Below are 122,471 nucleotides of genomic sequence, written 5' to 3'. Positions count from 1 at the left end.
AGCTCGTTAGACCGCTGTGTTGTAGAGCATGAAGGGAGACCCCATGAGAATGAGTATTACAAGAAAAGATTGCCACTTGTGGCTTGCGCCATTTCTTCCTCCCTCTGCCACAAAGACTTGTTGTCTTGGACCTTAGCAAAAGGAGACTGCATCTTGAATACCTGGGCTAAACCGTATCTCAGTCTCTGTTTGGAAGGTGTCTGTTTAGTCCTGCTGGCTGGCCAAGCAAGCAAGTGGAAATAATAAGGTAGCTGTTTCTCATGTTGTCTTGGGGTTGGGGTTTGGTTTTTTTGCACACTGATGCCGATAACCACATGACTTCATAGTTGTGATCTCAAGAAAGAAGAAATTTCTCCTTCGTCTGTTTCTTGCAGCTGACATAAAAATGCAAGAAGTCTCTAAGTTCCCGACGTGTTTCTAGTAGAAACGGTCTCCTAAAGACATGGTCCTTGGCATGTATTTGTTTTGTTACTTCTTGTACTCTGCTGTGACTTTTCAGTGTTCAGTTTCACGCTGGTCCTTTTCCAATCTTAAACCACTCATTTGTTCCATGGTCAGTTCTTACTGCTGCTTCTTGGCCTGCAGGTTCCTCAGGAGCCAAGGAAGATGGTCTGGTCCTCCCATCGCTTTGAGGACTTGCCACATTTTGTTGTGATCCACACGATCAAAGGCTTTTGTGTAGTCAGTGAAGCAGAAGTCGATGTTTTCCAGAATCCAATGAATGTTGACAATGTGATCCCTGGTTCCTTTGCCTCTTTGAGAACCAGCCTGCTCTTCTGGTAATTCTTGGTTCATAGATTGCTTAAGCCAGGCTTTCAGAATTCTAAGCATCACCTTGGCTAGTGTATGAGATGAGCACAATTGTTTGGTAATTTGAACATACTTTGCCATTGCCCTTCTTTTATTTTATTACTTTATTTTGATTTATCAACAATCACTTCCATATGCTTTTGAGTTTAAAATTTTTCTCCCCCTTCCTCCTCCCCACCCTCCCCAAGATGGCACACAATCTCATATAGGCTATACATTTACATTCCTATTAAACATATTTTCACATTAGTGATGTTGTAAGTAAAAATTAAAACCAATAGGAGGAACCATCAGAAAGAGGAAACAAAACTCAACAGAAGGTAAAAAATATAGCAAATAGCGTGCTTCGATCCACATTCAAACTCCATAGTTCTTTCTTTGGATGTGGAGAGCATTTTCCATCACGAGGCCTTTGGAGATGTCTTAGATCCTTGGGATCTAACTGGGAAGGGTTCAGTTTATCAATATTAGTCATTGCACAATGTGGCTGTTATTGTGTACAACATTCTCTTGGTTCTGCTCACTTCACTCAGCATCAGACTGTACAAGTCTTTCCGAAGTCAGCCTGTTCATCATTTCTTATAGCACAATAGCATTCCATGACATTCATATACCACAGCTTGCTCAGCCATTCCCCAATGGATGGGCATCATCTCAATTTCCAATTCTTTGACACCATAAAAAGAGCTGCTACGAATATTTTTGTACATGTGGGTCCTTTTCCCATTTGTGTGATCTCTTTGGGATACAGCCCTAGAAGTGCTATTGCTGGGTCAAAGGGTCATTACCCTTCTTTAGGATTGGGACATAAACTGATCTTTTTCAACCCAGTGGCCACTGTTGCATTTTCCAAATTTGCTGGCATATTGAATGCAGTACTTTAACAGTACCATCTTTTAGGGGTTTAAGTAGCTCAGCTGGAATTCCATCACCTGCATTAGCCTTATGTTAGCAATTCTTTCTAAGGCCCATTTGACTTCATCCTGCAGGATGTTTGGCTCTAGATCAATAACCACACCATAGTGGTTATCCATGGTGTTAAGATCTTTCTTGTATAGTTCTTCTGTATATTCCTGCCACCTCTTCTTAATCTCTTCTGCTTCTTTTAAGTCCCTACCATTTTTGTCTTTCATCATGTTCATTTTTGCATGAAATGTTTTCTTGATACCTCTGCTTATCTTGAAGAGAGCTCTTGTCTTTCTCATTCTATTGTTTTCTTCTAGTGCTTTGCATTGCTCCCTTTTTTTTTAAACATTTGTTTATTTATTTTAGGCAACTGGAGGCAAAAAGTGGCTTGCCCAGGGTCACACAGATAGTAAGTGTCAAGTGTCTGTTCTGAAGTCAGATTTGAACTCCGGTCCTCCTGTCTGCAGGGCTGGTGCTGTATCCACTGTGCCACCTAGCTGCCCAGGTGTTTCTCTATTGTGTCTGATTTTTTTTGGGGGGAGGATGAGGTAGTTGGGATTAAGTGACTTGCCCAGAGTCACACAGCTAGTAAGTGTTATGTGTCTGAGGTCAGCTTTGAACTCAGGTCCTCCTAATTCCAGGCAAGCTAGCAGTGAGGCCCAGCCACCCTGGCTGCAGCAGGCCAGTGGAGAGGTGCTGAAACCTGGCACAGCAAGCCGGCAGTGCAACCCCGCATTGCCAGTGCAAGAAGCTTGGGTTAGGGCCCCCTTCACCTTAAGAGCAGATTCCAACTTTCATGTAAAATAAAAATCATGAAATATGCTGGAAAACGAGCAAAAAATAAACAAAATATAAGCTGAGTATAGAAAGTTGCTATGGTGACAGGGAAGGTCAAAACACAAACTCAGAAAAAGACAACAATGTCAAAACGGCTACTTGTGGAGTCCCAAAGAAAAATGTGAATTGGTCTTAGGTCCAAAAGAACTCCTGGAAGAGCTCAAAAAGGATTTTAAAAATCAGATAACAAATGAGCAAAAAATTAGGGGAAAAAATGAGAGTGATGCAAAAGAATTATGAAAAAAAAAGAGTCAACAGCTTGGTAAAGGAAGCACAAAAAAAAATGGAAAAAAAGGTATAAAAATTCGCTGAAGAAAACAACTCCTTAAAAAGTAGAATTGGTTAAAGCACCGGCCCTGGATTCAGGAGGACCTGAGTTCAAATCCGGCCTCAGACACATAACACTGACTAGCTGTGTGATCCTGAGTAAGTCACTTAACCCCATTGCCAAAAAAAAGTAGAATTAGCCAAATGGAAAAGAAGGGACAAAAGCTCACTGAAGAAAATAATTCCCTAAAAATTAGAATTGGGCAACTAGAAGCTAATGACTACATGAGACAACAAGAAATAATGAGACAAAATCAAAAGAATGAAAACAAAATAGAAGAAAATGTAAATTATCTCATTGGGGAAGGAAAAAAAAACTGACCTGGAAAGTAGATCTAGGAGAGAAAATTTAAGAATTATTGGACTACCTAAAAGTCATGATCAAAAAAAGAGCCTAGAGGGGCAGCTAGGTGGCACAGTAGGTAGAGCTCCAGCCTTGAAGTTGGGAGGACCTGAGTTCAAATCCAGCTCAGACACTTGATACTTACTAGCTGTATGACCCTGGGTAAGTCACTTAATCCTGATTGCCTCACCAAAAAAGAAAAAAAAAAGAGCCTGGACATCATTTTTCAAGAAATTATCAAGGAAAATGGCCCTGATATTCTAGAACCAGAGGGTAAAATAGAAATTGAAATAATCCACCAATCATTTCCTGAAAGAGATCCCAAAATGAAAACTCCCAGGAATATTATAATATTTGGCTATAGCCAAATCCCAGAGCTCCCAGATCAAGGAGGAAATATTGCAAGCGTCCAGAAAGAAATAATTCAGATATCATGGATCCACAGTCAGAATTACACAGGAGTTAGCAGCTTCTACATTAAAGGATCCAGAGGGCTTGGGATATGATATTCTGGAAGGCAAAGGAGCTAGGATTATAACCAAGAATCACCTACCCAGCAAAACTGAGTATAATCCTTCAGGAGGAAAAATAAATATTTACCAAAACAGAATACTTTCAAGCATTCCTGATGAAAAAAACTAGAGTTCAAGAGAAACATAAAATAGTAAAGAGGAAAGAGGAAGCATAAAGGATTCAATAAGGTTAAACTGTTTACATCCCTACATGGGAAGATGACACTTGTAACCTCCAAGAACGTTATCATTATTAGGGCAGTTAAAAGAAGTATATACATAGACAGAGGGCATGGATGTAAGTAAAATGATGGGACAATATAAAAAAAAATTGAGAGGAATAGCCAAGTACCGTATCAGTCCATGAGCCAAGCACATTCATCACTTGGAAGGTGTCTATAGATTTCACTTAAATTCTTCTCTTGATATTTGCTGTTCAGCATGCTATCACACTCCAGAGTAATTACTTCCCACTGAAGCTTAGCTAGAAGCATCCCAATTGCACAGCAAGTGGATTGTGAAAAAAGGATGTTTCTTTTGCATTGGCAGCGAGATCTGATGAGCGCTGTCGAAACTGTAGTTTGAGCCCAAAAAATGTATCCAGTGCAAACCAGTGTAGGAATGGAGCTCTCACTTCTCTTCATAAATGGTGACAGCAGGGGGCAGTGAGATGGTGCAGCGGACAGAGCATTGGTCCTGTAATCAGGAGGCTCTGAGCTCAAATCTGGCTTCAGACACTGCCTAGCTCTGTGACCCTGGGCAAGTCACTTAACCCCAATTGCCTTAAAAAAAATAATAAAATGTTCATGTATAAATTGTGATAGCACAGGAAATGTCTGAAGCAGCTTGACATGCGTGCGTCAAATATCAGTTGTCATCAAATTGGCTTTATTGTAGTATAAGTTTTGTATATACTTGCAGTTGGCCTTGTAATTTGAATTCATTAAGAAACATCAAGTCACCAAGCTATTCAGTCAGTGTTAATAATAGTGGCTGATGGTGATTCTCACTCAGAAAAATTTCTGTCTTGGCCCTGAGCTAAAAAAATAAATAAAACTTTTGTTCCTTTTCTTTCCTTGTTTTGCCATGATGGGTATGCACTGGTGAGTTCGTAAGTCTCAGTACAGCAACATATGTGGCAGGTGAAAGGCTGTCAAGTTATAGCTGTGTCACTGTGATTTACAAGTCACCAAGCAACAGCCGCAGTCAGTGAGAAGAACCAAGTGGAGTCTCCGTAAAAGCTGCTCTGCACTCGCTGTTGGAGCTGGAAAGCAGTCAGAGACCACGCGTAAAAAATGAGCGCGACTACGTTCCAGCAAAACTTGATTTATGGACACCAGCATTTTAATGTCATATAATTTTCATGTAGAAATATTCTACTGGTGTTTTTTCCAACCACTTAAAAATGTAAAACCATTCTTCTCTCAGAAGCCTACAAAGCCCCAAGGGCCATAATTCTCAGGCTATTCCAATAGACCAGGTATGAGATGATAAGGGCCTGTACCAGGGTAGGAGCAGTGTCAGAGGAGAGGAGGGGGAGTACTGGGGAGAGGCTGGTGAGGTGAAATTGACAGGCCTTGACTATTGATGAGATAGAGGGGAATGAAAAAGAGTGAGAGGCATGAAGGATGATGCCTAGGTTTCAAGCCTGGGGTACTAGCAGGATAGTAGTACCCTCAACAGTTATAGGGAAGAAAGGAAGAGGAGAAGTCTTGAGGGCAAAGATAATAAGTTTTGTCTTGGACACATTGAGTTTGAGATGTCCAAGAGGCAGTTCAAGATGAGGTTAAAGCTGAATGAGTAGATCAGCTTGGAGATGATATTTGAATCTATGGGAAATGATGAGATCAGCAAGGGAAACAGTATAGAGGAGGAAGAGAAGACAGCCCATGATAAAGCCCTGTGGGACACTAAGGATTAGCAGGCATGACCTAGATAAAGATTTAGCAAAGGAGGTGAGAGGGAAAACCAGGATAAAAGGGCAGGAACACCTGGAAAGAAGAGAGTATCCAGGAGAAAGTGAGAGGTCAAGAAGGATGAGGATTAAGAAAAAGGCCATTGAGAGATCATTGGTGACTTAAGGAGACAGAGTGTGTTTGATGGAAAGATGAGGTCAGAAGCCAGGCTGTAGAGAGTTAAGAAGAGAGTGAGGAGAAAGGAAATGGAGGCTTCTGTTGTAGACAGCCTACCCAAAGAATTCAGCCACCAAAGGGAGGAGAAATATGGGATAAATATAGCTAGTGGGGATGGATAAATCAAGTGAGCTTTTTTGAGGATGGGCAAGACCTGGCTATGTATTTAGGCAGTAGTGGGAAGGAAGCCATTCAGTTTCCTGGCATGGTGCTGGTAGACTGTCCAGGTTTCACAGGCATACAACAATGAGGTCAGCACAACAGCTCTGTAGACTTTCAGCATGGTAGTCAAACTAATATCTCTTCTCTCTCACACTTTCCTTTGGAGCCTCCCAAATACTGAGTTAACTCTGGCAATGCCTGATCATCTATGTGAACATCCCTAGAAAGTACACTGCCCAGGTAAGTGAACTTATCCCCAGGATTCCAAACTTCGCTGTAACCAGTGGTTCCACATATGGATGGTGTGGTGCTGGCTGGTGGAGCGCCTGCGTTTTCTTGGTGTTAATCGTTGGGCTAAAATGAGCACAAGCTGCAGAGAATGGAGCCACACTTTGCTGCATCTCAACCTCAGAGGCTGCGCTGAGCGCACAATCATCTGCAAACAGTCTGCCAGCACCAGGCCAGGAAACTGAATGGCTTCCATTTGAATTGTCTCCGGAAGAGTCTGAAGATCACCCGGCAGGATCAGGTACCAGACACTGAGGTCCTTTTTTGAACTGAACTGCCAAGCATTTGAACCCTATTGCATAGAGCACAACTCTGACGGACCGACCATGTTGTTCAAATGCAAAACATATATTTGCCTAAAAGACTATTTTATGGAGAACTCACACAGGGCAAGCGCTCACATGGTGGTCAGAAGAAAGCATGCAAGGGGCAGCAAGGTGGCCCAGTGGATAGAGCACCGGCCCTGGATTCAGGAGGACCTGAGTTCAAATCTGCCCTCAGACACATAACACTTACTAGCTGTGTGACCCTGGGCAAGTCACTTAACCTCATTGCCTAGCCAAAAACGAAAGAGAGAGAGAGAGAGAGAGAGAGAGAGAGAGAGAGAGAGAGAAGAAAGCAATGCAAGGACACTCTCAAGGTCTCTCTGAAGAATTTTGGAATCAATTGCATGACATGGGAGACACTGGCACAGGACTGCCCAGCATGGCATGCCCACATCAAAGCAGAATTGTAGCACCTCAAGATTCATGAGGTGCACAAATTCAGAGACACCTCCATTCCAAAGGTTCATGTGGATTGTTCGTGCCCAGCCTGTGGTAGAGCCTTCCAAGCTCGTGTTGGTCTGATCAGCCATAGCTGGGCGCAGTGTACCTTGACCACGACATTGGGGTGCCATTTTGGTCCTCTTCGAGTATGAAGGACAACCAATGGGGGAAGGAGCTAGCTGATAGGGAGAGACTGGAGGTAAGTGGAGGGAGGGGATGCTTGAGGGGGGCAGACAGCTGGATGGACTAGGATCCCTTGTGTACACAGCAGGATTTCCAGAAGCAAAAAGAAGGCTCCCTTTTTTATGGGAGAGATGGGGGCACGTACCTCCTTGCCTTCTCCTGCCTCGGGACCTTTACACTGGCTTTCCTCCCTGCTTCCATGCTCTCCCCTCCCCTCCCCTTTAGTTCCTGACTTCCCTGGCTCCCTTCAAGACTCACCTCAGCTATCCCTTTCTGCCAGGGGCCTTTCCCAGCTCTGCTCAGAGCTGGTGCCCTTCCTCTGAGATTGTCTCCTGTCTGGCTATATCTTCTATGCACATAAAGGTTTTCACGTTGTCTCTCCCATTAAGCTGTGAGCTCGCTGAGAGCGGGGACCATCTTCAGCCTCTCTTTGTATCCCCTGCCCTGACACACACAGTAGGTATTTGACAAATTCTCCACTCATCAACTGGCTGAGTTCTTTTGTGGGGCTGGGGTGGGGGGCCCTCTGGCATCATCAGGCCCTAGGAGTGGGGAGATGGACAGCTCGAATGTCAAGCAGCCTTTGCTCCTGGCACCCTCTTCACCCTTTCCAAATCTTTCCTGGTCCCCACTGAGGCCCAAGAAACTCCAGGAAGCCTCCTAGCTCCCAGAGTCATCGTCAAAGGTCCCTCCCTTCCTCCCTTCCTCTTTCCTGCCCTCTCTTTCCCTCCCCCTGGGACTCCCTCTTAAAAAAAAAATCAATCAACGAGCATTTATTTTCTCTCCTTCCCACCCTCCAATCTAAAAGAACAAACAAAACTCTTGTAACAAATATTCTTAGTCATGCAAAACACTCAGTGTCTCAACCTGCCCCAGCCCATCCCCTCTCTGAGGGAGGCAGGAGGTGGGCCGCTGACGTCCCCCTCATCCTCCAGAGTCGAGTTTGTCACGGCATCCATCAATCTGCCTTCCCAGCTCCCTCCTCCGGACTTCCACCGGTTTGCTGTCCTCCCTGGAATCCTTCGGGAAGGACTGCGGAATCCCAGAGTTAGAGCAGAGAGAAACTGGGGGGGCCAGCTCGTCCAACCCCTCATTTCTCAGGATAGGGAGTGAAGGGCAAAAGAGGCTAAGTGACCAGAGGCAGAATTCAAACCTGAACCTTCCCTGCGCCAAGTCCTCTCTTGTGTGAATTATGGAGCAGAGGTGAAAGAAGGCAAACACACACTCACTCACACACACACACAACACACACACTAACATACACACAACACACACTCACACACACAATACACTAACATATACACCACACACACACACACACACACACACACACACACACACACACCATCCTTCCAGGCTAGTGTGGCAGAGACTGTCATCCCCATTTGACAGAGGGAATCAAGGGGCTTCATGGGTCACTGGAAGAGCAGGGATTTGGGGTCAGAGAACCCAGGTAAGCTGATCGGCTCCATGAGTTCCCACCTGTGCAACTCTAGGTAAGAATATCATCTTTGGGAGTTTCCGTTTTCCCCTCTATAAAATGAGGGTTGTGGCCTTTGTGGCCTGACCTGGGTGGACCTAGGAAAGGAGGCAGGGGGTCCAGAGTGCCAGCAACTTCACCCAGGCCAGACTCAGCTCCTGGCATTTCTTTTCTCAGGGCTACCAACATCATAGCTAAGGGCAGCACCACAGATCTCAGTAGCGTTTAAAGGCTCCTACCATTCTTGTGGAAGAGATGGAAGGCTCCAAGCTAGGCTGTAAAACAATCAGCCGGACTTGGACCTGGCTGAATGGCTAGAAGTGGGGAAGTCATTAACGGTTCCACACTGGCTTGGCAGGAGGTCTCCAGTGGAGTGACTCAGGTTCTGTCTTGGCCCCAGCACCACTTAGCATTTCTACGTCATACCATGGAGTAGCCCTCCTAATTCCCTTCAGATGGCAGCTGACTGTTACTCCTTACAGTTCTGGGGGTAATCTTGAGGGTTTAGACTCTTAGTACTGTCTCTTATGAGCCCCCACTGGTGTGTTCACCATTAATATTAGCCAGCCAGACATCATTCACCTCAGCACAGTGCCTGGCACATAGTAGGCACTTAATAAATGTTTGTTGATTGAGAAAAGGGCATTTACTAATATATTTATAGTAAGAAAACAAGCATCGGGGCACTAGGTGGTGCAGTGGATAGAGCACTGGCCCTGAAGTCAGGAGTACCTGAGTTCAAATTCGGCCTCAGATCAAACACTTAACATCTACTAGCTGTGTGACTCTGGGCAAGTCACTTAACCCCAATTGCCTAAAAATTAAAAAAAAAAATTAAAAAAAAAAGAAAACAAGCATCCCCTCAAAGAATGGAGCACACACTCCTTCAAACACAGGTGCTTGGGAAGACTGGGCACACACTTAACATGATAGGGAATGCATATGACCATTGGCTAAAGTCACAACTCCTGATCACTGGAAAGCCTTTCTTGAGTTCTCAGCTGTGAGGGAATAGCATCCTTTGAAGCTCCTTTCTCCTTTTGGGTGGTTATCTTTTTGAATCTCTTTGTCCTCATCATATCTTCAGTTTCTCTTGGTTACTGGCTGAATGCACTGTTTCCTACTGGTCCAGTTTCTCTGATGATATGATTGGTAGGTGGGGAGGGTGAGAAGGAATGAATAAATTAATGGAAAAGGTTTATTAAGCACTTACTACGTGCAAAGCTCGATGTCAGAACTATAAAAGCAAAGACAATTCCAACTCTCGAGGGACTTAAACTCCAATGAGGAACAGGCAGGCTGAGCTATGGGGAAAGCCAGGTCACTGGTGTTTGCAGTCTTTGTGGGGAGAAAGCACTTAAGAGTGTGTTTCTTTCCTACCATTTTGGCCTATGAGCCCATTGGTGCAAAGCATCGCTGTAGCAAGAACAAATTGGGCCAGTTTGAAGTCATCTGGAACCCTTTAAGCGCCGTTGAATGAGTCTCAGATTCTCCCATTCCCTAATTCAGAGAAGAATGTCTTCCTTCCTAAAGAAATTACTCACAAGGTCAAAGAAGGAAAAGTCATGACAGAAGATGAAGTGAAAGAAGAAATAAATCAAGAAGTGGGTCCCCACACTGGGACTGAAGATGTTTTTACATCCTAGGAACTGAGGCTGAAAAGTCTGGCAACAAAAAAAGGAAAAGCAGTCTTCCTACTCTGGAGTTAAAATGTGCCAATGAGAGGAAATACATTGGATTACCAAAAAGGTCTTGAATGCAAACAATCCCTCTATCCCAGTGCAGTGGACAAGCCATAGCATATTTATAATAACTCAGGTGAAATCAAGATGATTCAGTCCTTGGAGGTGCAGCTTTTTTGAGTTCTGCTCTGTCTTCCTTGTTTTGGTATCTGAATCTAACTGCAGGGGCAAGTGACATTAACCACAGTAGTAAACCTGGGAAATGACTTCCAGGGGCCCGCCCACCTTCCAATGGGCCAATCAGCTGTCGAGGATGACAAACTCTCAAATTCATGGCTTTTATAATAGCTTGGAGGAGGAGACTTAAGAAATTATATGGTCTGCTGCATCAGAAAAAAATCATTTTCACTTTCTATTCACTGAAGTAAACATAAGATTTCTTCTTAGAGAGTGAAGTCAAACATTGTCGTCCACCTGCTCAGTGGCCCACTAAATGTAAATCGGGCCATGAAGGTTTTCTGAGTGTTTCATGAGTAAGTGGCTTTACCTGAAATGCCTTCACAGGCTACAATGTACAATCTGACTTCTTTTCTTGCCCACTGAGAAACAAAGGGCTGGATATTTTGTCTCAGTCACTTCTTGCTGAAGAGTCAACTCTTCTTGACCCCGTTTGGGGTTTTCTTGGCAAAGACACTGGAGTGGTTCACCATTTCCTTCTCCAATTCATTTTACAGATGAAGAAATTGAGGCCAGCAAGGTGAAGTGACTTACCCAGGGTCACACAGCTGGTAAGTGTCTAAGGCCTTATTTGAACTGATGAGTCTTCCTGATTCCAGACCCAGCACCCAGTATATACTTGCTTTGTGATTTCAATATTTTATTTTTAAGAAAAATATTTTACTGGTATTTTGTATGGAAATAATATTGCAGAAGATTAACATTGAGTTGAATTTTTCTGAAACTCTCATTTGAGGTCATGATTATTTTGAGATGTTTATTGCCCAGTTTTATGTGCTGCGATACTGAGGGTTTGGAGCTGTCCTTCTTATATTTCATTCAGGGATTTTCAAGCAGATCAAATAAGTGACACTCTTTGGGAGGGAATCTTAGGCTATTGAGTTGGGAATTTGATCTGCTACAAATGCCTGTTTGAAATACAACATTTGACTGCTGGGGAAAAGTACAAAAATCTCTTTAAAAACAAAACCAGAAACAAAGCCCTCTAATGGGAGAGCAAGCACAAAAGAGAATGACGGACAGGGAGGGATACCTTGGTCTGGGAAGCCCCAAGGCCAGTCGGTGGGACTGCAGGCGAGCAGATTGATTCCATCCAGGAACAACAGCATGATTGATTTGGGAGTTTATGGCACCTGAGCTGGGGTAGGGGTGGAGTTGGGAGGAAGGATATTCCTGTGCAAGAGAGAAGAGGAGAAAGTGGTTGGTAAGAGGATGGCCAGAGAGCAGGGAGTGAAAGTATGGTGGCTGAGGCTTTTCTGAAATCCTGGTTTGGTTGCCCCACAGGAAGTCATTTCCATGATAATATCTCAAAGAGGACCGTTTCCAGGAGGGCACTGCACCTTAGCAGGTGAAGAAGGCAGAAGCCACGACCTGGCTACCCGGAAGATGTGAATTTGTGAACTGTTCAGACAAGACAAATCCAAGGTGAACCTGAGCTATCTCTTTAACAGTCCTGAAGAGGGAACTTCACTTCCTGGAAAAATGTGACCAGTGAGGGGCTATTGTTTCGTGTTTAAGCATTTGCTCGTGCTCCTTTGTGTGTTGCTTCATTTTAGGCATTTCTTTTCTTGTGGAGGAAATAAATAGCTGTCTTCTATCTGATATTTACTTTCTACAGTGAGTGCCTTTTTCTAGAAGGTTAATCTCTTTTTGGGAGAGACTCTAAACATAAGTCATATCTAAGTTTTATTTAAGAAAATTTTGGGGGGCAGTTAGGTGGCGCGGTGGATAGAGCACCAGCCCTGAAGTCAGGAGCACCTGAGTTCAAATCCGACCTCAGACCAAACACTTGACACTTACTAGCTGTGTGACCCTGGGCAAGTCACTTAACTCCAATTGCCAAAAACAAAAATAAATTTCTTTGGAAGGCCAGGGTGGGGACATAATGAACTAGAGAGTGGGAGGAAAACTTAATTCTCTCTCTTTGGGGTCAGGCCACCCCCAGATGAATCCAGGCTTGGCTTGAGCTGAAAACCAGATCTCCCACCCCACCTCCATATATATAACAAAATAAATGCCATGTGGAGGTGAGCAAGCAGTGCATTCCAGGCGAGTGGCACAGGCTGAGCAAAGATTCAGAGATGGGAGATGGGCTATCACATATGGCACAGTGGAAAGAATGCTGTCACAAGTCAGAAGACCTGGTTTCATATTCCACCTCTGATGGAAGTCACTGGGCCTCAGTTTCCTCATCTGTAAAACTGCATCACTGTCTTCCTGGGTGCCTCCTCTGCTGGAGCCATTCCAAACTGGGCCAAACCCAGAGCTCCATTCAGCCTGCGCCATTTCCGAGAAAACCTGTCTGCCTGAGGGCATCTGACTGCTGTCATCCAGCATGATGATGTACAAGAATCTGACTCAGCCCCTGGGAGCACGGTGACTAACAGCCGTGGAGGGGGAGGAGGGGCTTGCCCAGTGGTGGCCACCCTCCCATGCAGCCTCCGCAGAGCTGCCCAATTCACTGCCCTTGGCACAGAGCTGACTGCTGAAAGGGACCGAGGATACAAAGAAGCAAGACACACACACACACACACACACACACCCACACCCTCACACACACACACACACACACACACACACACACACACACCCCTCACACACACACACACACACACACACACCCCTCCACAGAGGTTACATTTCAACTGGGAAGACAGCATAGATACTAATGGATATATACACAATAGATTCAAACTATCCTGTAGCGGATGAAGAAAGGGAGGGGGAGGAGGGAGAGGATAGGGAGGAAGAAGAGTATGGAGAGGAGAAGGGGAGGGGGAGGAGGAGAGAAGGAGAAGGAACTGGCCACTGGGGAAACCAGAAGAGGACCAATCTCCCAGGCAGCACTTGAACTGCATCTTAATGAAAACCAGGGAGTCCAGTGCCTGCTCCTTTATGTATCTGTTGTGTTTTCAGCATTTCTTTTCTGAGGGAAGAAATAAATAGCTGCCTGTTTTAAATTAAACACCTTGTACAGTGAGTACCTTTTTCTAGAAGGCGCCCTATTAATCTCTTTTTGGGGGGGAGACCCTAGACATGAGTCATACATAAACTTTGTTGAAGAGATTTTCCTTGCAGGGTGGGGCCTGAGGAAGGGTGTTCCAGGCATGAGGGTCAGTCAGAGCAAAAGTATGGAGGTGAGAGATGGAGGGTCTGGTGTGGGAAACAGCAGATATCTACATAGGGTTATCATGTGGAGAGAACTAATGTATAAGGCAGCTGGGTCCAGGGTGTGAAGAGCTTTCCATGCTGAACAAAGGGGCTTATATTTGATTTCAAAAGTAACTGAGAACCAGTGTTTATTGGGTGCCAGTGAGGAGACATGGCTACTTCTGTGTTTTGGAAGAATCACTTTGGAGGTTACATGGAGAAGGGATTGGAGGGGTGAGAGATTTCAGGCAGGGAGGCCCATTAGAAGACTATTGAAATAGTATAGACAAGAGATGATGGGGGCTTGAAGAAAGGTGATGGTTGTGGAAGTGGAGAGAAGGGGGCACAGTGAAAAGACTGTGGAGGTGTAAACAGCAAGATTTTGTAACTGATTACAGGGAGGGAGGGAGGGAGAGAGAGAGAGAGATGATGATGATGATGATGATGATGAAGGAAGGAGAGAGAGGGAAGGAAGGAAGAAAGGAGAGATGGAGGGAAATGAGGAGAAAGAGAGAGAGAGAGAGAGAGAGAGAGAGAGAGAGAGAGAGAGAGAGAGAGAGAGAGAGAGAGAGAGAAAGGAAAGAAGGGAGAGGGTTGAGAGTGACAATGAGGTTACAAAGCCAGGTGGCTGAAAGGATGTTGGTGCCTTCAATCATAAGAGGGCTCAGAAGAAGAATGGTTTGGGGAAAAGATAAGATCTATTGAAATGGCTACTGGACATTTAGTTTCAAATGGCCAATAAAGAGTAATATGGTTCCCATCCTTTTTACCATGTAAACTACCTCCTGAATCAATTGGTTCCAATTTGAGATCACCGTAATTATGGTAAAACCTGTTTCCTTTCTTCAAGCTTAAAGTGACCTCATTGTCCCTTCCTCCCATGGCTCCTGGTTCTACTTGACACTTACTAGCTGTGTGACCCTGGGCAAGTCACTTAACCCCATTGCCTAGCCAAAAATAAATAAATAAAATAATAAGAAGGGTGACTCCCCTTAGTAGAGAAAGAGTGTCTCCAATCCTCCAAAACTTCATGCTGGAAAGGACCTTGGAGACAGTGTAACTCAGTTCCTTTGTTTGACAGATGAGAAACTTCCACGAGGACCATCATCTTTTCTGTAGGCTAGACTTTCCCAACCCTCATGTACCTGGGTCTGGTGTAGGAGCAGATCCTATCAGCTTGCTTGTCTGGTGCTATTTCCCCCTTGGAGAAGCTGGGATGCCTGCTTCCAAGAGAGGCACAATGGTGTATCTGTTAGAGAAGTGCCCTGGAGAGACTAGAGGAAGCACGGAGATGTTCAGTTCCAGGTGGATAATCACATGGGGAATGGGAGCCTTTCTGGTTGGCTGTTGAAGCACTCACAATCTCATTATTTGGTGACTCTATTGACAGAAGCTGGGCAAAGAAGGCTATGGGGCTCTCTCCCTTCTGAGGAGATGTGCGTATACACACACACACACACACATACACACACACAACTTCTGCATTTGCTCTCTTCCCTTCTAGGTGGAAGGGGTGTAATCTACAATCTGGTGAGTCTGAAAAAGTCCATAAGGCTCTTTGGCATCCAGAGTCTGGGGACCGGTGTCAGGGCAGTAACAATTCCCCAACAATCCAGTGACCTTTGGGGGTGACCTTCAGGATCTCACCCCAGTGCTAGCAGAGACCAGGACCCGTCTCCAAGTCACGCTGCTTGCGCACAAAACTTGTGGGACCAAGGCCAGAAACCAAGTTAAGTAGCACTGACTCCCCCTAGAGGCTGTTTAGAGAAGTAGGGGAGCATACACCTCTGCGTTCCCCTGCAAAATGTTTCTACATTTGTTCTTGCTCTGTCCTCAAAGTAAATATTCCTTTGTAAAAGCTAAGAAAGTGAAGTAGATCAGTGGAACTGGAGGCAAAGTACCTGACCCCTAACCATAAGGGGAAACTGCTGGTGGAGGCTTGAGCTGATGTCACTGGAGAACCCCAACCCCAGAACCCAGAGGGGCAGACATAAGAGCTTGGCTCTGTCTGGGATAGTGAGCCAGAGTGTGATGGCACCAGCTGACAACCATCGCGGTTGTCCTTTTTTGGACACGTCCATCTTATCGATGTCCTTCTGACACTGGGATGCCCAGAACTGAGCACCAGTGAGCTGCAGACGTAATCTGAATAGTGCGAAGGTTCTTAACCTGGGGCCATGACGTTGTTTGATAACTGTACTTCAGTATAATTGGTTTTCTTAGCAATCCTGTGTATTTTACTTTAAGCATTTAAAAGCATGGTTTTGAGAATGGGCTCATAGGCTTCAGCAGACTGACTACTCAAGTGCTCCATAGCACTGAGAGGAAAAGGAACTCAGGGGTGAAGATAGAGGGAATAGCACCTTCTTCTTCCTGAGAGCGAGGCTTCTTGTAGTGCAAACCAAGACCTCTTCTTATGGTACAAAAATACTCCATTATGGTCGAGTCATTCAGCCTGTCCCCAGTTGACGGATACCTCATTATATTCCAAATTTTTTTCTCTTTTAATTCTCCCTTCAGAATCAAGATGTTTGTTTTGCGTGACCTATTCCATTCCTAGGTATTCTCCTGCTTCTGAATCTCTCCCTGACTTCCAGTCCTCACCTGTTTGCCCATGTTGTGCTGCTACATCAAACTCTGTGTGTGTGTGTGTGTGTGTGTGTGTGTGTGCGCGAGCGCATGTGCATTCATGTTCAAGTCTTCTTTATCCACATGTCTACTGGACATCAAATTTGAGATGTCGGAAAGGCAACTGGAGATGCAAAACTGAAGGTCAGCAAAGTGTTTGGGGCAGAAAAGGTGGATTTGAGTCATCAACTTAGATAATAGTGATAATAGTTTAGACACAAAAGGGAAGAAAGATAGGGGTTGATAGCAGGGATGGGCAGATCAAATCAGGATGGTAGAGATCTGGACATATTTGTAGGGAAGCAGCCAGCAGATAGGGAGAGATTGAAGATACATAAGAGAGTGAAGATGACAGAGGGGGTGACTGGAGGAGACGGTTGGATGGAATGAGATCTCTTGTGCATCCAGAAGGCTTAGCCTTGACAAGGAATAGGAGAACTTTATCATGTGAGACAGGTGTGAAGGAAGTGGAAGAAGGCACCTGAATGATAGGAGATGAGGAAGAGGGGAGAAGAGGCAACCCACAGCTAATGGCCTAAATTTTTTCAGGAAGTAATCCATGAATTTTTCTATTTTCATTTTACCCACTGGTTCTAACAGGTCTAGGCATTTTTATATTATGATTTCTTGAAATATCATACCTGGATTTTTTTGTTTGGTAATGGTTTATTAGGGAGTCTCATTAATCTTGAGTTATCATCCTTTTATGTGTTGTCCAGGTCAGTTTTTAAAGAAAAATATCACATATATCTTATTTCATTCTACTTTTTAGTCTTTTGATTTTTGTTCTAATATTTCTTTCTTCCTCATGAAGCTATTTATTTCTATTTGGTCTTTTCTAGTTTTCAGGGACAGCATTTCTTAAGTAAGACTGGCCATTTTCTCTTCTGATTTCTTCTTTCCAATTCTTTTCTTTAGAGCTTTTATCTTTTACTTTATTTCTTCTAGGTACTCATGTAATCTGCGTAGAAAATCCAGAGAGAGGTACAGAAGTGCAGAGGAGGCAAGGAGGCGGGGGGTGGGGGGGAAGAGAGAGAGAGAAGAGGAGAGAGAGAAGAGAGAGAGAGAGAGAGAGAGAGAGAGAGAGAGAGAGAGAGAGAGAGAGAGAGGGAAAGAGAGATTTTCTGAAGTCTCTAGGGAGGGAAATTGGAAATCAGAGCAGTGTTTTGGCATAGACTCTTCTGCATGTCTGTGCCTTTCCATAGTCTGTTCTTTTTCTCTTTGGTTTCCTTCTCCTCCTCCCTTTTTCTTCTTTGCTACTGACTCTTTCCCCCAAACAACAACAACAAAATTGAATTAGGGTTAGCAAAACAGGTCTACACCTTGGCCATTTTAGTGATGACAGGTACGATTCATCATCAGTGTTCTAGAACTGTGTTTGCTCATTTGTGAGTTCTTTCAAAGTCTTTTTTCCAGTTCTTTGCTAAACAAAAGTGCTCTTATAAATATTTTTGTACTTGCAGTCCTTTCCCTCTTCCTTTGATCTCTATGGATCTGTTTGCTTGTGGTATTATGGGGCCTTTTTCAGTATAGTTCCAAATTGGAGTGAGTCATGACTTGGCCAATTCATCCTTTCCCTTCCAGAAGTCCCCCTGACAACAATGGTCATTTTCATTTTTTATGAGTGATTTAAGTATATTTTTATGTGGTTGTTGATTGCTTATATTTCTTCTTTGGAGGATTGCTTATTTGTTCCTTTTAACCATTTATCTCTATTAAGAAAGGCTCATTCATGTTCTGACATATTTAAATCAATTCCTTGTATTTATGTTGGCTATCAGATCTTTGTCAGAGTAGTCTGTTACAAATATTTGTTCCCAGTTAACTATTTTCCTTCTAGTTTTAACTGCTTTGATTTTGTTTTTGCAAAAACTTTTCGGTTTTTTGCATTTAAAATTTTCTGTTTTATCTTTTCTGATCCTCTCTTGTTCTCTGGTCAGGAATTTTTTCTTTAGCCATAGTTGTGAAAGATATTTTCTTTCTTGCTCCTCTAATTTGTTTACGATATGACCACTTACATGCATAACCTGAATCCGTTTAGAGTTCATTGTGGTATGTAGTAGGAGATATTGATCTAAAAACAGGTATTCTTTTTTAAAATATATTTTTATTTTTCCCCAATTACATGTTAAAACAAATTTTTAAACATTAAAAAACAGGTATTCTTTTTAAAATATATTTTATTTCCCCCAAATTATGTGTTAAAACAAAATTTTAATCATTAAAAAAAAGTTTTGAATTCCAAATTCCTCCCTCCCTGATATGGTTAGCAATTGGAGTATAACAGGTTATATGTATGCAATCATGTAAAACATTTCTATATTAGTCATTTTGTATGAGAAGATTCAAATAAAAAAAAGAATAAAAAAAAGAAAGAAAGAGAAAGAAAGAGAAAGAAAATGAAAAATAGCCTGCCTCAGTCTGTATTAAATCACTATCAGTTCTTTTTCTGGAGGCAGATAGCATGCTTCTTCGTTAGTCCTTTGAGATTGTCTTGGATCATTGTATTGCTGAGAATAGCTAAGTCATTCACAATTCTCCATTGAACAGTATTGCTGTTACTGTGTACAATATTCTCCTGGTTCTGCTTGCTTCACTTTGCATCAGTTCATGTAAATCCAGGTTTTTCCAAAATTGTCCTGCTTGTCATTTTTTATATCACAAATCACAATAATATTCCATCACAATCATATACCACAGCTTGTTTAGCTATTCCCCAATTGATGGACATCCCTTTGATTTCCAATTCTTAGCCACCACCAAAAGAGCTGCTATAAATATTTTTGTATAAATAGGTCTTCCCCAACCTCTTTTTTTTTCCTCTGTCTGTGAGACACAGACTTAGGTATTGCTAGTTCAGAGGGTATGCACAGTTTTACAGCCTTTTGGACATAGTTCCAAACTGCTCTCCAGAATGGTTGGATCAATTCACAACTCCACCAACAGTGAATTAATGTCCCAGTTTCCCCATATCCCCTCCAACATTTATAATTTTCTTTTTTTTTTATCACATTAAGCAATCTGATAGATGTGAGTTGCTACCTCAGAGTTGTTTTAATTTACATTTCTCTAATCAATACTGATTTAGAGCATTTTTTCATATGACTACAGATGATTTTGATTAATTCTTCTGAAAACTGCCTGCTCATATTCTTTGACCCTTTGTCAATTAGGTAATGACTTGTATTTTTATAAATTTGACTCAGTTCCCTATATATGCGAGGCCTTTAGCAGAGACACTTGTTGCAAAACATTTCCCCCAGTTCTCTGCTTTCCTTTTAATTTTGGTTTTGTTTATGTAAAAACTTTTAAAATTTATCTAATTAAAATTATCTGTTTTATATTTTGTAATGCTCTCTATATCTTGTTTGGTCCTAAATTCTTCCCTTAGCCATAAATCTGACAAATAAACTACTCTATGTTTTACTAATTTGCTTATGGCATTACCCTTTTTATGTAAATCATGTAACCATTTTTTACCATATCTTGGCATACAGTGTGAGGTGCTGAAAATCAGGTGTTCTTAACTTGGAGTTTATGTACCTGTTTAGAAAATATTTTGGCAGCTGGTATTTCAGTATAGTTGTTTCCTTCGTAATCCTATGTATTTTATCTTATGCATTTCAAAATATTATTCTGAGGAAACCATAGGCTTCATGAGACTGCCCAAAGGACCCATGACACACAAAAAAAATGAAGCACCTTTGGTCTGGGCAGCTAGGTGGCACCACAGTGCAAAGAGTGCAGGGCCTGGGGTCAGGAAGATTCATCTTTGTGAGTTCAAATCTAGCCTTAGATATTTATTAGCTGTGGGACCCTGGGCAAGTCACTTAACCCTGTCTGCCTCAGTTTCCTTATCTGTAAAATGAGGTGGAGAAGGAAACTCCAATACCTTTGCTAAGAAAACCCCAAATGAGGTCACGAAGAGTTGGACATGACAAAACAACATAATAACCTTTGGTCTAAACCCAATTTCTCCCCAGCTGCTCTCCAACTTTCCCAGCAGTTTTTGTCAGATAGTGAATTCTTCACCCAGTACTGGAGGTCTTTGGGTCTGTTGAACACTAGGCTCCTTTATTTGTTTGCTTTTGAATCTTGCTACCATTTTGAACAATGCCAAATGATGATTATTGCTCTGTCCTATAATCTGTGACTTGTCACTGCCAGGCCCCCTTCGTGCTCCCTTTTCTCATTATATCTTTTAAGATTCTTTGCTTCTCCAAATACATTTTGCTATTTTTTATAAAGTAGACCTGTGGGCATTTGGTTTGGCCAGAGTCTATTAAATTCATTTGGGTAGTATCATTATTTTTATTACATTATTATGACATTACATCAGTCCATTTTGTATCTGCTGCCCTGCCTGGTCCTCCTCATCCCCTCTAAACTCACCATCACGGCTGCTAAATCAAGCCTTGACTGACAGCACCTCCCTGAACCTCCTCTCCCCACCAATTGGAGGGCTGCAGGGTGGGGTGCCAAGCTCCTCCCAACACCTTCCTTCGTAGAGGGCAAGAACTGGACCATTGGGCTCCCTCCACTCTGAATCTGCTCTTCTGTTTGTTTTTTTCTTTTTCCAGTTCCAGGGAACAAGATGCCCCCAAACCAGGTATGCCCCAGTGACCTCCATTTAATGACTCTTTTTGTGTATTGTCTCTACCCCCACCCCCATTAGATTGTAAGCCTCTTAAAGGTAAGGACTATCTTTCTTCTTATTCATCGAACCCCTGGCACTTAGCACAGTGCCAGGCATAGAGTAGGCTCTCAGTAAATGTTTATTGGATGAGATTGGATTTTGGCATGGCCCAACAATGAGCAATTATCTCTGATTAGTTAGGCCTGTCTTCATTTCTGTCAAGGGTATATCATAATTTTATTTATAGAATTTCTGTGTATGTCTTGGTAGGGAGATTCCCAAATATTTTATACATTCTATAGTTATTTTGTATAGAATTTCTCATTCCACTTCTCTTTGCTGTGTTTTGTTAGCAGTATATACAAAAGCTGGTGATTTGTCTGGTATTATTTCATGTCTTACTACCTGGCTGAAGTTTCTGTTTCAGTTGATTTTTAGCTGAATCTTTAGAGTTCTGTAAGAAAACTTTTCCATCCTCTGCAAAAAGAAATGGTTTTTACTACTTCTTACCCATGGTTATTCCTTCCATTTATTTTCTTGTCTTGTGGCTTTAGCTACAACTTCTACGACTATATGAAAAAGGCTGTGATAATAAATAATCTTGCTTGACTCCAGATAGGAGAGGTCTCTAGGATTTCTCAATTATTATTTTGCTTTTTGGTGAGGCAATCAGGATTAAGTGACTTACCCAGGGTCACACAAATAGTAAGTGTCAAATGCCTGAGGCTGGATTTGAACTCAGGTCCTCCTGACTCCAAGGCTGGAGCTCTTTCCACTGTGCCACCTAGCTGCCCCTGATTTCTCAATTATAGATGAAGCATAGGCTTTGAAGCTACTCTCCCAATCCCCACTTGTACTACTAGAAGCCCGAGTCCCCAGAAGATGTCTGGCTCCTCCCACTCCTGGCTCAAAGAGTCTCTGAGAGGCTGGGGCTATTTCTCTTTTTTTGTTCTTTTTCAAAAAAAATTTTTTAAATTTATTTATTTTCAGTTTTCAACATTCACTTCCACAAGATTTTGGGGGCTGTCTTTCTAATGCTATGACCACAAGCCTCCTCTGGTGTGCCTTCCCCACTGATAATCAATTGACATCAATTAGCCACCCAGACTTAACTCACTTTTAGAAATGGATATTTACTAACACGGTATAATAGAAAGAGTTAGTACAAAACACGCTCCAAGCTGGGGGGCACATTTGCTCTTTAGCGCCTACAGAGTCCAATGGCAAAGTGGGCTGCAGCTTAGAGAACATATCTGGTCAGTCGTAAACATTTAATAAGTACCTACTATGTGCCTGACATTGTGCTACGCATTGGAGATACAAAAGGGAGGCAAAGGAGAGTCCCTGCCCTCCAGGAGCTTGTAATCTAATGGGAAAGGCAAGAAGAAAACAAATTGTACACAGGATCAATTGGAAATGATTAAGAGAGGGAAGGCACTGGAACTAGGAGGGGTTGGGAAAGGCTTCCTGTAGAGGGTGGGATTTTAGCTGGGACCTGAGCAGAGCCAGGGGAGTCAGAAAGCAAGGATGTGGAAAGAGAGCATTCCAGGGGGATGTTAGGATTAGGGTTGACCACGTGGTCAAAGGGATAACTCACAATCCTGGAAGACCTTTTGCTAAAGACTCTTGAATCCCCTTTGGAATAGTGTTGCTTGCAGCTGGGTTCCTAGAAGTGGCTTGACGATTCCTTTTCTTGGTGTGTCTGGTTTGTCTCAAGCTCCTGGTTAGTCAAAGCCATCAGCCATTCTAAGGACATTCCTAGGATACTAAGGAAAAGTCCAAATACTATGAACCTCGGCAGTGCACAAAATGGTCCTCTGGTCAAGGGGAAGAGGCGACGGAGGACCCACTCTTTCTCTCCTCCCAAAGTGAATCCCTCCTCAAGGATCTGGCCAGAAGGTGTCAGAACATTGAATGTTGAATTCCTAACGGTTTCTTGTTCTTTAGAAGACCTGCAGGGTATGAGAGGGAGTATGTTAGTATGATGCCTTTCATTGACTGAATAAAGATCCTTTCTCTCAGAGAAGGTAGCAAGGCTAAAGTTACTAGAATTAGAGTTAGTCATTTTAAGTGTGGTGGGGATATTGATTGACTCAATCAACCTCCATTTTATAAATATAATACTAACTTGTGCCTTTAGATATACTATTTATTATATTAAAGAAAGATTTATTTATTCTTGTGATCTTAATGTGTGTGTTTTAACATAAAGGGGTGTTACATATTTTAGAAGATTTTTCTGAATCTATTAATGAAACCATGTAATTATTATTTCTGTTACTAATATGGTCTAATATATATAAAGTTTGGCTAATGATGAATGAAACCTGGATCACTGGTGTAAATCTGATCTAATCATAGAGTTTAATCTCCTTTTATATGTTTTTATAATCTCTTTGCTAAAATTTTTCAAATTTTTTCATGATATTCATTAGAGATATTGGTCTATAGTTTTCTTTCTAGCATTTCTCTCTCCTATTTAGGTGTCAGAACCATATTAATCTCATAGAACAAGTTTAGTAAGATCTTTATTTCCCATTTTTGCAAATAATTTATGTAATATTAGAATTAATTTTTCTTTAAATGTTTGATAGAATTCACTTATAAATCTATCTGGTCCTAGTCTTATTTTCTTTGGGAGTTCCTTATGGCTTTTTCACTTTATTTTTACAAGATTAGGTCATCCATATTGTCTATTTTTTTTTATTCTGTTAATCTGGATCATTTACATTTCTGTAAATAGTAATCCATTTCATTTAGATGGTCTATTTTCTTGGGGCAGCTAGGTGGCACAGTGCATAGAGCACCAGCTCTAGAGTCAGGAGGACCTGAGTTTAAATCTGGCCTCAGACACATAACACTTACTAGCTGTGTGACCCTGGGTAAGTCACTTAACCCCATTGCCTTGCAAAAAAGAAAAAGATGATCTATTTTGTTGGTATATAATTGGGTACAATAATTTCTAGAGTTCTTCTCTTTATTTCTTATGATTTCTCATGTTTCTGATATTTATAATTTGCTTTGCTTTTTAATGAATGATTTGTTAATTTTAAAAATCAGTTTCTGGTTTTATTAATTCAAAAATTATTAGTTTTATTTTTTATATTTAGTATGTCTGCTTTATGTTAATTGGGAATTTATGATTTGTTGTTTTTTAGGATTTTTTTTAATAGCATGCCCAATTTAATGATCTATCCTTTATCTCTTTTGTTGATGAAAGTGCTTAGCAATATAAATTTGTCTGCTAAGGATTGATTTATTTGCCTTCCAAAAGTTTGATGTGTTGTTTTGTTATTGTCATTTTCTTTTGCAAAAATTTCTATTGCTTATATATTTATTAACCCATCCATTCTTTAGCATTAAATTTTTTTCATCTCCATTTAAGTTTGAATATTATTTATTTATTATAATTATATTGCATTGTGGTCAGTTAATGTTATGTTTAACATATCTACTTTTCTGCATTTGTTTATGAGGATTTTATGTCCTAACACATGATTTAAAAAAAATACTATACATTCCTGAACGATATGTATATTCCTTTCTATTCCCATTCCATAATCACCAGAGACCTTTCATATTTTTGTTGTTGTTGTTTTTCAGTCATTCAGTTTTGGCTAACTCTCTTGTGACCCCCATGGACCATACCGTTCATAAGGTTTTCTTGACAAAGATACTGTAATGGTTTGCAATTTCCTTCTCTGGTGTTTATTTTTTGGTTAGATTTATCTAGTTCTGACAGGGGAAAGTTGAGGTCCCCCACCAGTATAGTTTTACTGTTTATTTCCTCCTGTAACTAATTTAACTTTTCCTTTAGGAATATGGACACTGTACAGATTTGGTGCATGTTTAGTATTGATATTAATTCATTGTCTATGATAGCTTTTATTTATTTTTTTGGCAAAGCAATTGTGGTTAAGTGACTTTGCCCAAGGTCACACAGCTAGTTAGTATCATAAGTCTGAGGTCGGATTTGAACTCAGTTCCTCTTGACTCCAGGGCCAGTGCTCTATCCACTGTGCCACCTAGCTACCCCTCCATGATAACTTTTAGCAAAATACAGTTTTCCTGCTTCTCTCTTTTTCATTAGGTCTATTTCTGGTCTTGCTTTGTCTGAGATCATGATTACCACCCATGCTTTTAAAAAAATTTTACTTCAGCTGAAGTAGGTTCTGCTCCAGCCCCCTTACCTTTACTCTGTGTGTCTATCTGTGCTTCAAATATATTTCTTGTAAATAACATAGCATAGGATTCAGGTTTTTAATCCACTCTGCTACCCACTTCTGTTTTATGGGTAAGTTCATCCCATTCACATTCAGTTATGATTACTGTGTATTTCCCTCCATCCTATTTTTTCCCCCACTTATCTTACTCTCTCTCTTCTTTTACCCTGTTCCTCCTCAGAAGTCTTTTGCTTCTGACCACTGCCTCCATTCGTCTATATCCTTTCTATCAGCCCCCCCCTTTTACCCCACTCCCCTACTTTCCTGTAGAACAAGATAGATTTATATAATATTTAGTTTTGAAGGATACGTTATTCTTATTCGTAAGTCCCTCTGTCTGCCTTTTGGAACATTGTATTCCAATATTCTCTTTCCTTATAAGTAACTGCACCATAGTCTTATGTGAACACGCCTGGTTCTTTGGTCCTTGAATCCTTTCTTTCTGTTTGCAGTATTTCGCTTTCACGTGGAAACTCTGGAATGGCCAGAGTATTTCTGTGTATTTTCAGTTTGTAGCATCTTTCAGGTGATGGGAGATTATTTTCACTTTTCCCTCTGGTTCTAATTGATTGGGGCAGTTGCCTATTATGATCTCTTAAAACACAGTATCTAAGTTTCATGTGGGATCATGACTTCTCAGCAGTGCAATGATGCTTAGAATGTCTCTCCAACTCTAACCTTAACCTATTTTCTAGGTTGGTTATATATGTTCTTTTTAAAAAGCACATTACACTTTATTCTATTTTTTTAATCTTTTGATTTTGTTCTAATCTTTCTTGTCTCCTGGAGTCATTGAGCTGATTGTTCAGTTGTTTTTTCAGACTCTCTTTTCTTTTTCTTTTTTTTTTTTCTTTGGTGAGGCAGTTGGGGTTAAGTGACTTGCCCAAGGTCACACAGCTAGTAAGTATCAAGTGTCTGAGGCTGGATTTGAACTTAGGTCCTCCTGACTCCAGGGCCGATGCTCTATCCACTGCGCCACCTCACTGCCCCTGGAGACTCTATCACCTGGGCAAGGCTTTCTGCTTTGTGCCTAAGCTACTCATTTTTCCTCTTGCTTCACTTCTTCAGTTCTTGCAGACCTTGTTGCTGTATCTTCTCCCCTTCAGTTCTGTTTATGCTTATTGTATAGAATCACTCTTCAGTTACCTTCTTAACCCATAGGGTTTCTTTGTTGAGTTCTCTGTTCCCATTCTCCCTGGTGTGATACTCTTTCAGCCTCAGCATTAGACCTTTTTGCTATGGGTTGGTCTGGCTTCCCTTTCCTAGCCTCCACTGGGTTCTGGGTGTCTTAAAGGAGCTTAATTGTTACTCTTTGCTATTTTTCACTTTTTTGTGCATTTTTGGAGGCTGGGTGTCCTCCACCAGGCTGGAATCGCAGTGGCCTGGAAGGCCTAGTCCCGTTCTTGACTGGCCCAGAAGCCTTGCCCTGCTCCATTTCTGCCCTGGGCGGATTTGCCCTTCCTCAGGGAGTCTGACAGACCCCTTGAGGGCTTACCTGCTCTGGCCATACTGTAGCTCAGAATCTCCAAGCTCAAGCAATCCACACCCTGGGCCTCTCCAGTAGCAGGGTATCCCCTTGATGTTGGCTGCCTCCTGGGGAAATGCGGGTGGCCCTGGCTGCTGGTCAGCTGCACTCAATGCTCCGCCACAATATTCTTTGAAATATCAGCTGCCACCCGGCTTCCTCCTCGGAGCATCTACTTTCTCCTCTCTCCTCTCAGCTCCAGGCACAGTGACCCCTTTCCATCCTGCCTCCTCTTAGTCACATTCTTCCTTCTCCAACTTCTGTCAGATTCCACCCCCCACCCAGGCCTCAATCCTGCTTTGGCTTTTGTATTCTTTAGTAACACTTTACTCCCACCCTAACAGCCTGGAGTGTGAAGCACCTTAATCTTTGCAAAGGGCATTACCCGTTGGCCCTCTGTCCTTGGAGCAGAGACCAGGGGCACCTGCATTTGGAAGGAAAGCTTGCAAACTGGCCTATGGGCAGAGAAGGAAGCCCCGGGGTGGGTTCGGATGTGGGGCAGGTCAGGCAGGAGCTGCCCACTCCCACCAGTTTCTCACTTCCGACTGTAGTTACACATGGCTGCCAGACTAATCTTTATTAAATACTTATCTCCCTCAGAGACCTCTGATGGCTCTCCATTCCCGCAGTCCCCTCCCAAACCCCACGGTCCCTGTGGCCGCTCCCCAGGATGTCCTTGCCCCCCAACACCACTGTGCCACTTGCTCCCACTCCCCCCCACACTTAGCTCACAGCCCACACTTCTAGGCTCCCCTGCCCCTCCTCTTTACATTGCACCCCTTCATTGCACCTTGTCTCTCCCATTAGAGCATACATCCGCTCACATTTTTATCTTTCTTTGTACCTCCAGTGCCGAGCACAATTCTGGGAATACAGGGTACTTAACAAACATTTGGACTGACCATAGGTGGCCTCTCACCAGTGTCCTCCCAACTGGCTAACTGCCCCCCTCCTCCACATCAGCTACTGCAGAGCTCACACTTTCATGATCGGCGGGAACCAACCTCTCCAGTGGAAAGAAGGAAACGAGCATTTAATAAGCACCTCATGTGTGCCGGGCACTACACCAAGGGCTGTGCGACTACCAAGCAGGGCAGGTGCCACTATCCGCCCCATTTCACAGTCGCCTCTAGGTGGCCCTCGGGCCACCATTTGTGGCTGACAGCAGCCTGAGAAACCACACGGGTCAAGTCCTCCTCATTCTGCTGGGATTAGACCCTGGGAGCCCAAGGCAGCCTGAGGGCACCCACCGCAAGGTTTGAAAACAGGTCTCACCGCACTCCTGCTGCGAGGCCGAGGCCGCTTCCCAACTTGTCCCCCACAGCAGAGGGCCTTGAGCCACAGCCTCCCTGCATGGGGCAAGCTCCTGGCCCGCGCACCAGGGGAGCCTTTAGATGGGCCCCCTCCTCCACGCCAGGCTCAGTGACAGAGCCCTCCTCATATTGGAGATCCTGGCCCACACCCCCAAAGCAAGCTCCCTGTGGGCAGGTTGTGACCGCAATCCTCTTCCCTCAACAGACAGGCTTGATCGGTCAGAGGAGGTTAAGGGTGACTTCACTGGGGCTGCACCCTGCAGGGGACAGGGCTGTGGGAAGCTGCCAGGGTACTGGAGGCTCCTTATTGCTGACTCACAGTAATCCCATCTTTCCTCCCGTTTTCGGGGCCCCCACTCTGTTTGCCCAATTCCTTGTTTCAGACACCTGTTAGCTGACATTCAGCAGCTCCGTGGGGAATGGAGTGGCTTTTGCTCAGTCAGAATCCCATCCCGAAGCCGGCTGCCCTCCAGGGTGAGACGGTCTGTTTGGGGACTTGGGGAATCGATCTCACTTCAGAGCTGTCATCTGCTGCTGCTTAGGTCTTCCAGCAATCTCGAACGGGAGGCTCAACACACTGGATGAAGCCAACACCACGACCCCTCCACCGATCTTTTTTTGGGGGGTGGGGGGGAGTTAGGCAATGGGGTGAAGTGACTTGCCCAGGGTCACACAGCTGGTAAGTGTTATGTGTCTGCGGCTGTATTTGAACTCAGATCCTCCTGAATCCAGGGCCAGTGCTCTATCCACCGTGCCACCTAGCTGCCCCCCATCCACTGACTTAAAAAACAACAAAACTGCCACCCAACACCCTTTCAACCACTACTTTATGACAAAAGCTGTCTACTCAGGGTCTCCCCAGAGTATGGCAGCCCAGGCTCAAAGCTGACCTTTCTGAAGTGGAGGGTGTTCCTGCAGGAAAGCTCAGAGGAGTGCTGGACATGGGCCATCGGAGTCCAACTCCTTTATTAATTACACAAAGGGACCAACACACCAAGGGGCAATCTGCCCTGGTGCCATGTTCTGCCCATGACAGGGGGTAATCACAGAAGGGCCTGCCGGGGAGCATCTGCAGACAGGCGGCCCGTCTGTGTGTAGAAGAGGCAAAAGAAGCTGGCCAAGGATCAGGGAACTGGCCCCGGGCTGGATGCCAAGGAGCACAAGGACACAAATGACCAGGTTCACAAGGCGTGATGGGCCCACAGGAACGAGACTGGATCAGTGAGGACTTAGGCAAGAGGCCTTGCTCAGGTACACAGGTAGGTGGTGAGTAAATCATGACAAGCCTTTAACAGCAAGACAGAGGGAAGCTCTGCTTCATCGAGAAAGGAACGACAGGTAGGGGAAAGCTGGGGGAGGGTGCTAGGGAGATCTAGGGCAGTCATGGCACCCCACCTCAAAGTACACACATCTCTTGAAATATTCTAAGGGGGCAGCTCTCCTATTCCATCTTTGGCTAAGATGAGAACAAACTAGGAAGGATGAATGGTCCCCAAAGGCAGGGAAATCTTTGTGGGACATGAGAGCTCTGGACTCGGGAGGCTCCAGAGGAACTCGGCCCTCCCTCTCTTCACCTCCCCCCCCACCCCCGGCTGCCCAAGTCGGGCACCTCACAGATGAAGTATCTCCCTAGAGAAAAACACAAGACCAGGTTTATTTCATACAATGTTATTCACACGTTTTCATTTTCTAGTTTATACAGAATATACAAATAAGTGAATAAAACATTATTTCATACGAACCAAAAAGAGCCAGGACTTATCAGACTAAACAAGCTGGTCCACCAACAGTGCCTATCAAAAGGAGACGCTCATGTGCAAAAGCTGAACGTTCACCCCGGCAAGCTTCCCTAAGCGCATCCCAGATGAACGCAGCGGTGTAGGAGAGGGGCAGACGGGGAAGCCGCGTCATGAGGGGACAAGGTCACACGAGTGACTGACAGGTTCTTGCCCAATGGCCTCCAAGGGGTGGGGGGATGAAACGTCAGCATGGCCTGGAGGGGCTCTGCCCTTGGGGAAGGTGCAAGGGCCTGTGCAGTAGCATCCCACAGAAGGGCTCCAGATCGGGTCCCAAGCCCCACGAGCAGACCAGCACTCCTCCCCAGGACTGGCAAGGAGGGGGGATGGCATGGGTGGAAATGACTGATGCACTCTGCATGGTCACAAACCATGGCCATAGTGATCTAGCTACGCTTACCAAAGACTCCCTAAGCCAGGAGAGAGAGGGATGCCAGTGAAAAATCGGCTCAATTCTCTCTTCTTCACCAAGCAATGTTCTTCTTTCACTAATACAATGCTTAACTTTGAACAGGAAAAACATATTCCTGGCACCCCTAAATTCCTGCTGTCAGTCCAGATTCGTGATACAAACAATTAAAAAGAGACAATTCTCTACATGCAGGACTGCCCCAGAGAGGCTTCCTTCTCTTTTGAAGGGCCCAGAAAAGAACGCCCTTCAACATGATCCAATGACTGAGATGGCACAAAACCGCCATGGGCCAACAGAAAGGTTTTATACAAAATACTGACTTCAACAAAATACAAAGCACTTTCTTTATCTTTCAGAAACTGAATATACAAAGCAAGCTTTTTTTCCAAAATATTTCCATAGGCAAAGGATTAAAAACGACTTTAATTATACACATATGGTCACAATTTTGCCTTAAAAAGCTCCTTGGGAAATGTACATAAGGCCTCTTGTAAATGTACATCATGTTCGTGTTACTGTTACAATGTCCAATGTCCAGAGAAAACAAGGGTATTTTACACATCTGCTCTTACTTGGGAGGCTATTCAAAAATACAGGACTCTTCTGTACAAAGAAAATAAAAATCACACCATATTGAGGAAGATGGAAAAAGCCTTGGCTTCCGCGGTGAGTCGCCTTCTCAGTCCAGAACTTTCTTACTATGCACAATACCCTGACTTGTCAATCCAATTCTCAAAATGTCTGTAGTAACAGAATCAAGAGCTATGTTATGAAACAAAATGACATTTCTCACAATAGATAAAAAGAAACCTGGTTCAGACTTCTGAAACCATATAAAGATAAAATTTTTTAAAAATGACTCTTGATTTGGAGAAATAAATTTACATTATACAACACTATATGTTAGGGCAAAAGGTCTGGGGATCTGAATATACACTAAAATGCAATTTTCTCCCCGCCTCCCCCCCCCCGGGTAAAACAAATTACATTTACAGCATGAAGGTTTACAAATGTACATCTGTACAGCCAATAAAAGCTTCACTACCAAATTAGCAAAGTTTGTAATGAACATTGAACCAAGATCTGCCGTCAAACTGTAAACTTACACCTAAGAACTACACGCATACAATGCATATATTTATAGGAAGCAAAAAAAGCTCTCTGAATATGTCCTCATGCGTCAGTGTCGCCTCCAGCCAGGCCCTCTCGGTCCCCTGACTGACCAAGCTCCTTGCTAGCCCCCCCCACCAGTACGGCCCACCTGAGGAGGGAATGCGGGAAGTCTTGGATGGATGAACAGTCATGATTTTAGTCTGCTACCTCTTACAACCACTACACAGATAAGCAGACGCAGGGCGTCTTCTATACATTGCTAGAGAAATCAAGGGCAGTGTCTAAATAAAACCAGCTTCACAGCAGAAGAGGGAAGCCTTTCTCTTCTCAGATCATCTGTTCTTGTCCTCATTTAGTTACCCGGGTAACAGGTTGTGAATTACCAAAATACAACTTAACTTCCTTGGTTAAACATTAATAATATTTATGCAGGTAATCGTCAATCTGGTATAAAAGACTTCACAGAAGGGGGAAAAATAAGGACTCTTATTCTATATACATTTCTATAAACCTGTTGTGCTATGGGGTAGGAGACCTACCAGATTGCAAGCCAGTTTATTAAAAGAATACTGTACTTTTTCCTTTTAAAAACTATTTTTTGTGACTTTACAAGGTAAAAATTTACAAAATATGTGACAGCTATTTTTGATACAATTACATCATATACAGGCATTCTGTGCTTTGCCAGCAATCCAATCTGGTAGGTCTTTAATCAGGGTTGGAGATAGTCTATCATTCACCCCCCCAAAATATACACAAGAACTTTAAAAAATGTACAAATGAATGAATCAAGTCAATAAATAGGTCTGCTTAACAAAAAACGGCCACCTTCGGAGCCGAGTTGTGTTTTGCTAATTCACCAGAGGAGTGCGCCTACAGCACCCCATTCGGGGGGCCGCCGACGGGCCCCAGCTCCGGGCTGTTCCTCAGGTAGTACTTTTCCAGCTTGACCAGGATGTGCTTCCCATACGTATACTTGCGCAGAGTGGTGACATGGGGCCGGATCTGTGGGGGAGAAAGCAACACCCTTCAGAGAGCCGCGACCCCGGGGATGACGGACTCACAGCCAAGGTGCTGTGCTCTGAGGCTGGGAGAATCTGGCGGTGGGCCGTGGCCCTCTGCCCCTCTGGACCACTTCAAGAGCAGAGGCTTGCCGAGCGCATGGCCCTCGGGGCTTCCTGAAGCTCCACCTCCAGTGACTCATGAAACCTTTGTCTCTCCGAGCCTAGGCTCTTCCTACACAAACAAGCCTAAACCCAGAGCTGGATGGGCCTGGGCAGGACACCGAGTCCAACACCCACCTTCTCCAGATGAGGAAAGGAGGCACGGAGACACGAGCTCACTTGCTCAGGGTAACATACCTAGTCAGTGCCTGGGGCAGGATCTGAACGTTCCCAGTCCTCAGGCCTGAGGCGTGGTGGTTCTGCCCTCTCCCCGTGCCCCTGTCTGACCACTCTCTCCTCTGCCAGCTCTCCAAGGCAGTGTCACTTGGAGGTCCGAGTGAGAAGAGACATAAGACACTCACGCAAACCCTGCCTCCCCCTCCGCTGGCCACTCTTCATCCCTCCTCTCTCGGGAGGGCCCCTTTCTTGACTGGCTGCATCCTCTCCCCCCCCCCACCTCAGTGTACCCCAGGCCTACCTTGTGCATGAGGACCTTGCGCTGGGCAGGCTCCGCCATGTCGATCATCTTCTGGACGACATAGTTGGCATACTGGTCCTTCATCATGGTGTATAAGGCACTGTGAGGACCGTCATTCTGGCAGCAGACCTCGTCAATCAGCAGGGCTCGCTCAGCACGAGACGCATGGGACACACACTTCTCTACCACGTTGCTGGCCAAGAGAAGACAACAGGCAGGGGTTACTGCCCGCTGGGCTGATCACAGCACATCTTGCTTCCTTCCTTGGCCCTCCAAGCCAAGACTTCCTTTAACAGATACTCAGCACCATATTGGCCACCTTCCAGCCAATACCCACAGCTGTCCAGGACAGCCAGGAGCAAGTTCCCTGTCCCTGGATGTCCTTAATCACAGGCGAAGCCCTGTCCAACTCTGATTCTTAAATCAAGGTTTAAAAAAGGGGGGGGGGGGACGCGCTTCTGAAAATTACAGCAGAAACCAACAAACAGACAATGGAAAAGACACCATGTGCTACACAGTGCGCTCATCCCGGAAAAAGAACACGGCTGGGGAGGGCGCCTGGACTGCTTTGGACGACTTAGAATCCCAGGGACGTACACTCACAGAGGGAACACAGGTTTCCATCTCTTTATCCACTGGGATTAAGCTGTTTTCTGAAATGATGATGCTTATTTCAAAGGGACAATAATCTGCTTTTGTAAACAAATAGTCAAGAATCTCTCTACTCCACAGAGCCTGGGATATATTGACTCCCCCTCCAGAAGCCTGGGATTGCAGAATGGAGAATTTCAAACCTGCTCAGGTGAAGCTCCAGGGCATCAGTGGTGGGGCTTTCTATCCCCACAACTGACATGCACAAAACTTGGGCTTTCTGTCTAGTGCTGTGCAGATTTGTGCCCCCTAGCTGTGTCAATGAGTGTAAATGGCATTTCTGTATTACAAAAGCTGTCAAAAGGCAGCTGCCTGGACTCTCAGGATGAGAGGAAGGGCCTGGGAATGGGGCAGCTTTGTTCTAGGCCTCTGGCCCCAAAGCGTAGAAACTGCCTTAGACTGGCAATGCCGAAGCTTCTCAGTCTCAGGACTCCACCTCTGACAAGAGCTTCTGTCTATGTGGCTTACAGCTGTAACATTTTGCCATAGTAGAAATTAAAATGTCTTAAAAATAGTTTTGACCTCATAGACTGCACTTCGAAAATGGGTTTTAGTGAATTACAGGAAAGCTGTCAATCTCCACATACGAGAGAGATTCCACACCAGGAGCTCCCTGCATCAATGAAATTAAAAGTCCCCAGCCCACAGCAACAAACTGACCACTCAGGGGACACCCCCCATGAACCCGAACCCTCAGCACATACCAAACACACCGATGTGACAGAGGCATTTGGGTATCTGGGAATGATACCTGGCAAATTTGTGTTGGCTGAGGGTTAGGACCTTGCCTCGGATTTCGGAAACAATCTTGCTTTTGTCATCAGGGCGGCCATGTTCCAGAACATGCTGAATAACGTAGTTTCCATACTGATCCTAGAAAGAGACGGAGTCACCGACGACACGGAGTTAGGCGTTAGTGCCTGAGACCTAAGTCGAAGGCTGGCCCTGGGCAGGAGCCCTGGCCGAGCTTGCTGGGCCCTCCCCATCTCAGCCTCCACGCTGCTGTCTGTCACCCGCCTGTGAAACTCTTGGAAGAAAGGGGCATATGTGGGCTGGACGCCCGATGGCCTCCACCCCATCTCCTTGGTGACCCCCCTCCCTCCGTCTTCTCTGTGCTTCCCTGAGCCTTGGCAAGGGCTTGTCTCCCACAAGATTCAAAAACCCGACACTTATTCACTGCCTTCTGTGTGCCCGGACCCAAAGCACAACACAGCACGCCCTGCCCGCGTGCGCACACACAGAAACCGAGTCCTTTTAGGGGAGGCAGGCATGGGTCAAGGAAGCCTTCTAGCAGGGGGCGACCTCTGAACCGAGCCCAGAGAAAGACAAGGGATCCAAGGAAGAGGGTTACAAACAAGGGCCTCAAAGACTCCGGCAGCAAAGCCCTGGAGGGAGAAGCAGCAGGGAGCGTGCTCCCTCCTCCCCGTGGCCCCAGGCACGCGGCCCCCGGCACGCAGCGCCCCCCCCCTCCCCCCCGTGTCCCTCCTGGCCGGCGCCTCCGGCCTCGGCCCCACCTGGACCAGCTGCTCCGTGTGCTGGTGCAGCTCTTCCAAGATGGGCAGGGTCTGCTCAGCTGTGCAGTGCTCCAGGATGCGCTGGATGACGCGACAGCCGTACGGGTGGGTGGAGAGCACAAACACCTGGACACACAGAGGAACAGAACCAAGTTCTGTCAGGGCAGATGGGCGCGGGCTAGGGCGCCGTGAAGAGCGGCACCACCCGCAGCCCGTAAGATGGCCAAATGCTTCATAAGGGGGATCTTCACAAGCATCTGGGGAGGGAGGGACTGTTATGATCCTCATTTTACAGATGTGGAAACTGAGGCAGGCAGAGAAAAGAGACTGTAGCCCAGGGTCCCACAGTTAAGAAGTGTCTAAGGCTGGATTAGAACTCAGGTCTCCCTGACTCCAGGCCCAGTGCTCTGGTGCCCATTAACGGGGGCAGAGCTGAACAATTAAACCTGAGTACCACCACACTGTAACAAAAGATAAAGGGGATGTCTGAGGAAACCAGGGATGGGCCATGGGAGACTCCCTACCTAAACAGTTTGGTCCCCTCCCCCCATGCATCGGCACAAGCGGGGGGCCCAGGCCACGGGTGTTACCTGGCCTTTAAAAGCATCAATGATGAACTGCAGCGCCTGAGGCTGCACGCACTCGATGCACTTCTGGACCACGTGGTTCCCATTCTGATCTTTCACGCATTTGAGGACGTGCCCATCTAGCTCCTTGACCATCTCGTTCTGTAAAAGTCACCACATCACGCCCACCTAGTGAAAGGGTCTGAGGGGGGGCCCTGGCACTCTGTCTGCTCCCACCACACTCCAGAGGCAGCCCCAACCAGGTGACAGTGGAACTGGTAGGACCAAATGAAGATGCATGGAAACACAGATCACAGTGCATGTGGAAGCTAAGTCGGTCTGCAGCCCGCAGGGATCCTCATGGACACTCTAGCGGTGCCTGTCTGGCAGTGAGGCAGTTCTGAATGATGATGGCATGGAACCAGAGCCAGTGAGGCTGGCACCTTGACTAAATAAATCATTACTGACTGACTGGAAAAAAACCCAAGGGGAACAGACTGACCCCACTTCGAGAACTGTAATCCACAACAAATGACTGTCTCACGGCACCTGAAACCGACGGCTATGCTGGCACTGGAGACAGTTTGCAAAAATCACCTTATATTAACCTACTTGGGAAAAAATGATTTTGTTTTTTAAGGTTACCCAAAGATAATGAAAATGGGCAGAAAAGATAAGCTTGCAACAATTCTCTAGGAAAATAGAATTTTAAAAGACGTGGTCATAACTTACAATTACCTGCTGGTCAGGGGAAATCGATTCTAATGCTTTCTGAATGACCCGGCAGCCGTACATCTGTAAGGCCAACGGCAGAACGTGGCCTCGTATTCGGGTAGCGAGGGCAAGTTTCTGATCTAGGTTCCCGAACTGTAAGAAAACAAGAGCTCTGTGGTAGTGAAATAGAAACTGGCAGCTTTCCCCAAGCATTTCATCTCCGTGGCCCAATGAAGGAGCAGAGAGGGCAACATTACTCCAATTTTAAAACTGAGGAGACTGAGGGGGCCTCTGAGTTGTTAAGGGCAGAGGGAAGATACCCACCCGTGTCTCCAGACCACAAGCAGCTGACCATCTATGGGGAGGGGGCCTATGAGCCAGCAGACTGGAGGGCTCACTGTGCACATCAACAGCTGATAAGAACTTCATCTCAACTGGTGATCATTTCAAGCATCAAAGGGTAGAACAGTCAAGAGGGGAAATCTGTCATGGGCCTGATTCTCGACTCTAACAAGGAGGAATCAAGAGTCTGCGGGGAGAAGCGAACCTTCCTGCACAGAGTTGGTGAAGAGGACAAGAAAGCTGGCAGAGTCAGACACACCTCCCTTTCCCAAACCCTCCCCATATTCAGAGGAAGGACAGGCAGGACCACAGAGTTAAATGTCTACCAGCAAAGTTACCTTGGGAAGGATGGGGCTGATGGGGCTGTACAGGAATGCAGTGGCCAAGATTTTAAAAAAGAAACGTCCAGAAAATGGAATAAAGGTCAGGGAACTAAGGGTGAAAATAAAGCATGGCTCAGTCTTGTGAAAAGTGTCCACAACAGGGACGTTTATTTTAAAGGCATACTTGGGAGAAAAAGGAGTCTCATAAGCAGGGGTCAGACCTTTGCCTGAGGAAGGGGGTGGTGGAACAAGAAGCAAGAGAGGGAACACAGAGATGTTTAATTCACATTTGTTCTGGCACAGAAGAATAACCACTTTTTCAGCAGCAGAGCACAAGTGGCCAGTAGGGAGTTCATGCCAAAGGTAAGTAAGGAGGCCTCGGCTTTGTGGGTGTGTCACTCCCATCATGCCTCCTGGTGGAGGGGGCTCCCCAAGATCCGGCCCTGGGGGCCCTCTTCTCTCTGCCTCAGTCGCCTCATTTGCATGTTTGGGCGTTTAATAGTCATCTTAGTGCAGCTGACTCACAGATCAGCTTCAGTTCCCTAAATGCCCATGGGATCCCTCACCCCGAGGCGCTGGAGACATCTCAAAGCCAACATCGTTAGTTATCATCCATCCTTCTACACCCTCTCCTCTCACAGACAATGGTCCTGGGTTGCCCCCTCCATCAAGCTCACCTCTGACCCCCGCCCTCCACTCCCAAAGCCACAATCTTAGTCAGGGCCCTCATCACTGTTCTCCCTGCCCTTCCACACGCTGCTGACAAAGACCGAGCCGACCACGTCACTCCCCACTGCGACCAGTTCCACTTGCTTCCAACCCCCCTGCCCCTGGCCCATAAGGGGCACTCCATTCTCTGTGTCCCCAGTGCCTTGCATAGGCTATTTCCCTGAGCCTGGGGTGCCAGAAGATTTTAACTTTGAAGTGTAGTGAACAGATGGGCAACACGGTCCAACCTATGTTTTGGGAAAACCACTCCGAGAGCAAAGCGAAAGATGGACTGCAGTAAGGAGGGACTTGAGGCAGCCAGATGCCCTAGCAGGTCGACCGGTCCAGGCTTGAGGTCATGAGGGGCTTGTACCAGGGCCAGCAATGTCAGAGGAGAGGAGGGGGAGAATAGGAGACATAGAAGGCAGACAAAAAGAGAAGGACTTGACCACTGGCTGGATACGGAGGGGAGGGGGGAGAGGAGAATGAGAAGCTGAGGGTAACATCTAGGCTGAGAGCATGGGTGACTGGAAGGCTGTGGGAAAACAAGAATGAGTTCAATTGTAGGAATGCTGTTTAAATTGTCTACAGCTAGTTTGAGATGTCCAATGATTAAGGCTGAAGGTTGAGAAAGAAGTTGAGGCTGGACAAGCAGAAGCCCCTGGATCTGATAAGATAACCAAGTGAAAAAGTACAGAGGGAGGAGAGGGCCAGGACAGACCGCTGAGGATCATAAGGCTGAGGAAAGGCCACGAGAGCTCTCCTGCAGGGACGGCACCTGCTAGGGCAGGCCCAGCCTACTGCTGTCACGGCTGAAGAGCCCAGGCCTGGCTGGGGCTTAGAGGCCTTGCTTCAAAAGCATGTATTTGAGGGCAGCTAAGTGGCATGTGAAGAGAGCACCGGCCCTGGAGTCAGGAGGACCTGAGTTCAAGTCCGACCTCAGATAAAGAACATTCACTAGCTGCGTGACTTTGGGCAAGTCACTTAAGCCACAATTGTGTCATATGCAAAAAAAAAAAAGAAAAGAAAAAGAAAAAAGCATCTATTTCTTGGGACACCAAAACTCACAAACATCTTTGACAAAGGTGTAGAAAGGTTTTGATTTGTATCCATGGATGAAATCATAGACCTTGGAAGTAAGTATTTTCATTACTGACAGGCAAGCTTGACATGAATTTCTTCATAAGCTGAAATGGCTTTCATGGTTTTGGCCTTAATGTGGAAGATTAAGTAGGAAGCGAGTCATCTTTCTATAGTCCCTCTTTCCAAGATCCTCAGGAATGAAGGCCCATCTGGGATTGTTCCTGGGCCTCAGTCCTGCCAGACTCCATCACTGAAACTGCAACAGAGGAGAGACTTTGCCTCTGTCCTCCATCCCCTGGCCCCACCACTTTAACCATTTAACCTCTGCTTCACACACAGTCAAAACCATGGACTTAAAAGGTCTGCTCCCAATCCCACCAGCAATTGTCAAAATGTCATCACTAAGACAAAAGTGAGTAAAAAAGTCAGGAAATTACTTACTGATCAAACTAAGCCCATACAAACTTGTGAGCAGGATCACACTGTGTCTGGCATTTCTTTTTGTGAAACCAGATGCCCAATCTACTTTATTGGGGAATATCAAATGCTTTCACAATCTAATAATCAGCCGGTTTATTTCTTCTGTTGTCCCCATTTTAAAGCATCCTTCGACAGCAATGGCAGACTGACTCTAACGGCTCAATGGGGTGAGTCAAGCTGTGGGTTTGCAACCTGTGATGCTGACCACCAACATGGTGTGGTGAGTCCAACACCCAGATGGGACCAGCAGAGACCTTCCACCCAGCCCTCTGTTCCTGGCTGCTTGGGCAGGGTCAGTCCAGCCCAAGAAACTCCTGAGCTGAGTGACCAGTACTGTCCAAAGTGGGTAAGGAACAAGGCTGGAAAAGGCCAAGAGCTCAGGCCCACAAAAATAAGGGGGAGGGATGAGGACGACCCTGGTTAGTCAAAACTCACAAACTCTTGTTATGCCTAGACCTGAGCCTAACCAATCCATAGTCAAGTAAGTCTCTGTATACAGGCAAAATGTCGTCTGGAACGGCTACATAAAAATTCTTAGACAAACACCATCAGAGATAAAGAGGAGACAGAGACAGAGAGACAGCAAGAGGGGTGGGGTGGGAAAAAGACAAAATGAGAAAGAAAATATACAAGATACGTGCTTTTGAATGCCAAGGTGAGTCCATCAGAAACCAAGTGATCCCCTAAGGACTTGGAATCCTTGGATGTTAAGATACAAAGTAAGAGCACCCAGAACCGCTGGATGGCATCACCACTGCTACACCTGGGCAGGCGCTTACCTCAAAAAACTTCTGAATCACGTAGTTGCCAAAAACATCGGTCATCAGCTGATAGGCTGCTTGCAGAATCTCGGTAAACACCATCTGGCGCTCAGGGGGTGTAGCTCGCTCCAGCTTCTGCTGTATGAATCTACACGGAACAGAAATGCAAAGGCCAAACGTAACCAATGCCAGGGTACCCTCTGCTCACTCTGCAGGGGGGAAAAGGAAAGAAGAGCATGTGCGCCTGTGGCCACCCGGCTGACTAAGAAGCTGAGCTTGGCTTCCAACCAGCTCCTCTGGTTTTCCCATTACTCCACATATTCAAAGACACCCAGAACTTCACAGCCAAAGAGAAATCTGTGAACACGAATTCTCTCTGAAAACTCTCTGACTGGAAACCTCCAGCGAGGTTAAACCCAGCACCTCCCTCCTTCCCTCGAGCCGGCCCTAACTGGCGGGCCCTGCAGGACAAGGCAGGGGTTCTCTCTCCTTGGGCTACACTTTGCCCAGTTTCTTCAACCAGTTTTCAAGTGGGACAAGCCAAAGGCCCTTCCCCACCTGGCTCTCCTCTTATCGATTCATCTAATCTAATACAGATGAGGAAACTGAGGCCTTTTACCCAACTCCAGCCCCATCTCCACTGCACCTTAGCCGTATCCCCTATTCTATAAACTACATCCCTTATGATGTAGCCAGAGATGGCAACAGATTCATCACAAACACTCTGAGGTTATCAATCCTTAAAACCCTCAGGTCTCATTCAAAGCACTACCTAATCCTAACTGCTTTCCCTTTGGATTTCCGACATCAAGTTCTCTGAAATGAATAACACGAGGCTCATCACTCTGGGTTTCTTCCTTTCTTTCTTTTTTGGCTAAAATCTCGATGAACTGTATCTATGACATTTCCCTGAGCCACCATTTTAATCAATACCATCAGCCCAGCCTGGGCTGGTCCTCCACGATCACTGATTCCTTTCCTCGACATCCAAGAATTCTAATAGGAATCAAATTCAAATGAGTTCCTCCTCCATTCTTTTCCCTCCGGGGGTAAACTGCACAAGAGTTGTCTTTCTCTGCTTCTGTGGCAATCCTCTTCTCCTCCCACTCCTTTTGCTTTGGGGGGCTGAGGCCTGGGATCTCCTGGGCATAGACTATGCCATCTGAGAGCCTGCTAGCCTCTCCAGTGTTGCCTTCCTCAGGGTCACTTTCCAGGTAAGAACCTGGGCTACATCCTCTTGACTCTCCTTTCCGCTAGACCTCCCTCTGCCTCAGAAGAGATTTTTTTTATCATTATTTTACTCACTGATTTTATCTGTACATGGATTTTTTTTTAATCTGGCATACACAGAGCTTTATAGTTTATTGACTGATGAAATACTAAGAAATAAAGGTAAATATAGTCCTGCTTTCGAGGAGCTCACATTCTAATGAGGGCGACAAGACACAAAGCCCCTCTACAAACAAAGTATAAACAGTGTAAATGGAAGAACATCTCAGGGGGGTCAGGTGAGGATGAGACAGAGCGCTGGCAAAGGCCTCCTGCAGAACAAGGGGAGAACAGAAGCCAGAAAGCCTGAGAAGGGGACAATTTCCAACTAGTGGGAAGGTACAGACAGAGACTGGAGATGGCTTATTTGGAGGGGAGTCAAGTATAAAAAAGACTAGAAAACTAGGAAGGGGCCCCTAGTCAAGTTATGGTTTGCCCAATGCTACAGAGGAAGGAAAGTGTATGACTAGAACACAGTTCTTTCTACCTGAAATCCAGCCCTTTATCACTGTACCATCTAGGCTGTAAATTCACGAAGATCAGAAGAGAGAAGGGTGCAATGGAAACAGAATTCAGACTTTCTTCAGTTCTTTTCTGGCCCAGGTGACTTCTTGGGTTTTGGTGTGTATTTTTTTTTTTAGGGGGGGCCGGTGTGTCATGTGGGCCTGATTCCATCAGTGTAGGAAAGCCCAGGTATGTGACTAACCCTTAAGCATCGGTTCAGGGGTGTCTGGGAGACGCAGAGGCTGCGTGAGGGGCCTGTCCAGGGTCACGGGGGATGTGCCAACAGCACGGTCTGTGTCCACCCTGTGCTAGAGCCTTCCCATCAGTCACAGTCAGATACAGTGAAGTGGTCTGGGTCCTCACTGAGAATGCAGGTCACCCCCCCACCCCACCCCACCCCCACCGGCAGGACTTGAAGCCAGGCCTACCCAACTCCAAGGTCAGTCCTTAGCCTCTGCATCACCATAAAAATGCTTCTTAAATACAATGCACAATCTGGGCAGTAACATGGATTGATATGTAGAAATGACACCGTGCTTGATTCATGTGTATCAACTGAAATGTCATCTTAATTCATCTTTTGGGAAGAAAATCGCAGACGAGTCACTCTGACGTATAATGGCTACATGACCTCTCCGTGTTCTGAGACAACTCTCCCATGGTAATGTATAGAACATGTCCTGTTGGTCTGCACTGGTAGAGGGCATTTCTTCCTCCCCCTCCCCCCCTTGTGGAAATTGCTAATTTTACACCACCCCACTCCCTCCAAAAAAAACCAAACCAAACCAAAACACCACAACTCTGGGACCTGGCCCCACAGCCTAAATTTTTAAAAGCCCTGCTTTAATTATTGAGAACATTTTAAATGTCACCCCAACCTCTCAATGCAAGCAGGCCACCCAATTAACACTTTCCAGGGCTGTTCAGTTACAGTCTGGAGTGATCTTAATCAAGAATGGGAAAACATTAATGCCATGGATAGCATTGAGCAAACAAAAGCCACTTCGGCTCTGGAACACAATAATCACCATTTGCTCTGCATTTTACCTTCAACTTTAGGGTAAATCCTGATCTCCCAAAAACAAGTAAGCCCAAGGTAAACGCCAACGAGGTCGTCGAGCTACCAAGAGCAAGTATAAGGAGACAATATTTCAGAGAAGCTTTGGGCCTGGGCTTCTTCCCAAAATTTTACACGCAGGCCCATCAATCGTGTCGCCAGCTAGCTTCTCCCGTTCTCAGAGAATGCAGCAAAAGGGGCAATTTTGGAACCTTCCAAGTCACATCTCCCCAGGGAGCACCCTCTGGGACTGACCACCCACCAGCTGCTGTGGAACCTCTAAACAAACAAACAAATACGCACAAGGGAGGATTAGCTGAGACACTCACCTGGAGCCATGCTGGTCTTGGGAAAACTCTACTATGTGCCCCATGAGGTCTCTGAGCTGAAGGTTCGGGAAACGGTTGTTCCGGAAATCTTCTAATAAGCGACTGCGGCCAGAGGGCATGATGTCGGCCCGGCTGTACCGCAGCCTGGAGGGAGGGAACAGCTGGCTGCTGGAGCTGAAGAGGCTGCACGTGCTGGACGCGCTGCGGTGCTTGGCTTCTGCTCCAGGAGCTGCCGAGATATAACGCCCACTGCCATTGGCCAGGCCTCCTACGGCAAAGGGGCTCTTGTCAACTGGGGGTTTCAAAGCATTTCTCAAATACAACTTTACTGAGAGCACAGATGCCATGAGCAAACAAGTATATTCCCCTTTAGAATTGAGATTTATTACAAATTCCCCAAACTCCTTAACATGTATAGGTGCAACTGTCAAACTGGAATACAAAAAGCAAGAGGGAAATTAACTTACAGAAAATATGCAGAGACTCTCATTCTAATGAAAGCCCAGCAACTAAGTTAAAAGTGTGCCTAGGAAAATTTCAGGGGAAGGGAAGGCGGCAAGTATTTACTTAGCACCTGCTTGGTGCAGGGCCCTCTAGTGGCCTTAAGAGCAGCTCAGGCTCACAAGAGCCCCCCCAGTCTAAATGTCCCAGACCTCTGGCACAAAGCCAACAAAGGGCCCTGAGATCACTCAGGTGTGGATCAGGCTTCCTGGAGGGATTCAGCCAGAATCAGGTCCCAGGGGACACTAGTCACTCAGAAAAGAACCTTTCGGGGAAGGACACATTAAATGTTATGGGTTAGCTGTGATAATGAGTCTCTAAGCTTTATTTTGAAAAATATGCTTCTTTCGCAACCTTCAGACTACTCTATGGACATCATACAGACATTATGGTCAACATCAAAAATTCCTAGGGGTTTCTCTGTGCAAAGGAATGAACAAAGAACTGCTAATTTCAGGTCCATTCAGAACAACAAAGTCAAATGGCAGCCAGCACTAAGACAAAAGAAGAAAACAAGAACATCAAAGGGGGAAAAAAGCCCTTGACAGTGTCCTTTTAAATAAATAAACCTTACAGAAAGTGGAAAAATAGGGATTTAGGAGCAAGGTCTATTTTTTAAGGCCAAATTATGAAAAGTCTGCAGTGAATCTTTCCATCCCCTGGGTACAGGGTAGTTCCAGTTCAATCAGGCCTATGTGTTCATGTTACCGTAGCAAAAACCAGTCCCTTGCTACCCAGAATCACATAAAGAAGGATAGGATGTCAGAAGCTGCAGGACAGACACCACCAGGTGGCCCAGGTTATGATGCTATCATAACCATAGCATCTCCAAGTCCCCATTTTAAGGCCTGTAGAAAGACTCCCAGGTTGGCTGGTTCCTTATGAATCAGCTTGAGGGTCTCAGCAATGGCCTCCGCTGGCTCTGCATAATTTCCTTCCTTTTCCTTCACCCCTGAGAAAGAACCTGCACACACCCCATGGCCTTCATACCACTTGAGTCAATTCTCCCCATAGCTGCTTCAGCTCTGTCTTTGACACAGCTGGCATCCTGTATCCTTCATCCTTCCTTCCAGCAGTGGGCCCTAGGTATTCCCTAAGCCATCCCAAAGTATTAGAATTCTCCCCAACAAAGACCATTTTGAAGAAGATCCTCTGTTGCAGCAAACCCTGCTCACTATCTCCAATCTGAGCCATTCAACACAGTATAAGAATACCACTCCCTTAACTTCCAAGATGAATTCATGCCTCATCACACCCCTCTGATGATGATTCTCAGCCAAGCCTCCTTCTCTAAGCAGAATCCCCTCCACTGCCTTACTGAAGGGAATTCCAGTGACTCCTTTCCCTCAATCCACAGCTTTTCCCACTCAAATCCATTACTTCCTCTAGAAAGGCAACTGTGGCGGAGTTATTTGACTTGGATTTATACAAGGGCCACCAGCAATATTTTCAGAGCTGCAAGTAATCTTGGTGGTTAAACACGAAGGGAAAAAAGTTGGTGTCTGCGTTTGATTCAATACGTTCACTTCTGACTTGAATAAACCAAGGCCAAAAAATAGCTGAAGTGACTTGCTCAAGGCTACCCAAGTAGTAAGTGGCTGTTCTAAGAGGTGTGTGTATATATGTGTGTGTGTGTGTGTGTGTGTGTGTGTGTGTGTGTGTGTGTGTGTGTGTGTGTGTGTGTGTGTGTGTGCGCGCTACCTCCTCAATTAAGGCTACACGTTTCTGGAAGATAGAAGGAGGTGTTTCTAATTCCTCATTTACATTTTAGGAACCTGTTCATTTTACAACTTCATTAGAAAGACAGTGCAATCACAACCATCTGAAGAGGCTCCGCTTCTTGCCCCCAATGACTCTCAGGGATGCCTAAGAGGACTCTGCATAGCCTAAGCTCCTACTTTCACTGCCCCTAGATGAACACCTCAAACATAGCCTAAGGCAAGTATTTCAAAAAGACTCTGTGTCCCCACTCTTTTCATGAAGTAGAGGAGTTTGGGCAAAATTGGCTGTCAAGAACAAATCACATTTTCTCCATGGCTGTTATAAATAAGAGATATGCTTCTATATTTAAAAAAATTCATTCAAAGTTCCCAGAAAGCTACCTGTTAAGGAGATGCTCAAGCAGGGAAAGGCCTGGCCTTCTACAATCTCTTCAGGCACACGAAAGGATTCTGAGTTGGGAGAGCCATGGAGGGATCCTCAACTCTAACTTCATCATTTAACAGACAAAGAAACTGAGGTCCAGAAAGAGAAAGGCTGGGGTCTTGGACAGAAAAGGGCGACAACTCAGAGGCCATGAAAACAAGCTGTACGGGACTGAGTGGACTTTAGGACCCCCAGAGGACCAGACTTGGGAAAGCGAGAAGGACTGCTTACATTCTGGAGTCCGTCTGAGTCTACAACCAAACTAGAGAATTCAGGAGGGGCGGGGACTGAGGATTCGGGGTACAGCCTATGACCAATAGAAGATGAGGCAAGGCATGCCAACCTGACAACAGCTCATTTCAGGATTCTAGCCACTCAATTGCTCCTCCAATACTGCCCATTTACCTGCTCCTCTCTATGGAGGGAAGGGAGGAGAAGGAAGCACAAGTGACTGCCACATGGTTGCTGCTTTTAGGAAGCTTACCTTCCTAGTTAGGGAAGAGGACGTGTCTACAAATAGCTGTGAGCAGATCTTTAACTAAGAGCCCGCCACAGGTAAGGTCCACAGCCCCTGGTCTTGCAGAGATGAGATGTGTAGAGGGAGGCTCACCTCAAAGAAGTTATGCTCTAACAGGGGCCCAGCAAGTACAGTCATGGGAGTGCCAAAAGAAATCCCAGGATAAGGACAGGCCCCATCTCTGAGGCGGTGCTGACGCCAACCCATCTACTCCTGGATGAGAAGGGCTATGCAACTCACTCGCAGGTGGGCCCGAGAGGCCGGGAAGGGGGTCTCTCTCCAACCATCTCAGCACCTAGGGCCTCTTTTCCCCCCCGCTGACCGCCCCCAGGCCGCCGATAACCTCACCAGGTCACCGTTGCCTCTCCTGGACACTCTCCATTTCGGCCCCCTTAGTCAGCAAGCACAGATTAATTTGCCACTGTGCTTGGTCCTGGGGATTCCAAAGAGTCGAACAATGGGGAAGACAGAAGCAGCATAAATATAACTATAGAAAAGGTGTGGGCGGAAGGGCACTAGGCTTGAGCAGGGGGTTCTGCTGACCCAGGCACAGAGCCCAGAGATGGAGGGTCACAGAGGAGGAGCGCAGAATGTAGGAAAAGGGGAGGAGTGGGTTTGTGCAGGGAGCTGCCATTTTAGCCCACAGGCAGATGGGAGGAGAGTGGCCTGGTCAAATCAGAGCTTAAGAAATCACTTTGGCATCACCATAGAGGATGGACTGGGAGGGAGTCATGGTGCGAGAGCAATAATACTGGAGGAAGGAACGGAGAGCCCAAACCAGGGTGGTGGGCTTCATGAAGGAAGAGACTGGATGAGATGTAAGCGACACCACAGAGACAGAAATGGCACAACCGGTCAAGGGCTGGCGGTGTGGAGAGCAGGAGAGCAGGAAATCCAGGGTGATGGCCAAGGCCACAAACCTGGCTACACTGGTGCTGCAAAGACTGGAGCTGGGACGAGATCAGCAGATCAGGCCACATACAAATGAGCAGAAAAGACTTCCAAGAGAAAGACGACAGAGAGGGAGGAGCAAAGGGGGCCTGTGGGAGAGTCCTGGGGAACATCTACGGTCAGGGGTCATGATACGGAGACTTAGAAGGGACAGGGAGACAAGGAGGAGGAGGAGACCAGCAGTGTCAAGTGCAGCAAATGGTCAAGACGGATAAGGATTTTTTTAAAAGACCGTCAGATTTAATAATACTAATGAATGGCATTATTTATATAGCAGTTACTATGTGATAAATGCTTTACAAACATTATCTTGTTCGATCCTCACAAAAACCATGAGAAGCAGGGGATGTTCTTATCCTCAATTTACAGATGAGGAAACTGAGGCAGATAAAAGGGTCATATAGCTATAGTAAGTGTCTGAGGCTGGATGTGAACTCTTGACTCCAGCTAACTCTGAAGGGGAGAGAAAACAACGTCAATAGAGTGATACGGCCGGATGCCAGAACCAGCATGGTAAGGTTTAGGAGAGAGACAAGAGGGAGGAGAAACAGCTCTTTTCTAGATTAGCTGAGGAAAAGGATGAGAGCTATAGGACAACAGCTTGAGGGAATAGAAGGGCCCAAGGAAGGCTTTATTTGAAGGAGGGGAGAGATTAAGGTGTGTATGAAGGTAGGAAGACTAGATCAGGAGAGGTAGAAGACTCCATGAGCCCCAGGGGAAGTACCCATTGTGCTCAGGAAGATGAGGAGTGGGGAGGGCTTAGATCGTCTCACTGTCAGAGACTGAAGAAAAGCCCAGGAGCAGGAGGGAGCCCCTCTCTAAGTCTGAATGGCTAAAAAACCAGCTGCCTTAAAAAGAACAACAACAAAAAAAAACCTGCACCCTTGGAAAAAAAACGTCATTTGGCTCAAGAAGCTAATTTGTCACAAACGTGTGGGAGGGGCTCAGCAGGGCTCTTCCTCCTGGGACCCTACTTTCAGCGTTGGCTGGTTTACGGATGGGGGCAGAGATTTCTGGCTGATAGGAAGCCCCACTCTTGTACTCCAATTCCTCAAAGAGACAGCCACATCCTCTCAAGGATGCCAGCTTAGATATCATCCTGGTCCAGTTTCCAACATTTCCAGATAAGTTTAGTCAAGAGAGGGCAAATCAGTCAGGTCAGGGAGCTGCTGCGCTGTGCCACTGCGTGGCTGGCAATACAGAAGAAAGGATCAGCTTGGTAAAGAGCATCTTTGGAAGAAATCTGTAGAAATCCTGCAGAGTTCTTATGAAATAAGCTAATGGATAATGGGGGGGAGTCCTCATTTAAGAACTGTATTTTTTCACTACAGTCCTCACAGTTCAGAGGCCTGAACCCCCTCTAAATGAGTTCCTATTGACAAAGGGCTAATCTTGGAAACAAGACTAGCACTGATGGAGGATGCCTCCTAAAGAATAGAAATCAGCAATGTGGAGGCCCTTAGCCTCCTCTGCGGCATGGGCCCGTGGGCAGCAAGGCTCCTGAGGCCTACGGAGCTCTCCTGAGAATCAGGTTTTTGAATGCCTGAAAGAAAATACAGAGGATTACAAAGGGGAAAAAAAGGCTTAAAAAGCCTGGCTCTCATCTGACTTTGAAGCTCAAAGAGGGAATGACTGAATGGATGGGATTGAATGGGAAAACTGATGACCTGAACCCTACCCCTAGCCCCAAATGGCAGGAATGAGGAAAAGCAGAAGAATCCAACCCTGAAATGTCATGGGTACCTTAAACTGAGGCTTCATGGAGATCCTGGGTCAGAAATCATACTTTTGGTAGCAAGTCTTGATACTGGCCCCATCCCAAACAGATGCACTTAGAGTGTCTCCCACCTTCCAGAAATGTTTGCTGGGGGTGGGGTTGGGGTGCTCGGGGTTCAGTATGGCTTTCTTAAGCTACAGAAAGAAACAGTAACAAAGGCCAGAGGGATTCTAGGTCAAAATCATTTTTGCTACCTCAGTTATCTGAAGCACTGGTATTAGCAAAAACCTGCGGTTCCACTAGATGGGGCCATTGTTCCACGAAGACCCCAGTGAATAAAAGACTCTGCCATTGTCCATGCTGGGTTAAGAGGAATTTGTCTCTTTTAAAGTAAGGTACAAGAACACCCTGACAATGGTTGTCCTCTCCAGCTTTATGTAAGTAAGAACTACAACAAACCCTCCGTTCTCCCTTTCCACCCACCCTCACCCCTCCATCTTTTCAGCAATGATTACTGATCTTTCCAATCAAACAGAGCAGCCTGCATCAGCCCTCAAAGGAAAAATGGATGCTTCTGGCACCCACAGTCAATCCAAGAACTTCTTCCAGTGGCTGCCAGGCTTCTTTCTATGGCTCATTCTTGGAGGCCCTGCTTTGGGCTGGAGGTTTCTGCTTGCTTCAGAACCCTTAGGAGGTGGGACTCCCCAGGGCTGGCCAAGCCTCCAATGCCGCCAGTTCAGGAAGCTTGTACCCATTCCGAGACCTCCCCTGACTTTCTCAGAATCTCAGAATCCCTGAGAATCTCAGAATCAGAATTGCAGAATCTCACAGATTCCATACCACACTGCTCAGGAAACCTCAGTGCACCTACTGTGTCAAGCACTCCACTGGGGACACAAATAGACAGCTCAATCAGCCAACTTACAAGGGCCTCCTATGTGCCAAGCACTGTGCTGAGTGACAATCACTACACTTGGGAAGGCCAGGCCATGCCCATGGGGTGAGCCAGCCTGCAACGACTATGGGGAGGACCTGCCCTTTTATCCTAGAGGCAATGAGAAAGCCCTGGGAGCTAATGAGGGGCAAACTTCCCCTCCAACTCTGGTTGTATAGAACCCAAGTGAGGAGTATACAAAGGTTATTTTCCTACCGTGCACACGATATATTTTTTTCCTTCTTGAAAAGACCTCACTCTGGTCATGATCTGTATTTGGACCTCTCCAGCAAACCTCATCTAAGCGACCCAATCACGCCCCAGTTTGAGCCCACATTCGCCAATGACTATTCTCTCCCCTGCCACCTATGCGAAGCCTTTTCTGGATCGCTTCGGTGGCTACAGTTTCCCTCCCACCAAATCTGACGTTGATTTTGTACCTACTCAGATGGATGTGTTAGTTTATTAAGGACAATTTCTTTTCATGACCTTGCATCCCCGGTGCCTGCCATAGGGCGGCATCACAGATACCTCGTTCTCTCTCCTTCAGCACCCCAGCAGTCACGGTTGCTACAGCTGGTTCATCTGATGGTCCATGGTAGCTATATTCATCATAGTTCTCTGCCCAAGTTCAGATCCTTATGGCCTCACATGAGGACTACTAGACTGCCTTCTTCTAACTGATATCCAATCTAGCAGCTCCATGGCGCAGCAGATAAAGCACTGAGCCTAGTGTCAGGAAGGCCTAAATTCAAATCCAGCCTCAGATGTGTACTAGTTGTGTGACTCTGGGCAAGTCACTTACCCTCTGTCTATCTCAGTTTACTCATCTGTAAAAAAAAAAAATAGTAACAGCACCTACCTTCCCAGATTGCTATCAGAATCAAATGAGACTATATTTGTGAAGTGCTTAGCACAGTACCTGGCACATAGGAGGCGCTACAGAAATGCTAACTATTAGGGCAGCTAGGTGGCGCAGTGGATAAAGCACGGGTCCTGACGTCAGGAGGACCCGAGTTCAAATGTGACCCCAGACCAAACACTTGACACTTACTAGCTGCGTGACCCAGGGCAAGTCACTTAACCCCAATTGCCTTAAAAAAAGCTGTTATTATTATATTATTATTATTATTATTTATCATTAGGATAAAATAAAAGATCCTTAGCTGTGCACATGATTGGTACGTCATAAACATTTCTTGAACTGAAATGAATTCTTTATCTCTCTATCTCTGAGTCCTTAGGCATTCTATAAAGGTTTCATGAGTGAAATTTAAATTTCTGGCTTTCCCTGGACTAGAAATCTCATTAAATACCTCCTCATTCACTCCTCCCATTCTACTGAATGGCTTAGTGGAGGGGGCAGTCTTGGAGACAGGAAAGGCCAAAGTGGACATGCACAGTAGCTCTGTGGTCCACTCCATGCTTCCATGCTCCCCAACTCTCAAAGATTACAGATATGTGTATGCTCAGGGGTGTGGGGGGAAGCACCGGGCCTGCTCATCTGCACTGGTGGAAGCTTCCCCACTGACCCAGCCTCACTACGTTAATACTTCACACTTTGTTTTTATGATCAAGTCACTATTTCAACTGACTACCAACCACCACCACACACCTTAACATTCACAAAGAAATTCCAGATTTAAAGCCAGAACAAGGCAGTCTTCGATTTTACTAAAATTAGGTACAAAAAACGAATTAGAAAACCTCATGCATGTGGGTCAATACCATCTAAAAGTTCAGGCTCCCAAGTCTTTGGAAGTCTCCAAGAAAGATTTTCAATCAGGAGAAGCCTTTCAAGAAAAGGTGTCACTGTCCCACTACCCCAAAAGCTCTCCTTTTCTATTATCCAATTAATGCTGGAGTTTAACACAAGACTACTGGGATAACAAAGGTTCGCTTGCTCCATGGGTTCTGCCCCACAGAAAGCTGTCTGTCCTATATCAGAACCCACATCCCAGGTTAGTTATGAGGAGCCAAGTGCTTAGCACAGTACCTGGCACAGAGGAGATGCTACAGAAATGCTATTTTTAAAAAAAAATGCTATTATTAATATTGTTACAGAAGTAGGCTTGATCTTGGGACTTAGAATAACGAAGGATATGAACATGTAGGAAACTGTTTGGAAAAGGAATAATGAAAGACTGCCTCCAGCAATGAATGATGAGATTCAGGAAACTGAATGATGATACCTGAACGTCTAAAGAGCTCTAATAAGGGGCAATGTGGATTTCCACTGAGGCTGAAACAAGAAAGCTTGAATGTTCAGTGTCAAGGGCAAAACAGATCTCTCCACCAAAAAAAGAGAAGACAATCCCAGTCAAAAGAAGCCAGCCATTAAATGTGACACCGTTTAGATCCCATTTGTTCCCCAAAGAAGAATCAGGGTGGGAGGTGGAAAGAGCTCTGGATTTGGAGTTAGAAGGCCTGGGTTCAAATACTGCTGCCCACAATCCAGACAGTGGAGGTAAACCATTCACCTATATTCTGCCTCAGTTTACCTATAAAAGGAGGGGTTTGCAAGAGATGACTTATTGAAGATTCCAAATTCATAAATGTGTGTTGTCTGCTATCAAGAGAAAACTCCTCACCAATTTGGTTCTTTCACAATGGAATATGTTATCAAAGGAAGTTATAGAAACATCTCATGTTTTCTGAAAATTACAGATCATTCATACTAAGATTAAAATATCCTACATGTAAGCCAGAATGAATTCTTGTTTTCCAATCTAATAGCTAATAAAGCCAGGTAAGCCACAATCAGCATTTCACTCTTAGGAAGCTGAAAAGGGTACAGCCCTATAGCTGGAGGGAGCTGATGCTCTGTATTTTATAGGCTTTAAGATGTTACAACCTTTGATTTTAAAAAATGTTGCCAGTCAGTAAAAATGTGTGGCCTGATGGAAAGCACCAGGAATGCAAGGTTCCTGTTAAGAGTTTGTGAACATAACTAAATAAATATAACTGACACGAAAACACTTTCCAAAAGCTTTGTAGGAAGCTTAAAATACAAAAATGACTCATATTTTTAACCACAGCAAGTAAGCGATATAAAAAAGAGCACATTTCTCCGTAAGTAACAAGACAACTAACACATCTTAACAGAAAACAGGAATTCAGGGGAGAATGAAAGGATCTCAAAGATAGAGAAGTTAAACAATCAAAGATATAAACATCACTGCCACTCCCCAAGGCTTACTTGACTGAAACCAATTAAGTAATTTCTTTCCATTATCAATCACACTACAAACTGGCCAAGAAGCTAAACCAAAGGTCATCTTCACATTTTTAATGGTTCATCTAGACCCTCTTCTTTATATCAGTCATCTTGATACATTTGCTCTTGTGACCAAAAAACTATCCAACAGAGACAGCAGCTGCCAAGCTGCCTGCCAGGAGGCATGCGTCACCTGCCTCTCCGTCACTGTACGTGACCCTTCCCATGGCACAATGAGATTGCATGACTTTCTAAGTGATGGCGCCCACAAAGCTCCCAGCTCCCTCCAACCTCAGCGGTACAGCCTGAGCCTCTGATCTGTTACTGACACCTTTACCCCAGTGGAGGCCAAATGTCTGTTCACTGGTTCACAAGGTGTGGGAAGGAGCTAATAACTTCACTGCATAATTACAAACTGAAATCCAAAACAGCCCCAACAATGCATCATCAGGGGATGGTCTTTACACAATATGGACCGATTTCTAAGTGGGAACTGAAAACTCAGTACTGTTTTCATCGGCGTGATGTGGGGCACATTTTCATGAAACTGTTGAGAGTTACCAATTCTCGTTTGTAAAATTTCATGTCATTTTGGCCTGTTATGTGGCACTTGGTGCTGAAGATCAGAGTATCACTTTGATGCAAAGGTTTCTTTCTCTGCTGCTGATTTTGGTTACGCCAAACATAGAAACTCTGACACGCGGGGTAGCCAAAATTACCTCTAACGAGCCACTCTAGGGCTTTTGGGTCGTAACAGATGGCCAGTCCAGTTCTCTTCCTTTTTTTTTTTTTTTACAAGTGATACAGCCTTTCCAATTCAGGACATGCATCCGTTTTGAACTGAGAGTAGTTATAACGTCCTAAACTGATTTCTACCAAGATACTTTCCCATCAATTTCCAGTTTCCCCATCAAAAATTCTTGCCAAAAAAAAAGGATTATTCATTTGCAGATGGCCCCTGCCCTTTGACTGTATATCACGTCATACCTACCCACTGGAGAATGGTTCTTGTTCTAAGCTGTCTAGATATAGTGGAGAACAGATTCTTGGCAGAGATAGGTGACGCCAAGATTCGCCCTCCCCCCCTCAATGAACGTCAGGCATTTGTGTGTGACCAAAAGTAATGCAACGAGAATAAGGAAACCTGTCCACTTGGGAGGGGCAAAAAATCTCTGCATCAAATCTCTGATAAACAAGAGTAAGAATCATTCTACACGGATGAACACATGGTTTCCAAAAGAACTACGAACTACTAACAACCATGTAAAAGAAAACACCTAACCACTACAAAGAAGGAAGCTGCAGAGTCAAAAATCCTGAGATCTCCCTGCACATCCAGCAAACTGGCAAAGAGGACCCAAAAAATGAGAAAACCATGCTGAATGATGGTGGGAAGACGACAACACGAAGACAGCTCAGTCTGTACGAGGTGAAGACAGCGTGAACATGAAGTGGGGGATGACACAGCACACACGGAAGGAGACAGAGAAATCCAGGCCAGGCTGACAGCCAGGGAGAGAGAAGACAGGCGCATCAGCTGTTCAAGGACAGCTAAGAGGCAAGAGGGAGGAAGGGCTTAAGGAAAGAGGGAGCCCCTAGCGCTTCACAGAAAGCAGAGATGGGTGCGTGTGGGCTGGCTCCCATAGCCTCTGCTGGATAGCCTGCCTGCCACTCAGAGCTTCCCATGCGGCCTGTGCCCCTCTTCCATTCAGACCCATGATACTGGACCCAGCCAAGCCTCCCCAAGCTGAGCCTCCTCTGGCCCCACCCCTGCAGCCCTCCCAGCTCATCAACACCATTGTGAAAGTGCAGGTTGCTACTGCTGTCCTCTGTTCTCAAAGAAGACCATGCCATCAGGAAGAGGATGCCATGACTGGCAGGTGAATTGGATTTAAATGGAGGATGGCTATGCCAAGTCACCAGTCTCACTTTCTCTGGGCCCCGTAGCAAGGAATGGATCAGGACAACTGGAGACAGCCTTGGGTGCAGTGGGAGGCCTTGGCTTTTTTACAGTAAGGTCTTTCCCAGGTCTCCATTTGGCTGAGGCAATACACATTCAAGGATTAAGGCTAGGTAAGAAATGAAGCAAAAAATGGCCTCCTTCAAGTACAGACATACATAGTGAATGAACAAAAATGCACACAAAGTAATCTGGAAGGGAGGGCAACAGAGCAATTTCGTGGTGGGGAAGGGGGTGGGTATGAAAAAGTTTCCTGCCAAAGATGCTGCTTAGGCCCTATGTTAAAGGAAAAGAAGGATTCACTGACCCAAAGTTACGGAGGGAGCTCATGGCCAAGGGGAAAAGAAAAGAAAGCACCCCAGCTGGAGTGCTGGGTGGAGGAGGTGTGTTAATGTCCAACGAGGCAGGAAATAAAGGTTGGCCCTACGCTGACTAAGAAGAACTTATATTTGACTCTGGAGGTAACGAGCTCACCACGAAGGGGGGGGCCACATTGTCAGATCTTGCAGCACTGTGGGGGAAAGACCGGGGGAAGGAGGAGATAGGTAGGCCTGACCAAAATCGGTGCCTATCAGGTCAAACAAGGAGGATGTTTGGGAGCTAGAGAGGGTAACTGATTGGGTTTGTGCAGGAGAAAAAGTGAGGAATCCAGGGCGATGGAGAGGCTTTGAGCTTGTCACAATGGGAAGAAGGCGGAGGAAAGCCTGTGAGGGAGAGAGGACAAGTAGAGGCTGAGCTGTGGTCCATGGGAAGAGCCTAAGGTCAGTGGTGTTTAGCTCCACTAATTCCCACCATCTTCTCTCTTTCCTCTGGAATCGGTAACCAATCCGTGACCCATAAAACACTGGCCTGGTTGCTCTTGAGCGTTTTCATCTGTGACAGCCCTGGTAAGTTCTTGCACCTCTTGGACACAGGCTCCAAGTTATTTCCCTGGCCTAGGCAAGGTGGTGGAGGTAATGAGTTCTGGCTAAGGCCCTTCACACTCCTTAAAATGGGGCCTGGCTAGAATTTTACTGGGGTGAAAGTAGATGGAACCCAGCATACGTGGTCAGTAGGAAACCCTTAATACAGCCCTCTGTTTTTAATAGCCCTGATGGGCTTTAAAGATTTTGCTTGTGTTCAATAAATTTTGTTGGCAATGAGGGGGGGGTGGGGATATTCCTTTTGTACTATTATCCAAACAAAGTTTTTGACTGTACTAAGTCACTTTTTGAGAAGGAGAAACAGATTTTTATAAACTGTATGGTGCTGAAATATCACGATTAAAATTGGAAATACCTGTCTAGTGGGTGAGTGAGACAGACAAAGAGAGATAATCAGTATCTTTGGAGAAAGCATTTTCAATTAAGTGATGAAGTCAGAAGCCTGATTACCAAGGGCTCAAGAGTAAGTGAGGGGAGAGGAATGAAGCAGAATGTGTGAACAGCCTAGGAGTCTGGCTGGGAAAGGAACAAGAGATACAACTTGAGAGCTTGAGAAGACAGTAGGCCCCGAAGGAGGCTTGCCTTTTTTCTTCAAAGGATATGGGAGATTCAGGCCTGTGTTAAGGCAGGAGCACTAAGAGGTCAGGAGAGGATGAAGACTCATGAAACGGAGAGGGGATGCTTGAGCGCGCTTTGTGCCAAGAAAGAAGGGAGTGGACAAGCAGGCACATGGAGGGATGAGGGCCACCTCACTGTTAGAGCCAAAGAGGGAAAGGATGAGGGATGGGGTTCTTACAGGAAAAGAATGGGAGACAAGGGAGCACACACCAAATGACAGATGTTCAGTTGAGAGAGAAGAGGGCAGAAAAGGTGTGAGGAGAAGGGTTCTAGGAGCTCCTTTGGAGAGTGATGGACAGAATGAATTCTGGAGAAGTGAAAGGATTCCTTTGTCACAGTGAAAACCCAGTGCGCCTAGACAATCCAACTTTACAATGCACACAGTCAGCACAGCTGTGAGACTTTTCCTACTGCACCCTCAGCTTGGGAGGAGGAGCAAAGAGAGAAGGGAACAGGAGGGGGTTGGAGTACGACAGTCAGAGTCAGGGACATTGGATGATGAGAGGACATGTGTATGTGTATACATACAGGGTGAAAGGGCACTGAGTGAAAGAGGTAAAGGAAGTCTAGAAGGGACAGTGCAGAGAAATGAGTGTCCTGACTCTTCCTTCCCAACCAAGGTGCAAAGCAGCCGTAGCATGGGGATGGGGGGAGAATCAGCTGTGCTGAACAGGACCAAAGGGAGTCACTTCCATCAGTGAGAAAGCAGGTGCCAGGGAGCGTTAAGAAATGGAAGAAAGTAAGAGGAAGAAGTCGGGGGGGGGGAGGAGAAAGGAGCGAGGAGCGGGAGTGGTGGTAAGAGACAGGAGTGTGAAAGGCAAACCCAAGTGTGAGGCTTTTCCACAGCAATTCTGTCTGTCCCAATTTCCACCTGGAAATCTTTTTAGATCTCAAGTGAAATCCATCACATGAGGCACAACCAGAAAATGTGATAAACAGACCCCTGACGTTGTTAATCCAAGCTTCTGATACAAACAGACCTGCCAACCTTTCACCATATGGACAAATCTGTTTCAGAAAAATTATCTGTAAAGCAAAAATGTCTATATTGAGCACAAACCTGCCAGAGCAGAGAGTGCCCTTCATGAGTCTCTCAGCTCACGCTCCAAACGGGCACTGCTCGGGCCTGGAAAGATGGCAGATGACAGGAAAGTTCTGCCAAAAATACTCTCTGGAATTGGGTTAAGAAGTGAACCATAAAATGAACAATAGCATAAATCCTAACTGCCCTTTAAAGTCAAGAAAATCCATGAGTCAACTGTGTAAGGATCAAGCAAGAGTATGTTTTCAAATATAAGGTCTATAGGACCTTACGTAGAGATGCCAGAAGGGCCCAGAGGACAGCACTAAGGCAGCTCCTTCCTATTCTGAAATTCTGGGCTTCTCAGTGCTTTGAGAAAAAGTTCCTCAGGGGCTGGGGAGTTTTGACTCACTGAATGCCTTCAGGGAAGGGACTGTTTCCTTTTGCAGTCTGTATCCTCTGCACATAGCAGGTACCCAATAAATGCTTGATCCTCTTGTTATGCTTGTGTTTTAATTCCCCATTAGTCACATTTGTTACGTACTGTTAACCTTATTTTCACATGCTGAGACAAAAGTTGAGTTAGGGGTACAACCCACAGCAAGTTGACCTCAACAAAGATAATTTTATAACAGTTTTCACCAATCCATTTACTGGTCACTTTTTCTTTGCCTAGCACATAGTAGGCACCTGATAAGTGCTTGCTGATTTCCTCTGACCCCAGGAGGCCACCCAAGCTCAGCCCTGGTGCTCCACTGGGGTCTGTATGCACTGTATTACTATCACAATGTGTCAATCAATGAACCTACAAGCAGAGTCAGAGGGCCACCAAGTACCAAGTCCCTGTCCCATTGTTTTGTCCTTCCATTCCAACAGCTCCCAGACAGAGGCGGGATGTGGTGCCCGTTCCTAGACTTCAACTCTAATCACATCGCCATCAATAGCCTTCCTTCTCCCTGGGAAGGCCTTCTTTATTCTGTTCCTCTGCAGAGATGGGCCACACCTTAAAGTTAGGAGCAAGAATTCTTGTCTTCAAGTTTGGATAATTTCCCCCTTTCTACCATCTTCCCAGTTAGCCAACCCAGCCCCAAACCTCAGGGGTCTCTGAAGACCTCACACAGCCCAGGAAGAGCATGGGCAAAGTGGGGCTGAGAGTAAGTAATGCTTCACCTCAAAGCTCTCCTTCTCCTCCTCTTCTCCCTATCTTCCTAGCAGAAGCTGCCCATGCAAGTAAAAGAGCAGTGGATAAGTTATGAGACCTTCAATATTGTACCTCTTCAAAACTTCCAAGTATCTAAGAAGAGAACAGGGCTGTCAAAGTCAAATCAAATATTTATTAAGAGCATCCCTCCATCCAAAAGTCACCAGTACTTAATATCCAGAGAAACTCCTCTTCAGACAAACTCAAGATTATAAACATCAAGGAAATGCATGCCCTTTGGCAGGTCTCAAGAGTACCTACTCAATGGGGAAAGCCTAGGTTTTTTCTTTGACCTTCTAAGGGAGAAATTCAATCACAATCAATGGGATAATCTAGCATTCAGTTTTTATATTGACTTCCTTGACTGAAAGGAATTCATACTCTAAACACTTTATAATCACATAGCATTTACTCATTTCTGCTTAGATGCTGAAGAAGGCAAGCAAAATTAAGAGAACACATTAAAAGACTAAGGCTGAGACTCTTCATAGAGTTTTTTATAATCTCTAACAGACTTTCTATTCCTCATAATGCTTCCGTCCCTTTCGTTCAGACACAGATTCCTCGATGCACCTCCCAGAGTCAGGGAAGTCAGAGCACCAGGAAAACCTGAACTGAGATCCCAGCCACAGGAACATCAAGGGGGGTGACAAGCTCACCTGCCCCTTCCCCCCACCTCAAGACTGATCCTTAAAGGCAGAGAATGCCTTCATTTTGGCCTTTGTAGTTCCAACAACTAGCACAGGGCCCAGCACAGAGGAGGTGCTTAATAGATGCCTGCCTGACTGGAATAGAACAGCTGATTTGATTTTCTCAGAGCAATTACTTTTCTTCTTTTTTTTGGTGAGGCAATTGGGGTCAAGTGACTTGCCCAGAGTCACACAGCCAATAGTGTTATGTGTCTGAGGATGGATTTGAACTCAGGTACTCCCAACTCTAGGGCCAGTGCTCTATCCACTGCACCACCTAGCTACCCCCAGAGCAATTACCTTTGAAGGGAGCTATGCCCAAGGCACATTTTCTTCATTCTTATCATTGAAACCTGGAAATTTTTTATTTACCCCCTCTACCCAACTCAAGAAACCTTCTCAAAGAGTCAGCTGGCTATTGGCTTGAGGAAGCTTGCTGAAGCACCCATTTCCTCGAACTTCTGGCCAGCTGCACATTCGCTCCAGAGCTCCAACTCTGCTGAGAAAGCCAGGACCAGGGTCCCTGAAGAGGATTCCTCAACTGCCCTTCCCTGTCCAAGCTCAAAGAGCAATCACTGGCCTTCGAGGGCAGGGCAAGCTGCAACCTTGGTGAGCTGGCCAGCCCAGTTAACAGGTCGATTTGCTGGCTGACTCCACCCTCACTGCCTCATAGTAGACACTTGCCTAATATCGAACCCAACCCCACAGCATCCGCCCTGGAGTGAAATCCACAACCACCACGTGAACCATGCATACGGCTGCTTTGTCACCCTGGAGAAAGAAAACAGGAACCCAAGGGGAACCTCCCCTCCACAGAACAAAGCCCTCATGCCCAACACAGAAGCCCAGGGCGCACCAGGTCCTGCTCGCTCCTCTGCAAAGCTCACAGAAAAGGGACAAACCCCACAAAAGACATGCTGAGCAGCACGCGTTCAGGGAAAAGTCCACAGACATGGACCCAATGGCAGCCCAAGCCCAGGACCACATGGCTCTTCTCATGTTTCTCTCTGAGGGGTGTTGTTGCCAGCCCCCATCGTGGGGCAAAGAGAAGGCTCTGCCACAAGTGTAATTGAGGAGAGGGGAGGCAGGTGCTTACCCAAAGACTTCTGTAGAAAGAAGGCTTTGACAGTACCCTGACAAAAGACTGTTCAGAGCATATTAGACATTTTTTAAAAACAATCAAACGGGTTTTCACAGTGCTCACTGGCAATATTTTACCAGCTTTACTTTGAAATGAACAGAGGAGGCAAAGGCAATCCTAACACATAACCCTAGAAAAAGTGCACGTGAGGAAGGCTTCACATCAATCAGCATGCTGCATGTTCAACCCACACGGCAAAGAGAATCAGAGACAGGATGAAGTTTTATATTTCAAAGTAAAAATAAGAAAAACTTCCTATCAATGGAGGTGCCTGGTCTGTCTAGCATTGATCACTTTAAGAGAGACTATCACAGTCTCTACATGAACACCATCCACATTAAATTATTTGGTAAAATTCACTCATGATTATGGATGTGGACAAGGCCATCCAGCGCCCACTTAGAATTTTACGTGCAACTCTGTACCCAGATTGAATAGTCACAAACTTTTTACATATGCAAAATAAAAGTCTATGCTCAAAAAAAAAAATTCCACCACTTGGTGTGCATCTTGTTTTATTTTAGAGAAATGGGGCATGACACATATCTAAAACATTCTGTTCCAAGGCCTCAAACTAATGAAATGGCCACATGCCCAGGACCAAGTCTAACTCTGGGGCAGAAGCCCATTTCCATTTCTGGTTCCCAGCTACCCTTAATCCCTTGACTCTAGCAGGCAGGTAGGCACAGAGATGCCATGGGGCAAGGAAACGTGAGTTCCCTTGGCAAACCTGGGCTAAGTTTTTGCTTTCTCACACACAAACCTTGGAGAGTGAAATTCTCATTCCACTACAACCTAGAAAGCACTTGGTTCTTTAGGGGATTTGAAAAACACACACACACACACACACACACACACACACACACACACACACATCAAAAGTAGAGATGAAAAAAAAAACCCCACACCTTTTCATTTCATCAAAAGAACGTAAGATATAAAAAGGTTTTGAAACTGTCTGTACATCAGACTCATTTCAATGCTGAGACAGATAAGGGAACAATTTTCAAAAGGTTATGAAAATTTCTAGAAGCAAAAGCAATTCTGAATCTCCTATCCCACATGAAATTGTTTACACACATTATTAACAGCCACACAAACATACACACATACGTATACACACAAATAAAAAGGGTTGTTGTTTTTTTACCTAAATGCAAACTGGATGAAGATCCATGTGATGAGAGTGATGGCGGTGGCGTAAGACAATGTCCTGGCGTTTGGCTTGGCAGAGGCATGCCTATTGGGCTTGGAGAGGAGGAAAATCCCAGACTATTGTAAAATGGCGGCCCTACGGGAGGAGCTAGGCTGCTACTAGATCTTTTGTACATTTCAGAGCTAGTAGACAGAGAATCTCTCCTTGGAGCACTACTACTTGCAGAACTGCCAACTGAAGAAGAAATAAAAAAAACCCTAATTACATACAGTGGTAACTGGATAAACCCTATCCCCAGCTCCTCCTGAGTAATGCCAGGAGGGGTCACAATAAGCATTGGGTAAACATCATTGGGGAGAAAACGGTGACTCTATAACCTGTATGGATTCCCTTAGGAAATTCAGCAGGGTGCCAATGCACCCCAAGTAGGAGCAAGAGGCTTTCAGGGCCCATGTTACACTTCTGATGGTTTCACTCAGGACTGAAGCCTGTCCGATGGGAGCACAGGGCCTTTTGCAGCCCTGGGGTGACAATGAGCCAAGGGCCATTTCATGTCAAAGGGTTCAATTTGAGGAGTTTCATAATCCCAGGAAACCAGTCCTTAGAGCATCCATTTCAATCTTTTCTAGTCACAAAACAAAAAAGTTGTAGTAATCAGAGAGAAAAAAAAATCAAAAATGGTCTCCGGCAGTCCCACGTGCTTTAGCTTCTAGCTCAGACTTCAAACTCTGCTACCTGATGGGAAGTCCATATTGGCCCGAATATCAGAGGCTTCTGAAATGTGCATGGCAATTCCTCATGCCACAGTCTTCTGTAAGTGGATCATCAGGGCCTTCCCCCAGCTAATGGCCACCTCTTGGGCCCAAGCCTTCTCCTCAGGACACCATTACACCAAGCGCCCTTCTCAGGGCTATACCCACTTCTCATTCTCTCCCCTGCCACCAGGGTCCCAGGCTACTTCACAGCTCCCCTCCTCCATCGCAGCTCTCCTTTCCCACACTGTACATCAGCACCCTCTCTCTCACTGCTCCTCATGCCCAGGAAATCTGGACAAAATGGGCAGGATTCAATTCTCCCATGCTGCTGCCATGCTGACCATTCTTGCCCTGCGTGGCGGTCAGGAGCTGCTAGCACTGCAAGCGTGGCCTGACCCCCTGGCCTCTTCCCCAGTTAGCTCCCAGATACAGCCCTTCTCAACTAGGCCTATGGTCCTGAGGAGATTGCCAGCCAGAGGGAAGACCAGGAAATCTATCCACAGTCAAAAGTCCAGCTGCATATTCGGACCAATACGGCAATTCTTTCCAAGACAGCTTCAAATGTTCTAGAAAGACTGGCTTTCCAATAGAAGGTCTTTGAGGAGTGGATACACACAGAACACAGATTAGAAAGAGAAAATGAGCAGAGCACAAGGCAGGCTGCAGATCAAGCTGAGCTAATAAATAAAAGTGTGAAATTTTAACATGCTGGCACAATGAAATATAAAATTTGAGGGAGGAAAAAGACTTCTTATCCTACTTTATATTAAGCCAAAAAAAGGGGGTGACTTATCCAACTTTGCTGCCAGTCTTTCTCCTAAAAAAAAATCATTAATATGTGACATTTGTTTTATGAACAAATTTCAAATTTAAGACAATCGTGTAACAGTAAAATGTTAGGTCTTTTAAAAAATACTAAAAAAATGTACAATCAAATAAGTGAGGCCTAAGAAAGGAGAAGCTCTCCTGGCGCTGGGCTTGGCAAAGCTTTTTAGGGCACGTGCCATACCAACTAAGCCAATTTAAAAGGACACTGTCAAAGCAACTGTTCCGAAACTGAACTCCTCTATGCACCTCGCACGGTAGCCGCTCCTTCCAAAACAGGGCTGCTTCATGCTAGCTCCCCCACCCGAAGGTCAAAGAAAGCGAAACATTGAAAAATAATTAAGAAAATCTTTCTTTTAACCACCTAGGCAAACAGGAGAGTAAGTCCTTGTAGCTTAAGTAAACTACCTCTGAAAAGGAGGAGGAGGCTACATCTAGAGCCATGACACAAGAGCCTGACGATGGCATCTCTCATTTCGTGTCACAAACAGCAGTTCTTCCTGATGAAAGGGGCCAAGGAGAAGTTGGGTTTGGGGCTCGGACCTGATGGTGAAGCTTCTCTCCCAGTGTGTCACCATGCAGGCATCCAGATCAATGCCACACTGGAAGGGGGACCATTCTGAGCCTGGAGCCACAAGTGGCCAATGGGTAGGAGGTTCTAGGCAGGCCCCACGCCAGGACATGGCCCACTAGACCGAGCCTTAGCTTTGTTAGCTCTATTTCCCAGGGCCAGGAACAAGCCGTTAGCCTGAATTGGGGTCCACAAGGCCACAAAAGTGAGCCCTTGGAGCATGTACTGGGAAAAGCAGATCCAGACAGGGCAGGAAGCCTGAGTAAGGAGGCAGAGCACCTCGCCAGCCCCAGAGATCCCAGGACTGTGGAGGCTTCAGAAGGGGGGCAATATTTGGTTCATAAGTGCCCAATTTTGCACAGTTTGAAAAAAATAAAAACAGGTCACTGAGGCAAGTGATGTAAGGGTTTTGCGTGGCTTTACACTAAGGTTTCCTGTGGAAACAGGCTAAGGAAAACTCAGGTTACGACTTCAGCTAGCTTAGCAGGTTCCTTAAATGGACTGTTGGGGCTTTAGTTTAGAACTGCTCACCACCACACTGAATTTCTATGAGGAAAATTAAGGCAATCACAAACTAGGAGGTCATATTACATCATGTGAAAAATTAGCTGAATGACCAGCACTCAAAGGCATAAGTGGCTAGACAATGGTGTCTAAAAAGTGATATAAAACTTACTGGCCCTTGAAAAATCTGACTAAAGGCTTGTCTTGCTAAAGACAAGGCCCTGTATTTGAAAATGCTCTAGATTGCTTGAAATATGTTCAAGTTTTTATTCTAAAACCAAGAGAGCAGACTCAACGCATCCTGCTTTATCTTTCTGCTCAACTATCATGAGAAGCTTCGAGATTCCCATCTTCAATTAAAAACTGAATCATTAAAAAGGAGACTCAGGCCACAAAAGCTACTTACCGGATGAGCCGAAGCCACTGAGGGCCGAGCCCAGGGCAGCCCCCAAGGAGCTGCTGCTCCCAAAGCCCAGAGATGTGCCTCCAGGCTGGCCCGGCCCGTGAGAGAACAGGGAAGTGCTCTGCGAGGTGCTGGTCAGAGAGCTGCTCCCATAAAATGAACTGGACTGAAGATTGGTGCTGGGCTGGGGAGGAGGCTGCTGGGGCGCTGGCGGCGGCGGTGGTGGGGGCTGGGTGCCGAGAGGCCGGAAGAGGCCATTGGTGGCTCCCGTCAGACTGCTGGCTGTCCCTCCGGCAGAAGCCGCAGCTGCTGCAAGACACAAGTTTGAAATCCTCACTCAAGCTGAGGCCCATTCTTAAGAAGTGGCTCTGCAAGAAAGCCTCTGTCCTGCCAACTTACCAGCCTGCGCTGCTGCCGAACTAATGAGGACAGGCGTGGAGGCCACAAGGCGCACGGGGGCGCCCAAGCCTGTTCTTGCTCCCGGGCCCACCACTAAGGCACCAGTCTGGTCATAGTAGGCGGTTGGGGCAAGGACTTGGTAGCCTAGAGGTTGGGGGAGACACAGACAAAGGGTCACGAGCTGCATGGAAAGCCACCAGACACAGAAATGCAGAGAGGCATAGAGGGACAAGTTGTTCTGCTCAGGCTACCCCAGGGTCAGCTGCTGCCAAGAGCTCGCAAGTGCTGCAGTGGCCACAGCTCAAGCAGCCCCATGAAGGCCCCCACAAGAGCTGTGACAGAGGGAGCTCCATGACCCAATCAGAAAAGGCCCTTGAGAGGACCTTGTGCACTCCCACTGCTGAGGGGGGAAGGGACACAAAGGGCCATGACTGGCCAAGGGATTTCCAAACTCATCCAAAAGTGACCTTTCAGACCGAACACCCAACTGTGCTTTCCTTCTGCACAAAAAAGGAGCTCGTCCTTTGATTTCTTCCTTCACATCCACAGGCTGCCAATCAAAGCCCACCACTTGAACCCAGTGCTACAAGAGGGCATGGGCCAACAGGGAACAAGCATGGCTCCCACGTAGGACATGCTCCAGCACCTACCAGATGTGAGGCTCCGGGGAACTCAGGGCAGGGCCTGCTCCCACCACAGCAAAAGTAAACTGGAAAGAACTTGGCTTGGTTGTTCCATTACCTGGCATGCCAGTAGCAAGCCCCTGCCCGAAAGCCAGAGCGGGGTTGGCAGCAGCGGCGGCGGCGAGGGATTCTGCCGGCTGCCCCTGCTGAGTCTGGTTGGGAGTGAGAGGGCGCTGACCAGCTCCAGCCCGGAGAACCTGCGAGAAAGAGAGGAAACCCAAGAAAGCATGTGACCAAACTACCTGCACGCAGTCTGTCAAGGCCTATTCCACAAGCGCAGACACTGGGGAACTAAAGGCAAGGCCTGGACCTCAGGACAGAAACCTGGGCATGCCCAGAGGCGGCTCTCAAACCGCAGAAGCGGAGGGAGACTGCCCATCCATTCCAAACAGGATGGAGGAGGCAAGTGCCAGCTTATTGCCTCTTTCACGCCATTTCAGCTTCATCCCACAGCAGCCTCTGGAAAAACACTCTTTCTCCTCTTAATTATAAAAATAACTTGGATTTTTATTGTCAAGGCGGAGTTTGCTGAACAAATCTGAGACACTTCTAAGATAAGACAAGCCTTCCGCACTCTCGCTCCTAGACCAAACTGTTTCCCCCAACTGTTTTCTCCAGAGCAAGAGCTCAGTTTTCAATCCTGATGTTCTAGAGAAAGCTTTAATAGCGGTGCTAGCGTGTTTCAAACTGTATCACCAAGTTCCACCCATGCAAACAGAACCAGACAGCCAGTTTACAAAGCTGGTGAGAAGGGAACGGAGCCAGAAGAGGGGGGCTCCTTGGGAAGCAGCTGCACCCTGAGGGAGAACATCCGGGGGGCTCTAGCTGGGTAGAGAACTGGGCCCCTACAATCCAAGTGGCATCACCTGCAAACAAAACAAGACAAACAAAACCCTCTGCTTCTGGAAATGGGCTGATCAGGAATAATAAAGAAGCCACAGTCAAAAAAACAAGCTAGAGACACTCCTCCGAGAGGCGACGAGATCCCAAGGCCAGCGGCAGGCGCAGAAATGACACTGGCTTTTCACCACCAGCACCCTCCCAATTCGCCTGAGAGCCTCGGGCCACCGCAAGTACCCAAGATCGCACTGACTGGGGCTAAGTGCTCCAGTGACAGCTATGACACAGTGATAAGCACATACACTTCCACTGTTACTATTAGATCAGCCACGTTAAAAAGGCACTGTTCACATCTTAAAAGAAGCTATGAATCAGACAGCAATCACACCCACCTCATGGTGACAAATAGGTATCTATGCAAAGATGTGTCACATACGTGTGTCACGGCTCCCTCTGATGGCAGATTTGTTTTTCAACAGGTAAAGAACTTTAAGCTAAGAAGTAGAAGTCAACTGCTGATAATAATGTTGCCTCAAGAACATAAATCATCCCAGCTTTGAGGGACCATCTACCCGTCTGCCAACTTACCACCAGATCCCCACCTACTGGTCAGAATGAAGGCGTGGCTTAGCTCTTCCCGCATTGAGGACAGTGCAATAAACAAGAGGAAAAACCATTTCAGGAATCTCTCGAGGAGTGGCTCTGAGAATGAGGGAGGTTCTGGGTACTACCTGCTGCTGTCCTGGAGGTGGCGCCTGGGATGCGGCTTGCTGATTGGCTGCACTGGTGGCAGCAGCTGCAGCTTGCTGCTGAAATAAATTGGCTGGATACACCCCCCACGGCACGCCGTAATACTGGGGTGGGACCACTGCAGGACCTACCCAAAACACAGAGGAATGAGAAATTAATTCACTGCTAGCACAGAAATGTAGCCAGCACAGAAATGTAGCCAGCACAAAAGACCATTGGAGATTACCGATTAGCCTTCCTTTTCTCAACGGATAAATGTGAGACACCTCTAGGGATAAGCAACTTTCCTGCATTCTCATTCCTAGAATAAAACATTTCCCCAAACTACCAAAATTTTCTCTGGTGCTCTTCATTTTTCAATTCTGCTGACGTTCCAGAAAAAGTTGGTGCTCAAGTGTTTCCTACTGGATAAACTCAAAAAGGAGGGTGGGAAGGGCCTACATTAGAAGCAGTAATGACACTGAGGAGAAAAAGGTGGGGACGCCTGAAGCGGACTTGGGGAGACTCCCATGGAAGCACCGGGAGAGTTTCTTCTATTTCTCATCATCACAGGGTCTGGGGTCTAGAGTCCAAAGGGAGGGCAGACACCACCCGGGCCAAGCCCAGACTGGAGAGCGGAGGCTCCAGATAGCATACTGTCCAAGAACACTAAGGGGATGGATGGCAAGTGTGCCCAAAGCCTGCTAAACTGATTCTAGTGAACAGTCTATTTTTCATGTTAAAACTAGCTCTGCATTCTACAAAAACGTGGGACCAAGATGATCAGCTGGCTTTGTTAAACATGTGCACTGCTCTTCTCCCTTTATGCCTTAAGGAGACAGAACTTGTGCTGAATGTGAAACTGATTCACAAAACCAACCAATTAACACAAAACTGGTTCTGCATCTTGTGTGATTAAGAAATGAGGCTAATGACAAAAACCAAAACAGCAAATAGCAAAAGATTATATGTGGTAAGAAACTGCTTGAGAACTGGGGTGGATGAAATTTAAAAAGCTGGGACCGCCAGGGGGCGCCACAGCGCACAGAGAGCCAGACCCAGAGTCAGGAAGACTTATCTTCCAGAGGTCCAATCCGGCCTCAGACACTTCCCAGCTGTGTGACCCTGAGTGAGTCACTTCATTCGCTTGCCTCAGTTTCCTCACCCATCAAATGAGCTGGTGAAGGAAATGGCAAACCCCTCCAATGCCAAGAAAACCCCAAACAGTGTCACGCTGAGGCAGACACGACTGACGGGACTGAACAAAAGCAGACAACTCCCGACAGGAGGGCCTGCTCCCCCAGCCCCACTCTGGTCCCCCACTCTTCCCAGGACTCCCCTGCGGTCCTTCTGGCTCTGTGACTTGCACACAGCAGGTGGTTCAGTATCTGTTCAATCGGCCCAAGGGATGATGCAATGTGTGAAACAGAAGGCGGTCATCCTTGCAGGGCCCTCCTCACCCGAAGCACCCAGGCTAGCAGCTCCTTACCTGCCAATGTTGCTGCCAGGCCTGCTGCAGTGTAGGGATCAGTGCCAGGGGGGGCAGCACTAATAATGTAGGGGTTTGGCACAAAAGCGGCTGGAGCGAGGCCTGCGGAGAAGACACCAGCTGGAGGAGAAAAGGGAGGACAGGGAAATGTCAACACTTTTCCCAAGAGGCCAAGTTACGGCGGATACTTAATCAAATGGAAAGGGAGGGAGCTGACCCTCACAACCTCCCTGGGAGGCGGGTGCTATCATGACCCCCATTTTCAAATGAAGAAACTGAAGCAAACAGAAAGTGTCTGAGTCTGGATTTGAACTCAGGACTTCCTGACTCCAGGCTCAGCGCTCTCACCACTGGCCCTAAAGTTAGTAAGAATGTGGGAAGGTCTTCCTGCAACATCTGAGAAATGAAAAGAAACTCAGGGGACAGGAAGGAATCTCCACTGTAACTTGCTACGACCCCTCCATGCAGCCCCCAAGAAGAGGGGAATGCCCAATGCCTTGACACCCAGGGCGACAGCAGCACTGAGGAGTCAAGTCATGGGAACTGGCAGCCCCTGGGCTCTCCCTCTACCCTACCATTCCTTCACCTCCAGCCTCCTCCCTCCACACATTCAGGGGCTGGCTCACAGCTTTCTTTCCTCCCCAACCCTTGCCCCCCACACCTCCCACGGCCTCCATTTACTCAAGCCCTAGGATGAGTTCCTCCACTCACCTCAACTGCCCCCCACCCCGAGATGGGCCATCACCCCAAGTGCAGCACATCAATACTCACTGACCCAGAAATTCCCTTAGCTAATCCTCATTTTGTTTCCACTCCCCCTCTCCTCCCTCACAATCCCAAGCCACTAGTTTACTTCAACGTGACCTCCAACCACCAATGACACTCCTTCCTTCCCTACCCTCTTCTCTAGAGCCCCTTGCCCCCTTTTCCTGCCAAGGCTACGCCTTGCATTACTTCCACCAGAGGGGAAGCTGGTATCACAAGGCCAGAGTCAGGAAGACTCCAATTCCAACATGGCCTCAGACACTTCTGAGCTGGGGGATCCTGGGTGGTCACTTCACCGCACAGTGAGTGAGTGAAAGTACAGCCCTACCCTGCAGGGTTGAGGATCAAGTGTGAACATATTTGTAAAGCTCTCAGTACAGCACCTGGCACACAGCAGGTGCTTAATAAATTCTTAAGCACCTATCTCCTAGCTCAGGTACTAATTGGGTACTGAACAAAACTGTAGAAAAACCATCATCACAGTGGGATGGATCCACCACAAATTGGTGCCGGCCCCCCAGATGAGGCCCTTTGCAGACACCTTCTGCCACCACCTCTGACTTCACCACACTGGTACCAGGGCTGGGAGAGAACGTGAGTTTTCCACGTACATCGAGCATTTAACGCATGTATCATCTCACAGTAAACCAACCAGATGCTCCTGGTCACGCTGGGAATGAGGTCCTGGGCGGCCTTCTTCCACATGGACACCCCGTGACCAGAGGGTCGACCATGCAATGGTCAGAGCACTCCTTCCTTACTGAGTCCACAAGAGCCCAGCTGCTGCGGAGCTGAGAGAGTCATGTCCCATGATGGCCCCAGGATCCCTTCTCCAACACAGAAGGGCCTGCCATGTCTTTAATCCTGATAGTCACTCATGGATTAAGGTCCTGGGATACCTCCTTTGCCTCACAATTTCTGACCAATGCCTGGTTGTCTTCTTCATTCGTGGATTTACTAACTAATCTGCAACTGTTGTATCATTAACAGATGGCTCTGAGAATGAAAGCATGCTTCCAGCAGTGAACACAACGTCAGGACTGTTTCTTCAGACCCCCTGCAAAATCCCCTTGCCAAAGTGTTCTCAGCTTCATGAAGAGTGGAGAAAAGATCATCGTCAACATAGCCAAGAGGGGCTCCCCAGAACAGTAGCTCCTGTTTGGGGTTAATAGGCGTGAAGGATAAGAAGCTTTCCCAAACCTGAATATGATGATGATGATGATGATGATGATGACGAACAGGAAACAGTTGAAATTGTCACCAGTGTTAGAGTTAGATGGGCTTATGGTTCCACAGGTAGAATAATGCAGAGATTTAAAGAACAGCTCCAGGAGTAGTACACTGTAGGTGGGCTCAGGCTTAGCCAATAAAAAGTAAGTTGATGGTTCCATAAAGACCCCAAAATCAAGATAAGGGTCGAGCCAGTTCAGACCAGTTAGGGTCAACCTGAGGACACCTGAAAAATGTTACTGTGCTTGCTTAATGAACTTCATTACTATTATCTGACACATCCCGCATAAAATTAGAGCCTCATCAACGAGTCATGGGACGTATGACCAAGGGAGGGGGAACACACTTGAGCACATCAAGGGGAAACATATAAGGAAAGGTGTAACCTGGGAAGGGATGGACCAATCCAGGCCTGGGAGGTTTCATGCCCTAATTCAACTGCATAAAAGCACACTTGCCCTTGCACTCAGGGCCCACCCCTCCTGAAGAGGAGTGGAGCCCGCTTCTGGCCAGAAACGTCTAAATCCTCTGGACTTTCTTTGTAAAAAATTTTCTTGATACTAAATTTTTGGTGTCAAGCCTATTTCTAACACTAGTACAACATTTTCTTGGCTTTCTGCACTCCCAGTTATTTTGTAGCAACTGGTCTGACATTCCACAACCCCAGGTATATTTAGGAACATTCGGACCCCATCACCAAACAACATCCACTGGTGAAATACAGGGAACGGCAGTGGTGGAGATAAGGGCAAAGCATGCAATGGCCAACCAAGAAGCATTTATGAAGTACCTCCTGTGTCCAGGCAGCAAGTCAGGCTTAGACAGAAGTAAAAGTCACTCGCCTGAAGGTCAGGTGTGGAGAGCCACAGGGACAGAGGGCTAGGCCGGGAATTCGTACACTACTCTGGCCATAGACACTAGCTGCCTGTGTGACTCCACCTGTCTGCCTCAGTTTCCTCACTTGTAAAATGGGAATAAGAGCACCTTTCCCCCAGGGCGGTTGTGAGGATCCAAAGAGAACTGTCTGTCAGAGTTTGGCACAATTTCAAGGGAGGTGAAAAGGCTAGTTTTATTGTTTCTCACATTTCATTGGAACCAAACAACATACATACAATAGTCTATTTCAAACCTGGCCAAGTAAACACAATGCCATGGGTGGGTGTAAATGGCGGGGTGGAGAAGAATGGTTTGGCCAGAAAAACGGTGGCCCTTAAAATGACCTCTGGAGGAAAAAGTGATTCTTGTTTGCCAGGCCTAGAAGAGCAGGTAATCCCTTCAAGCCTGGGGTAACAACATGGGCACCCAAAGGTTTGCTGCTCCTCAGGCCCTGAGCACCCCCCACTCACCCAGTTATGCTCACTCCTAACACAGCTGAGCTCCTTCCCACCTACCCCCCACCCCCATCCTGTCCTTCTCTTCATCTACCTAGCTGGTAAGCTCCTTCACTGACAAATTCGGGAAACAGGTGCACTGGTGCACTATTAGTGGAGCTGGGAACTTGTCCTACCATTGCGGAAAACAACTTGGAACTGTGCCCAAAGGCCTACCAAACTGTGCATACCCTTTGACTCAGCAATATCACTACTAGGTCTGTACCACAAAAAGATGAAAGAAAAAGAGCCCATATGTACAAAGATACTCACAGCAGCTTCCTGTGGTGGCTAAGAATTGGAAATTCAGGGATGCTCAACACCTGGGGAATGGCTGACCAAACTGGGGTGCGCAATTGTGAATACCACTGTGCTATAAGAATGGAGGTTTCAGAGAAACCTGGGAAGTCTCGTGAGCCAGACCAGGCAAACAACACATACAACGATATACGAACGACTAAAGAACTCTTATGAACACAATGACAAGCTAGTTTCCAAGGGGCTCTCTCCCCAAAGAGATATGAAGAGGGCAGAAGGATGTGGGGATGTGAGAATGAAAGAAGTTGGATTTTCACTTCAAAATATATTAAATTAAAAAGCAAAGAATTAAGGAGTGAGAGAAAAAAGAACATGAGGTCCTTAGGGCAGCGCCAGCCTTTCTTTCCCTTGGGTGAGCACCAGCCGGAAGCGCAGCCTGCTCCTGGCAAAGCCTCCTGGGTGACAGTGCCCAGGCCAAGCATCTCCTCATCCCTTCTCTGCAGTGCTCCAGATGGGAACTTCCTCCCTGCATCCCTTTCTGTGATTCACCATCTACACCAGTATATGATATATCAACATCCTGTTGCTACATGGGCTTGCTCCATGGTGTCACATGGCATAGATGCTCTTCTGTATTGCGATAAAATATACAGCATTAGCTTAATAAGAGCGAACATGTATCTATTCCTTTAAGGTTTGTAAAACACTTAACATACATTATCTCATCTGATCCTCAAAACAACCCCGGGAGCTAAGTGGTTTTATTATTATTATTCCTATTTTACAGATGAGTAAATTGAGGCAGAACAGCCTCACACAGCTACTAAGGGTCTGAGGCTATATTTGAACTCAGCTCTTCCTGACCTGACCTAGGCCCAGCATCCTATCCACTGTCATCCAGCTGCATCTAACTTAAACTCCAAGAACAGTGGAAGGAAACTGCCAAGAGGCAAATTCATGAAAGGTGCCAGGCACTCCCTCACCACACCCCTTAGAGCAGGGTCTAGAGGAGCACTCTCCATTTGGGGATTACTATGAGGGGGCCTTTTGTGTCTCGGTTTGACCAGAGAGGAACCAAGGCCCGGAAATCTTCTCCCTCTCTGATCTGTCAATGTCATGAACAAAATTTTTACACAGAAACAAACAAGGAATATGAAAATTCCAACTGGCATGAACTGATGCAGGGCCACATCAGTAGGAAAACGTCAATTCCAGCAACTTGATGCCAACCTTAGCTCCTCACCTCCATGCAGACACACACACACACACACACACACACACACACACACACTCGCACACACCATGTAAGCCTGAGGTCATCTGTGCTCTAGTCTGGGTACATCCTGTCTGCACATGGGCTCCTCCATCACACCAGGTGCTCAAAAGCACGGGCTATTTTCAGTCTTTCCTTCTGTCTCCTCCGATGCTTAGCTCGGCGACTGGCACACGGGAGGTTCTTAGTAAATGTTCTGGATGTGACTCGGCTCCAAAGCCCTCATCGATCATTCACCGCACCCGCCTTCTTTTTAGCAGAAAGCCTCAGAGTACAGGTGTCAGCCGTGGCCAACGCGCCCAATTGTTTGGTCTTACTGGATTTGTTACAGAAGCTGGTTATATTGAGTTGGAAGATAAAGACAGGAGAAAAGGTTCCCAGAAGTCACTGTGAAGTGACAATTTTTTTTTTTAAAGCATCAATAAAATACATTTAAGAAAAAAACTGGGGGGAGGAATCTTCACTTTGTCCCTCTCCCCTGGGTCCTAAACTAAACAAAACATGCTAGGATAGCCTCAGAAAGTGCAAGAAAAAGGCAAGATACCCACAGGAGGAGACCGCGCTCCAGACTCTGCTCCCAAGCCAAGTGGTCAACGAGCAGCTCTGTTAATGAGAACACTCACTTTTGTCAGTGTGCTAGTGCTCAGGAGGCAGGCTATTCCTAAATACAGACTACAGCCCTGAAATGAAACAGAGAGGGTCCTTGGCCAATGCCACACCCTGGCACCATTCCATTCTGGAGATAGGCAGCCAAGGACTTCCTCACTGCCCACAGAGAAGCATCCCTCCTGAGCCTGCTGCCTCAGCTGAGATGCTCCCAAGCCTCCTCCTAGGAGGAGCTCTAGGAAGCTGTAGTTGCAAACAGCAGGCTCAAGGCCAAGTCCCAACAGAGAAGCCATCAGGGAACCCCCTAGCTGCTGTTCCTACACCAGGGGGGGCAAGCAGACCAGATCTGGCCCCAGGGCCCAAAGCCTGCAAGCTAGAGCATAGGACAAGGAGCACAGTCATAGGCTAAGACAAATCTGGAGAAAGAGAGGCAGTATACAAGCTAAGAAAACAAACTCATTGTTCTAGCACCAGCAGGAATAAGCTTCCTTTTTACATCCTGAGCTGCTCATCAAAGCCTTAGAGAACTTCTTCAATAACTTGCTCTGAAGTGTCTAAGCCTACAACCTACTGCCCCCCACCCACAATGCTCTCGTCCCTCCCTCATCTGACCTAGACTACAATGCTGGGAGGGAGCCGGTGGTGATGATGAGAGTTAACCTTTATAGAGAACCTACTATGTTCCAGGGACTGTGCTAAGAGCTCTACAAATAGGATCTAGATTGATCCTCACAATCACCCCATTTGACAGATGCAGGAGGAAGCATTCGGTGATTGGCCTAGGACTGCAGGGCCAGAGGACCCCAGGCCAGCCTCCGAGCAGTCCCAAGCACGGTGCTGATTCCCATTTCACCAAGAAACGAGTGGGTGACCTGGCCAGGGCACCCCAGATGCTCCAGGGTGGCATTTCTAATTTTGCTTCTCAAGTGTGTAAGATACCGGCTGCTCTTCAGTCACAACACTGACCGAGGCCCACCAAGGAACATTCCTGAACCCTGACCTTGTACTGGATTACCAAAGGAGGCCACTCACTAAGAATACAGCCCACTGGGAAGAACTGAAAGGCCACGGGTCTTCTCGTAAAACTTTCCTAACTCTGCTCAGGACACCAGTCCTTCTCCCACCCCCACCCCACCCCACCCCACCCCACCCTCCATTTGCTCACCACTCACCAATGTGAGGCTGCTGGGCCGCAGCTAACGCATACTGCTGCTGCTGGGCAGCCGTTAACTGCTGGACGGTTAGCGCACTGGTCCTCTGAAAGAGCTAGGAGACAAACAGAGGCCCCCTTGAGCTTTCTGTGTAAAGCTCCCCCTCAGTGTGGGCAGCACCAATCGCCCCGTAAGCCCAGTTACCTGCTGTGGCTGAGAGCTGTAGTCAAAGAGGCCGACGGCAGCCCCTGAAGAGTCCATCGGCACCTGGTTTCCAGGATAGTCAAACTGCAAGGAATCCAGGCCCACCTGCTCCATGGCATCCAAAGTCTGGACTTCAGGGCTGGGGAACTCTTCCACGAGGGGCTTATTAGCTGCAGGATTGGGGAGAGGACCCAGTCCTTCAGGAGGATTCGAATTGGGGCCCAGGCGCTCAGCTACTTCTGTGGGAGAAGCTTGGCGGCTTCCTGGAGTACGACTAAATAAAGAGAATTAGGCGGGATCAGAGCGTGGAAAAGCCACCGGCAACAAGGGAAACAGTTACAATGTCCTAAAGAAACACAGAAGGTCCCTGAAATGCCTCAAGTCTAGACAACACATGTGATAATCCAAACCACACAATGTCCACGTTTTTAATTAGCACCAGGAAGGGCCTTTGGCATCATTTGACCCCAGGCCCTGTGGGACCCAAGGAACCTCAGACCAGGAATCAGGTCCCCCACGCCCTGCTGAAGAGGGCGAGCCTGGTGCGTGGATAGCAAACTCCAAGCTCCAATGGAACCTCTCCAATTTCATGGTAAGCTAGAGCTACTCATGCTGCCTTGGAAGAAGTTCTAAGTTCTCGGCACTGTCGAGTTCCTCACAGAGCCAAAGATTAAGAGTTAAAGGGGGGAACACAGAGGTCAACAAATCCAAAGCTCTCACAACCCTGTGAAGTGGGGGCTGTCATCCCCAACTAACAGGTGGGGAAATGCAGGCTGAGAGAGGCAGGTCACCCAGGCAGTGACAAAGACAGCATGGAATGAGTGTTTCCTATGTGCCGATATCTGCAAGGCACTCACTCTGCTGAGCACTTTTCAAATATTATCTCAACAGATCCTCACAACAAGCCTGAGGAAAGTAGGGGTTGATATTATCCCCACTTTGCACTTGAAGAAACTTGAAATTACTTGTCCATGGTCACACAGCTGCTAAGTGTCTGAGGCTAGATTTGAACTCAGGTCTTCCTGACTCTCCAGGCCCAGAACTCCATGCACTCCCCCACTGAGCTGTCTCTAGAACAGCTAGGAAGTAACCTCTCTACTTTGCAGATAACAGAGCAAACAAATCACTGTCAACCAGAACAGGATAAATGCATTAGAATGGAAATCAAACTCCAGTTTTCATGACAAAAAAGACCCTTAACTTTAATTTTGAAAGAACTTCCAGGAATCACCTAGCAGGCTTTTTTGTGCCATCCATGAAAAGCGATGACTTGGCTAGGAGATGGAAGGCTCAGTGACCTCGACTTAAAAACGTGGCTCAATGTGGTACGCAGGAGAAGGGCCAGCAGAAAATGGTGGCTCCTCTGAAGCCTGGAAGCAAAAGTTCTCTAGCCCAGAGATCTAGGTCACTTGAACCAAACAGAAAGAAAGGTCAGCAGCAAAATAAGTTGCCTGTGTGAAAATCTCCACAGATTCATCCCCAACGCCTTTTGAGCCATTCCCTAAAATAATTCTCTTTCGTGTCCAGGGATAAGGAGGATACGTGTACAAGTAGATACCCCTGACTTCTCTGAAAACCAGGCTGTGCCAACAGCTCCTGGTCCCACACAAGCAACATTTCCACCTGCAAAAGCTCCTCTATTTTACTGCTGGAAACTCTGGACACTGAATAAAAAGGAAAAAAACCCACCCCTTCATTTGAACTCTTGTCACTCATAACTGCGCCCTGCCCCCCACTTCTCTCAGCAGGACTTTCAGCCTCCCTCCCACCCCCACTCTCTAACTCTGGATCCGGCTCCAAGCAGAGGCCCTTCCAGAAGCCAGGTCCCAGGGTCCTCCCAAACAGGGCTCTATCAAACCAATCAACAAACATTTTTTAAGTGCCCAGTACGTGCCAGGCACTGTAGTGAGACAGTACCTGCCCTCAAGCTCACAAGCTTATATGGGTACAAACAAGGTACAGACGGGATAAACCGAGGGGTAATCACCAGAGGGAAGGCACCAGCATTAAGGGGACATCAGGAAAGGCTTTTTGTAGAAGAAGAAAGCCAGGAGGCAGCAGAGCTTAATAGGGAAAGCGGAGAGCCAGAGCAAAGCGTCCAGTGACATTGAATGAGGAGAAACCAGCAGGCTCTTGGGTGTGATGAGGGCCTGCCTAGTGGGGAAATGGCAATGTCAGGAGAAGAAGGCACAGAGGAAAGGTGTGGGCAAAGATAGAAACCACAGAGGGACAAGAGAAAGCCAGGAGGGCAGGAGGACAAATCTGGGAGGATGGCGAGGACCTGGATGAGAATAGGGCAGTCAGGAAGACAGAAAGGCTTTGGGGAAGAGGATGAGTTGGATCACCCTGAGTTTAAGACACCTATGAAGGACATTGAGGTAGCAGGAGATATGAGGCTGAGGTCAGCAGAGAAGACAGGAATGCATAAATGAATCCAGGGAGGGAGCTGTTAGGTGGTACAGTGGATAGAGCACTGGCCTTGGAGTCAGGAGAACCTGAGTTCAACTCCAGCCTCAGATACTTGACAGTTACTAGCTGTGTGACCCTGGGCAAGTCACTTAACCCCAAATGCCTTGCCAAAATGCAAGTAAAAAGGAAAAAAAGAATCCAGGGAGGCTGATGAGACTACCAAGTGAAGTCATGGAGAGGAGAGGCCCAGCACAGGGACCTGGGGACACAGGCAGAACCAGATGAAGGGCAAGCAAAGGTGACTGAGAAGGAGCAGTCAGCCAAAGAGAAGATCCAGGTAAAGCAGGAGAGAGAGAGGATCCAGGAGAAGGGTGAGGACTGAGAAAACCCCAATCCAGAGATACCAGCTACCTTGGGAGAGAGTGAAGGAGAGGCAGGGTCAAAGAAGTGGACATAGCTGCTGGAGATGGCCTTCTCAAGAAGGCGTGCCAGAAGAGGGAGGAGAGATGCGGCCAGCAGCTAAGAGTGCAGGGACAGATCCTTTTGGAAGGAGGGAGCAAACAGAGTTTGTAGAAGCGAGGAGGCAGCCAGCAGATAAGGAGGAGCTAAAGACAAGTGAGAAGATAATGGAGAAGGGATGGAATGGGGATCACCTGAGCAGCAAAGATGGGTTTGCCCTTCAAAAGAGAAGGTGTTCAGATTGTGGAAGGGATCTGGTGGACATGGGATGAGGACGAGGAAGGGGAGGAGGAGAGGGGAAGACGGAGCTCTCATCTAAAAGCACCAATATTTTCAGAGAAACATGAGGCCAGGTTGTCAGCTGGGAGGGTGGTACAGAGGGGAAGCCACAGGAGGCTTGAGGACAGAGAAAAGGTTGGGAAGAGCTGCTGTAGAGCACAGGACAGTGACTTGGGGTCTGCCTCACTGGACCCCACTGAGCTATGGAACCACAGCTTCGTTCCACAGTCTGTGAGTGGGAGCGATCCAGGCCTGAGGCTTGGCAGGGCAAGATCAGCAACAGAACCGGGGTCTGGGCACTCGAGACAGAAGGACAGCGTACAGGTGAACTGGCTCCCCAAGGGTTGAGATGGGGAAGAGAGGAGGTGGCTACAGTTGGGGGGAACGGCCCAGCAGAGAACTCAGGGTCAACTGGAGACCACAGTGAGGACAAGGAACAAGGGCTGGAGTTACAAGGTAGAGGGAGAGGTGGAGCGACCACAGAACGTAATCAGGTAAGGGCACTGCACAGCTCCTGACTGTGGACAGGGTGTATTTGCGAGAGATGGTGAGATCGAGGGGGTGGCCATCTCTGGACGGAGGAGGGGCAAGCTGAGGTGAGCCCAGCATGGACCCTAAAAGCAGTCCCAGAATGGCCAAAGGGAAGCAGGAACGACTTAGCGGTACAGCGGTGCGCTGTGGGGCCTCACCACACTATGCTGACTACTTCAGATGCTCATCGGGACAAATGATGACCCTGACAAAGCACTTTTAACGCCCTCAGTTTTCTCCAGATGCTGAAGAGAAGACCATGTTCCCTCTCTCCCACTGATATTAGGGACAAGTCTACCAATCCATCCAGGAACTGAAGCTGCAATTGACTCTCACTTTATCTGTCCAGGCTAACACTGGGACTCATTTCCATGCTGAATCAATGGGAGGGAGAAAATGAGCAGAACTGACAAAAATCTCCCAAGTCCCCCCGGAAAGCTCTGGAGATTCAACTATTACATACGACTGTTAGGATGCTGGGATGACGCACCAATGGCTCTGCTTCTGGAAAATGTTTTATGTCATCAAGTAACTGAAGCTGAATCCATGGTAATATAGTAACAATAAGAAATAACAGCACTATTAACATAGAATAGAATTAGAACATTCGTAGGAATGCAAAGCATTTCTATTCAGAAAACCAAAACTGCAGTATTCTCCACAAAACACATCTTAATTTGTTTAAAAAAACAAAAAAGCTGCCAATAGGAAGCTGGTCTCTCCATGGTTACTGTGCTCAGGGTCTGCCCCTTTCAGTGGTGCCATTGTTCTTGCTATAGTTAATGTTGTTTTAACACTTCAATTATAAAGATGTGGATCCTGAGGGCTTATGGTCAACTCAGCATTAATTAGTCTCGGGTGAAATTTGTGTTTGATAGGAGCCGGGGAGCAAATGCAAGATGTATTTTCGAAACTGAATTCTTTGCATTTCACTGAATTCATTTCTTTTTTTAAAAAGAGGTTTACTGGTTTTGGATGGTGTCTTGCACTCAGGCATTCTTTATGTCACTGATTTTAAAACCATTTTATGCCAATGTCTCCCTCGATTTGGAGATCTAAAAGCAACAGATTTAAACACTGGTCCCCTCTGGACATGTGGGTAATAGGCTTTTAAACACAATTAATTTAGTATGTGCTTCGATACAAGCTGATGAACAGGAAACCAATAGGAAGCAATGACTTGTGAAATTTAGGCAATTTGGTGTTCTAAGAACCAAGCCTTCGAAGGAAAAGCTCAAGTACATCTGCAGATGACTGGGCCACGTTAATTCCTCAAAGCAATGAAGTGCATTCTTCGGACTAACTCCCAAATCTCCACCACCTACTGTCTTCTTGCCATCAAAACCAACCCCTAGTCCTTCAACGGGGTCATGGCAGGGTGGCTGCTTCTCAGCTACAATAAGGCCTTCGTTTTCTTAGGCCAAACTATTAAGGGACAAGGAGGAGGTGGGGAGGAAAAAGGGGGGGGGAGGGATGGAGAGGAGGAAGAGGAGAAGAGAGGATTCGCCACCAGGAGCTCAGACAAGAGGCACTGTTGGGCAGAGAAGGGGAGAGTTTGGCAGGGGAGAATATAGCAGAACGAATGTGAGCTCTCAATCACAGTGCTGTCCATCCGAAATGCTGCAAAGGACGTGCATTGCCCAAGAATTGTTCTGAGGATCCAAAGGGTTTGAGAAAACCAGCTAACCTCACTCACGAGTAACAAAAAACCGTACTCCCAGGCAGTGCAGTAGTTACACAGGCAGAATGGGAGGCACCTGGGAAAGCGTCTGGACGAGCCCCACAGCCCAGTAAGGACATGCTTGTCTTCGGGAGAAAGTGAAAATCTTACTCAAAATCTTTGCAATCGGCATCCATTCCATTGGGCAACCCTCTGCCTTTTATTTTAGAATCCTGCTCATCTCCTTGTTTAAGGTCTCTGTCTGGGTCCTCCTCAAGCGGAGAAGCCTGGCCTTTCTCATCTCCTTTCTCAGGTCCATCTGTTTCAGCATCTCTAGGGCCCTGAGGAGAAAGAATCTGTTTGATTCTGAATATTTAAGAGCACACAGAAAAGGCACCCTAAGGTGACCCAAGTCTACACTGCAGTGCACAGAAACAACAAATACACTTCAAGGTGGAACTGAGTGGTTCCCGTGTTTACCAAAGGCCAAAACTGGAAGGAATACAAAACCATCGTCATTTATAATGGAAGCGCTAATGCAACCTTAACTATAGCGGGGCTAGGAAAGCACTAACACCACAAAGTACGAGGACTGCTTCACACAGAGAGAATCTCCTTGGGATCGCAAGGTGCCACGTTTGAATTGTAATGTGCAGGGCTCCCCTACGAGGAATTAAAAGTTCATCTTGAAGATTGGTTGAGGAAGCTACTGGGGCTTACGCTTTGTGCCACCACGAAGCCCAAATCCCTCCCCAAAAGCTCCTGTGTTTCTCTGTTTCAGGACTCCCTAAATAAGGAGGATGGGGACAAGAACTAGGCATCCTCCCTGACCGCAGTCAAGGTAACCAAACATGAAAAACAGAAACAGAACCGATTCAGACACAAGCAAAGGACTGAGGCTTTCTTCCAAGCACGGAGGTACTTACAAAAGCTCCTTTCCTAAATCGAGAATCCAATTTATCTGCAGGAGAAGAACTCAATACATATTCTACCATGCTCACGCCAAGGCCTCCACTTTCGGATCGAGGAGACAGAATTGCATTTACTTCACTGTTTCCATGAAAACCCTGTCCAGGTCTTCTCTGTACCATAATAGGCTGGGACATCGAATGGTCTGTTTGGAAGAAAGAATAAAATGAAAAACCATGTCAACTTCCAAGTTAAACAAAGAGGTTACAGGATAAACAGAGGGGAAGAAACCCCCTACCAGATTTTAGTTTAAATGCTGCTTGATGTAAACTCTATGGGAGGATACTCCATTGACAGTCACTCAGATGACAAAGGCCCTGTGAGCTATGGGGAAGTAGAGAGAAAGAACAACCTAAGAGCCGCTCAAAGAAAACCAGGGCACTGGGGAAGAAGTTAAAATAACAGCTGAGATGGAGGACTAGGGGCCAACCCAGGTCTCACAGGCACCCTCAGAAGAATAATTCCCCACAAACAACAATTAGGACAAGCTGGGGGGGAGGGGAAGACCGATGCTCCCTAACAGGAAGTGGGCTCACCAGCATACCTCAGGTGCCATCAAGCAAGATTATATTCCCCACCTAAAACCTGGCTCACCAACACGATGAGTAACTTTTCCAAGATCACTAATTCCAAGTTACCCAGTCCACTAGCTAGCTTCTTTTAAGAAAGACTTATAAACAGGCCGATCCCTAGCACTGTAACTTTCGATATGGATAAAAATGAATCCTTCTGAATATTTTTAGCTTGAGTAATACTTTTTAATACCACTACAGAAGGGAGAGAGGGAAGGTAGGGAAACATTTGTTGAGAGAGAGAGAGAGAGAGAGAGAGAGAGTGTGAGAGTGTGTGTGTGTGTGTGTGTGTAAGCTGGCATGGATATACTAAGTATTATGGGCTAAGCACTTTACAAAAATTATTTCATTTGATCCTCAACAACCTTAGGTGGTAACGACTACTATGACTCCCATTTTCCAGAAGAGGAAACTGAGGCAGACAGAAATTAAGTGACTTGCCCAGGTCCCTTAGAACACAGTGAGTGTCTGAGGCTGGACATGAACTCAGGATTCCTGACTCCAGGCCCACTGCTCCAGCCCCTGTGCATCCAAGGTGGCAGGGAAAAAGCATAAAGACAGTTTAAGGTAAGTGAAAGTACAAGTGATCACATAACACAAACTCAAATATGACAACTGAGGCAAAACTTATTAAAGGAACTTTGTCACAGAGCTTTATAAATGGTTTCCAACAGGGTACAAAATCTCAGCTCCTTCTCTAGTCAATCTAATCAATAGCAAAATCAACTCTGAAACGCTGGGGAGGCGGTCAGCCCAGTTGCCTAGCTACCTAAATACAATTATTCACTTAAAAAAGCCAGCTAGGTGGCACAGTTCAGAGGCTGGATTTTTCCTCAAGCACTTTCTAGCTGCATCATCTGCGTAACAAGTTTCAGAATCTAGCTCTCTCATCCACAGAAAGAGGGAAGTGGATTGGACAGCCTCTTAAGGCTCCTTAAGAGTTCTAAACGTTACATTACTATGCTCCTAAGGGCACTGCAGAGGATATTCTTCTTCAGGTATGGCCCAGGATGGCTGGCCAAGGTCCACTTCTAAATCTGAAATCCTCTGACACTAAATTCCAATGAAGACTGATCAACTTTCACTTGCTCCTTAATGGCCTGAATCCTGACCAAGGCTGATCCCCTTCCATCCCAGATCCCCCAGCAGACCGACCGCTCCCTCTCTCACTTACCCTTAATCTCTTCCCTCCTAACGACAAATCTGTCTCCCATATCCTGAAAAACACCCTCCCTTGACCCTTCCATCCCCACGATCATCCTATTTCTCTCTGATGGATCCTCCAGACCACACCCTGTTAACTATTGGTGTCCGCCAGGGTTCTGTCCTGGGTCTTCTTCTCTTCTCCCTCTAGACTAGTTCATCGGGGGTTGAGGGAAGAGAGGACTCAGGGCATGATGAAGTCCTTCAGCTAGTGGGACTGAACATCTGCCCTGCTGGTGAAGGGCCTGCGAGGAGCTCTCCAACGTCCACCTCGACCTCTCCAAAGAGGGGGAAAGGAGGTGCTGAGTAGGTGTGAGTTTCAGAGTTCATTTGATCATGCAAAATGAGTTTCTGGGGACAATGGAGAAGTCCAAAGGAAAAGCCAGGTGGGAAATGACGTAGGGGAATGACATGGTTGGATCTGCATTTCTGAGAGATTCATGGGTCAGCTCAGCGGAAAGCTGACTGGAGGCAAGCAGACCCCCCAGCAGGCCATTATGATAGTCCAGGCATGAAGTAATGAAGGCCTGGACCAAGATGGTGCCAGAGTCTGAAGAAAGGAAGGAGCATATATACACTGGAGAGGTTTACAAGGATCACCAGGACTTGACATACCTGACTGGATATGGAGCAATTAAAGTGAGGACTCACAAGATGACATGCAGGTCAGGAGCTGGGGTGACAAGGAGGACAGTGATCCCCTTGACAGCAATAGAGAACTTTGGGAGAAGGGAGGCTGCCTATAGAACATGCCACTGCAGAGGTCCACACCTTGGGCCCCTCAATTTTGAGTTGCTGAGCACTGGCCCAGACCTTTTCCAGATCAAGCCCCCATGTTCAGACCCTTCTCTCCCTTGCCAGCTCTGACATCCAATCAACTGTACCCAAACACCTCTGTCTGGCCAAGTCTTCCCAATGGGAAGCCTTCCCCCATGAGAATGCAAGCTGTCCTGGCACAAGGGATGTGTCTAGGCTTTTCTTTGTGTCCTTAGCGCTTAGCAGAGTGCCCAGCACACATAGAGGAAGCACTTAAAATTTTGTTCATCCTTTCATTCAGAGTTTCTGATTTAACCTGGAGAAAACAAGCAATTTACTTTTGGCTTTAATAAACTCTATCAATACCTCAACAGAAAAATTAAAAACAGCTTATAACATTTTCCAAAATGAAAATTACAGTCATTATCAAAGACAAATTTCCAGAATATTACTGCATTTTAAAAAACAAAACAACGGCATAGCTACCGTATGCTAGTAGTTATCTAGCACAACACCTATGTCCCAAGAATACATACTGAATGGAAATACAAATGTCTAATTGAACTAGGAATGGCTAACTTTCCAAAGCCCTCTACTTACACTTGAATACAATCAACTGAAATGGCACCAACATAGTAAAAGAATCTTAGCCTCATTGAATTTTCTGAAACAGAATGAAAAGAATCTCAAACTCCCTAACATGTAGTTTCAAAGAAAAAAAACCAGGCAAAGTTCTGGCAAAGTATGTATTAAATTTACATCAAGAAATAGAGCTTTAGTATGAAAAATCTGGCTCAGTTCTTGCCTCTAATTTCTCCTTATTTAAATGCAATTCACAAAATTAAATCTTTGATGTCTCTAAATCTTCTTCTTAAAGGAACCACTCATTTAGATAAGGCACATCAAGGACATTTTTCTGGCTCAAAGAATGCTAACTGCTGTCATGCACTGACCTAATGATGTCACTTGTGGAAACATGTATGAACACTTACTGACACAGACTACCGATGCCCTGATTTCTGTAAAAAGGGCACAACCTGGTTCTGAACTGGCCCATTCATTCAGGCAAAAGTCCTGACTTCAGAAATTATTCCGTGCTTAAAGGTTTTTTAAGGGAGTGTTTAGGTTTGAATATTAAGACTGAGCCATTTTCACCCCAAACTGTGAACAATCTAACGACAGCTCTAACATCATACAGATTTAACCACTATTATTAACCTACAACTTGACTTAGCAAGAGTTATTCAAAGTAACTGTCTAATTATTAAATTCACAAACAGTACCACACTCAATTCTACTTTCAAAGAAAAGTTCATTTGGGAACTAGCCAAATGATTTGGTAGGATTTGAGGGTGTTTCAAATCCCCTTAATTAAGCAACATCTCATTTCACTGAAGTCTTCTAGAAGCTCACCATAAAGTAAAATCTCTTTTCACATTCTTCCGCAGGATCAGAAATTCAGTCTCACATACAAGCAGTGCACATCAGGGTATTTTCAGTTCCACATTTCTCCAACAAGCATTAATTAAGCATCTCTGTACCAAGCACTGTGCCAGACCATGAGGACACAAGCAACCAAATCCAAGCCCTTGCTCACAAGGAACATGCACCGTAGCAACAAGGAGGAAGAAACAGAAATATATGCATCCACAAAGATAGAAGGATTCACGCTCAAATAAGCTAAGTTGTTGGGGTTTTTGGAGGGGTTTTGTGTGTGTGTGTGTTGTAGTTTTTCTTTTTTTTTTGGGGGGGGAGATGTCAAGAAAAGCTTCCTGTAGGAAGGAGGCAGCACGGGAGCTAGGCTTTCAAAGAAACCAGGAATTCTGTGTGAGAGAGGCCACTGCAGACAGCCTGAGCAGATGCCCAGCGGCCAAGCAGTCAGTCAATAAACGTTCACTCAATGCTGCCACAGCACTGCTGCTAACGACTGGGGACACAGCAGGCAACACAAGGAGGGCAGTCCCCCTCCGCACCTCACTCTCATACCTTCAGGCCCTCCTGTCACTGGCACATCTCTCTTCCTGCACACAGGGCCAGGCCACCGCTGGAGCCCAGACCTGCCCAACTGCTATTCCAAATCCCAGGCCTGAGCATCTCCTTCCCTTTGTCAAAAAGATGACCAATCTAAAGAGGAACCAACATGCAGACAACCACATACATATGAGCTCTATCCAGCTGGAGACTGGAAGTAATCAGAGGAAGAAAGAAAGAAAGAAAGCCATTCTGGTGGGGGAGAGGGGAGAGAGCACTCTGCGAAGGCCCTGGCCCAGGGCAGAGCAAGGAGGCTGGGCTGTCGAGGGAAGAAAGAGCAGCCAAGTGTGAGAAGACGGAAAAAGAAGGCAGGCTGAACCCATGGCTTTCTAGCTGATAATTTTTCCTCCATGGTCGCTTCGAGAGGAGCCTCTATTAGAACCCAAGAAGGAGGAAGTCTGGGAAAAGGCCGCTCGATTCAGAAATTCAGAGTCGGAAGCCCTTCTGAACTCCTGCTGGCATTACACTAGTTGGGATGCACTGAGCTCCCTGAAGGGAAAAGACACGAAGGGCTCTGGTAGAAGACTCAAGGAGGAGAGGATGGAAGGTGAGGCCAAGGGCTTGGGGAGTACAGATGAGGGAGAGGAGCCTCTATTATTTGAGACACCCCCTTGTCCCCAGAGAGGTAGAGGAGGGTGCTAGAGAAGGCCTGGAGGGAAAGTCTTCCCCCAACTCCATTAGGGGAGATAACACCAATGGGCAGTGGACCCAGACAGCACAGACAGAGGACGCTGAGCAGAGGAAACCCAGAAAAGGCGGGCAGAGGGTGCTCCAGGTGAGAAAGCACAGAAGCTACAAAGGCTCCAGGAACCTAAGAGCAGAGGAGCACATCTAGTTGCCATGTTAAAGAGACAAGATCACAGCTCAGACCAGGCCATGTCATTCTCTTTACTCCCAGGGCTTAGAATCCAAACTGAACAATTCATTTTTCCTCCACGTCGCTTGCACCATGGGACTCCTCCCCAGCTCGGGCAATCTTAGTAGCCTTCCCGGTGTGGCCCGCTCTAACCCATGCCTCCTGTCTAATCAGCTTCTTAGAGACAAAGTTCAGGTACACTTGCTGGGGGTACCCTCCCCTACAAGGGGGCTGTTAGCTAAGGATCTGGAAAGTGGCAGGTGGGTATGTGCTCCAGAACTTGATTTAAAACACTGAACCCTAACCAGCAAGAATGTCAATACCATCTTGTTAGGGAGCTCAGCACAGGGAAATGAGGATTAGTGGAGCAATGATTGATTCACAGAAAAGTCATCACTTACGAGGAGTACCCCAAGCAGTCTCTCTCCATTCATCTTCCCCAAGAAAGACGCTTTTTTGTCCATCTTTTGTGGAATCATCAGGTTCCCAAAATTTTTTGGTAGGCAAAAGCTATTTTGGAAAGAAAAAAATGATAACGTTTAAGCTTTGCTGTAAACACCAAGATTCATCATGCAGTCAAAGGGAAAGCATTTTAATACATTTAATACTGAAAACTACTCTAAGAAAATCTGGGAGGGGTGCAGCCCACTCATTTGCCTTATTCAAAACAGATGCATCAAACTGCTCATCCTCTGACTTGGTGATTCCACAGTGAGGGCTGACATTCAAATCAAGAAACTAAAAACATGAATTTGTACAAATGTGTCCACAGCTGTGTAAGGTACTAGGAATGGGAAGCGACACAGACAGACCACAACGAGAGAGCAGCCAAACACATCAGGGCACAAGGACAGCATGGAGTTTAACAGTTAGGCAAAAAAAAGGAAGAGGTGATGGATGCAATGAGCTAAGAGGGTCAGACTGAGTGGTCTGAAGACCTGGGTTCCAATTCAGCTGGGAGGGCCTGGGCCTGGGCACCTTCCTGGGACCTACTGAAGCCAGAGCCTGTTTCTGAACTGCCTGGGTGAAGGAAATTCCCAAACAAGCAATTCTGCAAAACCTCCCCACGTGGACCCAGGACAAAGGAAGTATGGGGCCTCTCCACTGGCTGTACTAGGTAGGGGACAACATCAGTGCCAAAATACAGGGAGGACAATGGTCAAGTCCAAGTACACACTAAAAGACAAAAAAGGGGAGCTGGAGTGAAAATATCAGCAGTCACTGTACTGGGGGAGGGGAGAGGAGACAGGGACAACAAGTGTATTAAAAGGAAAAAATTTTTTAGTTTTACTGATTTTTAAAAACCCCTTAAAACCCATGACCACCTATCAGTCAGCCGTGTGTATGGGGCTGGGGGCACAGAAACAAAGCTAGAGCCCCCCAAGCCCTCCTGGCACAATGGGATGCCCGCTGCTCAATGATGAAGCCCTTCCCACAATCCGTCACTTCTGCTCAGCGCTAACTTTCCAGAAGAGGAAGTGCACCTTAAGATGCTGCAGAAAACGTCGCTTCTTCCCGTTCCATCTGCTCCCCGGGGAATGGAGGGAAGAGACCCGACGGCCCTTCCACCCGCCCATGTGGCTGGTTTCACTGACACTCATGGAAGCTGACTCGCCCACGGCCACAGAGCTACCAGAGCCTCTGGCTGGACGTGAACTGAAGTTTGACGCCCCAGCAGAGTGGCGTGCTTTGAGTGCTAGGCTACCTCCCACCACTGGCCAGATCATGGGAAACATTCAGGGGATACCGGGGACCAGGGGTGAAAGGAGAGGGGACTGTAAGGGGGACAGCACAGGGGACAGGAAGACAAGGTCAAGGCTAGCTTCATAATCATACTGACTGACACATCTGAATTTCTAAGATGGTAAATATCTATCTACAGCTCTGTCCCACATACACAAAAATTCTTAGATGTTCTTAGTAATTTAAAACAATATGAAGGGGCCCTAAGACTAAAAAGTTTGAGATTTGCTGATCTAGAACAATCCCCTTATTTATTTCAAAAAATGTTAGGACTATTTTTTCCACATGACCCACATTTTCCAACATATCCTCACTTTCTCTCCTAGAGATCCATTCCTTACTTTTTTCTTTTAATTTAAAAAAAAAGAGGAAAAGAAATAGTTCGTTAAATTAATCAATACCTCACAAAGTCTGCCACACGCGATGTTCCATGCCCACTGTCTCCCCCTTCTGGCTCCTAGAGGTGATCACAGCGGAAGCCAAGCATCCACTTCTGAATCTGGAGCTTCTTTCCCTACCCCCTACTCCGCCTCTCCAATATTCTGAGAACACAGTTCTATCTCTAAGAAGGATTCCCTGCCTTTCTTCACGTCTCGCATTCTACCCTCTGCTCTCCAGGGTCGTTCTGGGTTTTGACAGTGGCAGTGAGCAGAATCAGACGTACACCCGAACTGGAAACCACCAGCCTTGTTTCTGAGCCCTGCCCTGATCAGTCCTGTGTGGGTGCAGGAGAAATCTCTGAGCCTCATTCAGCCTCGCCTGTAAATGATCTAATACCTCTAGTACCGACCTCCCAATGTAGATACCACAAGGTTCAAACGAGCCAACCTTTACTAACTCTAACGTGGTCTAATTATTGCTTTAACAATAACACTGTGCCCACCCATCTTTGCCCTGTCCTACAGAAATGGCCTTCAATCCTACGCATACTCAATCACTGAACCACACACACTCTCCCTACCTATAACGTAAACCTTAAGTACTGCTCATTTCACTGAAGCTTGCTCCAGATTCAATGGGGGAAAAGGAAAGAAAGCTTCTCCACTGGACTTTACCCCCGATGAAGGCTGAGGTGTCTGCCAATTTTCTCCCTTAGTCAACACAACTAACCTATGCCATACAAAGGGCACGTAACTGCTATAGATTTGTAGTGAGGATGCATGTCATTTATCCCAAATAACTAGCAGTCTATACCCTCAAATTTGTTTTTTAAAAGCCCTTACATTAAATGAGGAACTGGAATCACTATCACAAGTATGCCCTTCCCTTGGGACAACACTGACTGACCTCAAGTGAATTCCTCATTCCAGGATTTTCACAACAGATGCTTGCTTTGGTAAGTCAAATATTCAAATGAGTGTGACATTTTTGCTACTAAAGGGAAAAAAAAATTATGCCCTAAGCCTTTCTGAAACGGCCTCTGAATTCCAGCCATACACCATTGGCCCACCGAGGGCAGAGCAGCAGATGCGGCCCTTAATGGCGTCTGCCTCTTCCTGGAATGGCTTTAACAGGTTCATTTCAATTTCCAAATAACCTGCTCATTTTTAGACATCAACAGGCCAAAAACATGCCCAGGAAGGCCCTGCGCAACCTTTTACATTCTTTAATTCCACTAACTCCAAAGTTATTCATAAAAACCACAAATTCCTTCTTTTTAAAGCCCTGAAGCCCAATCGGACTATCTGGGCCCAAGTCCCCTGTGAAATCTGGCTCTACTGAAAACGTGCTCCCTCCTCCCCGACAATCCCATTAGGCCTTTGTTCAGGAATTAGCTTTCTTGACAACTATTATCCCAGCCCCTCACCTCCCTGGGCACCCCTCCACCCCCATTTGGGTGACCACCTCATCAGCACCCTAAGGAAGTTTTCTTTGGCTGTTCAGCATTTGTGGAAACTCCCTCCTGACACTTCTCTGGGTCTAACCATTCCAGCAGAATCATACCAGCTTCTAAGCCATGTTCCTATCCCTTCTTCAAAGCTATGGAGACACTTCCTCCAATTCTCTGGTGAAACACAGATGTTATTTCTAGCTCTGCCCTGACCCATTAGTCTCATGATTCTGTCCAGGAAGTAAAGTGAGCTGCTCTGGCACAACTGACACCTGAGAAGCCCCGCTGGCTCCTTCTCTAAATGTTCACAAAGAAGCTCTCTGATAAGATATTCTAGGACATGGGGGCAGCTAGGTGGCACAGTGGATAGAGCACTGGCCCTGAAGTCAGGAGGATCCGAGTTCAAATCCAGCCTCAGACCAAGCACTTGACACTTACTAGCTGTGTGACCTTGGGCAAGTCACTTAATCCCAACTGCCTTTAAAAAAAAAAAAAAGATATTCTAGGATCTTGCCAGAAAGTCAAGTCAAGCACATTGGTCTCTAATGTGCCATTCAGCACCTTGCTAGAACATAGCCTCTGCTTTGTCCAGCAGTGGGCCTCTTCCATTTACCCCCATCTTACCAAGAAGACCACCGGACACCTACGTTGACACCTACGTTCCCTCCCTGTTTCCCCTTCCAGAGGGCTAAACCCAAATAAATGGTATAATGGAGGAAAAAGAGAGAGGCAGAGTCAAGAAGGGTTGTGTTTCAAGCTAGGGAAAATGACCCCCAACTCATTCCCCAAGTCTGGCCCAATTCAGCTATGATCATGGGGTGGGAGCTTTTCTTCTATTAGCTACAACAGAAAAACACTTCTACAGGGTCAATCCCCTATACTTGGAGACAAGTTTAAACGAAGTGGGTGGAGAACTCTGCTGCTCAGAAGGCTAAGTCAACAAGGATATCCCACTTTCTGGGGGCCACTGAGACAAAACATTCCACTGGTCACAAGCTGAAACAGGTGGAGCTCTGTGGACAGACTAACGCAAATTCGTCCCCACTAATGGAAAAACCGCAAAAGCCAAGTCCGGAGCTAGTGACTCACTAAACTTATCTATCTCTGGCACCGAAGGAGAGTACACTGTCGTCGTCCTCATTATCAACATCATCAAAAAGGGGCATCCCACAGACATGCAGTGCTTTGAACCTTTGTGGAGACAGCTCCAGTTACTTCCTGGAAAGCCAATGTGCTGAGTTTGAGAACAGCAAAATCCCATTTTGGCACAACAGTTCGGACCCAGGTCATTCTATGGAAAAGACCTTTTCAGAAAAACAGGAGTTGGAGATTTAAGAAAATAACAAAGAAAAACTTCATGGATGCTGACACTTACTTACTTCAACACTTAAGTTTACAGAGTGGAAGGAATTCTGGGGTGGAACAAAAACACCTCACCTGTCAGAGGGCAGGAGGAGAGGAAGGCTGGTGAGAGACCCCCACAGGCAAAGAAGGAAATCCCTGAAGGTTCCTAGCTGCCTGTGAGACGGGGAAAGACAGAAAGGCTGGTGGGAGACAGATACCCAGAGAAGAAAAGCTGCACGGGCTTCGGAGTCACCTGTCACAGGGGCAGGATTGAGGGGGTTGGATGACAAAGAACGAAATTGGACTTGGGACAACACTAGTTTCTCATGGTGTCTTTTAAACGACTGAAAGGGAATGAGGGAATGCTGCAGCCTCTCCAACGTCACAAAAAACTCACTTCTCTATGGAAGACGTTACCAGTAAATGGGATTTTGCAGTACCTACTTTTCACTTAAGAAAACTGCACCGTTTCCCTTGGAAGGAAAGCTGTCCAGCTGTCCCTTCCCCAACTGGTAGGGAGGCTGTGGGCAGTGGTTTGCTGAGGGGTTGTCCTGACTCTCCCCACATCCTGGGTTTCCCTCTTCTCCCTTTCAAAGAATGTGGCTGGTGCTTGTGAATGACATGACTGACGAGCTTGGGGCCAGTGGGGAGGCACAACCTGGGCCCTTCAACTGCGCAGCCAGTCCCAAGCCTGGTACATGGGGCTTCTTGGAGGGGGAGAAGAAGCACCATGATGCAAGGTCTGTGCCTTTTTCTCTTTTCTCTCCCTTCTATGATGCCAATGTCCTTCATCTGCAAGGAGGCAGGGCTGGCTGTGCTGAAGCTATCCTTGGAACCCAGAACTGACTTGGCTATACAACAGACTGCTTGGCAGTGCTTTTGGAGAAGGGAGGCTGGGGGCCTGGCCTTGTCCTATTAGGGAGAAGCTGGGCCTGAACACTGGGAACCTCGGCAAGCTCTCAGCTCTACTGGAAAGCTTAGGATGACACAATTCTAACATCAGCACTAGTACTGTGGGAGATACTTCAGACAACAACATGGAAGCCATTATGACACTTACTGTCATCTGTTAATGCTTCTTGGATCTCTATACAGTGGAGCACTAAGGAGTGTTAGTGTGAAAGGGGGCTGAACTGGGGAGTCAAGAAGACCCACGTTCAAATCCTCACGGATACTTACTGTGTGACCTGGCCAAAACAAGGAGCCTACCTGGGGCCTCAGCTGATTCATGTATGAAACAGAAATAATAATCCCTATAATCACTCATGTAATAGGGTCACTAGGAGAATTAAATGGTTAAAGGTAGGAAAGCATTCTGTAAACCTTAAGGTGCTCAGCTCGTAGTAGGCAGGTTCCCTCTGAGATGTGTAGGTGGGGAGGGGGAGGAGGAGAAAAGGGAAGCTTAGGAGGCTGTAGGCCACTGGACTGACCCATGACTGGCCACAAACAGCAGCCCTCAGGAGCAGGCACTTGCAGAAAGGGCCTGACCTGCAGCTCTCAGCACAAAACTAAGCTAACCAAGGGGTTCAAGCTCTATCTGAGCCCCAAGCTCTCTGACAAACTCAGTGAATACCCCAGATGCAAATCACCACACTGAAAACCCACAATCACAAGGAGCTGTAAATGAAAATCTGGAGGGGCAAGGGGTGGGGTTGGGGGCAAAAAGTATGGTTTGGGACACTTTAGAAACACTACTATTACTTTCAACGTGTCAATAAATTTCTCACTGATGTTTCCAGGGACTGAGTCCAAAGTCTTCTGTGAATGTTCGTGTCTGTAAATATTTACCTCTCCCATTCCCCGAGATTCTAATGCAAGAGCTTGGAAATCATGATTCATTTCATCCACAGATCAAACCTGTTGGACAATAAAAAGAAAAGGAAAAAATTAGACTCTCTCTGGAGAAGAGCACCTTCATCTTTAGCCTTGGGCATTTTTGCCCACCCCCACCACCCACACAGAAAAGACAAATTTTGGTGAGAAACCTGGGGCAGAGCCCAGGAGTTCCCTCTTTCTTAACAAAGACGTGCTCATAACCCTGTTGGTCACAGCTCATTTTTTATGTTGAAGACTTCTGAATTCACCATTTCCAATAGAACTGAGGTTTCATTCAGTCCTTTTTTATGCCCATCTATACCATACATATGCCAACAAAAGATCACGGAGTAGATCTAGCCATGCTCATGTCTCGGGCACACATCATAGCTTCCCTAAAAGGGAGGGGCTGCTGGGGTTCTCCTCGCCACTCAGCAATGACTTCTTGAAACCAAAGAGCAGCCTCCACTACGTGCCTCAACAGCAACGTCTTCCTTCTCCCTTATCTGTCATTTCACTGTCCATTACTGGTCTACTCTTGCTTCTTTCTTCCCTCCTACTTGCCTGCCTCTGCACCCAAGAGTCAAGGGCCCTTGTCAGCAGAGACCAGCTCCCACCACTACCTCCACGTGTCTACTCCTCATTATACACTCCTATATTCAATATGTTACCACCTAGTGGCCCTTGTCTTACTTCTCCAGGATGGAGAAAGGCAAACGAGCAGCTGAATCCCTCCAGGTCTCTGCCTTCCCCCACAAGGCTCAGCTCTGGTGCTACCCCGCCAACAAATACCAACAATAAGCAGAAGCACATCAAAGTTTGCCCCAACTTCTGAGGTGAATTCCTTCAAACATCACAAGATGCCCTGGAGGAAGGGGACAGAATTGAAACCACTGCCCTCCCCACCCAGGATAAAAGCAAACACCTCTCAGCTGCGCCTCTAAGGCTCTCCTCAAACTCAGCATGCCATCTCTCCCACTTTCATGGCTTTGCACAGACTATAGGCAAGGCCTTCGCTGCCCTCCCTCATGGCTCCTGACAGCACTTCAGATACTAGAAGGGAGTCCTTGCCTATGCACACACACACACACACACACACACACACACACACACACACACACACACACAAAATACAAAACTGATGAAGTAGCTAAGTAAAAGGAGTTGAGCAACTCCACTAGGCCTTGACCGCTAGGCAGGGTTTGAACAAGCGAAGGATAGGAGGCATTAAGCTACATAGGAAAATGTGCCAAAGTTAGCCAGAAAATAAGGTCGGTGAGGAAGAAAGGATGTGCTGAAAACAGTGGATGCATTGAGCCCAGAAGCGAAGAATGAAAGGACATCATGAGGCCTTCAACTTGCTCCCCACCCCTGAGGGAAGGACTAGGACCAAGGCAGGAATGACCAGGATATTGGCCCAGGAGAGCTTCTCTTCCAGAGGCCTGACTATGGAGGGGTGGGGAAGAAAAGAGGGGCTGAGGCTTCAGCCTCTGACAGCCCTCTCAACGCCAACCTTAACTTGACAGGAAGATGGGACCAGAGCACAGTTTCAAAAGCTATGAAATCTGAACCTGGGCTTGTTAGGGAGCCACTGGAAGGCACAGGGGGTGGGGAGACACACCCATGCCAGTGATTTGTAATAACATGTTCATTAATAAAATGAAAATCAAAGTATTTGGATACAGCTAAAAGTAAAGTAATATATGAGCGCAGGGACGCCATCACACCTGCAGCTAAAGAGGTCACCTAAAGGACACACACAATCTGCAAGGCAGTGATCCTCGGGGTGGACAGAAAGAGGAAAACGACCCAGATCTGGTACAGGGCAAGATGCAGTAGTGACTGAGACCCAATGACCTGGATGTCTGCTCATGTTCTCTAAGGAGGGGAGGAATCCACAGAGCAAGAGTCTATTCTTGCTAAGATTCCAGTCAACTAGGAAGAACTGACTGGATTACTGGGGCAGACAATGGAATTTTGTGGGGAAATGATCGTCAGACCCTAAGTGACATCTACATCAGACTTCTGGAGAAGAAACTTCAACAAAAGATTCAGAAAAAGGAGAAGCAGGAGGGTCTCACGGACCAAAGTTCTGTAAGGGAGGTAAACTGAGAAAGGATGCAAAGAGCCTGAGAATGAAATTCTAAAGAAACAATGCCCGAGGAGGAAAAAGGGAAATTGTCCAACAAAAATAAGGGGGACGTGCAGAACTCAAATCCACTTGGATTTAAGAGCTACGTATACACAGGCCTGAAGAAAGGGCAAGTGACAGAGGAGAAACACAGCCACAGAGCTCTTATCCTAGCGTGGTCATGCTAACGCTCAGAATGCCCTCACAGCTTACAAGGACAACTATGGTCAACAAGAAGATGGGCAGTTTCCTGGTGGGAGCAGAGGAGATCAGGAGACAATGCCACCACCCACTCAGGGGGGATAACTGACAAGAGAAGGCACCCTCTTTGGCTCACAAAGGACAGAACCCAAATGGCTAATGGGGCTAAATGAAGTGAGAGAAAAGAGAAGTCACCAGGGCAGGGCAAAGCAAACCATATCCTTGAGGACTTAAAAGGATGCCAGGGGATTAATGCCTGCAACCTCTGACAGACTAGGAAGAACGGGAGAGGTTCTGGCAGGACCGGAAAAGCAAACGATGAAGTCCGCAAACTTTAGGTCGGCAAACAAGTTAGATTCCCGTATCATTACAGGGACAGTAAAAATCCAATCAAAAGCCCTAGAAAGTGTGCCTGGACTGTGGGTTCCCATGAGTTCTTCAAGCAAAGATGAGACGACCAACCACTTGTTGAGAACAAGGCAGAAGGGATTCTTCGACAGCTGCAGATCCAACTGGTCCCTGACCCCTTCCCAGCCAGCCTGGGATTCTATAATCTCCCCGAGGAGAAAAACAGCTGACTCCATATAATACAGGACAAACACAAGTTCAATGAATCAACAGAAGATGCAGTGGACGAAGCATAAATAATAGAGTGCTATTTCCAGTGGTTGCTTCTGGGCCCTTCCTGTAATTACATAACCCTTCCTATATTATGATGATGACCACGATTATGGAAAAAGAATTGTAATCCCAAATTAAATAGGATGATATATTTTTCCAAGCAGGGGGAGAATTTGAAATCACTAGAATGAGGGTTAAAAGGGTGTAAAAAAGTGCTGGAAAAAAAAGAGATCTGAAGAGCATAAGCTGAACTGATTCACATCTAATCCACCCACCTTATTTTACAAAAGTAGCCAAAGCTCAGGGAGATTGAGCAGTTAACCCAAGACCATATAGGTCCAGGCATGGCATCTCCAGTCTCCCAAGTTCTCTAATACACCATATGCCTCTCATGGGCTAATTATCCTTTTCGATTTCTTCTATGAAAGAACACTCCAACAGTGTATAATAGGCCTCCGGTGAAAACAGGTTGTGTGCAAACTCTGGCAAATATGCAGAGGTAACAAATAAAAAAGTTAATTCCAAGCATTTGGATTAGAAACATCCCTAAGGTTACAAATAGGCAATCATCATCTCTTGTGGAAAAGAAATTGGCTAAAATTTTGTATTGCTTCCCTTGAGCTATTACATTTAGCAAACTGCACCAAAGGGGTATGGATATGCAAAAACTGTAATGTAAAATGATTACTTACAACTCATGAGTCTTAACTCCTTCAAAGTAAAGATCTACTATGAAGCTTAACATGAAGTCTATTCATTAGCCTCCACATTTAACTGGGCTTCAAAACTCAATTTTGCTTGCGACAGAACTGTCCAAATAGAAAACGATTTTGCAAAATTCCTATCTTTTCCCCTCTCCCTAGGTATCAGACATGGCAGGGAGTCCTTGGGAGGAATGGAGTTGGAAACAGCAACAGCAAGAGTCACTTCCTACTAAAAACCTGGATGTCTCATGACCTCATCACCAACACTATCTTCTGTTTACCTAAATGCATCCTGTGTGAGGATCAAATGAAATAATATTTGTAAGGCATTTTGCAAACCTTAAAGCACTATATAAATGCTGGCTGTTAACTAATTTAAGGCAGAGGGGGCTAAGACTCAGAGGTTTCAGTAATTTGCTTTGGAGTCACATAACTAGAGAGTTCTGACTTAGGATACAAATCCAGGGCCTTCTGACTCAAAGTCAGACTGCAATGTCACACTGAAGATCAGGTGAAGAAAATGGGATGTTGAGTACAGAAAAAAAAGACTGGGGGTTGGGGGTGACAAGGAATCTTCACATAAGGAAATATATCCTAAACAAATCTAATAAGGTGGAATATAAGGAGTCTTATACTTTGTTCTAAACATTAAATGGCAAAGACAGCCAGCATTCAATCTGAAAAAGATGTTAGCATCTTAAAAACAGGTAACAAAATGGCTTCAGCAAAGCCATGAGGAGCAAGCTCCCGAGGTAAGGGTCTCTACACTTGTATTATATCCTTGTTCAATCACACTTGGAGCACTGGGTTTGTCCTGGATGGTCAGGAAGACTACTAATATGAGAAAAGTATCCAGAGGAGAGTGACTAGAATGGGAAAGGGAGTGGGGAGAGATGAGTGCATATAAGGATCACCTGAATAAGTAGAGGATGTTTTGCCTGGCAAAGGGGAAGGGGGCACACCACTGCTGTCCTTCACTATTTGAAAGGCTTATGTGGCAGAGATTAGGCAGAACTAGGAACAAAGAGTAAAAGTTACCAAGGAGCAAAGTTAGGCCTATTGGAAACCCTATGAACTGTGTCCCCTGGGCTGCCTTGGGAGCTGAGGGGCTCCCCTACACTGAGAGTCCTTGTACGGAGGCTAGAGATCAGTTGTCTGCTGTGTGGTGTGGTTCTTTCGAGGCTGAACTAGGAGGCCACCAAGTTCCCTTCCAACATTAAATTTTGTAATTCTGTCCTGATTCTTTTACTTTGCCTCTTAATATCATAAACACGAAATGCAAAGGTATAAGGCTTAAGTCTAGATATAAAGTCTCACTAGTAACTAAACTGAAAGCATAATGAAAAATGGAAAATACCCATTAAAAAGTGCTTATATCAAACTCTTTTTAACCACATCTGGATTGGTGCATCGTGGCCCCAGAAGTATTATACGTGAAGAAATGACCCTCAAACAACAGATGGGAAAAGTAGTTGGACGAGACCCAGTTTACACAGAGGAGATCTATGCTGAAGGCATCACAATTTTGAGGGTGCTGTGAGACTGATTCTGAAGGTATGTCCTCAGGGTGCTAAGTTGGGCCTTAGCCCTCAAGAAGAGAACATGAAGGACAGGCCCATAAAAATCGGTGAGAATAAGTTACAAAATACACCAAGGGTATTTTGTTATAATTTAAAGAAGTAGATCCTAATTACTGTATTTGTTACATTACAAGATGTACCTATTAAATCTGGATATCAGAAAAGCGCGTCAGAAGGCATGCACACTTGCGTGCGTGAGTGTGTGGCAGACGACGCGTCTGATAAACATCACACTTGCTAAGAAAGAAAAAGCCCCTTCTCTTCATCCCCTAGTACAGCAATGAGCAAATGAGTCAGTTAACTGACTTCAAAGAAGCAAATGAGGGGGTGGCCTGTTCCCGAGTTGCTGCTGGGCTTTGAAGTAGCTCGGCAGAAAAGCCAAACTTGGTCCAGCCCCTTTACTAACATGCAGAGGTCAAAGCTAACAGCGTTAGTCAATAAACATTTATTAAACATCTACTACACGCCAAGGACTGTGCATCCCTAGGGATAAACACTAGCAAAATTAGCAAAAGAAAAACAGTCCCTGTCCTGAAGGAGCTTACAACCTTCAGGGAAGACAATGAATGGAGAGCGAGGGGCATGGGGGGCCTAGGCTGCTCAGTCCTCCAGCCAGTACACATTCATTACCAGCTGCCATCACTGAAATGGAGTCAATAGTCCCTTCCTGTATGTCCATGACCCTCCAGATCTTTAATTTTTAAAGATGGCGTGGACCTAGCACCCAACTTGGTCCACGCTGTGGCTGACTAAGCACTCCAGCTCCACCTTGGCTGTTTTCCAGTGGTACTAAGAGCTAGAGTAGGTGGGGTGTCCAAGGCTGCTCATCCCCCTTCACCCAATTCTCACCGGTGCTTCCGGGCAGGAAGCTGCAGTACACAGAGCAGCCTCACCCTAGTAAACCAGAGATGGGCTAATCCAGGTTGAGAGTAACTGACAGACCTCAAGCCAGTCAATGAGTCAGGGGGTGTCTACTCCCAGAACGTGAAGATATCCCCCAGGAATGGGTGAATGGGAACAATTTGTTCCAAGAGCCATGAAGATGGCTGAAGCAAACGCTGGGCCCTCAGAGCTTGGTAAGGCTTTGAAGATACCAAGGTCATCCATGGATCCCGGGGCATCCCAAATCATCCAGACATCCCGGATGGACTCTGATGACTCTGGAGGAGAGAGTGAGGCTGACAACTGGTGCAACCTGCCTCACTTAAATCCAATTCATGTGCAAGTCAAAACATCACCCCATGATGTCATAGGTCCTCCTTGAAAAAAGGAGGACCAACAATAAAGATATGGTGAGAGTAAGTTACACAATACATCCTAGCTATCCTTGATGAAGGAAGAAGGGAACAGGCAGGCTTTCAAAAGCCTCTTCTTTACACTAGGCCATGTGATGTGCCGCGTCAAGGATGTTTAGACAGTCCCCAAGAATGTCCAGTGTGAGGTCCAAGTGGAGAAAGTGAGGGGCCTCTGGATGCTCCCATTTACTACAAGAACATCCTAGAGACAAGCATAAGCATTTCAACGAGTTTGACCTCAGTATCCTCACTAGAAAAACCAAATGGGTGGGTAAAGAAGGCCTCTGAGGTACTGGGATGTGCAGCTGTATGAAAGGCTCATGACACTGGTCCAGCAGTACCAATGGAAAACATAGATGCACAACAAACTGGGTCCAGAACAAGGGATTGGGCTCAGTTGCCTTTAGGAATTTACCCAGTCAATGCTTTTAATAAACCAAACTCCTTCCTGAAAAAGGTCTCTCTTTTCAACAACCTGAGTAACAGAAGACCACACTCTCCCAAAAATTAAAGAACGTCAGGAGGTCTCCATGGAGGGGGATGTGGTAAGCATTAGCAGACAACACATTATTATGTGAAGTACTACCACCAAGAACACTGTCAGAGAAACGAATAAACAGAAACACATACACACCACATAACTTGGTAGGACAATCATACTCGAGATCAAGAAACTGCTGATAAAAGCTTTTTTTGTGGCGGCAAAGAACTGGAAATTGAGGGGATGCCCATCCATCGGGGAATGGCTGAACAAGTTGTGGTATATGAATGTAATGGAATACTATTGTGCTATAAGAAATGATGAGCAGGCAGACTTCAGAAAAACCTGTAAAGACTTGTATGGACTGATGCTGAGTGAAGTGAGCAGAACCAGGAGAATGCTGTACACAGTAACAGCCACGTTGTGCGATCACTAACATTGATAGATTCAGCTCTTCTCAGCAATGCAACGATCTCCAAAGGTCTCATGATGGAAAATGCTATCCACATCCAGAGAAAGAACCATGGAGTTTGAATGTAGATTGAAGCACACTATTTGCTATTTTTTTCTTCTGTTGTGTTTTGTTTCCTTTCTGATGGTTCCCCTTATTGGTTCTAATTCTTACTTACAACATCACTAATGTAAAAATATGTTTAATAGGAATGTATATGCAGACCCTATATCAGATTGCATCTTGTGGAGGGAGGGGGACAAAAATGTAGAACTCAAATGCTTATGGAAGGGATTGTTGATAATTCAGAGGAATGGGAAAGGGGAAGGGAAGGGGAAGGCGAAGGGACAGCTCAGGTTACATGGGAACAAAAGAAGGATTCTTTCCAGTGAAAAGGTCAGCCATTATAACACCACACGGCCTGGCTTCAAACTCAGGGAAGTCAATCACCAGATCTATGAAACTACTAATCCACAGTGCTGAATAAACGTGTGAATGTGATTGTTTGTAATATTACAGGGCTTGGAGACAACAAGCAAATGCCCTAATTTTCAAAAAACCTGCCTGGGAAGGCAGGTTCTTCATATCAGGAGCTAGCGAGCCCAATGGTAAGTCTGACCTAAATTCTAGAATTCTGAAGAAAAGGTAGGAAAAGAAAAAAAAGAAAAAAGAAAAAAAAAGATAGAAAAAGCAGCAACCAAGAAGGGCCAATGGTCTTACCAAGAACAAATCAAGTCAGACCAAACTCACTTTCTTTTTTCACAGGAGAAGGGGAAGAGAGGAAGAGAGAGAGAGGGAGGGAGGGAGAGAGGGAGGGAGGGGGAGGGAGAGAGAGAGAGAGAGAGAGAGAGAGAGAAGAGAGAGAGAGAGAGAGAGTGTGTGTGTGTGTGTGTGTGTGTGTGTGTGTGTGTGTGTGTGTGTGTGTTGTGTGTGTGTAAAGCTGCCCCCATCTCTGTTTCTGCCAACCAGGCAAATCCTAATGATTCCTGTCCTTTTTATGCCCTGAAGAGTTCTCCAAGACTCAGGGGGAGATCTCTCTCAACTAGTGTAAATTGGCCACAATGTGCCCGGCCACAAGAAAGAGAATACATCATAAAACCTCTACACTATAAACAACTCACTTGGAAGCATTAGAGGATTGATTCCTTGTTAGGAGACACCATATAGCACCAAGCACCAGCTTGGGGTTAGGAATCCCTAAATCAGTTCAGACCTTGCCTCAGACACTTCCTAGCTATGTGATCCGGTCAAATGGGGACAATCAAAGTACCTACCTCCCAGGGTTGTTGTGAGGATTGAAAGAGAGAATATCTGTAAAGTTCTCTGCATTGTGCCTGGCACATAGTAGGTCCTATGTCAATGCTAGCTAACTACCTATCTGAAAAAGGTGACATGAGACTCAATGAGATGACAGCTTCAAAATACTTTTTTGGAGCTGCCCAGAGAAGGTGTAAGACAATATTAGGTGGTGCCTTTGCTTCTCAACAGGCCTTCCGCACCCTATTTTGATAAAGCGCTAAGTGACAAAGAATCTAGTCTTGAGCTCTGATGATGGAAAGTATACAAACTTTGTTAGAGCATCTGGAAGGCAGGGCTCTGCCTAAAAGAACATTTAGTAAAATACAGCTCTGTGCTCTATTATAACCATCAACAAAAAGCTGCCCACAGAACGTACAAAGGGAAAAGTCAACCTGGATTCAAGATGCTGTCTTGTTGGTGACTTCTTAGCAAGTATCATAATGAAAACTCTCAAGTCACTGATTTGCTGACATCTTCCCTTAGCCACTTTGATTCAATTTGTGTTTTGTGTTATTTTATTTGAAAAGGGTCACTAAACAACTTTGGGCAATTAATAAAGATGATTTTTATCCAGTCTGTGCTGTCTCAAGTCTTCCTAAAAAAATCATCTTTAAAAAAAAAAAACAAAAACAAAGGAGGCAGCTAGGTAGCACAGTGGATAGAGCACCAGCCCCGCATTCAGGAGGACCTGAGTTCAAATTCGGCCTCAGACACATTAACACTTACTAGCTGTGTGACCTTGGGCAAGTCACTTAACCCCACTGCCTAGCCAAAACAAAAACAAAAACAAAAATGGAATTTGTAACAAACTCCAGGTTTGTACTTTTGTTTAAGAACTATCTGGGGGTAGGAGCTGTATTCTTAACCAAACAAGGTTTTGAGTATCCGAAACTGAAAAGCTCCTGCAGGTACCTAAGACCAGGAGGGAGGTGGCTAACACAGAACAAAGTCTCTATTAAATTTCTTTGACGAGGATTTGGTGTCCAACATATATAAATCAGTGACAAGACAGCTATAAGACCTAGAACCATTCCCCAATAAATAGTCAAAAGATAAGAACAAACACTTCTCAGAAGAACTGCACCAAGCCCCTAAAAAGAGAAATGCCAATCAAAACAACCCAGAGGTTTTACCTCACACCCTGCAAAGCCGAGGAAAAAAAAGCAACAATCAATGCTGGAGGACAGGAAGGCATGAAAGAGGGAGGGAGGCAAGGGTTAAGTGCCTACTATGTGCCAGGCCCTGGGCTAAGCACTTTACAAAAATTATCTCATTTGATCCTTACAACAACCATTCGAGGTAGGTGCTGTTATGATCTCAATTGTACAGATCAGTAAACTGAGGCAGACAAAAATGAAGTGATTTGCCCAGGGTCCCACAGTGAGGAAGTCCCTGGGACCAAATCTGAACTCATGTCTTCCTGACTCTGGGCCACCCAGCTGCCAATGGCGCATAGCTTGTGGAGCTGTGAATTAGGTACAACCATGTGGGAAAGCAATTTGGAATCATGCAAATAAAGTGACTTCTATGTCCATACCTGGAGATTCCATTACTGGGCTTATATCACAAGGAGGCCACTAGTAAGAAGAAATTCTCTACGTACACCAAAATATTTATTTTAGCAGCATTTTTTTGTAATAGCAAAGACATGGAAACAAAAGAGAATCCCACTAACTGGAGAATGGCTAAACAAATTGTGGTACATGAATGTAATGAATAGAAGGAGCATGAACTGATGCAGAGCAAAGTCAACAGAACCAAGAAAACAACTGATTCAATAACTACAATATTAAAGGAGAAAACTGCCCCCCAAAAAATATCAAAAGTGAATACTGCAAAATCATAAATAAGCCAATCAACACTTATTACGCACCTTCTGTGTGCTGAGCCCTATGCTAAGCACTGAGGATACAAAAAAAGGGGCAAAGATACTGCCCCTTGCCCTTAAGGAGCTTACAATCTAATGGGGAAAACAACGTGGAAATATATACAAATCTAAGTAGGACATAATGACAGAAGAAGGCACTGGAATGAAGAGGGGGTGGGAAAGACTTCCCATAGGAGAGCTTTTAGTTGGGACTTGAAGGAAGCTCAGCAGTTGGAGTAGAGGAAGTCGAGTGTTCTAGGGATGGTGGTCAGCCACAGAGAATGCTCCAAGCTGAAAGATGGAGGGTCTTATTCACGGGACAGCCAGGAGACCAGTGTCACCGTACATGTTAGGGAATGAGGTGTAAGAAGACTAGAAAGGGAGGAGGGGGGCTAGGTATGAAGGGCACCGAATACCAACAGAGCATTTTGTATGTACTCGTGAGGGTGCTAGGGAGCCAGTGGAGTTTAAGGAGTAGGAAGTGACAAGGGCAGATTTGTGCTTTAGGAGAATCACTTTGGTGATAACTGAATGGAGGATGGATTGGAGAGGGGAGAGCCTTGAGGCAGGCAGCACCCCCCCCCCACCTACTGCAATAGTCCACAGGTCTACAGTGATAAGAGTCTGCACCAGGGTAGGAGCAGTGTCAGAAGAGAGAAGAGGATGGATTGGAGATTGTATTGGAGATGATGCAACGGTGAAATTGACCAGCGATGCAGCAGAGGGAAATTCAACAGGCCTTAACACCGTAATGGATCTAGGGAGTGAGAAAGAGTGAGGAGCACAGGATGGCTCCTGAGTTGGGAGCCTGGGGCACTGGGAGGAGAGCATTGCTTTCTATTCCAACAAGGAAAGTAAAGGGGGAGAAGGGGCACCTAGAGGGGAAAGATCACGAGTTTTGTTTTGGACATGTTGAATTTCAGATGTCTACTAGACATCTAGTTTGAGATGTCTAAAAGGCAGTTGGAGATGAGAGACTGGAATGAGCAGAGAGAGAGGGGCAGTATTGGGAGGTTGGAGGATCATTGGAACAGAGATGGTTATTAAATCCATGGGAACTGATGAGAGAGGGAAGTGGAGAGACCAGGACAAAGCGCTGAGATACCTCTGGTTAGAGGGCTTTGGAGGAGGAGCCAGCAAAAGAAATAGGGAAGGAGCAGTTAGACAATTAGGAAAACTGGGAGGAAGGGGGAGTCCCAAAGACCTAGAGAAAAGAGGATATCAAAGAGGAATGACCAACAGTGTCAAAAGCTGCAGGGAGGTCAAGGAGAATGAGGACTGAGAGAAGGCCACTGGATTTAGAGAGATCACTAAGAACTCTAGAGAGAGCAAATTGGGCAGAATGATAATGTTGGAAACTACATTGATCTCACACAATCTTTCTTCTCTGATATATCTGTACCAAGAGCTATAATGTGTAAATTTAAACATTGTTTTAAAAAATAAAAACATTAAATTTAAACATTCAAAAAAAAAATTTTTTAATACTATACTTAGAATTGCAGCTCATAGGATCACGGATTCAGTTAGAAAGGCCTTCCTCAGTCATCAAACCCAACTCATTCATTTAAAAGTATTCCCATGACAACTTCCTCAGAATTGATCATTCAGTCTTTGCTCGAAGACCTCCAAAGGGGAGTACCTGGCAGACGTTTCTGCTGACATCCAGCCATAACTTCTGCCCTCTCTGTGGGCACATGACAGACAGCCCCTTGAAAACAGCTGTGTACTCCTTCCCACCTTCTCCAGCAGACTGATTGGGTTTTTGTTTTGTTTTGGTTTTGCTTTTTGGTGAGGCAATCAGGTGACTTACCCGGGGTCATACAGTTAATAACTGTCAAGTGTCTGAGGCAGAATTTGAACTCAGGTCCTCCTGACTCCAAGGCCGGAGCTCTATCCACTGCGCCACCTAGGTGCCCCTGCAGGAGACTGTTTCTTCAATCCCTCCCTATCCCCTATCCATTCTTACTGCCTCCAAACATGCCCAAACTTCCTCCACTCTTAGAAAACACTTCTCAAAATTAAAGCTATCTATAGTCATATGAAAAAATGCTCTAAATCACTTTTGATTAGAGAAATGCAAATCACAACAACACTGAGGTACTACCTCACACCTATCAGATTGACTAACATGACAAAACAGGAAAATGATGAATGTTGGAGAAGATGTGGGAAAATTGGAACACTAATGCATTGTTGGTGGAGTTGTGAACTGATCCAACCATTTTGGAGAGCAATTTGGAACTAAGCCCAAAGGGCAACCAAACTGTGCACTCTTTGATCCAGCAATATCATAGCTAGGTCTGTATCCAAAAGACATCATGGAAAAGGATCCATACGTACAAAAATATTCATAGCAGCTCTTTTTGTGGTGGCAAAGAACTGGAAATTGAGGGGACGTCCATCAATTAGGGAATAGCTGAACAAATTGTGGTATATGAATGTAATGGAATACCTACTGTGCTATAAGAAATGATGAGCAGGCAGACTTCAGAAAAACCTGGAAGACTTGTATGGACTGATGCTGAGTGAAGAGAGCAGAACCAGGAGAATGTTGTACATACTTAACAGCAACACTGCGATGACCAACTTTGACAGACTTTGCTCTTCGGAGCAATGCAATGATAAGACAATTCCAAAAAACTCATGATGGAAAATTACATCCACATAAAGAGAAAGAACTATGGAGTCTGAATGCAGATCGAAGCAGACTATTTGCTCTTCTTTTGTTTTTTCCTTCTCACGGTTTTCCCCTTTTGTTCTGATTCTTTTTTCACAACATGAATAATGTAGAAATAAGTTTAATATGATTGTACGTGCATGGCCTGTATCAGACTGTTCGCCATCTTAGGGAGGGGTGAGAAGAGGGAGAGAAAAAAACTTGGAATGAAGGTGAATGCTGAAAATGATCTCTACATGTAACTGGAAGAAAAAAAAAACACTTCTCCAGGCCCTCCCCTTCTATATCTGTCCTCCCTTTTTCAACCAAACTCCTAGAAAATCTGTCTATACTCACTTTATCCACTTCCTCTCCTCTCATTCACTGAAACCACTGCAATCTAGCTCCTAAGCCCTTCAGTCAAGTAAAGCTGTTTTCTCCAATGTTACCAATCGTGTCTTAATTACAACATCTTATGAAGATGATTCACAGCTTCACATATTCAGCCCCAGTCTCTCCCCTGACCTTCAGTCTGGCAATGCCCATTGGCTATTTAAAATGCCTAAATTCTCATTATTTCTCCTCCCCCCCACTCCAATCTTTTTCAGATGTACTGCAACCTAACTATACCCCCCAAATCTTGCTCTCGATGCTGATTTTTTGAACCCAAGTGGATACCCTCCCTCCCAACATCTCAGAGGAGAACACAGGGCTCCTCCACCTTCAGGCTGCCATGAACCCCAAATGGTTCTTCTCAAGTCTAGCCACACAACAATTTCTGAAAGCATCTAAGCTTACCCAGCAGTGTTTCGCCCACAGGGTCAGCCAGAGGGCCCTTCACTTATTCTTAAAATCTACGAAAACTATCGAGTCAGGAACCTCTCGGTTGAACTCTGACCCCCAAAGGCTGTGTGACTCACCTGGCCCCTTTCCACATCCACAAAATAGGAAGGAGAACATTTGTAGTACTTCTCTCAAGGCTGAAATGAGATCAAATGGAAAAGGCTTCACAAATCTTGAAAGCTCTATGGAAATATCAGCATATTGTTTTATCAGCATAATGACAATCCACTCAGAAACTCATCCAGAATCCACAGCTGACCAATCATTACACACTAGCAGGTGTAGAAACGTTGCCCTCCTGTTCTCCTGCCCAATTTTTCAAGTATCAAAACCTCCTAGTGAAATTCTCCTTAACAGCTAACATTTATAAGAGTATTTACTATGTGCCAGGCATTGCACTCAGCACTTTACATCTGAGGCCACATCTGAACTCAGGCCTTCCCAACTCCAGGCCAGGTAGTCCACTCACTGCCACCAACTGCTCCATATGTGATTAGGAAACATTCTGAATTTCCTCATTTGGAAAACTCACATAAGGAATTTTTCTGTGACTCAAAATGGCAGGATCATCTCACATGGTCTCTTCTGTGAGGGGACAGATCTCCTTCCTCTCATATCTTACAGTAACACAAGATGTTTTGATTTACATACATCTCAAACTGGAACTTTAGCCATTAAACCATCTTCCTTCAGTCCACAAAGATTTCTTTCCAACCAAAAATATTAACTAATCCCCAGAACCTGAGAGTTACTTGGACTTACTTGCCCTGAGGATCCCCCTACCCCAGCCCATCTCTACTCCCCACCTCCCTCAACAGATGAATCACAGAGACTGCTCAACCAAGGGAGCTTTCTGTCCCAGAGAAGTCCATGGACTTCTGGAGCTCACTCAGCACCAGTTCTGTAACCAAGTGATGATGGAAAAGTCCCTAAAGCAGCAATCACTTTCTACAAATGTCTTCTTATGTTTAGAAAGGATAAAACATTTTACTGCATAGGAAGAAACTAAGGTAGCTTTAGCTACCACTTCTGAGGAATGATAAAAGAAGTATTCTACATGCTTTATATGAGGCTGGCCAAACAGCATCACACTATAAGCTTTTACGATTGTCTTGACAATTGTCTTGACACTGAGACATCACTCAAGGAAACTATAACACAAAACTACATGTCATCCACAGGTCTAGAATCAGAAAGAACTTCAAGCTTCATTTAGGGGCACTACTTATTTTACTGGTGAGGAAAGACCTACAGGATGTAAATGAACTGTCCAAAGGTCATACAGACAGCAACATAGCCAAGAGTCAAAGCCAGGTCCTGACTGGAACAGTGATATTCACTCCAAAGAGGAAAACAGGAGAACACATACACAATAAACTACTACCACCAACTACTTATCTTGCTAATGGTGCTAATTTTCCAAAAGGCCACATTTGGCCCAATCCCTAGTCAAATGCCTGATGCAGAAAGGAAAAAGAAACAAAAAAGCAGTTCCAAGTCCCCCCCATTATTGGGGTCCTTGGGGGGCACCTTCCTCCTTCGGCAAATGTGACCTTTGTCCTACAGAGCTCAGCCAAAGTGGATCCTTGCTATTCCTCCAACACAACCCTCCAGGTCGCAGCCCACCTTTGCAATCAGCAGCCCCATGACTACAAGGCATCCTGTCTCTCAGAATTCCCTTCTAAGCTCAGCTGGAGGGCCATCTCCTACAGGAAGCCAAACCAGATCCCCACAGCTGCCTCCTCTACCCACATTCTGGTTAAAAATATAAAGGACCTTGTATATACATATACATATATCTGTAATATCATATCCCACACATTGAGCAGCATGGCATAAGTGGATAAAGAGCCAATTTCCAGGCCAGGAAATCCTGGACTCAAGTGTTGCCTCTGACCATAAACTGGTTACTCACCTTAGTTCCCCAACCTTCAATGGTGAAGGGATCACAATGAAGTCACAGATCTAGTCCTTTCCCTAGAGATGATTTTATTTGTGATCGTGAGCTGCCCTCCCCACCCCACCCCGGTGGGGGGGGGGGGTACCTATACAGAGGAACTTACTAAATGCTTGCTGACTGATGATGAAGAACTAGATGGCCCTGAAGGGTCCTCTCTAGCTATGTGGGGATGGTCCTAAGACCTCGGGTCTCAAAAGGGCAACCAAACTGAACTAAGTTTTTTATATGTGGTAGTGCCGCAGTGTCCAACGCATCAAGCCTAGAAGCAAGAAGGTCTAAGTTCAAGTACATCCTCAGGAATTTCTAACAGTGGGCCCTTGGGCAGCCACTGAACCACTCTGGCTTGGTTTCCTCATCTGTAAAATGGGAACAACACCTTCTTCTCAGGGGCGTTGTAGGGAATCAAACAAAGTTCCATTTGTAAAGTGCTTAACACACAAAAGTAGTTTAATAAATGCTTGTTCTCTTCCATTCAACAGTCCTCATGATCAGGTTCTCCCACAAAAATGTAAAACACAAAGCCTAACCTTTCAATCTGACCTCTCAGGACTAACGTACAAAATACCAGATGCAGAACCAAGCTCATTCTGGAATGTACATCACAACAAGTCATCCATAGAAAGCCCTAAGCTTGCTGAGAGGCCCGAGTATAGTGTGGAGGGTGGAGGGTTCTCAGGGACACCCGGCAGCAGGGACTTCATCTCTGCTTCAAGACACCTTCAGCTCACATTTACGTCTGAATGTAAACTCACATTCAAAGTAATGCTTTAATTACATATAAGCAGAAGATGGATTCATACACACATTCCCATGTACCCACTGCCCACCCTTGGCTGGGGTGATGCAGACGACCATTATCACCACCCAAACACCCCGTGATAAAAACAGGCCCCCAAAACTCATGACCAACTTGCTAAATTGGATAGAAAATGTCTCCCTGAGACTCTTCAAAACCTTTCAGATACTCCTGCCAAATCACACTCGACATGAACCACTTTACAATGAGCTTGCTTGCCTCTTCAAAAAAATGAAGCCAACATCAGAATTTTGAAGAACACCTACTAAAGTTCTATCAAAAGAGAATACAGGGGAAGCTAGATGGCACAGTGGATAGAGCACTGGCCCTGAAGTCAGGAGGACCTGAATTCAAATCTGAACTCAGACACATAAAGCTCACTAGCTGTGTGACTTTGGGCAAGTCACTTAACCCCAACTGCCTAACCAAAAAAGAGAGAGAGAAAATACAAGCTCTTTGTAAGAAAAACTGATGAAGCTTCTGTACTGGCTCTCAATCCCAAAGCAAAATGCAAACTTAGAGAATGCTACTATGTCACTAGGGGAATTGACTCTGCCATTCCAGAGACAGCGTGAATGTCCGAAGAGAAGTGTGACACTGTTAATGTCAGAAGCCCACTTCTCACACAGTCAGGATCTCACCCACAGCAATTACTTGTAAGATTTTCAGCATCTACAAGTGGAGACTGAACCTTATCATGCCTCCTTTGAGGTGCTGACCACAGAAACCAAGACAGTCACGTCCTTCAAAACAAACCAGTGCCACTTGATCTTAGTAGAGACTGAAATCAGAAGCCATGGACTAACTTTCAGTCTTACCTTTCAAAAGTTCTGCCACTCTGCAGACCTGTAAGAGCTAAAGGTGGTGTCCTGCCCCCCCTTTCAGATCAACGTAAATTCCAGAAAACCTAAGCTTCAGTAGCTGTGAACTGAACAAAGGTGAATCCCACTAACTGTGACACTTAGCTAGAGCTTCCCATGCTAGAGAATACTGTAGAAGGGGAAGGAAACAGACATTCAGCACCTACTGTGTGCCAGCTACTGTGCTACCCACAAACATCTCATCTGATCATGAGCCAATGATCACAAAAAGGTCACCGGAAAACTAAAGGGATGAAGAGCTCAAGATGAAGTTAAGTCCCTTTCCCAGCTGGGGGTGACAGAATTCTTAACTAAACCAGGCACAGAGTTTATACCAAGACAACAATTTCAGTTACATAAAATCAAAAGGCTTTTGTGTGGACAACGAAGATAAAATAAAACAAACTGTTTAGTGTAGGGGAGGGGAATGTGTATGACGTATTTTGGATATCCAAAATACTGACGCAAATATTGAAGAGGTATTTCCTAATATATGTGACCAAAGAATATGAAAAATTTTCAAAATTGCAAACTGCAAATGGCCATTTAAAAATATGATCCAAATCCTTAGGTACGAGAAAATCCAATTAAAACAGCTCTGAGGTTTTGCCCCGTACCCTGCAAAATGGCACAGATGCCAATAACTACAAACAGTCATTAGACGGGAGGGGGACACAGAAAGAGAGGCATTAAGAAACACATCATTGACAGAACTGTGAACTGGTCCAAATGTTCTGGAAATCAATTGGAAATCATGCAAATCAGACGACTAAGCCTTCTGGCCCAAAGATAGCACTTCTGTGCATACTCCAAGGAAGTCAAACTCAGAAACAATATATACCACAAAACTGATATAAGCACTTTTTTTGAGAACAAAAATCCCTGGAAACCAGGTAGGTGTCCAAAAATTTAAAAAACTGCTTTAAAAAACCACTTTAATAGAGAAATGTAGTATTATTGTGCTATAAGAAATTACAAATACGAGGAATTCAGAGAAATATGAGAACACATATGAGCACTGAAATAAACAAAGAGCCAAAGGAACCACATACTCAAATTACAAAAATGTAAGTGAAAAATCACTAAAAGGAAGGTAAGTAACTGAAAAGCTAATAATGATTCCAGAAAAGAAATGAGAAAATAGAAGCCCATGGAAATGGGGGGGAGATGGTGTGTAGGGCAGGCTGCCCCTTACTACCTCCCTCCCTCCCATAGCCAGCCAAGCTGATCTGTTTGCCCGTCCCTGTGCAAAGCATTCTGGGATTGATGCTGCTGATGCTGCTCAGTCCCAGGGGCCCTGTCCTCCTCAGGTCACCAGTCTCCTTCCAAGCTTAGCTCCAATGCCCAAGGAATTGGGCACAGGGTATATGTGGAGGTCTCCCACTGCTGGGACTCTACCACGGTATACTACTTTGTATAAATTTTATGTTTTCTTATATATGTTTATGCTGTTCTCTGACGGGCTCCCCCCCCCCAAAAAAAAACCAAACAAACCAGAAGTTCTTTGAGGGCAGGGACTGGGGTTTTTTTGGTCTTTTCTATTTTTTATGACTAGCATAGTATAACGCAATATAATAAACATTTACTATGCTTCTACTCTGCCAGGTACCGGGGGATACAAATAGGAAAAAGACAGCCTCTTACAATATAAAGGGGGAACACAATACACAAAAGGAAGCTAAAAAGCTTTGGGGGTGGGGAGAATGGTAATGGTAGAGTGGAAATCAAGTAAAGCAGGTGGTGGGAAGGGAAGAGCTGGCTGGGCTCTGGAGCCCTGTTTAAAGGGAGACTTTGGAAGGCATTTTCGCTCCCCCACCATTCAGAGGGGCCAAGAAAACTAAGGGGACCGTGGAAGGAGGAGTCCCAAAGCTGGAAGCATGTGGCGAGTTGGGTAGAGATCCAAAACTAAGCAGTGCAGCTGGTGAGATGCAGAGAGATGTTCACTGCAGAACACACAAATCTATCAGTATATTATATCCAGGCCTAGTCTTTCTCCAGAGCTACCGTACTTTTTGGTCCTTCCCAATGGAGTGCCCCATAGGCATCGCACACTCCACCTGTCCCAAACACAGCACATCATGCTTTCCCCAAAAGCCTCCTCAATTCTGAGCTTCCCTCATTTTCCATCCCAGGCTCCTCACTCTCACTCACACCACAGAGCCAATCCAATGCAAAAGCTAGTCCATTCTACCTTCACACCTGTTTTTGAGGCCCCCTTCTCTTCACTCCCACAGCCACCACCTCAGCTCACCTGGCAGCTCAGAGGCACCACCATAGAGCACCAGGCCTGGAATCAAGAAGGCCTGAGTTCAAAGCCAACCTCAGACACTTACTAGCTGGTTGACCCTGGGCAAGTCATTGAAACTGCCTCAGTTTCCTCATCTGTAAACTGGGGATGATAATATCACCTAGCTCCCAAGGTTGTTATGAGGATCGAGTGAGGTAATATTTGTAAAAAGTACTTAACGCATTGCCTGGCACACAACATTGTATTTCCTGTTGCTGTTAAGTCATTTCAGTCATGTTGGACTCTGTGATCCCTTTTCGGATTTTCGTAGCAAAGATACTGGTGTGGTTTTCCAATTCCTTCTCCAGCTCATTTGACAGATGAGGAAGCTGAGGCAAACAGTGTTAAGGGACTTGCCCAGGGTCACACAGCTAATAAGTGTCTGGGACTATATATGAACTAGGAAGTTGGTCTTCCTGACTCCTGGCTGGACATACTGAGCAGCCCTGTATGTTAGTTATTATTATCATTAGCTCAAGCCCTCAGTACCTCTTACCCAAACTACTGAGACAGCCTTCTAACTGGCCTCCCAGCTTCAGGTTTTTTCTTCTCAAAGCTTCCTAAGCCGCCCAAGTGATTTTCCTAAGGCAACCTAAATTTAAACTCCAGTGACTTTTGCCCTTCTGCATCAAATATAAAAGCCCTCCCTTAGGCACTAAAAGCTGTCCAGAATTCAGTTCCTTCTTCCCGTTCTCGGCCTTTGTTGTCGCTGTCCCCCATTTGTGGAATGCATGTCCTCCCTCTGCATCTCAGCCTCCTCTCCCTGGCTTCCTTCAAAATCTCCCTCTGGAGCCCACCTCCTACAGGCCTTTCCAGGTATCATTTTGACACCCTCCCTCAAAATAGGCAATCTGAAGGAAGGCTGTTTTTGCCTTTCTTTGCATGCCCAGGGCTTAGCCTAAATGGCCTTGACAAACAGAATGCAATCACTCTTTCTTTTACTAAAATGCATGCTGAATGAATATATAGCATCTCCCAGTTTCCAATGCCCAATGAGAACAAAAAAATGTAAATGCAGTTCACAAGGAAAGCAGGGAAAATGGCAAGGAATACAGAGTGGAAAAGCAGCCACACTTAGAGGTGTAGCAACAGGAAAATCTTGCAGGTTTTCGGTATAAGCCACAGACCATGGTCTCCTCTGAGGCTACCTTCATCCCCACACGAGCAAGGTGCACAGCACAAACCCCTCCAACAAACATACAGACTCCAGGCAACTCACCTGACCCTGTCTGCCTCAGTTCCTCATCTGTCAAATGAGAGGAAGCTGCCAGGGCTTTGCAAACCTTCAAGCTCTACCTAGATCCATTACTATATGCACGGAGCAAGGTGTACAGAAAATACTGAGATCTACAAGTATTTTTCCAACTACATTTAGGGGGGGTAATCAAGTGTAAATAGGAGCAAAGTGGCACAAAGGAGAAGTGGACAGGGAGACACAAAGAACTAGGAACAAGTCGCAGGACAGGTGGTCTGGCTGCCACCCCGAAGCTAAAATACGAACCACTGCAACTGATTCTAAGACATCCAATGGCTGGCGCCAAAAAAGGGGCCATTCAAGCACATCACCAAATGCATAGGGAAGGAAGGCGACTAAAGGAAAGTCTGGATTTCCCTTTCCTTTGCTGGATGGCTCACTGAAGATCGGAAATGACTCCCTGGCAGGCCCAAACACACATGTGCTCAACTAGAAAAGTCCTAAATGAATGACAACTAGCATTTTAAAAAGCTGTCACCTCAAACTGAGAAAATGTCATGAGAAAAAGCAGATAAGCCTTGTGCTTCTGAATACATGACACTAACAAGCCTTCTGAAAGTTGAGTTCCACACTGACTTCAGGAGGAGCAGCCACGGGGGACTTCTGTATTTGAAATGGAATACTTTACACAAGATGAAAAATCCCAACCTGTCCATGGTCTCTGGCTTATACCGAAAACCTGCAAGATTTTCCTGTTGCTACACCTCTAAGTGTGGCTGCTTTTCCACTCTGTATTCCTTGCCATTTTCCCTGCTTTCCTTGCAAACTGCATTTACATTTTTTTGTTCTCATTGGGCACTGGAAACTGGGAGATCCTATATATTCATTCAGCATGCATTTTAGTAAAAGAAAGAGCGATTGCATTCTGCTTGTCAAGGCCATTTAGGCTAAGCCCTGGGCATGCAAAGAAAGGCAAAAACAGCCTTGCCTTCAGATTGCCTATTTTGAGGGAGGGTGTCAGAATGACACTTGGAAAGGCCTGTAGGAGGTGGGCTCCAGAGGGAGATTTTGAAGGAATTCTTGAATTAAAATGCTTTTAAAAAGGAAAGCTTTCTCCTGTGTGGCAATCGCTGCAACGTCCCCAGCAAGGTGGCCTTCTCTTTTTGGTCCCACTCGTGTTTTTGGCCAAGACAAAAAGGCTGAGCAAGGTCTGCACAGGGATTAGAGGGTCATCCAAGTGCCCTGAACCCCGAATGAGGGTCAATCCCTAGAAGATTACTCCATCACCATCCACCCCACAACCCACAGGGGAGAGGAATCCGAGGCTCTGCCGGCATTCTCAGAGAAGGCAGGCCCCCGGCCCAGGGAAGCGCAGCCAGGAAGCCCTCGGGGCCCGAGCCAGCAGCAGATCCTCTCGGCCAACAGGCCGGGCCTGGGAGGCTGCACAGACGCAGAGCGGAGGTGAGCTGCACGAGCTTTCTGAGGAGTCACCATTACGACTCCGGCCAACTTCTGCGGCCCGAACGATCGGCTGCGCCTCAGCACCGCCGTCCTTCGGAACTGTACCTCCTCTAGCGCAGGAACCGCCGCTTCGAGCAAACGGCCCAGCTGCCTTTCACGGCCGACGCAACTCCCCACGCGCTCTCCCCCACTCGGGTCACCTGGAGAACGCCGGCCAGGGCAGGCGGTGGGAGACGGGCTTCCCCCCCCCCCCGCGCCACCGAAAGCGGCGCCCCCACAACGGCCCGAGACAAGGCGGGAGCACGGGCAGCCCCAACCCGAACCGGGGGGGCCGTGGACGCGCCCATCTCAGGAGGGGATCCCGACTTCGCCCCCACCCCACTCCACACCCGTCCCGTGCCAGAAGGGGGGCTGCCAGGAGCCTGGGCCAGGCCCATCGAACCGAACGCGCCCCGCTCACAATTGGGGAAACTGAGGCCCGGAAGGGGATCGGCCTGTCCAAGGTCACCAGGCCCGGGCCCTGTGCCGCCTCCCCCATCCGGGGGCCCGCCAACGCCCGAGCCCGGCAAGTTCACCCGACCCACGCGCGCCTCGGCGGGCCTCAGTTTCCCCATCACGAAACAAAAACGAGGGGCTGGGCCGCTGGAGGGGTGGCCGGGGCCTCGGTTTCCCCATCTGTACAGTGGGGCCGCGCCCCCTCCCTCCTCCCTCCCCTCGGTCCCCCGCCGCGCGGCGGGGCCCCAAGAGCGCATGCGCAACGGGCAGTCCGCGCCCCCCCACCCCGCGCCGAGCAGGCCCTCCGACCGGGGAGGGGTCCCACGCTGGGCGGGACGCGCGTGGGGAGGCCGGCTCGAGAGCCAGCGTGGGGGGCACTTACGGGGCGGCCTCCGCGGCCCGGGACACCGACCGACCGTTGGGCCCGCGGCTGCTCCTGGTCGTCGGGCGGCGGCGGCGTCTCCTCGGCGTCCTTCGGCCTCCGCCTCCTCCTCCGCCTCCTCCTCCGGCCCGTGCCCGTGCCCGTCCCCGTGTCCGCCGCCTCCGCCGCCCCCGAAGCGCCGGGGCCCGACCGTGAGAGACACACAGGGCTCACTCACAACAACATGGCCGCCGCCGCCGCCGCCGCCGCCGCCGCCTCCCCGGCCGCGCGCCCGACGCCGAGGACGCCGCCGCGCGCGCCCCCTACGCCGCGCGAGGTACCCTGGGAGTGCCTGGGGTCCAGAGCCTTTGGGAGCGCGCGCGCTCGGGCTCCCGGGGGGCAGGGCGCGCGCACGCACGCACGTCCCGCCTTCCTTCCCTGCGGCCCTCCCGGGCCCGGGGAGCGCGTCTGGGGCACGGGCTCTTTCTTCTGCCCCTCCCACTGGCTGGAGGCGGCGGCGGCTGCGCGCGCATCCCGCGGAGCCATCCGGAGTCCGGAGGGGAGGGGAGGAGGGGAAGGGAGGAGAAAGAAGCGAGGAACGTGAGCGAGGCCGGCCTCGGGGGGGAGGGGCCGCTTCCGAATCGCTCCTCCCCCACTTCCTGCCGAGCCCCTCATTGTTCTGGTCCCGCGTGGGCCGGCCTTTCCCCAGAGCTCTCTCCTCGCCCCCCCAACGCTCTTCGTGCCAGGGCCCGTGGTGGGGCGTGTGGCTGGACGGCACGTAGCCGGCGCCGCTTCCAGGAGGCCTTCCCTGAACGCTCCCTACCACGGCTCTGCCCCCGCGCCGAGGTTTGCTCCTGTGTAAAATAAGAGCGCATGGACGACAGGAGAGAGAGCTGGGGCTTCGGGTCGGAAAGCCTTACCTCAGTTACCCCTTCTGTCAAATGGGGCGAAAAGCAGCCCTCCCCTCCCCTCCAGAGAGAGAACGTGGGTCATGGCTAAACAGCGCTGCGCCCCCTCCTCCCTCCGCCAGCCTCCGTTTCTCTTGTGGGGAGGGGGCAGCCCTTGCCCCATTCCCGCTTTCCTCTGGGGGGGCAGAACCCCGGATTGGAGGCTGTATTCTAGATGGGTGGGGGGGCCTCCATCCCCTGAGAAGGGCAGTGAACCAGCCCACTGAGTAGGGAAGGGGGGGTCCCTCGAGCCCCCGAGAGCCCCAGGGTGACTGGCCCTTCCTGTGACCCCTTGGACACGGTGATATCCAAGATTTGCTCCTGGGGAGGGGCCTGAGAGGGCTTTGCTGCCTTATCAGCCTTCCTTGGCGGGAAAAGAGGGGTTCCTATTGCTAACCCCCTGCACGTATTACCTCCTATACGGAGAGAGCTCACTATGGTCAAGGAGCTGTGCGGATCGCTTTACGGCAACCCTGTGAGATCAGGGTTCTTATCCCCATTTGACAGATGAGGAAACTGAGGCAAACAGAGGCACCATGACTGGCCCGAGGTTGCACAGCTAGTGCAGGGTCTGAGGCTGGTCCCACACTCTGCTGCACCACCCTGGTGCTTAGTTGAGGTGGTGGATGCTTGCAAAGTGTGGCCCCACTTCCCTTTTTATGAAACAACAGTTCTTACAGTAATGTTCTTACAGTGCCCTTGCCCAGAATGACCCAGCATCTCAAAGGTTGGTGTCATTCAGTTGTGTGACTCTTTGTGACCAACCTTTTTCTTGGCAAAGATACTGGAGTGGTTTGCCATGCCCTTATCTGGGCATAAATTCTAAGGAAATTGTGTCCTTGACCTCATTATTTTCTTTTTTTTATTATTTTTATTTTTAGGCAATTGGGGTTAAGTGACTTGCCCAGGGTCACATAGCTAGTAAGTGTCAAGTGTTTGGTCTGAGGCCAGATTTGAACTCAGGTCCTACTGACTTCAGGGGTAGTGCTGTATTCACTTGGCCACCTAGCTGCCCCATGATCTCATTGTTGTCAAAGACCTGATCAGTTCTACAATAAGGCTATCAAAGAAAGGATCTCCCTGAAAACTATAGAGTGAGAATATTGTTTAATGCAGTCGAGAAGTATCTCCTTGGGTGCAACTTTGATGACAGTGAAAAGGAATTCTAGAGAAGGGAGTGTCCATTTGTTAACTAAAGGAGATACCCTTAATTAAGTTTAGGTTTCAGACAAAATTGAGGACAATGAACCTTTGGTTCGACTGGACTTGGCCTTGGTTTTCCTAGAAGACATCCTCTCCAAGGGTGTGCCTCCCAACACCAGCATTTTAAAATTCCCTTTTGTGAAAACCCTGAAACTGAACTTTATACCTCAGCTTTCACCTTGTGTTTCTTGAATACTGTAGATCGTTAGTGGAAATGGCTTGAGTCAAAGACAGGTTTTCCATTAACCTCGATGACTGCCCTTGAGCCTTTTCTGTCTCTGCTCAGATGCTTGGGTTTACATAACTCTGTATCAATGTATAGATGCCAGACTTGTGCCAAACAGGCAGAGTGCCGAGTTTTTCTTCCACGCAGCACAGGAATCTGATAGGAGGACCAAGCTGCCAGAACTGTGGCCTCCTTTACCGGGGAGAGGCTTCTTAACCACAACACTCGGCAGCTAATGGTGGAAGAGGATGACCCAGCAGAACCCCCCTGTCTCCCAGCAGCTCTTGGGCAGGGTGTTAAGTGGCCTTAAGGATAGCTGGGTTGTTGCAGACCCTCAAGCTGGGAGAAGCCCCTTCCTACGGGGTGCCCTGGGCAGATGTCCCATGGGAGACCTCTCTGCAGGGCAGATGGATTTGTGACAGAGTAAGCACTAAACTTAGGGAGGGAAAGTGCTGTTGTTATTAACTGCCCTGTCTTTACCCTGTGTGTCATCCAACCGCCCAACTAGTGAAAACAAACTAGTCCTTTGTGCTTTGGGACCCGAGGCTTGAAGAGGATCCTGCCCCAGCAAGTTCTTGGGCGGCCTGTCTGGTCATTAGCGGGTGCCTTGTTTTGTCAGCCGTGACCTTCCAGTTGGGGACACTGCCGGTGGCCGGACTTCTCTGCCTTGACAGATAGTGGAAGGAAGGGCAGGATCCAGCCTGTGTTCTTGCTGGTGGCTCCAATGAGTGAGCATGTGTAAAGCCTGACCTATGCAGAGGCAGCTGGGCAGATACACAGAGCACAGGACTTAGACCTGATTCAAATGCAGCCTCAGACACCGTCCAGGGACCCTGGGCTGCTCAGTGTCTTCCTCCATAAAATGGGGATCACAACAGTGCCGCCTCCCGGAGCGACTCTTCCTTGGCACTGGGCCTGGCATGTGCTATGTGCATGTAGCTGTCAGTTGTCACCATTGTCCAGGCTGAGCCACTGCCTGGCCTGTTACCTGCTGCTTCCCAGTCCTGCTAACTCCGTGTCTTTGTTGCTCAGTTGTGTCCTCCGACTCTTTGTGGCCCCGTTGGGATTTTCTTGGCAGAGATCCTGGGGTGGTTTGGCCATGTCTTTCTTTAGCCCATTTCGCAGCTGAGGAAACTGAGGCAAACAGGGTGAAGTGACTTGCCCAGGGCCACACAGCTAGGAAGCGTGAGGCTGAATTTGAACTCGGGTCTTCCTGACTCCAGGGCCGGTGCTCTGTCCACTGCACCACACAGCTGCCCTATGTGAACAACTGTGTCTCATCCTTTAGTCAGTTATGGGAATCGATCCACCTTAGGTTTCCCCCTAAAACAACATATATATATATATATATATCTGAGGCTGATAAAGATTAGAGATAGATCTTGAGTGTGGCAAGGACACGGCATGAGCTTAGCTGCTTTGAGGTGCCTCTGCCTACCTCTCAGAAGAGCTCAGGCGACCTCTCAGCGTACACCCTCGGGGCCTCCCTAACAGCAGGGCTTTGGGACAGAGAAGTGCGAGCGATCTCCTCACGCTGCATCCTTCCGCTGGGTACTGGGGCTTGGATTCCCCTGAAGAAGACCTTGTGGGTCTGAGAGTACCCAGAGGGCTGAACCTGCAGCACCTGCCTTCCCAGGGCCCTATCCATCAGAGGTCTGGCGGTGAGGCCTCTCTGCAATAGCTCTCGGACTTCACCGCAGCCTCCGCGAACAGTCTGCATTTCGCTTCTGATCTTACTTTCACCCTTCGGGCCGCAGGGCTGTCGGCCCCCCTCAATCTCCACACAAAGCATTTGCTACCAGAGGTTGAGGAATGAGCTGCCCACCTCAATCACCCTCGAATAGTCTTGAACCTGAACTGCCAGGCCTGGAAGTAACCAAGAATGAGGCCGCCCCAGGCAGGACTGTTCAGGTGTCACCAGGCCGGCGCGCTGGCTGCCA

General features: G+C 46.6%; 1 protein-coding gene and 1 long non-coding RNA gene across 11 annotated transcripts; one reads left to right on the top strand and one right to left on the bottom strand.

Annotated features, from left to right (window-relative positions):
- Window positions 1-10,638: 10,638 nt before the first annotated feature.
- Window positions 10,639-12,268, top strand: LOC110194876 (uncharacterized). The gene is made up of 2 exons (XR_013484180.1): window positions 10,639-11,217; window positions 11,951-12,268. It is a non-coding gene; the product is annotated as an uncharacterized LOC110194876 (long non-coding RNA).
- A 17,503-nt stretch (window positions 12,269-29,771) lies between these two features.
- Window positions 29,772-118,292, bottom strand: PUM2 (pumilio RNA binding family member 2). Of its 10 annotated transcripts, XM_078149217.1 has the most exons (23): window positions 118,177-118,291; window positions 108,818-108,877; window positions 107,698-108,084; window positions 94,582-94,650; window positions 88,277-88,385; window positions 82,415-82,602; window positions 81,660-81,829; window positions 76,151-76,424; window positions 75,968-76,061; window positions 69,294-69,413; window positions 67,807-67,952; window positions 66,294-66,432; window positions 65,553-65,696; window positions 65,157-65,462; window positions 62,090-62,329; window positions 43,405-43,672; window positions 40,264-40,393; window positions 36,567-36,701; window positions 35,859-35,996; window positions 35,269-35,394; window positions 34,506-34,627; window positions 33,104-33,296; window positions 29,772-32,467 (listed from the first exon to the last, which is right to left on the bottom strand). In XM_078149217.1, the coding sequence occupies exons 4-23, from the start codon at window positions 94,630-94,632 to the stop codon at window positions 32,336-32,338; spliced, it is 3,225 nt and encodes a 1,074-aa protein (XP_078005343.1). In that variant the 5' UTR covers window positions 94,633-94,650; window positions 107,698-108,084; window positions 108,818-108,877; window positions 118,177-118,291; the 3' UTR covers window positions 29,772-32,335. The 10 variants fall into 10 exon arrangements, with proteins under 10 accessions (XP_078005343.1, XP_020823067.1, XP_078005344.1 ...); XM_020967408.2 differs by lacking the exon at window positions 107,698-108,084; XM_078149218.1 differs by lacking the exons at window positions 107,698-108,084; window positions 108,818-108,877 and having other exon boundaries at window positions 43,405-43,633; window positions 118,177-118,292.
- Window positions 118,293-122,471: the final 4,179 nt, after the last annotated feature.

Source organism: Phascolarctos cinereus, unplaced genomic scaffold, assembly GCF_003287225.1.
Source record: "Phascolarctos cinereus isolate Bilbo 61053 unplaced genomic scaffold, phaCin_HiC Scaffold_2;HRSCAF=192, whole genome shotgun sequence".
Taxonomy (NCBI): domain Eukaryota; kingdom Metazoa; phylum Chordata; class Mammalia; order Diprotodontia; family Phascolarctidae; genus Phascolarctos; species Phascolarctos cinereus.
This window is presented reverse-complemented; position numbering and strand designations above follow the sequence as displayed.

Excerpts from the sequence above, each read along its gene's own strand:
- PUM2 (XM_078149217.1), bottom strand. The coding sequence starts at position 94,632 with ATGAATCATGATTTCCAAGCTCTTGCATTAGAATCTCGGGGAATGGGA. Across the intron at positions 88,386-94,581 it reads AATCTCGGGGAATGGGAGAG|CTTTTGCCTACCAAAAAATT; the intron begins GTAAATATTTAC and ends TTTCCAAAATAG. Across the intron at positions 32,468-33,103 it reads GCAAGGTCCTCATGCACAAG|ATCCGGCCCCATGTCACCAC; the intron begins GTAGGCCTGGGG and ends TCTCCCCCACAG.